General features: G+C 47.4%; 1 protein-coding gene and 1 long non-coding RNA gene across 3 annotated transcripts; one reads left to right on the top strand and one right to left on the bottom strand.

The window, feature by feature from the left end:
- Positions 1-15,761: 15,761 nt before the first annotated feature.
- LOC129145262 (uncharacterized) lies at positions 15,762-63,164 on the bottom strand. 2 transcript variants are annotated; one of them, XR_008550528.1, is made up of 3 exons: positions 62,843-63,164; positions 60,693-60,777; positions 15,762-17,394 (listed from the first exon to the last, which is right to left on the bottom strand). It is a non-coding gene; the product is annotated as an uncharacterized LOC129145262 (long non-coding RNA). The 2 variants fall into 2 exon arrangements; XR_008550527.1 differs by lacking the exon at positions 15,762-17,394 and adding an exon at positions 32,296-32,656.
- Positions 63,165-63,938: 774 nt separating this feature from the next.
- Positions 63,939-67,892, top strand: LOC119248220 (gasdermin-C-like). The gene is made up of 7 exons (XM_054692796.1): positions 63,939-63,993; positions 64,297-64,344; positions 65,183-65,209; positions 65,922-66,061; positions 66,340-66,469; positions 66,919-66,992; positions 67,653-67,892. The coding sequence occupies exons 1-7, from the start codon at positions 63,939-63,941 to the stop codon at positions 67,890-67,892; spliced, it is 714 nt and encodes a 237-aa protein (XP_054548771.1).
- Positions 67,893-103,418: the final 35,526 nt, after the last annotated feature.

The raw sequence follows: 103,418 nt of genomic DNA, 5'->3' as shown, positions 1-103,418 counted from the left end.
GGTCAGGGTCACCATGCAGCAATATCGCTTAAATTTTACTTTTTTATTTCATCTTTTATAAAAGAATGAATGAGTTTCTTAAATGTGCCGGTATGGCTTTTGCCAGAGACAGTTTAAGGATCCTCAGGCAGCCTCCAAGGAGCTCGTAAATAGTACCTGGCTCTCTTGATGGCCCTAGGAGGTGACACTGGGGAGAGCAGGAGTGGAGGTAGGTAGGGGCTGCTTTTGTACCTGTCCTGCACTGGCCAATTACAAAGAGTTTGTCTTCAAACTAGTAATGCTACTTCTAGGTGCAATCAGATCTACTCACATTCATTTAATAGTAAAAATCTGGAAACAGTCCAAAGGGACAACAATAATTGAAGAATGTGGTCTGTTCATAGATGCAGATCTAGGCGATCATTCAAATTTGTGTTTTGAAGAAATAGTTATTGTCATGACAAAAGTCTCACTGCATGGTATTATGTGGTCAGCACACATTACAAAATATATGTACATATAAATATTTGACAAAATGCTAACATATATGTATATTTGGGAAATATATAGCATATGCACATACACACATACTCTTTCCTCAGTTCTAGCTGGTAGCAATTTAAGACTTATGCATTTGATATCAAATTTGAGTGTTGATTCACAGTATAATAATAATGTAAATTAGCCACAAAGTGTGTATCACTTTAAGCATTGAGAGTAGGAGAAATTGGTCATTTTTAGAAGATAAAAAAATAAAGCCATAAACTTTCAGACTCAGAAACATAATACATTTAGGTATATGTGAGACAGCACTAAAGTGTAATATTTGAAGATGTTAATTGTGGCTCTCTCTGTTCCATTTTTGATACTTTGCAAAAGTTTCTAAATGGATACTACCTCTTCCTTCAATATGTTCAGAAACTAGTTAAAAAAAAAAAAAAGACGTGTACAACACCCAGTCTCAAGAAAGACTGCAAGTAAATGATAGCGTTTGCAGGGCTCAAAGAGGTGACAGCAGTTAATTCTATGGGAAACAGTGAGGGGTCAAGGAAGCTTCCATCGAGGACAGGGGTGATGCATGAGCTGAGTCTCAAGCAGGAACAGAGGGGAGAGCTGCACTAGGAGGCATCCTGAGCAAACCCTCAGCAGCCACCAGGAATAGCCATTAGGGATGGTTAAATATGCAGAGTCTGCAAGGTCTTCTTCCACCATACAAAGCTATTTTAAGATTGATGTGCCAAGGGACCCAAGATTCAAAGACCTAGAAAGGTTAACAACACAAAGCACGTGCTCACAAAAACCTGTGAGGTATGGGCCTTCCTGATGGCACAAAGGTTTAAGTCTCAGCACTATGAAGCTATCTGCAGCACAAGTTCATTCACCGGCTGCTCCCCTCAGCAGTGCATTTCAGTGGACCCACCTGTTCTGCTCCCCACTCTCTCTGGTGAGTCCTCTCACCACCACCACCCCCCTGCACCTCTGGCCTCTACCCCAGCTCTTGTATACATAAATAAATAAAATAAACCTTTAAAAAAAAAAAACCTATGAAGTGAATGAGTGACCGAAGCAGGTGACAGGATGCAGCTCCTCCAGTCAACCACTCTCACGTGTCTTTCCCCAGTCCACTTTTTTCCCTGGTGGAGTCATCACTGGTCACTGTACTGCAGTGTCCGTGAGTCAGATAGGAATGCTTAAGAGACACTTCAAATTTAAGAGGGCTAAAGGAAAAAGCAGAATTTTTATTTCATCTCTGCTGTTTACTAGCCTCATGACCTCAGACAAACGGCTGGGAATTTCAGAATCTTAGGGGCTTTTTTGTCTGTAAAATAGAGATAATTATATCTTCCTTGATTGAGAGAAACCTCATAAGCTAATGATTGCTCAAGTCATTTGTGATATCTAAAATTCCATACAGCACCAAAAGATTACCGCTCTATAAATCATGGGGGAAGCTGAGAGGAATCAATCACTGGCCCAAGGGTGGTGGGAATGGGAAATGAGACTCTGGAGGAAGACCTCCTCGCTCTCTCACCTGGGGGGCTCTGCAGGACGGCCAGGAGGTGAAAGGGGGCAAACTCGATGCCAGAGGAGGGGCTCACTGTTTGGCCTGATCTGGTGGTTTGCCCTCAGCTGTCCCCTCAGACTGATTCACAGTGAGCCATGGCAACTGGTGGTCACCAGTATATTCATGAGCACCATTTTGTCTTCTAGAACAGCAGGCATCATGGGGAGAAACAGCCAGGCCAGGCTTGGGAGGGCAAAGCCAAGCAGGACTGCATGACCCACACCCCCCACCCCCTTCATTATGATTAACTCTTCTTTCACGGGCCTGGACGTGAGCATTCATCAGTTTGGGCTCTTCAACTATTAGTGCCCAGGACTCTTCTCAGGCCATATATCATGGCCCTGGAGGCAAGAGGTGCAGACAAAAGTCGGCCCTTGTGTTGATGTGTTGTGAAGAGGATGATTAATGGAAGTGACCCAAGGCCGCCCCGCTTCTGACTCACCTACAGGCGAAGATGCTGACTTAGCTTTTTCACGAGTTGTCTTTCCCATCCTTTCCCCACAGCCGCTTTCAATAATAGCTTCAGCTTTGGGAGGCTTGTTTGAAAGGAGGGAGGAAGTCGCCGAAATCACACAGGTGTCCCGACAGGCCTGTATGCTCGGCTTTTGACCCTTTGGTTGCTGCTGTTGGGGCTGAATCTGCAACGCGTTCACCTGCACGCAGGTGTTGAAGAGGACCTGCTCTAGGTACTAAGGCGCACTCAGCAAGCAAAACAGGCAAAATGATCTGGGGGCAGGGGAAGGGCAGAGGATGGGGGCATAAGTAGCGGGGACAGGGGGCATTTGTATTTTTTAAGAAAGCTGTTAAAGGAAGCCTCAAGGAAGCAGACAGCAGACCAGAGACCTGAGGCATCCAAAAGGGGAGGGGAAAGGCGGGTGGGGGGGTTGGAGAGAGCACAAGAGACTATGGTGAAGGGCTGTGGTGATTTGTGGTGGTCGAGCTAAGAGGACCACAGCTGAGGGGAGAAATCCTATATTGACAAAAATATTAACAGTGTTTTTCATTAATAATTTTAAAATAAAATTCTTATCAAAATGTAAAAAATAAAAAGTAAGCCTCAAAGGTAAGAACACGATTGAGCAAAACTTGAAAGAGACAAGGGGGGTAGCCAAGTGGGTATCTGAGGGCAGGCATAGGAGAGCCACCCCCACGCCGGATGTGGAGAATGTCAGAATTTGTTGGAGAAAAGCAAGAGGCTAAGGGGAAGCATGTGTGAGGGGTCGGCAGAGTAGGTGAGGTCAAAGAGGGAGAGTCTTTCCGTAGACTCTTGTAGGACATTGTGGGGCCACAGCTTCTTCCCTGCTGGAGATAGGAAGTCAGCGGATGGTCTTGATCCACTGAATGCTTTAAATGAGTTGCTATCATTTGAGGATAGACAATGGATTGAAAAGACAGAGGCAGGAGAAGCTAGGAGAGTGACCAGGTGAGAAACGATGGCGCCTTGACCAGTGTGGACAGCAGAGGGCTGAGAAATGTCCAAATCCTTGATATCTTGATCCCGTTGGACTTAAGGAGTCTGTTTGAGGGACACATTCCTAGCTTGGAGAAATTAAGCAGTGACATAATCAATAATGTGGTACCGAGGCATTAAGATAACATTGACCTGACAGGCTTCTGGCAAGACTGAAATGGGGAGAAACAATAAGGGGGAGTCGAGGGTGTCTGCAAGGGTTGGGGTCTGCACAACTAACTGAAAGGATGAGCTGTCCGAGCTGGAGAGAGGACGTCCGGGGCAGGGGATGAGGTGCGGGGGGGGGGGGGGTGGGATATGGGCTGGGAGGTGTTTAGGTATCCATTAAAAATAGAAGTAAGGAGTCTCCATAGGGTGCCAGGTATACAAGTTTAGGAGAGAGAGTGAGACCAGAGATACAAGCGTGAGGGTCACAGGCTCTAAACAGTCACTGAAACCCAAAGATTGCATGAGATCCCCAGAGGGAGGCATCTTCATAGAGAAAAGAGGCCCCGTATGGAGCCCTCCCCATTTAAGAGATCTGGAAGGAAAAAAACCAGCAATGAAGACTGAGGAAAGTCACCAGTGAGATGAAACGAAATAACAGCAATCATTGAAAATGCCCTGAGTTCTGCATTGGCTCAGAGAAGAGGAAAAATACCCTCCTTAAGTGCTTCTGAAATAGATCCAACAAAAAGGACTCTGATCTGTGCTCAATTGATGACAAGAGCCAGATGGGATTAGGGGGGAACGGCCTCAGCAAAGAGATGGTAAAGAGCACGAAGAATCGGAGTGGAGAAGGAAAAACTCGGGAACCACGTAGATCATCACGCTCTTTCTTTCCTGCCTTTCTTCACACGCCCGCCTTGCGCATCTTCTAGGAAAGATTTAAAGATGGTGAGGAATCAACTTGTTTACACCGAATGCTTTTAATCTTACAGAGCGATCTGCCTCCCTCGCACGCTCTTCCTACCCCTTATTTAGCACTAATGTATCCCACTCATTCGTCCATTCATTCATTGATTCACCCACACCCAGATGTGGACAGCAACACCATGAGCGAGCCCTCCGTGTGCCACGGACAGTGGCTCCAAGTCCCCAGCTAGAACCACGGAAGCCAGCTCGCAAGAGACCAAGCATCTCACAAGCTGATTTCCCAGACTCCGATAAATCCCGATTTTCAATCCACAACATGCAGAGAAGAAACCCAAGACGTATCAGCCATGGGTAGCCAGGCGAGCAGGCACCCAGCCCTCCAGGCCGGGTCCCTCCCCTGCACTGAACTTGTCTATCTTCCCTGGGGTGGACCGGGGAAGCAGGAAGTCATCTGCAGTGACGACAGTCAACAGGTGCAGGGCCTTTCACGTTGGAATGTTCGCCAGCTTGTGTTTAAGTTAAACTGCACGGCAGTGCGGGGAGGTGAGCACAGTTGCCATTGCCTCTTGGATGAAGAAGCGAAGGCTCTGGGGAGCTGAAGTGGTTTCCCTGGGGCATAGCGGGAGGTGGCTCAGCAGGAACTCAAGTCAAGTCTTCAGAGGATTTGTAGCCAGTGGGTCGGGTGCTTGGGGGAAGCTCTACTCAGATAAACGGTAAAGGGCCTGCCTCAAAACAAGAGCAAGTGGGTAACTGAGGGGCCAGGAAACAGCTGGGAGGAGACAAGGCTCTGCACAGTGGGAGGGAGCAGGCACTGGGGACAGATAGGCAGGACAGAATGCCCGGAGGGCTCGGAAGGGGAGCCACAGCCATGGATGCTGTCAAGGGAGGAGCCGAGGAAACAGAGCAGAGATAACCCAACAGACCGGATATCAGGCTGACCAACCTCAATGGCTTGTCGGGACCGACGCAGTTGCTGGGACCTGGGGCTTTCACTCTTAAAACCCAGAAAGTCCCAGACAAACCTGGATGAGCTGGGCACCCTGGTTAGAATTCCTGACCCTTCTAATTATGTGACCCGAGGCAACCTGCTTCCCTGTGCTGATCCATCACTACCAATGTGGACCCTGGCATGTTATCAGGGAGCTTAGTGAAATTAGGAAAAAGCCAGCACATACCGTCTGGCACTTGGAAGGCATTAGATTAATGGCAGCTATTATTATTTGTATGATGTTATGAAAACAAGATTTTCAACCATCCTTTTTGTGCCATTGTGGAAGCTGAAATGCAATCATCAGCATCCCTGGGATCAGCTGTTGTGGATCTTCACAAATGCCATAAACTTGGAGAAACTGAGGCAAGACCATGCATAGAGCAAATGTAAGTCTCCTTGGTCCTCTGGATGCTCCTCAGAAGTTACTGGAGCTTCCAAGACAAAGTATATCCTAAAAAAACCTTCCTGATGGAAAAGTTTATCACACCTGGTTGACCCTGGGGTACCCGAGAAACCAGCTGAGTGACCTTGGGACACCCCCCATACCAGGGACTCAGGGCTCTTAACCTGCATTTACCCCAGGCTGCGCCCAGCCTCCTGCCCACCCACCACCTTCCCCCACGAACAGAAACGGGGCTTTGGCTGATCTGATAACATCTTGGGGACTGGCCTTTGGCACAGGCATCGTCTCTAGCATCCCCTACAAGGACATTCCCGATCCAGGTATTTGATGCATTCATCTACTTAGTATCTACAGGACCCATCCAGAAACCCTCTCTCCTCTCTGGAGGTGACAGTGCCAGCGATGAAGACCAGCACCCAGCAGCTGACCATCGGTCTTGAGCCCCCACTCTCGTGGGTTTATCATGGTGTGTGTGACATCCACCTCTGTGCCCACAGAACTCTGGGGGGCAGGAGGCAGCCCCCTCTGTGCCCTCCATGGCCAGGGGTTGGGGCACCTCAGTTCAGATCCCCGCTGGTGGTTGATGAGCTCCCGCCAGGTGAGGAAAGTGTATCCTGAACTGTGGTGATGTTGGCGCGTTTCTGTGAAACATACTAAAAATAAATTGGATTGGATACATTAAGGGGGTGCATTGTGGAGTATGCAAATGATGCCCCAATGGAGCTGTTTTTAAAACAAAGAACACGCCTGATGCCTTTGAATCCCAGCTTCACCCCTTCCTGTGTGATGGAGACAGAATTGCTCTGCACCTCCCTGTCGGCACCTCTGTTGGGGCTAAAGCCGTGCCTAAGTCACAGGGCTGTGAGGAATTCAAGAGGCGCTTCTAAGAGTTCCTGGGACATAAGAAGCAAATGTAAGGGAAGCCGCTTCTCATCTCTGTTCCCAGAAAGCAAAGCGGGTCCGTGCCTGACATACCGGGAGCCAGTGATGGGGATGTAGGTGTGTCCCGCCCCAGACTCCGTGAATCTGTGGGGATGTGCGGCCCACAGCCTGAGGCAGGAGAGAAGACTGGACCAACGGGCCCGAGCAACTGGCCTTGGGGTCCTGATGGCCCCTCAGAGCAGCGTGATGTTGAACAAATTGCTTTCCTGTTCGCCCTGAGTTTCTGCTCCCTCCCCTGACAAATGAAACTAAAAATTCTTTCTACTGACTTCAAAGGACAGTTTCAAAGGTGAGATCAGTTTACGTGCATAAATGCTTTTTAAAACCAGAAAGTCCTGTGCAAGGTTCAGTCCCTCCTGGAAACTGGTTTTGCCTGAAAATGGCCCAGGTTTCCCTTGTACCCCAAGAGTCCTTTTTTACCCTCCCTGGCATCCCTGTGCATCCCCCACTGCAGGAACAGGCACCCAACACCCACTCAGGTGAGGTGGCGCCCTGGGAGAGGAAAGGTGTCCCTTGCAGGCAGTGACTGGGTGGCTCGGCCTGTCTAGCTGGGCTGTGAGTGCCACAGAGAAGCTGTTCCCTCCAACATTGCCCCTTTGTGATTCACAAATGAGTAAATTCAGACAACAGCTGTGGAGCCCAGCAGCAGAGAAGCCCTCTGGGCAGCATTCCTGGCATTGCCAGGGTGGGCAGAGGAAGTCAGGTGGGCTGGGCAGCCCTGAGGTCCTCATTGGAAAGCCTGCACTGCCACCTACCGACCCTCCAGGGAGCCTGTGGGCCAGGAGCCAAAAAGGGGTTTGGGGAGGAGTGCGAAGCCTCCACAGGTCTCCACAGGCCTCCGCTGGTGGCAGCTGGCACAGTGGAAGGGATTGTATCCACCAATCAGCCCACCCCCCTCATCTTCCAGATGGGGAAACTGAGACCCTCAGAGGTAAAGGAGCCCGAGGCAGCCCACCTCTCCTAGGTGCAGATCTGGCCTCTGCCCCACGCCACGTTGGTTCTTTCTGAAAATATGAACCATCAGGGGAGTTGACTTGGAGGAGAGTTTCTGCAAGGCACCCCTTTTTCTGCATTTCCTCTACCACCTTCTTTGTTTTTATACCAACAGCCCCCAAACAATGGACCTGCACTGAAATTTTCATCATCTAGAACTTGGATGTCTCTTGCTGTCCACCCATCCCTTTCAGGGAGAAATTGTTGGCCCATTCACTTGAAGGCACGTGCTTAGTTTATTTAGCAACATGGAGGACAGAGCAGATCTGTGTAGCAGACACTCAACACCCCCATATCACAGAAAAGAGAGGGAGACTCGGGTCCATGAATGTGTTTCCACGTGGCCGTGCTTCCCCACACCCCCGACCTTAGGACCGCCAGGATCGTCCACTACTTCCAAAGCCCAGCCACACCCTGGGTGATTAAATCAGAATCTCTGGGGACTCAGTCATTTTTGAAGCTGCCTCTCCCCTGAGGTGACCCCAACATACACACAGGTGTGCAGGGTGCACTTTGAATGTTCTTGCCCGTTCCATAGTAGCTATCTTATCGATAACATTGGAAGTACCCCTTTCCTGCCAAAATCACTGTCCTTGACAAACAATGCTATTTTCCAAAATGGAAAACCAATATCACCTACCACAAAACAAAACTGAATCAGGCTTCCCTGGAGGCACAAGGGGTTAAGCACCACACTATGGAACAATTCGCAGCCTCTGCAGCACAAGTTCGATCCCTGGCCACAGACTTCTCCTGTCTCGCCCGCTGCTCCCCTCGGCAGTGTATTTCAGTCAGTCTGCCTGTTCTGTTCCCCACTCTGTCTCTGGTGAATCCTCTCACCCCACACCTCTGGCCTATATCCCAGCTCTTGTATGCATAGATAAATAAATCTTTAAAAATAAAAAAAAAATTGAACCATAAAAATAAATTAATTTAAACACAAAAGTTAAAGATGCATATTCATGCTTGATAGGAAGTTATCGCATGTTCTAATTTGGGGGCACCATTGCTTACTGAGAGCAAAGAAAGCTCCCCCTCTCTGCTCCTGATAAAGACTGAAGAAAATGTGACAAAATGCACCATTTTGCAATGTGTTCCTATGTACCTCCACGTGTGTGTGCACCGTTTTCTCGCAGTCTTCCATCTCTCTCCAGAGCTCTGGGGTGGGAGGAGCCCCAGGCAGGCTCCTCTGTGTTGTAAGTCCTGAGGCCAGGGACAGTGGGTTCCTGGCCAAATTGCAACAGCATCCTGCCCAGGGTCTTATCCAACAGCTGGGCACCTCGCTCATGACTAAGAGCAACAGACATTCTTTTTGCATTGCTCTAGCCTTTGTCAATTGGCTGGCCCACCTGTTAGGGTGGAACCATCAGCTCTTTGCTCCCCCGCCTGTAGGCCAGCTCTGAGACCCACACTTCCTGCAGGTGAGTGGCATCAGCCGGCTTGCTCAGAACACAGCTGTTTGGCAAAGCTAGCAGCAGATGTGAAGCCCCGGCCCCAACTGTGCTTGGCGGCAGCATCTTCAAGCCTCAGACCCACAGGCAGCTAAGAGCGGCTGTCTTCATTGAACAAAAAGAGGGTTAATTAGCAATTACTGCAGATGACATCATCTGTGTCTGTTTTGAAAATATTTGGGAGTCAGTCTTATTCAATGACCAGCTAGAAGTAAACTGGTTGTCCGATTTTTCCCCATCAAATACAATCATCACCTGTACACTGTTAAAAAAGAAACCTTTTAAAACTGATTGTCCTAAGGAGGGCGGGGGTGGGGGGAGGAGAAGAGGGATTAGGGTCAGAAAAAGGGGGTGGGAATTGTATGGGGAATATAACCAAAACGAAAATGCATCCATTGTGCAAAAATGAAAAATGATGTAAGAATTATATAAAATAAAATCATTAAAAAAAGTGAAGCACATATGATAAAGATTTTTAACAATAAAACTGGGTAGTGAGTAGGAAAAAAAACTTATTGTCTTAAGATAGGATCACTTTATATAGTTGAGGAGCAAAAAAGAATTGAAAAGCATTTGTATGACCTATAAAAGAATCATTATGACCCCATGTGACATAACTCTTCTCTCATCTTTATCTTTTTCTACTTTGTTTTGCATTTTCAGACTTGACACAAAACATTTCCGTTGGTGTCATGTGCATCCGATCTCTCTGGCATTCAGTGCTCCTCTATGACATCAGCTGTAAGGAATGCATAGTATTCCACTTACAAATGATCACAGAAGGCCTCCCTGGTGGCACAAGGGGTTAAGCACTGCACTATGAAGCAATTCGCAGTCTCTGCAGCACGAGTTCAATCCCCAGCCGGCCAGGGAGCAACCCACATGGTGTGGCAGACCTCTCCTGTCTCGCCCGCTGCTCCCCTCAGCAGTGTATTTCAGTCAGTCTGCCTGTTCTGTTCCCCACTCTGTCTCTGGTGAATCCTCTCACCCCCCGCATCTCTGGCCTGTACCCAGCTCTTGTATGCATAAATAAATAAATCTTTGAAAAAAATAGATATCTTCCTTTAAAAAAAAAAAAAACAATGATCACAGAGGATGAAGAGATCAAGAGAATTCACATGCAGGAGGTCATAACTAGCAGCATTTAATTACAATGTTGATGAGACATAACAAATCCCAGCTGATGCTGGGCAAGCACTATTTAAGGGTCTTCTCTCATTACACCGCATTTCACTAAAAGTTGCATTTCCAAGAATCTTATTGATGATTTCAGTGAGAATTTACTGCATTAAGTATCCTCAAAATTAGATGTTATGTTGCCCATTTTATAGATGTGAAAATGAAGGCTAAGTGAGCAGCCAGTTAATGATAGAGCAGAGATGCCCCAGACTGGTTTCCAACCTGACTCCTTCTTCCACACCTGTGCTTCCTTTGCATGAAGGCTGGGAAGAGTCACCTTGGAAATCTGCCCTTTGGGCATGAGCACATATCATTATCAACTGAATCCCTAATGCGAATCCAGGAAGAGTCGCCTGAGGTGGCTGGTGACCTTTGCTCAGAAGGACAAGTAGAACAGGATGGTGCCTCTGATGGAGGCCAGCCATGGTCAGAGGTGGCTTCCTGCTCGGCCCTCAATCTTACACATCAAGGTGGGGAAGAACTCTGGATAGAAAGCAGGAGATCTGGGGTTTATTCTCATCTCCTCCATTCACCAGCCAAGAGTTCTTGGCCGTGACACTGAATTTATCTGAGCCTCAGTTTTCTCATCTATATCCTTGGGTAACAAAACCTGCCTGGCCACACTCAGGAGGTCCTAAGCAACAAATGAAAAAATGAAGCAATATACAAACAGTGAATCTCGATAATGCTTTCATGGATCTATCAATGGAGAATTTGTCCAACACTTGAAAGTACAAGGAAACTCCGAATCCAAGCCATTTAGAAGTAAGGAGGCTGACTTCCTGGCAAGTTAGGAGATTTGTTCAAATTTTCACATTGAGCTGGGAATCAACTAGTTCTAGAAGCCCCTGGGGGGAGTCACAGGAGCAGAGTCCTTGTCAAAAGCCACCTTGAGCCCCAGGAAAGTTCCAAGAAGGCTCATAAGATAGGTTGAAGGCAACTCAGCTCATGTCCCTTCCTTGTGCTTCAACAGAAATAAGCTGACCATTAGCCACTGAGTCACCCCCTAGTCATCCCACTCCAGCTCTGACGTTTTTAGCCCAAGCTTCCTTCAGCTTCCACTATGGTATGCTCCTTAGCTAACAAGAGCTGCCTGAAAGGAGCAGCACAAAAACAAACAGAAACTGCAGCTTGAAGGCTCCCCATGCTGGGGCACTCGCGGGATTCCAGAGTCAGTGTCAGTTCTCAGCCCGACCTGGAGTGCTGCGTCATTGATCATATCCCGGGAGTTTGGAGAGGCGCCCAGCCCGGAGAAGGGGCGAGAGGCACAGAGCAAGCCATGTAGCCCCGTCACATGAAAGTCACTTCCAGCTTGGAACGGACTGCAAATTCCTGCCTCTTGAGTGGTGTTTCAGATGACCGGGAGCTGGCTTTTTTGTGGGCAGTCATCAATGCAGCAGAAGGAAGTCGGGGGGCAGGGGCATTCCAACACCCTGCCCCAGCCCCACAGTCCCGGAAAATGGCTTCCTGGTGCTCCACCCAGCCTTGCCTTCATCAAAACCAGCAAGTGCCCACTGGCCTTCGCTTTGAAACATTGGGAGTGTTTGTCATCCAACAGCACAGACACTCTCCTGCCCCAGCCTGGAGCTTCCCAAACTCTGTTACACTGACAAGGATGATGGGGTGTCACACACAGGGCAGAACCTCTCAATGCTCGCTGTGTACCACGCGCTGGGCTCGCTGTCTCAGATGCCTATGCCTTGACCATCTTCTTCATTCTCAACGTCAGGAGTGTGGTGCTAATATATGTATCATCACTACAGCTAAAGCACCTGGGCGAGGGATGCTGAATTCACCTCCCCTCCCCCCCACACACCAGGAAATGACAAAGGAGGAACTTAGCCCAGCCCTGATTCCCGTCCCAAGCTCAGACCAAGTGGGATGGACAGGAAGTGCTCGTCCCTCCACCCGGCAGAGAAGGACATCAAGGATTCAGCCTGTTTTGTCGATTCCAAGCTCATCTCACATTTCTGACTCACCCACGGCAGCATTTTCCAACCTTCACTTTGAGAAAGGCTTTCCCTATGTCAAAATGCCTTATCACCCTCATCCCTGCCCTCTGCACTCCACAGTCCTCCCACTTCTCAAACGCTCCCCTGAGAAGCTGGTCTCAGGAGTCTTTCCCATGAAACAGATCCCCTGGCATCACAAAGGGGGTTTTGTCTAACGCCCATTCTCAAATCGAAGTTTAAGCGCAGGGTGTCTTGCTCAGATCTAAGTGAAAGAGCACAATTGTCCTCATTTCATCTGCCCTCCCAGTGACAATATGTGCTTACAGCTGGTGGTGTAAAATATGATTGCTTTTTGTCCTAAAACACCAGATCTGGAAGGAACTTGGGAATTTTATCTTTCACTTCCTCCTGCCTTCAGTCAGGACCCGCCCTCCCTCATCCCCAGTCCACAAAACATCGAAAGACCCTGTGGCACGAGGGAATGTCTTTATACCCCAACTGATATACCTGGAAAGCAAGACGGGTGGCCGGGCTGAGGTCCCTGAGTGGATTGTGGGTAAGGCAGGAAGAGAGGCCAGACCTGGGTCTCCCAGGAAATCCCCCCTTCTCCTGCACCCCCTTCCCATGGCTTCTATACACTGTCAAGAACTGTAAGGTATAGACTGTATAAAAGACACAGACCCTAAGCACAGTATCTTCTTAGGGGCATTCAATTCCATGTGTCTGACATGGTCTGCACTAATCAGAGATATGGAGGCAGACAGATGAGCTCACTGTCCCCTGGAAGCTCAGAATCAATCGCCCCCTTAATGACAGACTGGTGTTGTGCTCCCTCTGTGGGCAAGAGAGAGCATTGCAGCTGGAGCTCTAAGGATCTTCTTACATCAGCCACATTTGCTGACTTCCCCCAACTCTCCGCAGATGAGCATGAAGAGGATCTGAAGGTGCATCCCAACCAGCTGAGTGGTAATGAGCCACTTACCTCCACGGATTGAACTCAGGGCTCCTCATTTCTATAGCAAAGTCAATTCTATGTTGCAGTGGGTCGAATGATGTTCCCCCAGAAGCTATGTCTACACCCTAACCTCCAGAACCTATAAACACAACTTTATTTGGAAAAGGGTTCTTTGCATATACAGTTGAGTTAAGGATCTGGAATCTCCCTGGATTATCCAGGTGGGCCCTAAATCCAGTGATAAGTGTCTTTATAAGAGAAGGACACAGAGATGTTGGCCTGAAGACACAGAGGAGCAGAGATTGGAGCCACACAATCACAAACCGAGGGAGGCCTGGAGTCTTCATAAGCTAAAAGAGGCAAAGATGATTCCTGAGCTTTCTGTTTCAGTTCCTGGCCTTCAGAAATATGAGAGAATACATATCTGGAGATTTTTTAAGCATCCCTCGGAAACTAATCCATACAGATTTCATGCTCTGTTCAGCAGGGACCCTCTCCCCGGGCAGCTGCTTCCTAGCACCATGTTCTTACTCTCACTCAAGTCCCTCTCATTGTGCCCACTCAACCAAAGATCCAGAAGAAAGGTTTTAGTGTCAGGGTTTCGGGTTATTTATTTGTTTGGGGTGTATATTTCTCTACTCCCTGTGGACATAGCTCAAAATAATAGTCCTCCCTCTACCCCATCGGGTGGTGCAAGGGGTTAAGCACTGCACTATGAAGATGTCTGTAGCCTCTGCAGCATGAGTTCAATCCCTGGCCAGAGAGCTACCCACATGGCTCAGCAGACCTGTCCTGTCTCGCCCGCTGCTCCCCTCAACAGTCTGCCTTTTCTGATCTCCACTCTGTCTCTGGTGAATCCTCTCACCCCCTGTACCTCTGGTCTGTACCTCAGTTCTCATATGCATAAATAAATCTTTTTAAAAAATAATAGCCCCCAATTTTTATGCAAATAAATCTAAAAACACTTGACCTATGACTCTGACACAAAAATGGGACTGATAGTCAAACACTATACTCACCAGCATTTCTTCTTTACTTTTCCTTTTCCTTGAGGTAACAGCCTGTAACACTGTTAGGTTTCCGGTGCATTTCTCACCTCTGCAGCTATATAGCTCACACCACACCCACCACCCAGAGTCCAGTGACCAGTCGCCACCCACGATCGGCCCCTCTGCCACTGCCTGTCCTTCCCCGCTAGCCACCCTCTGCAGGCAGCCTCTGAGCATTTGCTTGTGTCTCATTTGTTTGCTTGTTTACCTGTATATTCCACAAAAAATTTGCATTTGTCTTTACCCTTCTGACTTACTTCACTTAGCAAAAACCCCCGAAAGTCCATCCATATTGTTACAGATGACAAGGCTTCACCTTTTTTGTGGTTGAGTGTATTCCACTGTGTCTAGGTACCATGTCTCCTGTATCCAGTCACCTGTCGCCAGGCATTTGGGTAGTTTCCACATCTTGGCTAACGTGACTAGCACTGCAATGAACATAGGGGCGCATAAGTTTTTTCAAATTAGTGTTTTCATATTCTACCAGTAAATACCCAGGAATGAAATTGCTGGATCATCTCATAGTTCTATTTTTTATTTTTTGAGGAACCTTCCTAATGTTTCCCATAGCAGCTGCACCAATTACATTCCCACCGACAGTGCATGGAGGATCTTTTTTTCCATGTCCTCAACAACACTTACAATTTCTTGACTTTTTGATAGTAGCTGGTGGGAGGTAAAATCTCATTGTGGACCTGACTTGCACTTCCTTAAGGATAAGCCACGTAGAACATCCTTCCATGTCTGTGGGCATCTGTGTCTTCTTTGGTGAAATGCCTGTTTTGATTCTTGGACCATCCTTTTATTGGGTTGTATGCTTTGTTGTTGTTGTGGAGTTGTTTATTTTTCATATCAACCCTGTCTGGTATACGATTTGAAGCATCTTCCCCCATCCAGCAGGCTAACCAGAGCGCTTCCGGTCAGGCTGTGGTGGGTCCTTACACAGCACTGTGCTTCACCCATTGTCAGGGGGCATCCCGAGCCGCCTGGCAGACCCGGAACAGATGCTGAGACAAAGCGTCCCCGGAAGCTGGATCGTGTTTTTAAGCCAGGTGTGCACAGCTGTGTGCCGCCGGTGCGCACATGGTAGCAGGAATGAGAGGCCAGAGCCAAGCACGCGAGTCTAGCAGTGCCAAGCACGGGAGTCTGGCAGTGCCAACTCCTTCACACCTCCCTGCTCTTTTAATCTGGTTTATAAACTTGGAATAAGCACGCAATTTTTTTTTTTTTGGAAAAAAATTAACATTTTGATATTTTCTTTTTTTAACAAATTTTAAGCTACTGATGTGACGACAGGAAGCAGGGCCAAAGAACTTGAGTGACATGCCCAGGTTCCTGCGGCTCCTGCCGCCTCAGCTCCGACACTCAACCTCACTAGGGAGGCTGAGCGAGCTGTTCTCACCGGCGGCGGGGCCTGTTCCAGCGCTGCCGCCCCAGCACCTCTCAGGCCGGCTGGGTCTGGAATGCTGAGGATGCCCAGGCAGTACCAGCAGCCCCTCTTCCAGATGAGCCATGTCTCCATGCACACCAACGCAGCCCCATCTTCACCCCCTTGGGGCCAGAAGTGGTCTATCAGCCAGGAGCTTTTCCACTCCCTTCTAACCCCTTCTCCTTAGAACAGACGCCCAGGTCTTATCTCAGGTGAGGAAATGTCCCACACAGAGGACCGTTGAAATGTTTCTTGGAAAACAATTGCTTTCACAGAGAAGAAAGAGGTGAAGAAGACACCCAGCCAGGCAGCAGCTTCTGAGAAGACCCTTATCTGCCCTCACCCAGCTCTCAATGCAGGCCCTGGACAACCTCACAACAGGTCAGTGGGGCGGGTAGACAAAGACAAAGTCCCAAGCCAGAGAGGGAGAGGCTACCCTACAGGGTGAAGACACAGAAGAAAACAAAAATCACTTAAGAGAGAGCTGCGGCCTCAGAGCCGGGGCTGCCAGGCCAGGGGGCGGCTGTGAAAAGACAGTGAGGGCTGGGAAATGAAGCCGGGACCAGAGGGGCAGCCCAGTCACTGTGGCCAGGTCAGGAGTGGTGTGCAGACTCCCCGCGCAGGGAGGAGGACCCCACCTGTGCTTGAAACGCGAGGGGGTGATAATACTTCAACAGTAGTTCCAAGCAAGAAAATAATAATAAGAGGAGACACGAAGCATGACCAGGTCATTGAATGGTCAGACAAATGGTAGAATCAGCAGTTAGGAGAGGAGCTCAGAGGGGATGTTTAAGCAGAAAGACCTAACAAGACTTGACTTAACGGCATCTGCCGATTGTTAAGCACCGGAGAGCCTATTTGACTTTGAACACTTCTATGAGGCCTAAATGTCTCACAGAGGGGGACGCACTCCCCAGTAAATCAGCTGTGCCCCCTAGGGCCTCCCCTGGTGGTGCAGTGGGTTGAGCGCAGCACTGTGAATCTGTCTTCAGCCTCTGCAGGGCAGGTTCAATCCCAGCTGGCCAGGGAGATTCCCACATGGCTGGGCAGACCTCTCCTGTCTCACCCGCTGCTCCCCTCTGCAGTGTATTTCAGTCAGTCTGCCTGTTCTGTTCTCCGCTCTGTCTCTGGTGGATTCTCTCACCCTCCTGCGCCTCTGGCCTGTACCCCAGCTCTTGTATGCATAAATAAAAAAAAATCAACTGTGCTTCCTAGGTGAGAACAGGGGCCATCTGACACCAGGACCCAGCCCGTTTCCTGGGTGTCCCAGATGGACAGAAAAGACTCAAATAAAAGCAGGAGGAAGGCAGGCAGGAACGTGAGCCATCAGGCAGGCACATCGAAAGCAGACAGGGTGTAGTTAAGACAGGGCTTTCTGCAACAGGTAATGCCCAGTACTTACTGTTGGGTCAGGTCTAAGAACTGTATCTCGATCATCTCATTTAACCCTCACAGGAGCCAGGCATGGAGTATTATCGTTCCCGATGGATGAACGAGAAAGCCGAGACCCAGAGAGGTTAAGGAACTTAGCCAAGACACACAGCCGCTGAGGGCAGAGGCTGCCTGTGAGCGATCATCCGCGCTCCTCACCACCACGCCATACTTGAAGGCAATCGTTGGGAACAAGTTGAAGTTCATTCAGTGCAGGTGCTGCCTTGAGCACAGGTGTTTGCATGTGACCTGTGAGTGCAAGAAGAATCATTCAGATGGAATCACAATGAAATAATTACCCTTCCAGAAACAAAACAAAACAAGAGCAGAGAAGATCTCCACAGGTCAAAGCCCAGCCAGGCCAGGCCCCAGCCCTGCCCCTCTGGGCATCCTCTGCGCCTTCCCCTCCACTGCATTGGGAAGAGAAGGCAGAAAACTGTGGCCCGGGAGAGAGCTGGGCAGGAGGGAGGAAGATGCCTTTGGCCGCTAGAGTCGGAAGCAAAGCTTGAGGTGACACAGTCAAAAAGGCGGCGGGAGGTGGGCGCAGGGGTGCTGGGAAAGCAGAGGTGTCCGAGAGACCCGTGGAGGGAGAATGATGAGGTGAGTGGTCTGAGCAGTCAGCCTTACTGGTGGGGTTCAGGCTGGCCTGGAGTGAACTGCTCTCTGAGCTGAGGAACAGGCCAGGGGGCCTCCTAGACTGTCTGCCCCACAAAGGGGAGGCAGCTTGGGGCTCTGTCTCTGCTGTGCCTTTGCCCCAGGGATGCCTGTGATGGGGGCTGCACTTACTATAAGAGACGGGGGGGCCAGTCTCCCCGTGCCGAAGCCCAGTGTGGGTTCTCTGGCATTCCCGGGGCTGTTCTTGTCACTAAGAGATTTCACAATATCACCTTTCTTGATTCCTCCCCACTCCACCCAGCATCCCCCCTGTAGGGTAAAGAAAATATCAGGCTTTTCTGCCCTTCCGCCATCAGGATAGATGGTGGATCCTTGTCCTGAATGCATGCCTGATGGCGGGCACCTGGAATAGGGTGTGGGCATAGGCAGATGGGATTCATCTGGGCTGAGACTGTGCTTTTAAGGGCGGCGTCGCGGGGACGCCAGCGGCAGCAGTAGAAGTCAAAGCCGAAAGAGAAGCCAAAAGAGAAGCCCAGAAGCAGCAGAACGAACTCCAGAGAGCTCAGATAGAGTGAAGACTTGCTGGGGGCTGGGAGGCCTGCCAGCCTCTCAGCCCCCCAGCCAGCACCCCTGCCTGCCATATGCCTGGTGAACCCCAATAAAAAACCTACAAAACCACTGAGGACTGACTCCTCCTTTACCAGGTCTGCATGGGATCAGAAAACCTGCACTGTGGCCAGTCCTGCCTTTACAATTGGCGTAAGTCGGCAGGATCCATGCAGACGGGTATTGGAGCCCTCCGAAGACCTGGAGGGACTAAGGAGAACAGACTTTGCCTGTGACGACACTGGAGGCGCCATGGCGGCACAGAAGGTGGATACGGTCCGGGAGCTGTGGGACAAGACCTCACATGGAGGAGAAGATGCCCAAGAGGACCAGCCAACGACACCGGAAAGGACCAGCCAATGACCCCTGAGGCAGCAGGCCGTTGCTGACGCAGGGAGAGGCCAGTGGACTTGAACTGATGGACTGATGGACTAGGACTGACAATCCCGCCAGAAGGCGGAGGACCTTGCAGGTTGATATGTTTTGGGACCCTGGGGGTGGAACAGTTTTGTTTGTAAACCCCAGGAGATGGGAATCTGGGGGTGGCCAGTGGGCCTTGATGGCCAAAAGCAGCCTGTGCATGCCCAGCAGCCAGGTGGAGGAGAAAAGCCAACTAAGAAGGCAAAAGCTGGTACTGATGCTAAGTTGAGAAGCCCTGAGCGGCTGTTAAGCAGCTTGGGTATGATGAAGCCCTGTGAATCTCGTAAAATCACCTGTGGGGGATGCCCTGCTCATTCTTGAGTGAGGGTGAGGAGCTGAGGAACCTGTCCTTGGGGGACGGGTGGGGAACGTGGCTTGGGGTGGAGCCCAACCTGAATGTAGAGTTTGGATCCCCGACCCATGTGCTTGTGCAGTGGGTTGGCTTGAGAGCAGGGGTCTGTGAGTCGCATGGGTGGCTGTGAAGGCTGAGTGTTGGAGCGACTGCAGACAGAAACCCTGAGGGCTGGCGATTACCCCCAACAGAATAAAATTGCCAATCCCAGAGCTAGTGCATCCTGGGGGTGGATGCTGTGTGTGGCTTGTAGCCGAGACGACAGACAGAAGGCCAGGAAGCCCGACGGCTCCTGGTGTGATATAGTAGATGCCGTGAGTGATTCCCCTCCCTCGTATGAGCAGTGCCTTCGGCAAATTTGGTGGCTCATCTGCTGGTACCAATAATTGTCTTTTGCACTAGGTTGGTGCCCTGCCTGGACTTATTTGTGTTCTGTTGTATTTTGTTATATTGTGATGTATTTACTTTTGTGGGCCATGGCTGCATGGTTTGTTTACTAAATTGTATATATGTAGATTATATGGCAGAAAACCCTGAGGGGGTGGACTGTAGGGTAAAGAAAATATCAGGCTTTTCTGCCCTTCCGCCATCAGGATAGATGATGGATCCTTGTCCTGAATGCATGCCTGATGGCGGGCACCTGGAATAGGGTGTGGGCATAGGTAAATGGGATTCAGCTGAGCTAAGACTGTGCTTTTAAGGCGGCGTCACGGGGACGCCAGCAGCAGCAGTAGAAGCCTAAGCCGAAGTCGAAAGAGAAGCCGAGAAGCAGCAGAACGAACTCCAGAGAGCTCAGATAGAGTGAAGACTTGCTGGGGGCTGGGAGGCCTGCCAGCCTCCCAGCCCCCCAGCCAGCACTCCTGCCTGCCATATGCCTGGTGAACCCCAATAAAAAACCTACAAAACCACTGAGGACTCTGACTCCTCCTTTACCAGGTCTGCATGGGATCAGAAAACCTGCACTGTGCCCAGTCCTGCCTTTACACCCCCCAAAAGGCAAACCAGAGCTAGGGGTTAGGGACTAAGCAGGAGCTTAGTTTAGCTTGTTTAAGGTGATTCTTCTCCAGATGGCGTGTGGGCCCATTCTTGCCATCTGAGAACCTCACTCCCTGGGACGCGGGTCACTTCCCTGACATCACAGATGAGGATTTGAGCTCCAGGGTCTAATTAACGTCCGGTGGTCACACACAGAGGTTCAGAATTGGACACGGCCATCTGCTTTCCACCAGGACAGGAGGGCAGGGGCCAGGCACCATTTCACAAGAAATCAGCTCCGGGAAACATTTTGCAGGCCGGTGGCAAAATGGGGCTAAAATCCTGGGCTCACAATCTCCACCGCTATTGTTCACTTTGCAGTTTATTATGTTAAAAGATTTGCCTGGTTTACCCCTGATTGGAGTGGCAAGTTCCTCCACGAGAAAACAGTGCATTGCACCCCAAGTCCCTGTGGCTCCTAATGTCCTTGGGGGGCTCTGAAGACATGAGCTTCAATCGCTGGCTTCTTGGTGAGTTGACGATTAAAACTCACCTCCTTGGTGCCAATATTTCACTGCTTCACTCCATCCTTCATGCATTCTCCGGAATTATGCTAAAGCAAATGCTGGCCTTTTCCTCTTCACCGTCCTGCCAGTAAGGACAGGAATGGTCACTGAGCAGGTTTTCTAGGATCCCATGCAGACCGGGTAAAGGAGGAGTCAGAGTCCTCAGTGGGTTTTTGCAGGTCTTTTATTGGGATTTACCCGGTACACAACAGGCAGGGGTGCTGGGGGGCGGGAGGCTGGCAGGCCTCCCAGCCCCCAGCAAGCCTTCACTCTATGTGGGCTCTCCGGCCTTCTCTGCTTCTCTCTCGGCTTCTGCTGCTGCTTTCTCGGCTTCTCTTTCGGCTTCTGCTGGCGTCCCCGTGACGCCGCCCGTAAAAGCCCAGTCTTAGCTCAGGTGAATCCCATCTACCTCTGCCCACACCCTACTCCAGGTGCCCGCCATCAGGCATGCATTCAGGACCGCAAGATCCATCATCTATCCTGATGGCGGGAGGGCAGAAAAGCCTGACATTTTCTTTACCCTACACTGCCCCAAAGCCAGCCTCCCCATGGGCCCTCTCCGTGCTCACCACGATGGCCCCCCTCAGCCTCTCCCACGCCCTTGACTGGAACCCTCCTCTGCCCTTGCAGGGTGTGCTCCATCAAGTTATCCATCCCTGAAGGAGCTGCTGTGACCGTCTCTTTATTAATAAATGGTGAGGAGTAAACACAGAGGAGGGCATGAGCGGACGGCTGCTCCGTCAACAGGAAGTAAATCCGCAGAGCCGTGAGAGGAGGGAAAGGCAAACTCCTGAGACCCAGGGGGCAGGGGAGGTACAAAGGAAAAGGGGATTCCATAAGCAGGCTCCCTGAGGTGCTGCGCGATCTAGGGGAAATTGCTTCCGGTCTCTGGGCCTCTTTGCACATGGGTGTAGAAAGACTGAATTACTGCACCCCCCTGATCTCTGATTCTGTGAATGAAAAGCTCCCCCTTGACAAGCTCAGTAACGGATGTTACTGGTAGCACCTCCGCCCAAGAAACCAGCCACTCTCCTGAACCCACAGTCTTATCTGAAGCCACCCTCCTCACTTCTCCCCACAAGGAGCGCTGCTATCACCCATGGGACCTCCTTGGGGTGTTTGTGAACAAAAGCTGGTGTCTTATCTGGCCTCTCATGCACCGCCCTGCCCTGGGGAAACAGGGGTGGATTGCAGAGGGCGTGGCCTGAGTCTCCCAGGACAGGACAGGTTGAGGGCAGCCCGGGCTTTCTTAGAAAGACACAATCTCAAGCTGTTATCAGGGTGCACGGGGGCCACTCCTAGCCCGGACCCTTTCGCTAAGTTCAACTTCAGGTCAAGTCAGGGGCCCCCAGCAGCTCAGGGGCGCAGGATCCACAAGGAAGAAATTCCAGGATGTTGCCAGAAGCTAACAACAGTTCCCAGCTGTTCCCAGTCGCCTCCTGCCATTGAAGCCTTTGGAGCTCGGTCTTCACACAGAAGTGGCAGAAGGGGAGGTCAAGTGGACGACCATGCCTGGGGCCAGGGTGGGGGGCAGGCCTTGGGAACAGAAGTCTCTTTGTGAGGGGCCGGGCCACTCCTGCACAGCTCCAAGACCCTCGATGGAGACCTCCCTCTCCCTGAACCCGGGGGGGCCTGACATCAGTTGTATGGATGTGCTGTGCTGGTGCAAGGATTGAAAACCCCGGCTCCCAGCTCGCCTGGGGCAGAGAGCAGACTCCCTTTGGAGCAGGCTGTGAAACTCTCTTATTAGAAGTTCCAGAACTGATCTCCCTTCAGTGAAATCAAAGCAGCACCGACATTAGAACGAAAGGTGCTTAGACTGTCTCCGCAGGCCCTCTCTGCCCCACCTCACCAGCCTGTGTCCCTCTTTGGCCAGCTCCCCGCCCCTATGTGTCATCCACAATGTCCCCTCCTCAGAGATGTCTCCTTGCCACTAACCATAAACCGAAGCTTGCCCCTCCTCACCACACACACATCATTTTCGCTTTGTGCCCCCCCGACTTGGGCCTGTGTGTGTGGGTGTGGGTAGGGCACTGTATCTCCCAGAGCTTGGTCCCGCGAGGTGGAGGCCGTGTTTGTTGTTTCTCCATGTCTGCCAGACCTGCACACGGCCTGCAACACTGTCAATGATCCACAGGTAGTTATGCAAAGAAATGAATACATGGAGGGTGGGTAAAATGGGTGAAGGGGGTCGAGAGGACCCAACTTGCAAATATAAAATTCTGAAGTCACGGGGTGTCATGCACAGCTGGGGACTGTGGTTAGTGGTCCTGTGTTGCAAATTTGAAAAGAAAAGATGGTATGTAGACATTTTGTGATCATTTTATGATGTGGACAAAGTCGAATCACTGTGTTGCACGCCAGAAACTCACAAAATATCGTGTGTCAATTGTACTTCAATGAAGAATGAGTCGGTGCCTGGATGCAAGGATGAATTTTTTAAAAATAGAAGAGCATTGTCTTCAGAACCTTCAAGAGAAAACTTCATATTTATTAAGATTTACAAAACCCTACATACTTGGTATGTAAGTTTCTTTTATGTATAGGGAATATGAACTTGTCTGGACCCTCAAGAAGTTTCCAGGCTCCTGGGTGGGACCAGACATGTCTTTGAACCTCACCATCCTAATCTGAAAGCTGGATTCTTATGGTTGCCGTGACCAAGCAGGACAAACCTTTGGCGCAGGGTTCCTTCCATGCTCCACACTCGCTGCCCGTCTGTTTTCTATCCTTTGCCCCCGGCTCTTCTCTAAGACAAGCCTCATTGGTTTCACCCCATTCTGTTCTGTGCTGACTGTTGCGCATACTTGCAAGGTCCTTTAGATTCTGACCACCCCTGGGTGGTCACTCCCACCTCCCCAAGGTCAGCGCAGGAGGACCCAAAGGAAAGAACAATTCAATTTTCCAGAGTCGATTTTCCAGAGTCAAGAAGAGCACGGAGGAGGTGGTGTGAAGCTAACTACTGGCGATGGAGTGGGCAGCGCGCGGGAGCCCGGGCTGTCCCCAGCGGTTGGACGTCCTGTTCAGTGTGACCGAGTGAAGCCTGGAGCTGGGCCAAGCCATGGGGATAATGGGGCTGACAGCTTCATGGGGCTGTGGTGAGATCCCAGTGTCCCTGGCACCTTCCACGCATCTTGTGGCTCTGGAGGGTTTTAAGCACAGAGGGTGAAGTCCCGACTGTGCACCTCCTGCTGGCAGGGGAGGAAGGACAGGAGAGACTAGTCAGGAGGATTTCCAGGTGAACCCAGGCAAGGTAAGATCAGGGACCTGGTTAGGGTAAAGACCATGGGGGGAGATGAGGAGGTAGGACAGCTTGAAACACACACCACCACGCGGGAAAGCTGGTGGTAGGTGGACACGGGGGTGAGAGCCAGCATCAGAAGCCTTGAGGCCCCGGCTTGGGAGGCCAAGCTCCCCGCGTCACCGCGTCAGAGGTTTGCGATGCAGAAGACACGGCGCAGCAGCAGGAGAAAGGGAGTCTGGAAGCGACCTGCGGTGTCAGGGTCGCGTTGGAGTCCCAGTGATGCCCAAATGTATAGATGAGGTGGATCTGATGGAAGCGAGAGCAGGACAGCACAGAGGGATGCTAGGCATGCTGGGGTTAACAGAATTTAGGGGATCAAGGCGATTGCCCCCAGGAGTCCCTATTCAAAAAAACCAAACTGTGCCACCAGCATTTCAGAGGCTGTGGACAAGCAAGAGGCAGCTGAGGCGCAGGGGTGGGCAGGCAGTTTGGAGGAAATGCTGGGCGGGGCTGGGCGGGACAGCAGCCAGTCTGCATATGGTAAAACTCACAGAATCGTACATCAAAATAAGTCAATTTTATGATAAGATCGTTCTAAAAATCAATTAAATGCAAAAAGAAAAAAATCACAATTCCATCTCCCCAGGAGGAAACCTTGACTGGCATGTTGGCCAGTTTTATTCAATCTTCTTTTCATCGTATGCATTTTTGGAAAGGAAATTATGTGTGCCACTAACAAATACACATGTAATCTTTTCTAATTTATATGACATGGTTTAAGAATTCCTTGTTTTCCATAATAAAGCCATGTCAGCACCAGGAGAGGCGGGAGGGAGGGCAGGAGGGGAAATAGTATAAGCCTGAGAAGAGAATATGGTTTCTTTCAAATTCATTTTAAATCCTACCTAAAGCTGAGAAGTATACATCCTTTTAGAAAGCTCTCCCCATTTTTCAAAGAATGGGGTAAAAACCTAGCCTGCTTATTTTTCTCTGGAAAGGGAGGAAGATGCAATGTCAAGTCAGCTGAATCGCCCCTTGCGTGTAGTAACACCGTCACCTGCTGGACATGTGTGATATCGCCACGGAGCCCAAGCTTTTCAAGCAAGTCCAGAGACCTTTTTCACACCGGGACCTAAAACACGGAGACACTTCACCTCTGTCCCCTCTCACTTGAATACCCACCATGCCCTTAAGATACATATTAGCAAGGACTAAAGAGGTCTACACCCGCTGAATGCAAGGTGAGGGGCTGGATTTAAGCCATCCTGTGGCTAAAAAGCAAGTATATGAGTCCTGGCATGGGAACAGGGCCCTGGAGTCCCAGGCTCAGCCCTGCTGCTGGCAGTTGAGAGGGAGGTTTTACCCCCAAGCAGGAGGACATGCAGCTCCCAGCACAGCATTGGCCTTCGTGGTAATGATAGTTTGCTTCTAATTGCCTGTGTCCTTTCTCCATTTTTTAATAAGTTTTTTGCACTCCGAGTAATAAAAAGGGTGTGATTAATTAGACTTGGTGCCTTCCCAGGAGCAAGGTGGTAAAGTGCTGGTTAGGCAAAGCCTTGCGGTGACCAGGATTCCCCGCAGGCCACCAAGACTGCGGATTTGGACTCAGAGATCTGTCCTTACACTCTTCTCCGAGCCCAGGTAGGAGACTGTGGCTGACTCGGGACCCCAAGTCCTGCAGCACTGCCACACTGTCGTCTCTGCTTGTCACTCGCAGTGGGACTGTGTTATTCTGTCTTTTCACACAGATTATCCGCTGAGAGCCCCTGGTGCGGGGATAGATGGAGTTGGGAGATTCTCACAAAGAAAATGAACTGAGAGTCCGAAACTCTTGGGGTCGGTTTCAGATAAGCACTGAGACTAATAAGATTCTTGGGGACAAATTGCAGCCAAGTCAACAGATGTGGTCGGACAGCTGCCTCCTGTAGGAGGGCGGGTAAAAGTGGCATTGCCAGCAAGCAGTTGGCAAAGGCCAGAAGGAGCGAGAGGAGAGATCATGGGACCAGTCTGTGCACCTATTTAAAGGGCCAGGTCTGGAACCACAGAGCACACCCGTGAGCACACCAGTCATCATTAACCCTTGGATCTAGAAACTTCTGGTAAAAAAAAAAAAAAAAGCTTAATTTCTGGCTTACTGGCAAAGTAGACAGAAACGCCAGCTAATTCTTGGGAGAGTTCTCAGTTTCTCTGACATGCTTAACTCTTCTTTTATATGTAAGGGCCCCTCTTAGGAAACCTAATCAGTTATTGGCTTGTGTTTTTTTATGGTTTCATCAGCACAGCATGTTTATTTCGTGTCCTCCTAGTCTTGCCCCATGAGGACACACAGGGAGCATACAGCAGTCAGTCAAATAGACTCAGGAGCTGCATCTTCAAGGACGAGGGCACTGGGCCGGGCAGCAAGCTCCAGACTGCCATGTCCTGGGTAATTGGGGGCAGTTTGCTGAACCTCTCTGAGCTGTTATTTTTCTCCCCTGGAAAATGCAAATAATGATAATCCTGACTTCTTAAAGCTGATGTGTGCTAAGTGAGGAAGAAGCAAAGAATTTAATACTGTGCAGGATACACAGTGGGCACTTAACTCACGTAAGCAATTATTGTCATGTGGTAAGTACAGAATATGGTCTTAAAAGGGAAGATTACTCTGAGAGAGCTGTGATCAAACACCCCAAGGAATATTGCCCCGCAGCTATCATGTTCTCCTTCCTGGAGCCTGTAATTTATTACGGCAAAAGAGACTTGGGAGATGAGACATGTGAAGGGTCTCAAGGTGAGGGGATTATCCTGGACTATGCAGGTGGCCCTACTGTCATCCCCAGTTCCTCTCAAAGGGAGGCAGGAGGACAAGGTCACAGATAGAAGGGCATCTGGATGATGTTTGCAGAGGGAGAGAAATGATGTGATTTAAGGCCACGAGCCAAAGAATGTGGATGCCTCTAAAATCTGGGACAGGCAAGAAAGGGGGTCTCCCCTAGAGCCTCTGGAAGCTTGTGACACCCCCAGGCTAGCCACAGAAGACTCATCTCCAATGTCTGATGTCGAGACTACAAGAGACTAAATTTATGTTGCCACTAAGCTTAGGCAATTTTTTGTAGCAATAATAGTACAGATTTGAATAAAAGCATAAGCTTACTTCTTTATAATGTGTCCCGTCTGAAAGACAGCACAATAGACTAGAAAGAGCCCCGACCTGGTATTCGGATCCTGTCCCTCTGCATTGCTGTGTGTCTGTGGATATGTTACTTAACTTCTCTGAGCCTTGTATCATCTGGAAAATAAAGCCCAAGAGCTATTTCAAGAGTTGTCTGTGTGAAGTTCCGGCGCCTCCGCGAGCGCCGGGGCGCCCTGAGGCAGCGTGTGGCGGGCTCTGGCCAGGAGACTCCAGGACCCCGGCAGCTGTCTCCATCGTCTGTGCTGGACCCCATTGCCCCTCCCAGCGCCGCTCCAGAGCCCTCGCGCGTCTGTGAGAGCAGCGACAATGGACGAATCTCTGGTCACAACCTCAGAAGAATTTTTAAGTGTGATATGAAACCACTGCCATCCATGGAGGGCCTGGAAAGATCTTAGAATATTGTCATATGTCCTTGGGCAGCTTCTAGGAGCAAGGAAGGCAAACAGAATGTATACTGATGGGAGAAGAGACGGTGGTACTAGAAGGCACTTATGAGCTAAGAAATATCTGGAGGATATGGAGAGAGAAATCACTGCGCCTTCCAAGATGATTCTGAACAACCACTCAAACTATTCTTTAATGCCCAGAAATGTATGGCTTCTTCTACTTAATCCATTTCTTCTATACAACGTGAAGAAAACAAGTGCAAATGATAGACTAAGGTCATGGACTACAGGTGCTTTGCTGGTTTCTAAATTCCTGCTATGAGTGAGACCATCCAGTGTTTTTCGTCTTCTTTCTGGCTTATTTCGCTGAGCATGATCCCTTCCAGCGCCATCCATGTTGCTGCAAATTGTATGTGTTTATCTTTTTTGAAGGCTGAGTGATATTCCATGGTGTCTATGGACCACATCTTCTTGATCTAGTCATCTATTTTTGGGCATTTGGGTTGTTTCCAAAGCTTAGCTATTGTAAACAGTGCTGCTATAAACATAGGGGTGCAGGTGTTCTTTGGAATGGATGTTTCTGTGTCCTTTGGGTAAATACCTAGAAGTGGAATTGCTGGATCACTATGGAAGCTCTGTTTAGTAGGTCCAGAAATCTCCACACAGCTCTCCATAGTGGTTGGACCAGTTTGCACTCCCACCAGCAGTGTAGAAGAGTTCCTTTTTCTCCACACCCTCACCAACATTTGTTGTTGCTAGTTTTTTTGACAAGTGCCATTCTCACTGGTGTAAGATGGTATCTCATAGTGGTTTTGATTTGCATTTCCCTGGTTACAAGTGATGTTGAACATTTTTTCATATGCCTGTTGGCCATTTGCATTTCCTCTTTGGAGAAGTTTGTTTTTAGCTCTTCTGCCCATTTTGTGACTGGGTTATTTACTTTGTTTTTTTGAGTCTCTTCAGCTCGCTAAGAGCATTCATTGTTCTATGAGGACATCAGAAGTCTGCATACTTAAATCTCTAGAAACTTCTAAATATTGATTTTACACATGATCATCACCAAAGAAATCTTTCAGGATCAGTACAATCCTGATTACTTTCTGAACTGTGTAGGTTTTTCTTCTGATTCATCAATGAAAAATACTTGTTTTAGAATTGAAAAATCCCCATACTTTGACCCTCTTGTCACCGATGAAGACATGGAGGTGCCGCTGAAAGCCATCTTCCCTCAGCGCCCACAGGCCCTGGGAGGAGACAGTGATGATCACTGAGGGAAGGGAAGGGCAGCCGTAGTCTCTTCTGACTTGCTGGAGAAGCAGCTGTCAGTAGTTCTCCTGAAGCCTCCTAATAAAGGTTAAAGGCTCCATTTAACGAAGCCCTTGGCGGGGCCTCCAGGATGGCCTAGGGGTTAGTCTCAGCGCTCTCACCGCTGCGGCCTGAGTTCAAGCCCCGGCCAGGGAGCTACCCGCAAGGAGTGTGGGAGCTACCCCCGTAAGGGGGCATGGAGCTAGAGCGCATGTGGTGCAGCAGAAGGTCTCTTCTCTCTGTGCCTGCTGCTCAGCTGTGCTCTGTGCTTCAGATCTCCCCTCGGCCCCTCCCTCAACCCCCCCTCCTCCCTCAACCCCCCTCCTCCCTCAACCCCCCCTCCTCCCTCAACCCCCCCTCCTCCCCAAGCTTTCCTAATAAAATCTGACACCTACATACTCCCGAGTGCAATGCCACTAAACACCCTCCGTATGTAAAGCATCTACTACCCTGTAGTACCTTGAGTTTTTGGCATTTGATTTATAAATCAAACTACACCATTTGTTCTTTCCCTATACTAACGAGTGTTTTGTTCTTTAACTCAGCCTTAATATTCCCACACAAATCATAAACATACTAAGTGAGTTCTCAAAAAAAAAAAGTTGTCTGTGTGGGTACATAGTACATTCAACAGTTGTATCACTCTTTCCATCAAAAATGCAAGGTCCTGGGCCTCACCTGGTGGCTCAGGGGTTAAAGTCTCAGTGCTATCAAGCTACTGCCAGCCACTGCAGCACAGGTTCAATCCCCGGCCAGGGAACTGACCCACATGGCGCAGCAGACCTCTCCTGTCTCGCCCGCTGCTCCCCTCAGCAGTGCATTTCAGTCAGTCTGCCTGTTCTGCTCCCCCTCTGTCTTTGGTGAATCCTATCACTATCCACGCCCCCCCCCAACACCTCTGGCCTACACCCTAGTTCTTGTATGTATAAATAAATAAAAATAAATCTAGGGGCCTCCCTGGTGACGCAGGCAGTTGAGCGCTGCACTGTGAAGCAGTCTGCAGCCTCTGCAGTGCAGGTTCGATCCTGGCCTGTACAGGGAGATTCCTACATGGTGCAGCAGACCTCTCCTGCTTCCCTCAACAGTGTATATTTGTCCTTCTGCCTGTTCTGTTCCCTGCTCTATCTCTGGTGAATCCTCTCACCCTCCCATGCATATGGACTGTACCCCAGCACTTGTATAAATAAAAATAAATCTTTAAAAAAATAAATAAATACATAAATCTAAAAAAATGCAAGGTCCTCTCTCCTCTCCAAAATGGGCTAATTATTGGAAAGCCCCAGTTTTTCTGAGCTTTAATTAAAAATATTCACTTATGCCCTGCACATTCTAAGTATTAGACTTTTTATGTCAGAAGTTGGCGCTGACACCAAATGTTTGGCAGAGATAATGTTTGGGTTTCTGTTACCATGGCCTGCTGATAGCTTGAACCCCACCCAGCCATGCCCCCATCCCCAACTTGTGGGAGTCTGAGACCCCCTGGCTGGGAGTCTGCCCTTTGCTCTGGATCACCTGGGCACCACCACCACCTCACCCTCTTCTGGAATGTGGGGAAACAAGGTCAGAACCCTCGCCTGCCCGCTGGAATACCATTGCTGTTATCGCACCAACAGTAGCGATGGCTGGGCTAGGGGTCTGCGCTGGAGACCTTGCCTAAGGCCACAGGGGTTGTCACCCCACCAATCTTTTCTTTGAGGGTGCTCTATTAAGGAAAACACAACCTGTGACTATCATATCCCCCTGGAGTCATGCAGTAAGAGGTGGCCGATGGGAACAGAGAAACGTGGTGCATGTCTCATTCTTAAACTGGAGTCTCCTCCCACCACCTGCGCCGCCCCGCCCCATCTCTGCCCCCACCTCTGCTCACAAAAGGGACTTTCATGAGCCCCAGCATCCACGCCCCCTCCATGCTCCCCGAGGATAATAAGCAGGAACGGGTGACCCAGGGGCTGAACTCTGGGTAGAGAGGCCGAGACTGAGGGGGTGGTGGTGCACCAGGGGAGTCTGGGGCGAAGGTGGAGGAGGGCAGTGGGGAGCAGGGGTTGTCCTGCAGCTGAAGGGGGTCCCTCACGCTGCTCTGTGCTCTCTCTGGATGCACCGTGGTCTCACGCTGTGGTTTTCATGCTGGCAGCAAACTGTCTCGTCCACCCTTCCCAGGGTGGCATGCAGAGCTAAGACACTGTGCACAGCGTTTCTTTGATCTTCGCGCCGACCTATGGAGGCGACTGTGAGGACAAGGGCTGGGTTGGCCAAGGACAGACACGTCCAAGGTAACGGCCCATCAGAGCCGAACTCCAAGCCACACGGCCCCGAGGCCCCTGCGCCTTCCAGGCCTGCCCACCATGGCTGCTTCCCATGGCTGTGTCTGGAGCCAAGAACATTTCAGGGCCCGAAGTCCTGGGTGGTCTAAAAACCTTGAAGTGAACATGGAGGTCGATCCCGGAACAAATGGAGACGCGAAGAGCAGGGCCCTTCCCAGGCGGCGACAGCTGGGCCCAGCTGAGGGCCGACACCACCTCCCGAAACCCGGCCAGGAGAGGGGGTCAATCCCCCGTGGGGGCCTGGAAGGAGGCCAGGACGGTGCTACACAGCTTGGGGAAGGGGTGGCACAGGCACGCTGGCCAGCTGTGAGGGTGGGGTGGGGGTCTAGGGAGCAGAGAGTAAGCCCCAGAGTTGGGGGTGTCCCGGGTCTGCAGAAAGACCCCTGAGCTCCAGGCACCACTGGGAATCAGGCCAATCACCAACATCCAGTATCCTGGCTGCGTGCAAGGGAGGGCGAAAGGGGGGGAAGGGACACTCCTATGGCAGCCCCCACTCTGTGCTGTCAGGGGTGCCCCAAGACAAAGAGCCCCTCCCCAGCCCGTGCGGCCTGAAACCCCCCACCCAGGGTCCTAGAAGCCAGTTCAGCCCTTTGCTGGCTCTTTCTCCTGGAGGGGACACGGCGCAGCTTCTGCTAGGTCCCATCTCGCAGCTTCTGCTAGGTCCCATCTGCCTCTAAATCTTCGGCGCACAGGCCGATCACTGGTTTGGGGGAGGCGGCTGGGAGCTGGGTGTCTCCCAAGCATCCCTTGGGGACTGTGTAGTTGACCCCCCTCAACTGCACATGGAAAACATTGCCCTGTTCTGGGCCACCGCCTCCAAGGCCTCCTACCTCAGCTCGACACTGCATGAGTGAGGAACCCAGGCCCAAAGCTACACCCACCCCACGTCCCGCCTGCCTGCCTTCTGCCCAGAGCGCGGCCGTGACGTAGTTCCAAGCACGTTCTGTTGCTCAGCCTGGTCCTTAAACTAGACAGCATAAGGTCCCTTCGGTTCAGCCAGACTCACCCCTTCTGCCAGAGCAGTTCTGCTGCTCCAGCTCAGAAAACCTGGCCGCTCCAGCCCAGCCCTCGTCCACGTGTAGGCAGGGCCTGGCCACAGGCAGACGAGGGCCACTGACCACCCACTGAGGTCCTCAGCCACCTGCCCGCTTGGCCCCTGCCCTGCCCTCTTCACCCCCTCCCCCTGCGCGCTTCACCCAATGACTTTCTGCCGAGCCCGTACTCCTGCGCCCCAGCCAGTGAAGCTTGACTCTTGTCCTCCAAATCCACGTCCCCAAATATAAGCCTGTTCCCCTCATTTTGGGAGGGACTGATCTGAGTCTTGGGGCTCAATCTCCTGCTGACCCAGCTGTGCATGAACAGCCCGTCTTCTCCCAAACCCCAAAGGGGTAGATCTTTGGCACTGATGTGCATCGGGCAGATGAGCCCTCGGTTTTGAGGTCACAGTGTTCTCCCAAGTCCTCGCAGCAGCCCCCACATCCAGGCAACCTCCAGCATCTTCATCTCGACAGCCTGAAGGTCCAGTCAGGTCTCAAACCTCCGCAAGCACCTGAGAAAATCAGACTCGTGTTCCACCAATGCACTGAGCCCCCCGGTTGGCACTGCCATTTTTGGCTTTGCAAGCCCCCAGCTTCCCTTCCTGCCTCACTTGGCCCCAGTCTCTGCCCCTGCTTGGTGCCTTTTCCCTACGCCCACTTCCTGCCTGATCCAGCCCTGGCCCCCCGAGGACCTCCCCGGCTGAGCTCCTCCTTGCCCGCCGGGGCTCCACACATGCCCAGGAGCCCTAGAGGTCTCCAAGTTCTCAGCTGTCATGGAAATATGTGGCCGGGGGGCCTCCCTTGTGGTGGAAGGGGTTAAGCACCGCACTATGAAGCAATCCGCAGCCTCTGCAGCACAAGTTCGATCCCCGGCCAGCCAGGGAGCAACCCACACAGCACGGCAGACCTCTCCTGTCTCTCCCGCTGCTCCCCTCAGCAGTGTATTTCAGTCAGTCTGCCTGTTCTGCTCCCCAATCTGTCTCTGGTAAATCCTCTCACCCTCCCATGCCTCTGGCCTGTACCCCAGCTCTTGTATGCATAAATAAATAAATCTTTTAAAAAATGTGGTCAGACTATGGAGAGCTGTGTGGAGATTTCTGGACCTACTAAACATAGAGCTTCCATATGATCCAGCAATTCCACTCCTAGGTATTTACCCAAAGGACACATCCATTCCAAAGAGCACCTGCACCCCTATGTTTATAGCAGCACTGTTTACAATAGCTAAGCTTTGGAAACAACCCAAATGCCCAAAAATAGATGACTGGATCCAGAAGATGTGGTACATATATACCATGGAATATTACTCAGCATTCAAAAAAGATAAACACATGCCATTTGCAGCAACATGGATGGCGCTGGAAGGGATCATGCTCAGTGAAATAAGCCAGAAAGAAAAAGAAAAACACTGGATGGCCTCACTCATAGCAGGAATCTAGAAAAATTAAATAAGGGACCAGGAAAATGAATAACTATAAGAAAAGTGAAAATCAAAATCAACAAACAACTATGACCAGAGACACTCTATGGGGGGTGGGGGGCAGGGGGGAGGGATTGGGGTCAGAATGGGGGGTTGCAATTGTATGTGGAATATAAAAATAAAATTTATTATTAAAAAAAAATGTGGTCAGGCAAAAAGGAGAAAAAGAGCAAAGACCTGCTTTTCAGCATCTGCAGAGGAAATAGGCCAAATGGCCAGAGAGAATGAACAGGTTACCCTGGAGGCTCCAGTCCTCGCCGCCCACCCCACCCCACCCCACCGAGGACATCTTGCCCTGAAGTTTCTAGTCTCAGCTTAAAGTCCCATGTGAATCATGCATCCTCCTCCATCCTAGAGCTGTGTTGGTTGGAGTATAAAATCCAGGTTTTAAATCAGTTATAATTAAAGACAGATGAGGCAACCTTTCTCTTGATTGACCTGTGCCTTTGGCTACTAAAATAACTCAATTTTAGAAGTTAGATTTTAACTCCAAGATGATACAAAGATCCTCAAGTCCATTTCTCAGTGAGACCCAGAAAGGTGAATTTGGTTGTAAGAAGGAGAGGGCCTGGGACCCCAAGCATGAAATGAGCCAATGATTCCGGGGCCCCAGGACAGACCTGGGAATTAAAGGGAAGGCAGGTGGGGGAGCGAGGCAGGTGACACATGTGGGGCACAGTAGGATGTCAGGGGCTGCTGGCCACAGGTGACGAGCACAGAATAAAAGCACAGGAAAGAATTGACCCCCCCCCAACCAAAGCCATCTTGCTCAGCCCCTTCATGCTACAGATGGGGAAACTGAGGCCCAGAGAGAGCTCCTAAGCAAAGACAGAAGCTGGTGACCCAGAGCAGGGTGAGGGCAGGTGTCCTGTGCTCTGCCAGCTGCTGGTGCCTGGACCACCTCCCTGACGGTCACTGGGTCTAGTTCACCAGGAGGGGCCGCCTGTGATGAGCACAAAAGGGCAGAGCTTGCACCTGCTTATCCGACTTTCCCATCCACTGAGCATTCTCCATCTCCAGTGCAAGCCTCACTCACCTCTTACCCCACCCAGGGGTTTCTGCCTCCATCTCTCATGCGATTCCCCGCCTAACATTCATGAACATTGTTTGTTCCACACACTGGAGTCATCAGTTGCTTTCAGGTGGCTGCCTGCTGCTGTGACGGCCACAGTATTGTGGTGATTGTAAGCGTTGGATGAATTTCTCAACTAAGGAAGGATGACGTCCACTTGTTGGACTATGCACATCCTCGGAGCACAGGCTGACACATCAGAGACACACAGGAGGCTGGAATGTACTGGCACCAGCTTCCAACCCCACAACAGCTTCTCTGCCCTCAAAAAAATAAATAAATAATAATCCAAATTTTATCAGTGCCTGCTGAAGCTGCGTGGCCTGGTCCGTTCCTAAATCCCCAGCCTCATCTCTTGTCATTTTCCCCCCTCATCCCTACTCTCCACCCCCCTGGCCAGTTTTCAAAATATCTCCAGCAAAACGTCCATCTCTTTTCCAGATAGTTGACCACTTCATACAAGGCTACCTGTCGAGTGTCCATGATGATGGAGGTAATGTCTCTGTGGTTCATCTCCACCACAGCATCTAGCAGAGCATGGCACACCGTTGATAATCAGTAAATAAGTGTTAGATGAATAAACACAGGAATCATAAATGGAGTAAATTTGCTTCCCCCTACCCTATGCATGTCTTGCAAATGCTGATGGCATTTTCCACTAGCTTTCAGGCAGAGTAAGGATTATAGGTGTATTTTCTACCCAGCCCAGTACACAGTCCAGTCCAGTGCTGATTCACCACACCCGTGAAATGTTTGATGAATGACTGCATGAAACTCTGAATGAATGAGCAGTGGGGCACTGACCCAAAACTTGCTGGACTAGACTGAACTGTGCAGAGCTGCAGTTTGAGGAAGTGCCATGTCCTCCAGGTGCTGGGATATGTCCTGCATCTGTCAGGGGGGCTTGCTGGCCGCCCCTCCCTCACAGGCTCCTCACCCATCAAGCCAATAATGGGATCATAAAGGAAGGAGAAATTCAGGTCCTGAGCTTTCTCAGTCATCAGCTCCGAGGCCTTTTAATGTGTGTTTCTGATTCGATTGGGTGGTGAGAGAAGAGAAAAAGGGACGTATGACCCAAATACAAGGGGACCCCGATATTTGACTTCATTCTTATCTGGGGAAGAATGTGGCAGCCTGAGAGCGTTGGCAGCCACCACACTGAGTCCTGATGAACCAAGAAACCAAGAACCAAGAATGTCCCCTAATAAATGCTTGCTGGATAAATGAATGAACACTCCTGTTGCTATTACCTTTTAAGTGAATAAGGTCAAAGGTTGGTATTAACCCAAGACTCATGGGGTAAGAAATTCTTTGTGACCTGGCAGGAATTATTATCAAGGACAGACGGGCTAGCCAGTTCACACGGCTAATGAAGACAAGGTCACGGGTTTGAGGCCCCCTGGAGAGCAGTTATCTGCAGGCAAAGGAAAAATCTGCTTCACAGCCATACTCGGCGCTAATGCTGGGCAACCCCTTGCCAATCCATGCATCTGTCTGGGAGCGGAGGGGAGAGCACAGACGGCTTCGCTGAGGTCCTTTGTCAGAGGAATGCCACCATTGCCTGCACTCGCACACAACATCAAGGATGATGGTGAAGGCAGCCTGCCCCGCTGAGTGGGTGCTCTCTGTTGGCGGGGGCTGCCCTCCATGCACTGACCCTTGCAAGCAGGTGTAACGGTCCCACTTTCCAGATGAGAGAGCCACAGCTTCCAGAGGTTGGCCCGTCATTTAACTGAATGCCTGGTAGATCTGATCATCTTTCTTATATGGTAGAGAAAGCCAGTGACAGAAGAGATTTGCTGACTTGCCCAGGGTCACCCAGCTGGGCAGGGGCAGAGCCTGATCCCACATGTGGTGCTCCCAAAGCCAATTCCATCCCCTTCACCAAGATACCAGAGACTTTTTTCCTTGACAAGCAGGTAAATAGCATGACTTTACAGATGAAAGGTGATTCATTCAAAATCAATGAAAACAAGGCATTTGATTGTTGCAAAGATTGTCAGGTAAGGTATCACCCATTCTCACCCCCAGGGCTTCCAGGCTAGCAGAGGGGGCATGAGATGCAGAGAGAGACTGTGACATAGAGGGAGAGAAAGGGACAGTGAGGCCCGGAGGGGCTTTCTGCAAGTCCAGGTCTCACCATTTCTCGGTCTGGCTGGGCCAGTGACCTCGCCTCTCAGGACCTGGACTCTAGACCTCGCCAGGCGTGGTTCTAAGTGTGTTGAATGCATACAGCCCTAGTGCGAGCCGGCAGTCCCTGCCCGTGAATGAGAAAACTGAGACACGAAGACTATAAGCAGCTTGTCCAAGTCCCCTAATTAGAAAGTGGTAAATTGGGATTTCAGTTCAGGTGCTCAGGGGCTCCATCCCTGCGCTCAGATCACGCAGCTCAGAAAACAGCGAGGGGAAGGAGGAGGACGAGGAGGCCCATGTGCTGCCTCTTCGTACAAAACAGAGGTGCCTCCAGACTGATTAGATGATGAAAGGAGGAGGGGTAGGGAGGAGGAGACCTAGCCAGCAGGCTTTGCAGAATCCGATGCACATAAAATGCAGACCAAGTGTCTGCCAGGTAGCACTTACTTATTCAGGGCATAGCACATTTTACCATGAAACACACTCGCCCCTCAGGAGGCTCGTCCTTGTTTTTCAGTACGTGCTTAAGAATAGCCCTGCTGAGCAGAGCGGGATCAGATAGACGGATGCCCAGGACAGTCTAGGATTTGAAATTAACATCTCGTGCGTGACCGCAGCACATCCCCGGGGGGCATCGGGTGCTGCAGCCGCCTCAGGCAGGGCATACCCACCTGTGGGCGGTGCCAGCACAGAGCAGCCTCAGGGGATGGAAATCAGGAGCCCTATACACCCGGAAAGGCAAGTCTAGATCCAGGAGGGCTGCTGGCACCTGGCAAGGTGTGAAGCACCGAGTGGGGGCTCAGGGATGAGGCGACAAGCCCCAGGGAGACCTTGCCAGGACAAGGCAGGCGGGCAGTGTCCACATTTTGAAAGCAATGCCTTGGACGCGAAGGAAGGGTGGGTGGCCGGTGCCATGATAACTGGACAAAGATGGGCATGAGTGGAGCAGCCCAGGTGGAAGTTCAATTCCATCCCATTCATCTAGTTCTAAAATCTCTCCTGCCCTGTGACGGCCGAGTCAAGGGAGTTTGGGCAGCAGGGAGAGGAGGCGCAGATGAGCTTGAGAGGCTCCAACTAGCAAGTAGCAGCAGCTTTCCAAGCCTGGGATCCAGGCAGGGCGACACTCGAGGCTGGTAACATTTCTCAGCACTGCCAGGGTTGGGTGTCTTGAATCTGGGACACGTCAGGCCAGATGGCCTCTCATATCCTTTATATCCACAGCCCTGCCACCCCACGATTGCCACGGGCTTCTTCCAACTTGCTCCCCCGCCTTCTGGACCATCATCTGAGCTAACAGAGGCATCTCAGGGCTGGTTAGGTGATAAGGAGAGAGCAAAATTTTCCAATATTTGAATCTAGCGGAGATGTGTCCGGGAGCCATCTCCCTACAGTCATTGCTCATCAGAGACCTGAGCCGCACAGGCAGCCGTGTGTCTGTTTTCAAAGGTGATGTGACGGCCGGCTGCGGGGAGGAGGCTGCCCGAGAGTGGCGCCAAGTCTCTAGAGGAGAGGGATGGGACTCCCAGCCGTCAATGGGGCTTTGTGGCCTCCGAGGAGAGAGAGCACGCCCTGTCTCAGGAATGCGCCCTCCAGAGCGCTGAAGACAGCCACCCTTTGCCATAATGAAACCCCAAACACTCTGGGTGTGGTGGGTTTTTTAAAAGAGTATTCTGCTGCCACTGAGGAGCCTTGGAAATGTGGAGAGCGTCCCACCCAAGCCATGAAATGCCCAGACAGCTCGAGACAGAGACAAGAACAAGGAGCCAATGAGCTGGGGGCAGAGTGTCTCGAAGAAATAAACATGTGGTGAAGGTATTTCCATAGCCAGTAAATACTGTCTTTCAGGGGGTTCAGAAGGAGACCAAACAGTCTGCTCCCACCATCCCCCGATAAAAGAGTGACACTGTGTATCTAAGGAGCCAGCAGCCAGGCACCGAAGCCAGATTTGCCAGCCAGCCTTTAATTTATAAGCCGTAAATGATCAGCCCATGATCTATTGCCCCTGACTCAGGGGGGATTTATTCTGGCTAAGAGCACACACAGAGGCACTGATATAACTAATGGCCTCGGGTGGGAAAAGGTCAGGCTCTCACTAAATGCTAAGTAAAGATGTTTGGAACAGACAGTGACATTACTAAGAGATGGCTCCGACACATCACTGAAGCAGCGCACACTGCCATCCCAGCTGAGGTCAACCTGAAGGGGCGGGATCCCTGGGAGGCTGGACAGAGAGAGACAGCCCACAGCAGCCAGCAACAGCCTTGATCTCTAACAGTCTTTGTACTGTACAGCTTTTCAAGGTGCCCTCTTATCCCAGATTTAGCCCCATCAAAACCTGCTCTCAGGTAAAGGTTGGTTCTGCTCTTCTACATGGAGCTGTCAAGTCAAAGCACCATGAGGGTCTAGACGGCCTCTCTTCCATAGACTTGGTGACTCCAGAGACAATGTGGGGCCCGTCCTAGGACAGAGACTCAAATAATCTTGATTTACTGAATAAAGAGAAATAGTCTTTTCTTATTGACTCGTTCATTGATCCATTTACCCATTCAGCCAGCCAACCAGCCAGACATCTATCCATCTATCCGTCTATCCATCCATCCACTCATCCATCCATCCATCATCTAGCCCTCTGTCCTACCATCTGCCCATCCACTCCATTCATCCATCTGCACATTCATCCACTCAACCATCCATCCATCCATCCATCTATCTACCTATCTATCTATCTATCCATCCATCCAATGTCTTTCCCAACGGGCATCACATATTACAAAAACAGAACATGTTTCATGCTCCTCTCTGGCTGGCAAGAGAAAACTTAATAATGTCTTACTTTTACTCTGTTAATGTTTTGTTGTTGCCATCTAGATATAGAAAATGGCACTGATTTGCCATTTTGGTAGTGATATAAAATAGTTTGTTTGACTGTTTTCATTTAAAAGAAGAGAATCAGTCTAAAAATATTCAACAAATAAAAGGACAGGTGGGTTCAGGGATGACTGAATCTTGGAAACACCACATTAACTGAACGTTTATTTAGAGAGAGTTCTAAAGTTAGAAAGATCCCAGACAAAAGACATGCATAAGATAAGATGCTTTTTTCCAAAATTCCATTATATACTTTTGAAATTTCATAATCTTTTTTAATTTGAGCTGTCATTGATGTAATCCTATATTTGCTGATTTTCTAATTAGTCACTATTGTGTTCTAAATTGTACCTCCCACACTCAATATTCCTATGTCTGAAATCCTAATGCCTAGTACCTCAGAATGAGACTGTATTTGGATACAAGGCCTTTAAAAAAGCAATTAAATTAAAATTAAGTTATATGGGTGAGTCTTCATCCAATCCGAGTGGGGTACTTATAAGAGGAGATTCAGACATGCGGAGAGAGACCAGGGATGCACACACGGAGAGATGAAAAACCATGTGAGCACCCAGCAGAGGGTGATCAAGCCAAGGACAAGAGACATCAACAGAAACCAAACCTATCAAAGCCCTGATCTTCTATTCCTAGCCAAGAAAATAAACTTGTATTGTTTACATCACCCAGTCTGTGGTATCTTATTACAGCAGCCCTGGCAAACTAACAGTCACCACACTTCACATTTTACTGTTGCCACTCATGACGTGTCACATCAGCAGCTTTAGCTGTGATGCTGAGAACTGACCAGGGCAGTGGACATGTGACCAGCATGCAAGCCGGCCGCTGCTGTTCTCTCGTGGGTCGGAGTCAGCTGTGAGCAAACTCGTCCAAAAGTCCCTGCTTCCGGCTCCCTCCCGACAGTGGAGGTCTGTGAGAGCATGAGTCCCTATAAAGTCACAGGATCCTCTTTCATAATCCGTACAGAGCCGTGTTACTTCTGTGTCCTAATAAATGTCTGACATGAGCCATGTCAAGGATTCCGGAAATGAAACCAGAAATTTTCTCCCTAAAAAGGCTGCAAATTCATGCATTTGGCATTTTATCAGCCACACAAATTCATTTGTGTTCACGTGTAATAATCCATGTCCTGCATCCCCTGCTTAGAAAACGAGCACGTTGTGTCAGGGTAAGGTCTTGCCCATGAGTGTCCTTAAAGAGTCGTACAGTTCATTTTAGGAAAAAGGGCACTGAGCTGAGAGCACGCAGGCCTGCCTCAAAGGACCCCCTTCTAGTGGAGGAGAACGACAAGAACTTCCCAATGCCGGGCTTGATGGAGTGACCTGAGCCAGGTCTAGCTCTTCCACTAATGACAGCCAAAAACTCTACAAAGGAGAAAGTAATGCAGCCAAAAGGATACACAGAAATTCAGCGATGGCAGCCTGCAATTTCCATATCCATCTCTCCACGGTTGGTAGAAGAGACTGCATTTGGAAATCTTGAACACTATCAACCACCTAGGCCAAATAGACGTTTATAGGACACAACATCCAGGAGCAGCTGGATTTCCCTTTCAAGATGACATGGACCCCTTACCAAGACGGATGACGTTCTGTGCCATAAAGTAATTCAATACGTGTAAAAGGACACGAGTCGTATAGAGCGTGTCTCTTGCAAGATCTTAGACTTTCAACCTCCATGAATGTGAGAAAGTAAATTTCTGTCAGGGCACTCAGCCTGTGGTATGCATCACGGCAGCCTAAGCAAACGAAGACACGCTTACCCCATCTGCACCCTTGTGATTGTCCTCATGGTTTTATTTCTTTAATTGAAGCCTCCATTTTAGAAAAGGGCTGCTTCCCCTGCTTCAGCCCCAAGTTCCCTGCTACTGGTGAGGCGCCTGTCAGCTGGGGGAGCTCAGCTCATCTGCAATGGGTTTCTTGCCTTTGTCTCATTCCAGACCATGTTCCCAACCTGCTTATTTCACTTAAGGAGACACCATCCTCCTAATCACCAGGTTTGAGATGTGAAGACTTACTGCCCCCTCCCTCTCCCCTTTGCCCACCATATTCTTTTGTGGTCCTCAAAATTACCCTTGTTTCAATTATTTTACTTTATTTAAGCCTTGATGCTGCTTACTTGTATTAAATATGGAGCAGTGTTAGCAAGGGCTCTTTTTGCAAAAATGATAGCAATTCCAATTAAATTGCTTTCAGTAAAGTAGAAAATTTGTTGGAAAATGTAAATTAAAGTAGGCTTCAGGCAAGGATGAATCCAGGACTTCATCACTTTCTAATATCCTTCTCTATGTCTCTGCTCTACTCCCCTGGGTTAAGCCCACACTCTTTCATACTTTCCTCGTTAATGGCAAACACAGTTTGGGGCTTATATCCTATTAATGGGCAGTCCCATTGGTAAGAGGGCATCTCAATCATAGTTCCAACAAAAATTCTGTAAATGATAATTTCTGGCTTGAGAATCATGTACTTGGAGTCTTCTCACTGGTCAGACTTAGTCCACCTGTCCCAGCCCCCAAGTGGGGGCGACATAAACCCATCCAAGCCATATTAAATGAGTGCAAGGGATGGTTCCCCAAAGCAAAACAGAGAAGCAGCCACATTTGCACCCAAATAGGAAAGGACAGCTAATCAGTGAGAGAGATAGATGATAGATAGGTGATAGATAGATATCTTTTAATTTATTCCTTGATTTTATTTTCACTCCATTCCAATGACCCCTGCCCCCATCTGCATGTTCATCTTACAGACATCATACCATCGACCATTTCTCTCCGCTGTTCACAAGCCTTCAATGACCCCCCATGGGACGCCCTGCCATGTTCAGGCCTTGGTAATTTGCAAAGGCAGTAAGAAATTTCCAAGTCTTCCTTGCATGGGACTGAAGGGTTGAGGGGCAGGCTTGGGAAGAGATGGAGCTTTAGTGACATAATCACTGTGAGGAAGGGTGGGATTTGTGCTCTTGTTTTATTTCCTGTAGCCCAACCGGACATCTTGGGCGTGTATGGCTTGTAAGTGAATCTGTAGGGTAAGAATCCACAAGTCCTGGATGGTGTTAACAGCAAAGCTGCCAGAAATATGGATCCTAGTGACTCTGCATTTCCTACGTAGATGTCAGAATCCTCTCTGACCATGAGAGTCTCCTTTTCCTTCTGTCCCATAAAAACTAGGGGAGGACCTCCCTGGTGGCGCGAGGGGTTAAGCACCGCACTATGAAGCAATGCGCTGCCTCTGCAGCACGAGTTCAATCCCCAGGCGGCCAGGGAGCAACCCACATGGCACAGCAGACCTCTCCTGTCTCACCTGCTGCTCCCCTCAGCAGTGTATTTCAGTCAGTCTGCCTGTTCTGCTCCCCACTCTGTCTCTGGTGAATCCTCTCACCCCCTGCATCTCTGGCCTGCACCCCAGCTCTTGTGTGCATAAATAAATAAATCTTAAAAAAAAAAATAATGAGGGGAGTTTATCTCTCTTGCCCATTGCATCATGACTCCCACGGGAACACATCCATTTAATCTATATCTATATTCCAAATGCCTAGCAGAGTACCTGGCAAATCGCACCCTTATAAATATGTATCGATCTAATGAATAAACGAGAGACCACACATGGCTACTCTTTTCACTTCAACAACATCTACACAGAGATCGTATACAGCGTGTGCTCAATAAATGTCTAGTGGATTTAATTTATTTCAAAACATAGAAGAAAGGCTTGTAATCAGACTTTCTTGTTGTGAGCTGGCACAAATTTGGGGAAGCAGCTGGATTGGACTTATCCAAGTGCCAACATCCCCAAAATTTATAGCTTCTAATCATACAAGGGTCGAATGTTCACAGATGTGAGACTCTAAGTTACTCGCAAACAAGCGAGTTGTGTTTTCTGACTCATTCCCGACTCAGTACAGATGCTGCTGGAGCAAGTGTCCAGGCACGTGAAAACAGAGGCTGTCCTTTCTCGGCTGCAAACCATGTCATTCTTGGCCACCTAGAAGGTGAGAGACCAGCTGTGTGTGCACATCTGTCCCCACAACCCCAGACAGACATGCTCCCAGGGTCTTCCCACCTCCATGCCCACCCTCTGCACTGCCAGGAGGCCCTGGGCTCAGCAGCCAGTGTTTCTTGGCTGCTTGGGAAACCCAGTGAATTTTAATGTTATTGAGCAACTTGCTCAAACGCTCATGGTGTGAACTGAGCGAAGCTCTGGTTGCTAGGCAACCATTACAAAAGCCAAAGGATTTCCAAAATAAAAAGAGACCCAGAATACACTCAAATCAAGTAGAACTGCCTCCATAATCTGCAATTGCTTGGATTGCACCTTGATTAGATGGTCTATTTCTTGGTTACTCTAGAAAATAGCCCCTTGGAAGTTTTACAAAGTGGAAAGTCTTTTTTCACCTTTTCCAGGATCCCAGGAGTGAAACAACTCAATGCTGGGACGGTCAGCAAGTATGGGGGTCAATAAAGATCTGTTAAGTGAATGAAGGAGTGAGCATAGGGGCACCAGGGCCTGCTCTGCACCCCGAAGGAAGCACCACCCCAGAAGATGTACAGGACAGGCGTCTGTGAGGTGGTCTTAAGTCCACAAATTCTTTGACAGGCCTCCCTTCAAAAGATGGAGCTTCAGACCTCCCTGGTGGCACAAGAGATTAAGTCTCAGCACTCTCAAGCTATGGCCAGCCACCGCGGCATGAGTTCGATCCCTGGCCAGGGAGGTGACCCACATGGCACAGCAGACCTCTCCCATCTCGCCCGCTGCTCCCCTCAGCAGCGTAGTTCAGTGGATCCTCCTGTTATGCTCCCCACTCTGTCTCTGGTGAGTCCTCTCACCACCCCCAACCCTACAACTCTGGCCTATGCCCCAGCTCTTGTGTACATAAATAAATAAAATAAAAATAAAAAGATGGAGAATCACTGGGAGTTGGGCCTGGTGGCTAACTTCTAACAGTGTGTGCCGCCTAGGTCATAAAAGAATGCAGGATTTTCTCCTTTTCTCTCCCCTTGACTTCTCTCTCTCTCTCCACCACCCCCCCATCTATACCGCTCCCTTCTCTGTCTCTGTCTCTCCTCTTTTTAATCATTCGTTCTGGGGAAAGCCGTCCGTCCTCTTGTGAGGACACTCATGTCACCCACGGGCAGACCCACACGACAGGGCACTGAGCCCTCCTGTCAAGAGCTGCTGTCCAGAGGCAGGGCCAGGAGGCCAACAGTGTCCAGGCCCACACATTCATGCTCACATCCCCCCTGTGTCTTGTGAGGCTCTGTTTGAGGACAGCTCTATAGAAATAGGAAAAGATAACAGACGGCAGCAAATCGCTGTCTCGCTGCGTCTAGCATGAGGAGGGGGCGCAGATTAAAAGCAAGACGTGCCCCCGGCTGCGGAGTCCCGCTCAGAGCACTCGGGGCCACTGTGTGAGGAAAGCGGTGCCCACTCGTGCCAGCCCGTGCCCGGGGAGGGGACATGGGTCCTGTTCAATGACCCAAGACATTCAAAATTGCTTTAAATAGTCATGGAAATGTCCCGGGCCAGAGAACCACATTCTTCTCTTCTTCCCTCTGCCTTCGAGTCTCCGTAAGCCATGACCTCAGGTACGTCATGTTATTGGTGCCTTTAGTTCAATTTATTCAATAAAAGTTCACTGAGCATTAACTGCATGTCAGGAACTCCGACGGGTTCTTTATATAAAGTATTTAACCCGATCCAGCAACAACCCAATAAGATAAGAAGAATGCAGCTCAGAGAATGTGAGCTTCCACCGGAGGTCACGGAGTCGCTCTCCGGCAGCTCCAGCCCCGGATCCTTGGCCCTGTCCCCACCGCCTCAAGCACAGCTGCCTCCTTAGGGCCTGACGACAATCTCCGTTTCCACCAAGAAGGCAGGCTCTCCCCCAGCCCCACCACCACCCCTGCTTCCATACATGTTGGCCAGGCTGCCACTATTTTGAAAGAATTTAATTGTTTGGCTGAATTTATTTAGAAACAATATTTCCCCACTTATCAAAAGACGTTTAAACTGTCCACCTGCGCTTTTGCTTAGCATGCGACAACCAGAGTCATCCCAGAATCCATAATTCCAGCATTAAGTGGTGGACATTTTACCAGTCAAAGCTTTTCTGAAACATTGAAAATAGCTTCTCGTTCCCCATAATTCAGGCCTCAGCAACCAGAGATCTTTAAGGGACTCAGTCTCTAGATCAAGGGCCTTTGTAAGTGAGAGATTCTAACCTGAGGATATAAGAGAAACCAGGGTGAACCCCTTCGCCATTTCCCCATGTCTCCCAGCGCCTTCCAGGTTAACCCAGCAAGGAGGAAGATGAAGGGGGGAGCAAGGGAGGGATGGGAGAAGGCGGCAGGAGAGCAGAGTTGGGGGAGAGATGTCGCCTGCAATTCCACTGGACCCCAAAAGCAGGGTCTGGCATCACCAAGGAGCTTCCTGCTGTTTGGCAATGCTGCCACCTTCTGGCAGAAAGTGGAAATTCAATAGAAATATTTCAGCCAGCGACTCACTGGTGGCGCAAGGGGTTAAGACGCAAACTATGAAGCTCTCCACAGCCACTGCAACACGAGTTCGATCCCCGGCCAGGGAGCTGACCCACATGGCTCAGCAGACCTCTCCTGACTTGCCCGCTGCTCCCCTCAGCAGTGTGTTTCAGCCAATCGGCCTGTTCTGCTCCCCACTCTGTCTCTGGTGAATCCTTTCGCCCTCCACACACACACCTCTGGCCTGCATCCCAGTTTGTGTATGCATAAATAAATAAATCTTAAAAAAATAGAAATATTTCCAGCTGGGTCTTTTAATATATATAGCAAAAGAATTTCCTATATAGTGATAAAATTGAGGGGGGATTCCCCAAGGAATTCCTGAGAGCTGTTTAAGCTAGAATTCAGATTCACTTTTCAAGCTCCTATCTTTTGAAATATATCATTCAGTGACTGGACAATTAGAGGCTTTTTCAATGTTCTTATTTCCATGCATTCTCCCCTTCCAATCCATGCCTCACCCTCACTGCCCCCCCCCATCCAGTCCCACCCAGAAGCCACAGTATCCAATGACTTTGAATTTTACTTGGAAGAAATTTTACTGTGTTCTATGAGGGGTCTCAAATTAGCAGCCTTCAAGCCCAGTCTACAGCAGCTCAGATTTGCATGTGTCTAGAGTAGAGTTTTACAGGGTTTATGTAGGGGATTCCCTGTCTTCCCAGAAGACTGTAACCTCCCCCTTTATCCAAGCAGACATGCAAACCCCTCAAGTCAAGAAAGTTCAACTTGGAAATTTGCACCACCTGAAACCTTGGAATGTGATCTTCTTTGGAAATTGAATCTTTGCAGATATGATTAGTTAAGAAGAGGTCTCACCGCATGAGAATAGACCCTAATCCAAGATGGCAGCTAACCTTCTAAGAAGAGGCAAAGATCAGGCAAAGATCAGGCCCTGCAAAGACAAAGGAAGAAATTGGAGTGAATCAGCAACAGACCAAGGAAATGTCAAAGACTGCAGGCAACCACCAGAAGCCAGAAGAGCAAGACTCTCCCCAAGAGTCTTCAGAGGGGGAATCCCTGCTGTCACCCACACTTCAGATTTCCAGCCCCCAGGAAAATTATCTGTTCTTTTAAGCCTGTTAAGTTTGATGCAGTGTGTGGTGTTTTGTTACAGCAGCCACAGATAATTAGTAGATTGTTCTTATATTCTCCACTTAAAATAATGATACCAAAATATACTTGATCTTAGCCAAAGTGATATAATACCAAAATAAACTTTCAAAAATATGGCTGAATTGATCCAGTCATCTATTTTTGGGCATTTGGGTTGTTTCCATAGCTTAGCTATTGTAAATAGTGCTGCTATAAACATAGGGGTGCAGGTGCCTTTTTGAATTAATGATTCTATGTCCTTTGGGTAAATACCTAGGAGTAGAATTGCTGGATCATATGGAAGCTTCATCTTTAGCAGGTTGAGGAATCTCCACACAGCTTTCCATAGTGGAATATTACTCAGCAATCAAAAAAGATAAACTCATACAATTTGCAGCAACATTCATGGAGCTAGAAGGGATCATGCTCAGCGAAATGAGCCAGAAAGAAAAAGAAAAATGCCGGATGATCTCACTCATAGCAGGAATTTAGAAAAACTAAATAAGGGACCAGGGAAAATATTAATTGTAATAAAGTAAAAATCAAAATCAACAAGCAACTATAAACCAGAGACACTCTATGAGGGGACGAGGGAGGAGAGATTAGGGTCAAAATAAGGGGGGTGGGAATTGTGTGGGGAATATAACCAACATGAAAATGCATACATTGTGCAAAAATGAAAAATGATGTAAGATATATAAAATAAAATAATGAAAAATATATGGTTGAATTATTTTCAACACAAGCAGTTAATGGGGGAAGAAACATCTCTTCAAGAAATCATTCTGGAACAAACTTTCCACAGGCAAAAGAATAAGTTGGCTCTAAACACCATAAGTAAAAAAAAAAAAAAAAACTCAAAATGGATCAGAGACTAAAATTATGACATTATTAAAAGAAAACATAGGGGAAAATCTTCACAACAGTGGAACTGGCCATGATTTATTTTAGGTGACACCAATAGCATCAGCAACAAAAACACTGACAAATTGACCTTCATAAAAATTTAACAGACAATAGCAACAGAGTAAAGACCCAAACCACAGAATGGGAGAAAGTATCTGCAAATCATAAATCCTATAAGGAATAATATCCAGAATATAGAGAATTCCAAAGAAGCAAGAACAAGAAACTCAGCCAAATTTTAAAGTGGTTCCCTATCACGTGGCACGTTCAAAAGCCTACTTAAAACCAAAGCTTCGTTAAAACCAAAGGACAATGTTATAAGCCAAATCTAGTTGTTCGAGAGTCATTTGTTTTTATAAGCCACGGAGAATGTGAAAAGTTTTGAGGGAGACATTGAGATCCAGAGTAGAAGAGGAACAGTATTTTGTGGAGCCAGAAAAGATTCCGGTGCAGCTCCTTGACCAGTGTGGGAGACACACCAGCTTCTAAGACTGGAGAAAGGAAGCTTGTTCTTCACGGAAGCCTGTTAGTAGGAACTTCTCCACTGATGGAGGTCACGTCTACGCTCCTCCCAGGCAGGATCTTCTGAAGAGTATGTTGAAGACAGGAAGAAAGTCTCCCCGCTGGAAAGTGGTGAGGATAGAAGCCTGTGTTTGGAAGGTATTGGAGGAGAGAGACAGTCAACAGAATATACAAAGATGGACAATTAATTTAGTGACAGTAACCAAAGGACGTTCCCAAAGAATTGTAAGGCCTGAAGCAAGAGTGGGAATTTAGCCAAAGGCAAGACAGATTCATGGAACATTAGAGCCTTGGAAATAAAAATAAATCATCCAGCCAAAAATGCCTCATTTTAGAAAAGAGAAAGCCCAACTTACAAGGAAAATAACTCTCCCTTCTCTTTTATCTGTGTTTTCAACCTCTCCCTTACTCATGCACCGCCTCAGTTTTTAAACATATTCAAATAAATTCAAAGGTTCTCATTCAACCCTCCAGCCCCCTCGAGGTCCTTCTGCAGAGGAAGTATCTTCTTCCCTGGCTCACAGGAAGAGAACTTATAGGTCTGCCCATGCACATCATCTCCATCCTTTCATCTCCCACTAAGGAACAAACCAACAATAAGACCAAAGACCCAGCACTCCGCATCAAGAGATCTTGCTGTCCTGCCTCCCTAGATGACATCCTTGTAGATAAACCTGATGTGGATGTTTAATGGATTTTGTTAAATTTCTCAGAGTATCCAAATATTTAGCCCAAACCTCCTTGAAAATACTCCATTAGCTGACAATTTGACATGCACTTAGTTTCTCTTACTTCTAGTTACTTGCACGAGTTTTCTATTGTCTAACAAATTGTCACAAACTTAGCAGCTTAAAATAACATGAATTTATTATCTCACAGTCCTAGTGAGAATTCCAGACAAACTTGCTTGGACTCTCTACTTAGAATCTCACATGGCCAAGGTTCTGGAAGCTCTGAGAAACATTTGCTTCCGAGCTCATTCAGGTTGTTGACCTCCTACATACATGAGCATGGATGTTTGAAATGTGTGACACATACACATTAAGCAGAATGAAAGAGGATGCACACGAGCTAAAACTCAGGATAAACCCGCTTTCCCTGGCCAGTGGACCTGGGAGATAGAGGCCCTATAGAACAGAAACAGTTTCGTTAGCACCAGCTCCTCCCAAGACAAGCATCATGAAAAAATCTGGACCACTTTTCCATAATGTGTGACAACCAATCCAGACTGTCTACCTTCAACTTATTTCAAGTAATGATGTGATTAGGCTGAAATTACATCTTAATTGTGCAATCTGCTCTGTCACTGTATGAAAGAGCAAGAAAGGCAGAGGTCAGCTTCAGGGGCGAGAACAGGAACAGTGCCTGGGCCCAGGAGAGGGCCTTTGAGTTTTCTGGGTGTGGCATCTGTGCAGCAGGAAATAGCATTTCACGCTCCCATTATCAAGGACTATGCACTGGGACCTGGTCCCACCCTGGTCCCAACAGTGTTTTAAAGATGAAGATATTTCTAAGGGCAAAATAACTTTCGCCAAACCCATACTCTTTCCACTTACTCGCTGTAGATTTCTAGTGAAAGTAAAATACCCATAGTATGGGCAAAGTCTGCGCCCAAGTCATATGAGCAGGTTTTTTGTGTTATCCCAGAACTGACCTCAAAGTGGCAGCTTTCCTTTCACCGACTGCATTTCCCAACACGTTTCTTCATTTTTCCCTTCCTTCCAATACTCACAAGGGGCCCCTGCTCTGGCTGGGGAATCTGATGTCCATTCCACTAGGAACGTAGCTCACAACTCTGCTTTGGGTGTGACATCACCAGGCAAAAAGTTCCAAAAAGTGAGTTTACCTCTATAATTTGCGTTGTAGAAGACAATGGACTTGAAATGAAAAATGTTAGTATACTCTTCATACACCAGCATTCCTAGGGTCCTGACCTGCTGTTGGATGTTCTAGAAGCCAGAGAAAACTGAGCTGTTTGGAGAGAGTTCTGTGAATACAGTGACCCTGTTGCAGGATTTATCCCTGGGTGGGAGAAAGCATCACAGGGCAATGGCTGGGAAAGGCACCATTTTCCCTGCCCCCACTGACCTGCACCCACCTTGAATTGTAAGTCCCAGCAGGCCCTTAATCAGACGTCCTGACTGGGGCAGCTGGGAAGGAGGAAGAAACAAGTGTGTGTATATTTGATGTGGAACAAAGGAGGAGGCGGTTGCATCGGGAGCCCGCTCCTGGTCCTCAGCCCTGGAGTCCTTAGCATTTGGGCAGAGACCATGGCAGCTGTTATCTTGACCTTGTGGGAGATAATATGATACATTTGGAATTTCAGTTCTCTCTCCTGTGTCAGTTCCTGAGACCTGCCTATCCCTTTCTTACAGTTCCCTGCCAGGAGGTGGTGTAAATCCCTGGCAAGTTTTTAGACCTCAGAGACCCCACTTAGCCAAGTCTGTTTGATGGGCCTTTGCTCACAGGGGGTGGATCATTTCTCAGTTTTGATTGTGAGTCTGTAGTTTGAAATCCTTTCTTCTCTTTCTCTATGCCCTTTGAACTTCAACCAATTAATGATGTTTGAGCTTTGAGCGCACTAAAAGTGTGCTCTCTTTGCCCTTGTGTGTGTGTGGGGGGGTGTGGTTGGCACATTTTAGAACAGGTACAATGGTTATTCTACCATCTCCTTTCTCCTATATGGTTTGCATAGACTCTGCACCATCTTCTTCTTTCATTTTCCATATTACCCGTCACCCGCTGGGGGCTATGTCCAAACTCTCCATTTGAACAGACAGTGGGGTGGGTGGGTTTGCCTTTTTTACTTCCTTATCACTTTAACTGAGACCTTTTTCTCTTCCTGTGTAAGTTCTGCTTTGAATATTATGTTTTCTAAGCCAGAGGTCATGGCCTTTGGAAAGAGTGAAGGGTTAACCTGGGCTCCAAAAATATTGGACAGTTGATCTCCACTTCAACCCATCTCCAGTGATTTTCTGAATTATTGGAATTTATATATGGATTCTCTCACTTCATCCATCAGGTGCCTTTGTGCTTAAGCAAATGCTTCTGAGACCATCTCCCTGCAGCTCCTTGTCCATGGCTGTGCTGACTAGATGATGGGACCTTGGCCCCAGGAGATCTGAGGTCAGGTTGTAACTGGAGCATGTCCATTTTGTAACAAAAACTCCCCTGAACTAAATATTAGAACTAAATGAATCAAAATCATTAACAACCTTTGTTCTCTGCTCTCTGCAATCTCTCCTTGTGATTAATCTTCAACTTGCAGGTAATAAATTTCTTTCCAGCTACATTTTCAGGAACTTGTATAACTGCTGTGTTCCATCTCTAACAATCATGCTCTGGGCTCCTTGGAGGTAGTTAGTAATATCAAAAACAAGTATCTGCTGACTGTCACTCCAAGGAGACCTACAGGAAGCACCGAGTGAAATGAAAATGTGAATTATCATTCACTTAGGAAATGCCAATGTGAGTGTCCTCTTGGGTCATCAGAGAGAGTTTACAATTTTGGCCATCTAGTCTGGCCATTTTCCTCCTACAGGTATTTCAAGCCATCCTGCAAGGGCGCAGGAAATAATTAGGATGGTCATTCGATTTGGGCAATTTTTTTTTTCCTTTTTGTATATATCCCTTTTCTTTATCTTAAAGACTGTGGCAAGGTTGGATTACATGATATATAATGGTAATTGACACAGCAAAGGTGATAAAATGGTTAATTCCTGGTGTATAGAGCTCAGTCCACACCTGCGCCCTCAGAGGCTCCCCAGGCCTGTCCCTGTTCCCACTCCTGAAGTCTTCCTACCTTTTGCTGTTCCAAACTAACATTTTATGTTCAGCACACTTCAGACAGAATATGAACACAAAGTCGTTCCAACCACAGAGACTGCAAATCCATGAATCAAAACATGTTTAGTGGTTCTTAGAGAAATGTCAAGAATTGGAAGATTTTGCTGTTACTGAGTGGTAAGAATTTTCATTATTTAGATATTGACACTTCATCAGATATATGATTTGCAAATGTGTAGAAAGCTGTAAATGTGTGAGTAAAGGATGGTAAAGACTTATTGGGATGAGCGTATCACAAGTATCAAATCATTAGACTGTACACTTGAAACCAATAGTGTTACATGTCAAAGTTGCACCTAAAAAAAATTATAATAGGTCACAGCTTTCTGAAGATCTTATCCACCCTCCTCCCAACAGTGTGGCAGTTATATGAGCAAGGACTATCTAACTTTATTGCTTTGGGTTGGGAAGGGATTGAGAGCGAAGTGCTGTGATCCAGAACACAGTTCCAGACCCGGTCTCCCAGAGGAGGAGACTGTTCCTCATCTGCTTGTTTTTCCAGAACACAGCCTTGGAAATTGCATCAGGCGCCCACTGTGGAAAGACCACACAGTGAGTTGAGCCACGTTATCTGTTTTCTGGTTTTTTTCCTGACAAACTCTGCTTGTCATCGGGAATTCTGAAGGTTGGAAAGGATCCTACCCAGCTGGAATATACATCTGGTAAGTTCTAATGAGGGACAGAAGGAAAACAAGAACATACTGTGATCAAAGACAGCAATGTTTGGGATGGGTTTGTGGAATTAATAGATTTTGTTTTCTAATCTGACCCAAAGTGTCCCTTAATAAAGGAAAAGTCTGGAGAGCAATGTGCAATCATGTCAGGCTAAGAGATGCATCACTACTGACTCTTGATTTTATGGCATCTCCTCACCTTTTTACTGTAAACTGCTACAATTGAGACAGATTTGGGGTAGGCAGACAGGGCAGTGTCCCCTATGCAAGTGAAAATACCTGCAAGGCACAGATGCCAAGTAGGGGCAGAGCATGGTTTGCAATCACAACTGTACAGAGATAGCAAGCCAGCAAGGACAATTCCCCAGCAGCTGACTTCCTTAAAACCCCAGCATATAAACCCTACACACGAGCACTGGAGGGACAACCTATTCAGGCACACCCCCTGTTGCAGGAGGATTTCCTATTGCTTAATAAACTTCCCAAACTCACTCTTCATGGTCTGGGTCCAAAATCTCTGCAGGCGTGAGACAAAAACCCAGCTGAGAACATGACACCCTCATGGTGTGACACAATCTCACACCTGAAACACTGTGTAAATAGCCTCCTACCACATTGACATTCACACACTGCCGCCCCCTTCCAGAAGGACTAGTCAGAGCAATTAGATAAGAAAAAGAAATAAAAGGCATTCAAATAGGGAAAGAAGTAAAACTCACCGTTTGCAGATAACAGAATTGTATACATACAAAACCCTAAGGAATCCAAGAAAACCTATTAGAAATGTTGAGCAAATACACTAAATCCTTTCTTTTGGTGGTTGCCTGGTTTGGTATTTTTTTCTATTCTTTTGATTTCATCTTTCTAATCACATTGTAAATGTGTCTTTTGGTCAAAAGCATATTTTCTAGGCTTGCTTAAGCTGATAACCTCTGACTCTTAAGTGGGAAAGAGTCCGTTTATATGTAGCATATTCATACATAGTATAGGTTGTATATTTTTATTCACTTGATTATTTTAATCTGTGTTTTCTATTGTCTTTGCTTATTAACTTTTAAACTATTCTAAGTTAAAACTCAATAATCTCTGCAATATATCATCTGCTTGGGGAGAAATATCCAAGATATGTGAGAAACTACTCACTGTCCTTCCCACTCCTGACTGAAATTTGTATTTTCCTGCTATTTGCTCCTAGCAATATGCCGTCCGCATTCCAGAAAGCTTGCAAACTAGTGACCAAAGAGATTGGAGACAAAGAGCTTCTGCCTGTCACATGCCTCATGGATGCCACCAAAATCCATCATTTTACTATATTAAAGAGCAAGAAAAAAATTTTCCCACGATTTCGGCCACTGCCCGATGTTCCAGTTGAAATCTCCATCATGGACATTCTGGAAAAAAGTTCTTCAGAACCAGGTACTGTCATCCAAGAGTCAGAAGAAAAGAACATGAGAACTCAGATGGTGGTGATCAGGCAAGGTAGACACCCCCACACAGGTGGATCTCGAGATCAGCCTGAACATGAGAATTGCAGGAGCTACAATTCTTTGGGAATTTACTGGTTATCTGAACCCAGACACAGGTTAGTTCAGGTAATACCTACAGAAGTCTTTTGAGGTTTGAATGTTATTCCCATCTACCAGACAGCAAATTGAAGCTTATACAATAGTTTGTTCTGGTTACATACATGGGTATGTAACTCCAAGTCCCAAACACATCCACCTCAAGGTGTTGCCTCCTGTGGCTGATGCCACATCTGCTGAGAGGAAATCCTGACTGGAAAGGTGCAGGGGTGGACCCCCTGAACCAGAGCCAACACTGCATCCCTATTACTCATTTAAGGACATTCTCTCTGTCATCCAACCCCTGGTGGATCAAGCATTTGTGCATAGCACTAGTTTACACTTACACATTAATTAAACAGTTAGCTTCTTGACAGAGAGATTGCAGCAGGAAGACTGGGGGGAAACAGAACACAGTTATTCCATTTGCTATAAAAGTTGTTTCTAAGTGAATTCTTGGCTAAGTCTAAGGACAACTTCCTTCCCCAGAGACTACCGTGAATGGACCATTCCAAGTCACAGACACCGTGCGTAACCAGAGGCATGTTGGTGCTGGTGTGAGCGTGGATGCTGCCCAAGTAGACATGAATGCATCATGGAAGTCAAAGGACGTCCTCTCATCCTCCCTTAAATTTCAGATTATTACCACCCCACTAAAGTCCTTGACAGAACTTCTGATGAGGTGAGGCCATGGGGGAGAGGGGAAGGGCCAGCAGAGTCCCGAGGTGCTCTGCTCTTGCACAAACTGGCACCTGGCAGGCTTGATACTCAGGCTCCGAATGAGGAAAATGACATTTCAGATTATGCTGCTCTTCTTGGGTCTTAGTTCATTCAACTTGTAGCTACTAGATGTACAATAAATGCTTATTAAACTCTTTGTTTAAAATTTGCAATAGTGCTGCTGGATTTAATTTAGTTTCTTTTTCTTTTTTTTTTTTAAAGATTTATTTATTTATTCATACGAACACTGGGTACAGTCAGAAGCGCAGGAGGGTGAGAGGATTCACCAGAGCCAGAGCAGGGAGCAGAGCAGGCAGACTGATGAAGGACACTGCTGAGGGGAGCAGCGGGCAGCAGGAGAGGCCTGCGCGCCATGCGGGACCCTCCTCCGGTGGCCAGGGAGCAGCCGGGGATCGAACCGGCGCCGCAGAGGCTGCGGGCAGCGTCGCAACCCAGCGCTCAACCGCTGCACCACCGGGGAGGCCCTAATTTAGTTTCTTGAATGTGGGAAAAGACAGGTGCTCAGTGATCCATTAAAACCTAACAAAATCACTCATAACTTCCCACCTTTTAGAAGGATGTGTCAATTTTAAGTAAATCTCTACAATTGCAAAGAAATGTTAAATTAAGCAACTAGTTAAAATCATGGACTGTTTAGAAAGTAAAAGTTACTTTGACAGGGCACTGTACAATCTCTGTAATCTTGGTGTCATGTAAGAGTCTTAGTGGACCTAACATTTGCAAAGACTTTTTGGTATAAAAGAGTATTTAGATTTCAGTAGTTACAAGAAGGAAAAAAATTTTTGTTCTAGAAATTTCTTTCAGTAGTTTAAAGAGGCTGCACTCTTTCAAGATACATTTTATTATCTAGTACTAGAGGAATAAGTAAGCCTGAAGTCACAACTGGGGTGGGGAAAGGTAGTCACAGGTGGGGAGGTGTGCTCTGAAGTAATAAATAGGACGAGGGGATTGTGAGTGCCTGGGTGGAGCGAAATCTGACCTGGTCTTTCTGTGGAACTAACAGTTAAGCACAGACCTAAAGAAAAAAAGCAAGGAGAGCGGGAGGAGCAGGTCCAGATGAGCGGTGTAAAGCCCCTTAGGCAGCCCAGAGTGGTATTTCAGGTGTTTCAAGGATCCGCAGGTAACCAGTGAGGTGGCAACTTAGCAAATCAGGATGAAAATGAAATAAGATGAGGCTTGGAGGAAAGGAGATGTCAGATGATGCAGCACCTAGAGACACAGCCAGGGGCTTAAATGTCCCTGCAGGGGTAAAGGGAGAACCCAGCATTCGTGCTTAGTGACCTCCTCTACTGAAAGGAAATTAAGGATCCTGAGTATTCCCTGTGGCAGTTATCCAGGCACTAACCCCAGTGGGCAGAATCAGAGTCGAGCTTCAGAACTGAAATGGAGAGGAAATTTGTCCTTAATGCTTTGAAATTCTCACATCCCCAGTTTCTGCACCTTCATGTTAAGCCTACTGGTCTACCTACTAAAACCAATCAGTTCATAAAACCCACCTATATTAGTCATGAAGAATCATCCAGAATCCTCGCTGCTTGCTCACACTTTATCCATCTACTCCACGTCTTATCCTGACTGTCTCTCTGGAGGGGCTCAGTGTGGGTACTAGCTTTGATAGCAGGTCTTCTAAACTGTTCTACCTGGTCATGTCTCCTGTCAGTCTCTTCTGATGAGAGGCTCTACTGTGGGGACCTATAAATTGCCCTATTAAAAGGATATCATTTTAGGGCCTCCCCGGTGGTAAAGCGGTTGAGCACTGGGTTGCGAAGCTGCCCGCAGCCTCTGCAGTGCTGGTTCGATCCCCGGCTGCTCCCCGGCTACCGGAGGAGGGTCCCACATGGCGCACAGACCTCTCCTGCCACCCACTGCTCCCCTCAGCAGTGTACTTCGGTCCTTCTGCCTGCTCTGCTCCCCGCGCTGGCTCTGGTGAATTCTCTCACCCTCCCGTGCTTCTGACTGTACCCAGTGCATGTATAAATAAATAAATCTTTTTAAAAAATAAATAAATAAAAATAAAAGGATATCATTTTAGAAATTGCAGATGCCTTTAACTATACGGTATGTATACCTCAAGCTGCACTGACTCCAGATGGGGGTCCCCTCTCCTGTGCATAGCGAAAATGTTCCATTGTCCTGGATAACAACCTCCTAAGTCAGTATCTTCCTATCCATCGAAGGGTCACCAGTCAAAGTCAAAGGCTTGCATTCCTTCCAGGTCTTGAAGAGAAAACAACTCAGAAAGGCCAGAAAAGGAATCCCTTTCCCACTCTGACCCTTCTCTTACATTCATAGGAAACTGCAGGATAAAAAGCTGTCCTCTCTGGAGCAGTGCCGGGACTCAGGTGTGGACCTATATGTGGTGACAGATACCGTGGAGCTGTGCGACAGTTCTGAGCTGATCGCGGGAAGCTGGGACAGTGTTTCGGGAGACATGTCCATTTTCTGCAATGCTTCAGTCAAGGTATGCTGGTGGGGACACCAACAGCACAGCCACCCAAGCAACCCAGCCTCCCTTCTAGGGGCCGGGTCCTAACCAGGATCTGGTCCCAAGGGGTCAGGAAGGGGATGGGGTCATTGCTCACCTGAGACTGTATTTAAACACCCTTGTTTACAAAGCTGCTCTTCAACATTGGTAACAATAGGAAATAGATTTAATTATGTGGTATGATGACATTTTGCTTTGGAGTAAGAGTTTAAAGATTCCAAGGGTGAGGCTGACAAGTCCAACCTCATGATGGTCCTATCACTGGGACCAAGCACTGGTGGCTAATGTGCCCTAAATGCTGTGATATCCTAAACAGAGATGTTTAATGGAGTGAGATTTAAATATCTTCAAGCACATGTGATTTATACAAGATACAATAACCAACAGTAATATTTTAAATTGGGCCTCCCCGGTGGCGCAGCGGTTGAGCGCTGGGTTGGGAAGCTGCCCGTGGCCTCTGCAGCGCTGGGTCGATCCCCGGCTGCTCCCCGGCCACCGGAGGAGGGTCCCACATGGCGCGCAGACCTCTCCTGCCGCCCGCTGCTCCCCTCAGCAGTGTCCTTCGGTCCTTCTGCCTGCTCTGCTCCCCGCTCTGGCTCTGGTGAATTCTCTCACCCTCCCGCGCTTCTGACTGTACCCACTGCTTAAATAAATAAATAAATAAATAAATAAATCTTAAAAAAAATATTTTAAATTAAGCAAATAATTTATCAAATATGTATTTGGCATCAAGTATGTGCTATGAATATACATTTTTGCGTGTGTGATGTATTATATAACACTTATACAGTATAATATTTTTTATTGATATAATATTGGTTTACGTGGTTGATGCTATTTGGGAAGTACACCCGCCCCCACCTTCAGTTGAAGTTATCTTAGGGCACCTGCCACCCAAGCACCCACTGTCCACCACCAGAGTCCACTGTGCTGCCTCCCCACTCTGTTCTTTCCCCTCCCCCTCACCCCTGGGGCCTCTTTTCTATAGTCAGCTTTCAAAGGTTGTTTTTAAAACTTGCCTTTATCTGACCCTTTGTTTGGTCTCTCTATATTCCTCACATAAGTGGCACCATCCAGTATTTGTCTTTTTTTCCTTCTGACATTTCACTTAGCACAGTCCCTTCCATTTCTATCCATGTTGCCACAACTGGCATGGGTTTATCTGTGTTGACTGCTTGGCAGTGTTTCACTGTGCATAAACGCCACATCTTCTTGAGCCACTTATCTGTTTGAGGCACTAAGGTTGTTTCCCATAGGGTGGCTATTGTAAACAGTGCTGCAATAAACATGGAAGTGCAGGTTTCCTTTCAAATTAATGTTCTTGTATTCTTTGGTCGATACCTAGATGTGGAATTACTGAGTCATATGACAGACCATGATAAAGACAACAGAATGCTCGGGGACATTTCAGAATGGTTACTTTTCCCTTCCACTGCCTAAAGCATGAAGGGACTTTTCTCTGGTATTCACTGTGAGCACCTGGTAGAGCTCCTCAGGATAAAACACACAAAAATGCCATCCCTTTGATAGGGTTTTCTCTGGAGAGAAAAATGGTCACACTGGTCCACACTGAGCCTCCAACAATTCATCAATTTCACCTCAAGGTTTCCTGCCCTGGCACTTGCTCCTGTGTAGGATTTTGCTCTGACAAATTGTGACGTTCCTGCCTTTTCCTCCCTTCAATTTTCAAGGCAATGGCATCACTTTTCTGATAGATCTAAGGAGACTTGATTTTTCAGTTTCTTCACCTTTTTACTTATTCTTATGATGGAACAACAACTTCCAAATTCCTTACATGTCAGACAGGAAACTAAATTTTTTTTAGTTGTTACAATAAGAAAAGTCAGAAAATAAAATCCTGGAAATTTCCAAAATAGAGTGAGCAAAAGAAAGGAGAATATAAAAATATTAAAACTTCTGAATAATAGGAGCTCCAGAAAAGAAAACAGAGAAGCAATGCTATGGAGAAATATATTAAAGAAATAATCGAGAAAAATTCTAAGAAATTTCCTGGTATGTTTCCAGAATGGAAGAACCAATTGAAGGAATAGTTTAGTAAGAAACTATAGACCCATAACAAACAAGGAATGTAACCATGCAAAAAATGGATACCCCAAACTACTAGGGATGCACATTCTAAAAATGGTCTGGCCAACTGCAAGCACAAAGGCCAAGAAAGCATACCCTGAATGTGAAAGATTTTTATTTTCTGTGCAACGAGAGAAAGAGAGAGAGAAGAAGACAGGATATTCCTAATGAAAATCCAAAATTACTGTCCTCTCATGAGCAAATGCCCAGACAAACAGGTTCAGTCCAAAGCAGGGAAAGTGAGGCCTGAAGTTTGCCACAAATCTAAGGCATCTCTTGGTGCAGAACCACAGGAGAGAGTTAGGAGATTCCAGAGAGCTGGGACAGAAGGAGAGACCCAAAATTCTAAATGTACCATATACTCCACCATGAAGTCAAGATAATGGATGCCACTGTCCCCTCCAAGGACCAGGAGAGCCTCTCCACATGTCTCTTAGCTGTGTTTCCCTTCCCATGTGTCTCTGCCCTAATGGTCTTTCCTCTCTCCTTCACGCACCTCAGTTCATATATCCACCATTCTGCCTCCTACCTGCCCCCATTCAGGAAGTCCAGTTAACGGCATGCTGGGATTTGTAGTCCTGGGCTCCTCCTCACCGCAGAGATGGGGGTGGCATCTGTAAAGGCATCAGGGGGTGGAGTTAGTTCAGGACATCATTCTCTGCCTCAGACTTTGCTCATTACTTTTCCTCTAACAAGAGCATAAGCATGAAATTCTAGGGCAGTAGCCTCAGAAAGAAATCATAAATATTTATAAAAAGGAAAACAGGGCCTCCCCTGGTGGCGCGGAGGGTTGAGCACAGTGCTGCGAATCTGTCCTCAGCCTCTGCAGCGGGTTCAATTCCTGGCTGGCTAGGGAGATTCCCACATGGCGTGGCAGACCTCTGCTGTCTTGCCCCCTGTTCCCCTCCCCAGTGTATTTCGGTCATCTGCCTGTTCTGCTCCCCGCTCTGTCTCTGGTGACTCCTCTCATCCTCCCGCACCTCTGGCCTGTACCCCAGCTCCTGTGTAAAAATAAATAAATCTTAAAAAAAAAAAGGAAAACAATTTACAGCGCAAGGATTATACTCTAAGTTCTTTGCCAAGTTAATTATCAACAAAGCATGGAAGCAGTGCCCCCAATACCGAGCAGTGAGTTTTAGCTTAGACACTGGATATGACCATTTTAAGACAGGAGACGTAGGAAGGGGTGGAGGAGAGTTGGAAAAGAAAATCCTCATCATCAAAAGGAGAAATCAACTACAAATAGTTCAATATAAAAAAGTTATTGTAGGGCTTCCCCTGGTGGCGCAGCGGTTGAGCGCTGGGTTGCGAAGCTGCCCCACAGCCTCTGCAGCACCGGTTGGATCCCCGGCTGCTCCCCGGCCACCGGAGAAGGGTCCCGCATGGCACACAGACCTCTCCTGCCGCCCGCTGCTCCCCTCAGCAGTGTCCTTTGGTCCTTCTGCCTGCTCTGCTCCCCGCTCTGGCTCTGGAGAATTCTCTCACCCTCCCGCGCTTCTGACTGTACCCAGTGCTTGTATAAACAAAACAAACAAACAAACAAATAAATCATAAATAAATAAAAATACATGCCTCTTAAAAAAAAAGTTATTGTACTATAAACTTAAAATTAGGAATATAAAGGTATGTATGGGGTGAAACAAGGAAAACTGGAAATCAGGAGCAGGACTGGGGAGGGCAAAAAACTATTGAATTGTTGGCTCATGAGCTTCTCAGATCTATCTGGCTTTTTTAATCATGTGACTACATGACCATGCTCCTTGCTTCTCTCCCCAGGGCAGCGTGCAGGGAGAGTATGGCTTAATGAGAAAGAAGAAAATAAGTGTGCAGAAGGGCATGGTGGTGGCCTACAAGAAGAAAAAGCTGATTTTCAGGGACAAAGGCTGGGGTAAGCAGAGGCTGAGAAAGGCAGATGGGGCGAGGGGTCTGCTTGTCTTGTAAGCAGCATGAGAAGGAAAGCCCATCCGCGCAGTCCTCCGCGGCTCTGCCTGTTAATGGAAAAAGAGAAACACATTTCTCAGCTGCCAGGGGGCACACCCATCCCACCACCCACAGTCCCCTCCAAGAAAGGCCCAAGGGAAATTTGCAACACAGAGATAGACAGTCTCTTACACAGACAGAAGGGTGACCGCACGGAGGTGTCCTCAGCGCCGGGCAGAGCGTGGTGCTAGCCCACCCTCTCTCTCCCCTCTAGTTCCAGCCACTCCCCACAGCTCACCTGCAGGCCGGTGGGTGGGGGCAGAGCCCTCCCCAGGTGAGTCACAGCCCCAGGTTCAAGCCCTTAAGACATTAGCACAATCACAAGCAACAGGAAGGAGGTGCGGCCCTCCCAACACAGGGCAGATGTCCTCTGCACCTCTCCCCACTCAGCTGCGGAAGGCACAGTCTCCCGCACTCACGCTCCCTGCCCAGATCCACTCGGACAAACCGGGCAAACCGTTTGCATCAAACAGCAACTACCTACTGGGGGAAACACTGGCCCTGGGAATGCGGCAGCTCGGAGTGCTGGGCCTCTCCCTTCCCAGATGTTGAGTTGCATGTAGAGCTCAGCCTGATACACATGGGGACTAGCTCCTTAGAGATGAGGGGATGCCCTCACCTCACTTCAACACAAACACACACACACACACACCACACACACACACAAATCAGACCCTCTCTCTCCCCTCCTGTCCTTACCTCCTCTCCTCTACTTCTCACTGGCATCCTGCCCGCTATAGCATCCTCTTTGCAACATCTGGTCAAGGCACTGTCCTGGCACTGCTGACCTCCTGCAAGTGGCAATAGACAGTGAACAGTTCAATTCTCCAGTCTCAGAGGTCGGTGGACTTTGCTGTGGGGAACTCCAGCCTTGCCCCAAACTGCCCTGTAATGACAGCAGGAACAAGGAAACCTAATTCACTCTTCAGAGTGGCCAAGGACTCCGGCGGAGAGGACCAGGAGACAGTGCTGCTGAGCACGCGATGTATTTAGAGCTGGAGGGAAAGACACGTCTGTTTCCTAGTGCTGGCAAGTGTGATCTGAATACAGCGAGACTGAAAGCCTCAGAGCAGCACCTGCCAGTCATGTCGTGGCCACGAGGGGGCGGTGGAGCTTTCTCGTTGTTTAAGCCACTGGCTCCTAGGGGTGCAGGGGAGGGAGCTTGACCTGGGCCCGCGCAGAGGACACTGAACTTGCACGAAGTAGTTAATGCTCAGAACAAACCTGAAAGGAAAGGCATGTGCAGAGCAGATCAAGACTTTGCCATAGACTCGCCGAGCAACTGCAGAGAAAATCAAAAGCCTCTGTCACCCACCTTATTTGCAAACGAGAGTGAGAAACCTTTTCAGTGTTGAGTGAGTTAGAGGGAGTGTCTGGCAGAGGGACTGGCACAGAGTGGTCTCCACCCCCAGCCACCTGTGGCCTCCCCAGGACTGGCCTCTGGCTCAGGGCCCTGCCTTCCCACAGCCCCTCACCCAAGGGCCCTGCCATTACCCCTACGCCCACCCTCTCCCCTCAGGGCCAAGTCCTTAAAGAATCTCCACACTCTGTGTCCTCCCCTCCCGGCCTCCCTGCCTCCACCCGCTGCAGTTCACCCCAGTGAGTTCACACCCCCCAGTCACTAGTGCACTCACTGGAACTCGCGTCTCCTGGATAACAGGACACTAGGGCCTGTGAGCACTTCATCTGTAGGACTGTTTCAATTCTGTTTCCTTCATGGGTTCTCTTCCCCTGTCAAACAATCCTGTTGTTACAAAAGTTTACGATTGATTTTAGCACATTTCTCACTGGAAATATGAAGCCACCCGGGAAGCTGGCAGGGTCCAGAGAGGACAGGAGGGAGGAGACAGGTCAGAGAGACCCGGCAGAGGGGACAGCCCTGCAGGCCTCTCTCCCACAGGCAGGTCTCTGGTGGAGCGAGTGGCACCCGTGGGTGCAGATCTCAGCATCAGACCCAGAAGGTCCAGAGAGAGGTCAGGGGCTCTGAGTTGTCACAAGCACCCCAGTGTCTCTGATCAGGGGCCCCCAGGTGCCCCCTGAGAAGAGCTGCCATGCTGCCTGCAGGAGCAGGGCTGGGCTGTGGGTGGAGGTGGGGGTGGGGAAGCCTCCAGCAGGGTGACCTGGCTCTCCTGACCTGGCTTCTTCCTATCCAGACATTCTTCTCTTTGAAGATGATAAAAAGAAGAAAACCTTTGAAGATGGTGAGTTCCTGATCTGGGCAGGTTCTCTGCCTAGACCTCAGGCCCCACTGAATGCTGGCCCTGTTTGGATCCTGCTAAGAACTCAGCTCCCTTCCATGAGAAAACCTCCCTCCTAACTCCCCTGCTTTTTACCAGCTACATGATCTTGGGACCACAGAGAAATAAACCTTTCTCCCATGATACTGCCATAGGGGTGTGTGTGTATGTGTGTGCACACGCGCACACACGTGTGCGTGCACGAGCATGTGTGTGCATGGTGGAGGGGCAGAGGAGACTAACTCTTGGTGAGTGCGCTTGTGTTTATCTTTCCAGAGATTGGTCAGTCGCGGGTAATGTTTGGTGAGTTGATGCTTTTTGAGCCTGCAAAGCAGGGTCTGATCTCTCCACCACAGCACACCCCCCACCATGCTTGCCCTGATGCCCCCACCCAACCCCAAAGCACTGGGAAATCCCCCTGGGGTGGGAACAGAAGGAGAAGAAGGGGCAAAAGGGCAGAGAAACCATGTGTCTTCAGAAACTAACTCTTGGGTGGGGGATTTAATTTTTCTTCTAGAATCTGGAGAAGATTCCATCCCTCCAATAGGTGAGTGTGCCTTTGAAGAGACTGGGAGTGGGAAGATGCCTCTGTCTTTGACACCACTTCCTTGGGGCCTGGCCCTGGTTTCTGGAGGCTGGGAAGGGTGGTGACGGCAGAGGGCATGGAGGGGTGGGTCTGATGGGGCAGGAAGAGGTGCTGCGGGAGGGAGGCGTGGTAGGAGGGAGCACGGACCCTCCACAGTGTCTCAAGAGCAAATTTGAGGATGAGGAAAGACATGATGGCTTGTGATTCTCTCTCCAGGAAGCATAGAGGAACCCTTTGGGCAAGGTGAGTGTTTAGCAAGAGGGAACCTGGGCTTCTGGGTGGAAACTGACAGGCTGACACCCCGGAGCTTCCCTGCCACTCGGACACTGAGCTCTATTGTCATGTAATGAACATTTGCTGGAAAGCAGGCACCATTCTGAACACTTGGGGCTCTTGGGCATACAGCCATGAACCCAGCAAACAGAAATGCCACCTCTTTGGAGTTTCCTCTCACGTGACCTCTCACCTCAGCAGAACTTGAGGGCCCCTGCAGCCCCCTGGGTTAATTATTTATACACCCTGAAGACACAGACACTATTTTGTGATGAGAAGAGTAGCTCAAGTGTGCCAGGCACTGTGGCTCACACGTTACACACGTGACCTCATGTGATTGTGCAGAGGCCTCATTTCAGACGTGGGGTCCAGAGTTTCTCAGGCCCTTGCCTTCAGAGCTCAAGGCCGATCACCCCAGATATGTCGCAGAATAAGCCCCGGCATATTTTCTGCCACCTCCCAAGACCCCTTTAAGAATCTCCGTCCTGCTCCCAGCACCTACCCCCACACCCACGTTAGCTGGGATTATCTATCCTGCTCCCCTGTTTTGACAGCTCTGTCCCTCAAAAATGCCATTCATGGAGTTTTTTTTATTATCGATGGGAAATGCCTTACTATCCCAGGAATGTTCTAATGTAAGAATTGCTTCCATTCCCTGGTTGACACTATTGCCTGCGGGCAGATTTCAAGTCTCTACAAAAAGAGGTTTCCCAGAAAGTGGAAGATGTGGACGGGCTTTCGAGAAGCCTTCGGGACACCGTGTTGAATAATATCCAGGCCATGTTCGGGGATCATGAAGCCCTGCAGGAGCTCGGGAACATGGTGAGACTGATCAAACCGGATGAGAGGGAACGTGGCTGTGAGGACATATAGGGGGGAGGGGGGACTAGCCACAGGGGACACTGAAGGACGTTTATACTGGGCACTTGTTACCCTGCACCAACACCAGGGCAGGGGGTGCACCCAAGCACCAGGGAGCTGTAGTGAGCCCGTCTCCGCCCCTTGGATAATCACTTATAGACACAAAATAGGGAGACCAAATGACATGATAATACCATCGTCATCATCATAGCATCAGCAATAATACCCGTATCCTCCAGCTTGAAGAGGAGCCCTTGGGTTACTTGGATGGCCCTGGTGGTGCCATCCTAAATGAACTTCGAAAAGACTCAGAAGTTTCATGGGTTAACCCAAAGCACTTCATCAGTTACCTGCTGGAAGCCATACTCGGTAAGAATGATTTGGGGGAAATGTGGGAGACTCAAATGCATGAGTCCTTGAAAGGACTTACCTGGTGAAAAGCCCTTGAATATTATCATTTCTCATTCTCACACTAGACCTTTCTCCAGGGTCAGGAAGCTGAGATAAAATTGTCATGGGACACAGAGCCAGAGGCATAGACAGACCAGCCAGCGTTCACCCACCTCCTATTGGGGAGGGTGGGTCTGGCCTGCAGCCTCAGAATCCCACCCTCTGGCCATGTGCTGTAGCGTCTCAGAGAACATGCCAAGAGAGAAGGAAGACATCCAGGGCAGGGACCTTGATCTGACTCTAATGGGTTTTATTCTTCCACCTGGATGTCTCATCTCATGGCATCTCCTAGTTCCCGGGGAGGGGTTGGGAGAAAGGAAAAATCTACTCCTCCTCACTATTTTCCCCAAATACCCCCCTGTCCTCAGAGCTGAGTGACACCCAGCACGTTCTGCTGGCCCAGTCCATTGAGAAGAGGATCCTGCCCCATCAGCGGGAGCTGGTGAGACATTCCAGGGCCAGCATCCACGGGGGCAGGGGGAGGAAGGCAGAGAGAAGAGTGACTCTGAGGAAAGAGAGATGATGCAGTTTCTGCTGGGAGGGGAGACCCCATCCCAGTGTGGCCCCTGGGAAATCCTATGTCCTCTGGAGAGCTGTCAGAGTGGGTGTGAGTCCCTTGGGGGAAACTAGAGGGTCTCAGTTTCCATGGAAACCCTGCAGAGATGCCCACAGTTCTAAATCAGCCACACTGGGATAGAGGGTTTGGGAACTCGGGGGGTCTGATGAATACCCCGCTCTGTGCACACAGCACCCGTCTGCAAATTACTCTTTCTCCCTCCACATGTGTATGCATGCGGGCATGGGAGTATGAACACGCTACCTACACATGCACACATCAACATGTGCACCCACGTCTATAATTCCAAACACCACTGTTCTGCAAGGTGAATGCTAGACCCACCATTTAGCAGCTGAGGAACCAGCACTTAATGGTTTCTAATAACATGTCCAAGGCCCTGTGCTCACAGACACCTCCAGGGTGGGCTCCTGGTCCCCTCGATGCCATGACTTTGCTTCTTCCATATCCTCATGACCCTCATTCTTTGGGGTCCCTTACCAAGATCAAAGATTGACCTTTGACATCTGGAATTGTTTCTTCTAGGTACGGAGCATCCTGGAGCCCAACTTCAAGTACCCCTGGTGCATTCCCTTCACCATCAAACCCCATCTCCTCGCCCCACTGCAGGGTGAGGGTGTGGCCATCACCTATGGGCTGCTGCAGGAGTGTGGGCTGAGGATGGAGCCAAATAACCCCAGGTCCATCTGGGATCTGGAAGCCAAGGAGCCCCTGTTTGCCCTGTTTGTGTCCATGTCGGTCCTGCAGGGGCTAATAGAATCCTGAGCCCCTCTGAGGAAGCGAAACCCCAAGAGTCTCAAGAGTCTTGCCCCATCCGAGGCCTGGGGGGACATGGGGCCTTTCTGAATGGGGATTGTTTGGAACTTGAGGAAAGTTCTGGGTTGGTGGAAATACTCTACATCTTGCTGAGGATTTATTATTGGTCAAAACTCAACAGCATGTTGAATAATCAAACACTTACTATATGTCAATTTTACTTTAAAATAATGGCAATAAATACTAAATGAGAGGCAATATATTTTCCAGTTTGTGTTGGGTGAAGAATAACGAGGTGAGTAACTTACTTTGAAATGCATCCCAAAATAATGTGCTTTGAAAGATATGTGACCAAGGAAAGTAATAAAATATTAAAAATGAGAATTGCTTTTCATTCTTAAAACATTTTGTACATCTGGAATTCTTTTTTTTTAAAGATTTATTTATTTATACAAGAACTGGGGTACAGGCCAGAGGTGCAGGGGGGTGAGAGGACTCCCCAGAGACTAAGTGGGGAACAGAACAGGCAGACTGACTGAAATACACTGCTGAGGGGAGCAGCGGGCGAGACAGGAGAGGTTTGCCGCGCCATATGGGACCCTCGCTGGCCGGCCAGGATCGAATCCGCACTACAGAGGCTGCAGACAGCTTCACAGCACTGCGCTCAACCGCCTGTGCCACCAGGGGGAGGCCCTGGAATTCTTTCAATATGAAAATTACCCTTCAAGAAATTATACTTGTGTTTCAGTCATTGTGAACAACTATTTCTGACTAAGCCTCTTGTGAATATTGTGTAGTTTTTTATCGAGGTAATAGTGCTTTACAACACTGCCTAGGGTCCATAGATACAGTACACACCTCTTCATGTCAATATCTAAGCCACCATGCTATGTCCACACCAACGCACCCTGAACCCTGCCCGCCCCTTCTGGTAACCTCAATGCTGCAGGCAGATTTGTGGTTTTATTTTGGTTTAGTTTTGTCTGCTCCCCTTTTTTATATATATTCCAACTATGAATAAGATCAGTAAGCATCCATCTCTGTCCTTTTGACTTATTTTGCTTGGCATAATCCATTCCAGGTCTATCCATGCTGTGAAAATGGTAAAATTTCATTTTTTATAGCTAACTTACTCCTGTGTGTGTGTGTGTGTGTGTGTGTGTGTTTTGCATCCTGATCCACTCATCTGTTGGACACTTGAGTTGTTTCCAACTATCGCTAGCCTTTGTGAACAGTGCTGCAATAAACACAGCAGTGCATGTAAGCCTTCAAATTAGTGTTTTGCATTCTTCACATAGACCAAGGTCCTGACTTCGCCTTTGGAGCTGTAGATTACAGTCTTCATGTCAGGACATTGTTCTCATGTCACTAAATGCGCTATTTTTCTTCTGGGCTCTCTTTTTCACAACCACCAATCATTTCGTTAAGTCCTCTAAAAAGGGGATGAGGGGCAATCGGCAATTAAGTTTATCAACTGAAAACCAAAGAAACAGTCACCTGCATGACTGAAGGTCGCTTCTATCTTCTTCTCCCTCTGGGCTCCCAAGGGCGGGCAGCCAGGATTGTATCTTCCAGGAAGGAGACAAAATGATTCTTCCCTGGGGACCCCTCTGAGAAAACCTACTCACAGGGCCACCTGCTGTCGCCAAGGAAACAAGGCAGCGGCAGTTCTCAGCTTAGCTGGCACACAGGAATCAACGCGGAGCCTTACAAAATACTGATGTCTGGGCCCCACCCCTGCAACTAGGATGTGATGGTTCTGGGGTGAAGTGGACATTGAGAGATCAAAAGCTCTCCAGGTGATGCCCCATGAAGCCAAGTGGAGCTCACTGCCCCCTAGGGAGCTCTCAGTTACTATTGAGCCCCAAGCTCAGTAGGGACTAGGGACGTGGGGATCCCCGATCTCTCAGGTGGAGGGCGGCAATGAGGGCGGTGCTGGCACTGTTCGTGCTGGTTGGGAAGCGAGGGCCATCCTGGGGGGACAGTACGGTCATCTTGAATCTGAGGGCAAGTTCGGGAGAATTAGGCAGCCTCCAGGACAGTGCAGGTGGGGACCTCGGGAGAATTAAGGCTTCAGAGATAAGGGCAGCAAGAGGAATGTGTTAACCCTGGCCTTGGTTTCCTTCAGGGGATAAAGGACTGTGGAGTTTGGGAAATGGAGAGTGGGTTAACTAGGGCAGCAGACTCATTTATGCCAGGGGGAGATGAGAAGGGTCAGCACGGAGACCGGTGGGCGCCAGCCTGGTTTCCTTCAGTAGCTGATGTTTGACTTTCTCTTCCCTAAAATGCAGGGGTGCTCATCTGGGAGACTGGGCCATAAAGATAAATCTCTCAAACAAGGGGGAAGATGCAACAAATGGGGAAAGACAAACCTGTTAGATAAGGAATGAGAAAATCCCCCGCTCAGCAGCAGATGAAGTGAGACAGCCGAGAACTCACCAATCACAGAGAGACGGGTGGAGCTTCAGAATAATGAGGGAAAGAAGGTCTGTATTCCCTGAGACACGACTCCGCTTTGGCTTCCTTGCCCCTCCCTGGCCTGGTTTCATGGCCTGGGAGTCCCGCTTTATTTCTGTTCCTTTTTCTCCTCAATAAACTTTTACTTTCTCCAAACAAACCTGCCTCTTCTCGCTTGCTTGCCGGAGCGTCTGTGAAGTTCCTGCTGCGGCTTCGTGAGACACCAGCCCGTGGGGGTCTAGTGGCTGGGGCTCAGCATTGCCCTGCAGCCTGGGGTCTGTTCCTGGTGGGAGGCTAGGCCTGACAATTCCGGTATCAATCTCTAAAATTCAGCCAAAGCCAGAAAGTTAGTATGAGTCTACATGACTCCCTGAGGGGAGTGTCTGGGAGAGACGGGTGAGAAGGGACAGCAGGAGGACGCAGGGCCTGGTCCTCGTCCCCAGGGTAGGAAACCGCCTTGTGCTGAGACTGTCCCTAGAGGGGAAGCGTCCAGCGGGATTGTCCATGACGCGCCCGGGATCGGAGCCGGCTCAGGGGACGCCGAGGAACCTGCACCGTCACGAGGAAACTGTGAACTCCCCAGCCCTGGCCGCCCAGCGCGGCGGAGACAGAGTCAGGAAGGGCCAAGTCTGGCCCCGGCCAGAGACCAGCACCCCCTGTCTCGGGCCCCAGTGGGGGGCTGTCTGGGCAAAGCCCCACGAGATGTGGGTCCTCTTAGGATCTGGCCAGTGAGGAGCAGCCGCCACCCTCGGCCACTTCCCGAGGAAGAGTCAGGTGCAGGGACGGCCCGTGGGGGACGAGACTGACTCTGGACCCGGGAAAGGGGCTGGGGGTGTTGAGGGAAGGAGGGGAGGCGAGGCCCCAGTCTCAGCAGGGGGGTCTGGCAGTGTGATCAGGAGATGAGGGACCTGAAGCAGGTGATGGGGAGGCCAGGACAGGAGCCAGCACCGCCTGGGGGAGCCTGGGCTGGACACATGGAGCCCACATTGAGTGAAGGTCCCCAGCAAGGAAGATCCCAAAACAGTCAGCTGCACTCCCGCTAGGGTGGGGGAGTCATGAAGCCTGTGAGCAAGCAAACCAGCCAGTGGCTCATCACCCAGAAAGTCAAACTCAGAGCCAAGATTTATCTTTTCACGGAAGAGCTGATTCAAGGTGGCCACCAAGGCACTCAGTGGGATTGGGACCCTGACACCCAGCTCCCCAAGTGCCAGGAGCCTGTGACTATGTAAGGGGTGCGGGGAGGGAGGGGGTGCAGGATGTGAAGTGGGGAGCTGCACATTTTCAGGTCCAAGGTTGGGCTGTCCAGGCTTCATGGGGGTTGGGGTTTGACACTCTCAGCAGGGAGTGTCTCCTCAGGGTCAAGATCAGGCAACAGCCAACAGTTATCTGTTTTTCATATGCTAACAACCTCCTAGCAACACAGAGGATTTTTGTTACAGGTGAAACACAATCAGTTTTACAAATTCCAGAAATTGCAGCTGGAAAGAAATGCATTATTCACAAGTTGAAGATTAATCACAAGGAGGGTGTGTGTGTGTGGTGGGGGGGGAGAACAAGGGTTGTTTGGAATTTGATGCTTTCAGTCCTAATATTTAGTCTAAGGGAGGTTTTGTTACAAAATGGAGGTGATCCAGGCACAGCCTGACCTCAGATCCCCTGGGGCTAAAGTCCCACTATCTAATCAGCACAGCCATGGACAAAAGGGCCAGGAGCTGCTGGGAGTTGGTATAAGAAGTCATTGCTTAAGGGCAAAGGCCCCTGATGGAGGAAGTGAGAATTTCATATGGTGTTTACAAACCCTAGGAGGAGGGGTTGAGTCCAGATCAACCATCCAATATGCTTGGAGCCCAGATTAGCCCATCCCCCTCCAAACACTTCACAGGTAAAGCCAAGAGGGAATGAGCCTCTAGAGAAAATTGATGGGCTACGGAATTCGGTCATCCATTGATGAAATAATACAACGACTGGTGTCAGCACAGGGTCCGCCTGAATAAAGAACGGGCAGCAAACCACGTGGGGACACGGTCACAGTCCTTGGCGATTCACCAATAATAAGGTCTTGGTGAACAGCAGAGAGAACGAGAGGCCAATGGGAGAAGCCCTGGTCCCTCACCTTTGCCAGTGGGGAGGAAATCAACTCTGAGAATGGGGACAGGCAGGAGCAGTGGGGAGGGTGGAGAAGCCGGGGTGAACACGTGGGGGCTCCTCTCCTTACATGGAGGCACCTGGTGATAGTGCCGAGCCCCTGAGGGACTGGAGGGGCTGCATTAAGCCCCTGTGGCTGCTGCGATTCCAGACCCCAGCCTCGGAGGGGACCTGAAGAGAAGGAGACTGGTGGAGGGGCCAGCAGTTCTCAGGGCCCCTGAGCCCATCCAGGTGAGGAGGGATGAGGCAACAGTTCACCTGAGGAGCAGGTGGGGTTAGGGAGAGGGAGGCGTCCAGGTGGATTCCCAGGTGTCAGCTCAGGTGGGGAGCAGAATTACAAATAGACCAACAGTGCAGTGATCACACAGAAGAGACCAATAGAAGATTCCACAGAGGTGGAGGGAATTGACTCCTGTTGCTTAAGGAAAAATTTGAAATTTGAAGTGTTTAATGCTATACACACCTACATGTTCACACAGACAGACACATATATAGCTCCATTACCTCTGTGTGTGTATATACATACATGTATCTATGTATTTATCATGTATGTATATATCTAAAGCTTTAAATATGGTTTATATATATTCATAGACAAGAATACATGTATGTCTGCATATTCATCTCCTTACTTTACATCTATACATAGTTTTTAACAAAATGTAAGGGGTAAGTTTGTATTTGAAACAATTTGTGGCTTACAAAATGTTTCAAGAATAAAAGAGAATTCTAGTCTACCCTAAATGCTATTTCCTAATCGTTAACATTTTCCACATTTCCTTGATCACATATCTGTCTTTCTACCATCAATAGATCTTATTTTTTCACGCATGTCAAAGTAAATTATAGATGTCAGTACAATTCATTAAAACCAATTCATAATGCATATTGACTAAAATTCATCATTTGTTTACATTGTTTTAAAGCAAAATTTATGTACAATGAAATGCTCCATTCTTAAGCATATTATGTTGTGGTTTGACTGATAATGATCCTTAGTAAGACAGAGAGATTTTTCTCATCACCCCACAATGTTCCCTCAAGTTCCTGTTGGTCCCAGCATGAAAGGCAGAGAGGCGGGCCCTAATCACCCTCAACCCACAAGGACCCCACAGCACAGATGACGGGGACAGGACTCTTGGGTTTGTCTGTCCCCCACTGGAGCTCAGCACTGTGTCAGCCAGTGTAGGATAGTCAGGGATGCAAGCAGGGCAGACAGGGGCTTCTTAGCTTCCAGATCCCAGGTGGACCTGGGGTTATTCAGCTCCATCCTCAGCCCACACTCCTGCAGCAGCCCATAGGTGATGGCCACACCCTCATCCTGCAGGAGGGTGAGGAGCTGGGGGTTGAGGGTGAAGGGAATGCACCAGGGGTACTTGAAGTTGGGCTCTAGGATGCTCCGTACCTAGAAGTAATGGCGTAAGATGTCACGGGTCAGTCTTTGGGTAAGGAAGAGAAAACCTGTCCCGAGAGTGAGGGCTGATGCAGGGTGATGGAAGAAAGAGAGTTCTGGAGTCATATCAGTCCATCCTGGTCTGATCCATATGCTCAATATTGGACACACGTTACTGGAAAATGTTGGCCATTGGTTCCTGGGTTGCTAAATGATCAGACGAACATACTAACACAACTATGGTATTAGGAATCATAGGTGTGCGTGTACATGTGTGTAATGTGTGAATGGGTATGTAGAATTCCGTACACTCCTGTGTACTCATATATACATACATGGGGATAGAAAACCAATTTAATTGTAACTATGTAAGCATGGGGGGAGGATTATTATGATCACCTGAGCTCCAAAAAATTCTGTATATCTTTTCGATTTCTTAGAACTCTGGAGGCCTCTGCAGGGGTTACTATGGACACTGAGACCTTCACACCCACTGGGACTACTCTCCAGAAGGACATAAGCCAGGACTTTCCAGAGGCCACACAGGGAAATAAGTGTGGGAAAGAAACTTGCACCATCACTCTTCTCTCAGAGTCACTCTTATCTCTGTCTCCCTCGCCCTCCTTCCTCGACGCTGAGCCCTGGGGATGTCTCACCAATGTCCACTGATGGAACAGGATCCTTCTCTCCATGGACCAGGCCAGTAGAGTGTGCTGGGTGTCATTCAGCACTGGGGATGTTTGGGGAAAGAGTAAGGGTGAATCAAATCTCTACTTCAACCTCAATGAAATAAGCAACCCCATGCAAGGGGATCCCCGGGTAGAATAAAACCCACTAGATTTTAAGGTCAAGTTCTCTGGTCTGGAAATTCTCATCCTGCTTTTGGGACAGTCTCCATGATGCTACATAACATGATCCAGAGGGTGGGATTCCGAGAGCAGAGGCTGGAACCACCTGCCCTAGTGAGAGGGTGGGTGAGTATGGGCTGGTCTTTCTGGGCTTCGGTCTCCACATCACATGGCAACTTTATTTCAACAGTTCTTTGGGTCTGGTGTGAAGTGAGGATGAAAACCATATTCCTCAAAGTACCTGAGAGGTGGCCGTCCATGTAGTCCTTTCTGCAGATCTGGGGACCAACCCTGAGGTTCTCTTCCACCCCTCAAATCACTCTTACCTAGTATGGCTTCAAGCAGGTAAAGGATGAGATTCACTTGGGCAACATGCGGATATTCTGGGATTCTTGCCAGCTCATTGAGGATGGTGGCACCAGGGCCATTCAAATGACACGAAGTTTTCCCCTGGTCAAGCTGCAGAAGGCAAGGATGATGATGACAATAATGATGATGATGATGATGATGATATTGTCATGTAATTTTGCCTATAAGTTCTGATGTGTAAGTACTTAACCAAGGAGTTAAGTACCAAGAAACTGCATCAATGTAGGCCCTTCTTCTTCCCCTACAATTATCCCGACTCTCATTCCCCATACATCTGGGCTGCTCTGGGGAGCCCTCACCATGTCCATGAGGTCCTCCAGAGCTTGTCGGTCCCCCAGCATAGCTTGAATATTAATGAACATAACACCTGGAAAGTTCCTTTCGAAGCTAGTCACATTCTTCACTGTCATGACGATCTCTCTTTCCAGGCATTTGAAATCTGCAATCGAGAATGGAAACAAGTCTCAGATTAGGACATTCCTGGGATAATCCCTTCCACACTGATGTGAGCAAAACTCATCAGTCCTTCAAGTTGCTAACAAAAAGCATCTCTGTGGGTGATGTGTTTGGACTCCAGGGGTGCAGGTGTCAAAATAGGTTAGAAAGATGAAGATACGGCTGAAATGAGGGGCCAGACACCAGGAGCAGAGATGGAGAATCTTAAACGAGTCCTGGGATGTGGAAGAAATCACAGGGACTCCTCTATGACACTTTTCTTGAACAAGAAGGATCCTGGCCTACGGCTGTAGAGATGAGAATCTTCCCTGCTCTGGACTTAGTTTCCACATCTAAAATGAGGCTGTGGCGCCTATCATGGGGGTCATGTATGTGAAGCACATGCAGTAGAACCGGGCACACACCATACCCTACAGATCACACTTGTGTCTGTGTCTTCTGAGACTAGAAGGAATTCAACTCTCCCAGAGCACCTGAAGGGCCATCAAAGAGACCCGCTGAGGTGAGAGGTCACACGAGAGGAAGCTCCAAAGAGGTGGCATTTCTGTCTCTGCGTTCACTGCCGTACCCCAGAGTCCCTGTGCCCAGATCAGTGCCTATTTTTCGACAGAGCCTCATCAGGGTGGCGGGACTGAGTGTGGATGAGGGAGGATGGATGAACAGATGAGGGCTGTGACAATGTGTACATGGAGGAGAATCCAGTTGTCCGAGTGGCAGGGAGGCTCCAGGGGTGTCAGCCTGTCAGTTTCCACCCAGAAGCCCAGGTTCCCTCTTGATAAACTCTCACCTTGCCCAGGAGGTTCCGCTATTCTTCCTGGAAAGAGAATCACAAGCCATCATGTCTTTCCTCATCCTCAAATTAGCTTTTGAGACACTGTGGAGGGTTTGCGCTCCCTCCGACCCCACCTCCCTCCTGCAGCACCTCTTCCTGCCCCATCAGGCCCACCCTCCACACCCTCAGCCCCCAGGAGCCCCCTGGACAGGGTGCTGGGCCAGGCCCAGGGCAGTGGTGGCAAAGGCAGGAACAGCTGCCGGGCACAGCTGATTGTGGCAGGAAGGATTCCTCCCCCAACCCCTTCACACACTCACCTACTGGGGGGATGGGACCAATACATTCATACTCCATTACTAGAACAGAAATTAAATTCCCAGCCCAAGAATTAATTCAAAGATGCTCAGTTTCTCAGCACTTCTGCCCCTGCTTCCCCACCCTCCTCCCCACCTGTGTTGCCCATCACCCAGGGGACCAGATCCCAGTGCCCTGGGAAGGAGCCTGCTGCAAGTATGTGGGGGTTCTGCTGTGCAGAGTTGAGTCCTGGGGGATCAGATCCCTCTCCTGGCACAAAATCAGCTAACCCCGTACCTCTGGCTTGTACCCCAGTTCTTGTATGCATAAATAAGTGAAATCTTTAAAAAAAAATCACTTACCTAATGACCGATTACTAAACTTCACTGGAAAGATAAAAAAGGTCTCACTCACCAAGAGTTAGTCACAGAAACACACACACACTCGCACACACACAGGTGACATCCCACTGTTAAGCAGAAAAAGCTCATTTTTTTATGTGTTTTCCAGGGTCCTGCTAGTGAAAATAAGGGAGCTGGCAGGCTGTGCAAGAGGGGCTGGTTTACTGTGGGGAGAGGACTGAGCCCCTGAGGCTCTGGTGAGCACCCTGATTATCTCTGGGCTCACAGGTTCAAGGTCAAGTCAAACATACCTAGTTCGGAACTCACCTTCTTCTGGAAAACTTTCCCCCTTATCATCTAAGTCATCAACAATATCTGAAAGGAGAAGGATCCAGGTCAGGAGAGCCAGGTCACCCTGCTGGAGGATTCCCCCTACCACCCACAGCCCAGCCCTGCTCCTGCAGGCAGAGTGTCAGCTCTTCTGAGGAGAACCCAGGGCCCCTGATCCGAGGCAACTAATGAAGGAGGAAGAGATTCCGGTAAAATCCTGCCTATGTGGTTGTGGCTTTTGTCTACAACGCCTGTGATTGTGCTGATGTCTTGCAGGCTTTCACTTGGTGGCTGTGGGTAACCCCATAGAGGGAGGATCCTGGGGCTCCCCAGTTGAGCTGCTAAGAAAAAGTCACCTTGAAGGATCAGAGATGGTCTGCCCAAGGGCAACCTTGCCCAGTGCCAATCACAACCCCATGCTGAGCACCCGTTTTTCATTCTTCACACCGTCTCAGTCTCCCTGCAACAACAATTTATAAGGCCCGATGTGTGTGCTCCAGACAGTTGGTAAAGGGTGCTGACAGGCAGCGAAGTCACGTTTCATGTGGATGCTCTTTTCCTCTCATTTCTCTTTCCAGCAGAAACATACCCCAACCCTCGAAACATGTGCATCCCTCAACCTCTACTTACCCCAACCATCCTTCTTAAAAACCATCAGCTTCTTCTTATAGGCCATCACCATGCTCTTCTGTAGACTCAGCATCAATTCTCTCACTGTTTGACCCATTCCTTCTGCTTTAACCTGGAGGCAGAAGGCCAGGAACATGGTCAAATATACACCTGGTTTTTAAAGTCAAGAAGATCTGGAAAGGAGGCTGGAAGTCATCGTCCACCCTAAAAACAAGTAAAATCCCAAGGAAGGAAAATCACCAACAATTGTTCTTAGATCTGTCAGGTAGTAGCTCCATTGCAGAGAATCCCAGTGTCCCCAAAATTGGAGAGACCAAACAGTAGGTGAAGAAGAGCACAATTTACCAGAACAAAAACCTCCATGTGAACCATGGTCAAAGTAAAACTCCCATTCATTGCTGGTAGGAAGGCAAATGGTGCACCCACTTTGGAGGACACTGTGGCGATTCCTTAAAAAGTAAATGTTATCATGTTCTTTATTATTTACTAAAAAGGCATTGGAAATTTGTCTTATAAAAACCACCACATGGATGTGTATAGTCAGCTTTATTCATAAGTCCCAAAACTTGGAACAACAAAAGGTGAATGATAAACACTGGTGTATCCAGACAATGGAATATTATTCACCACTAAACTGTTGACATTTAGTTCTATGCCAAAAATAAAGGTTATTTAGGGACCAACATTGTATTTCAGTATAACAGAATTCTATATCTCTCTATATATTTACCTTTAAAATAAAATCCCTTATTTCTTTTTCTTTTAAAAGGACTATTTTCTAGATATAATGGACTTGGTTGGCAATTTTTTATTCCTTTGAGCACTTGGCCTATGCCATCCCACTTGCTTCTGGACTGCAGGTTTTCTTCTGAGACGTGCGCTATGATTACTTGATACACAATTCTCCCATGATTATTTTCTACCTTACTCTAATAGGAATGTTTCCAAAGAATTACAGCATTGAATGAGGCAATCTAATGGCTCGGGACAGGGTATCATATATCCATTATCAATCTTAAAATACTCTTGGATACATGGATACATTCTTTATTGAAAGATTTAGATTCTACAATTTTAAAGATATAAGATAAAATAAGGAATGTTTTATTAGATATCTGTGTCTTAAGTATCCACTGAGCTCATCACATTGTCTTTCTTTTTGACCTTGATGTGATACATAATTATAATTTTTAATTCTATAACAAATTTATATTGAATGAGTAAGGTCTGTTTGATCTGGATTGAGTTTTATTTAAGCATGTTATTAATTAAAAATCATAGAAATTTTAGAGAGAATTTTGGGATCTTAATTTAGTCAGGGATTAGGCTGCTCTTTCATTTTTGGTTTGATCTTTCTATTTTCAAACTGGAGTGATGAATAATGCTGTACGGCAGGCACTTAGTTGTTCCAGACTCAGTGCAAGGACCTACATTAGTGCTGAACCAGTGTTCAGTGCGTTACTGATGAAGGCTGATTCATAAAATGTGAAGGTAAAATTAATAGTGGTTGGTTTAAGGTTATATGCACAATCTATGAAATTAATGGTCAAACTATCCTTACTTGCAGGTGACCAAAGGACAACGTCTGCCAAGAACATTAATAATCTTGAAAGAAATTTCTTGCTCATCCCATCATAGATGCAGATAAAATTAATCAAGTTGCCTTATTCTAGGCCAAAATGATTCAATATCCAAGAGACAGAGCGGGGAATAAAACAGGCAGACTGACTGAAATACACTGCTGAGGGGAGCAGCGGGCGAGTCAAGAGAAGTCTGCTGTGCCATGTGGGTAGCTCCCTGGCCAGCCGGGGATTGAACTGGTGCTGCAGAAGCTGTGGATTGATTCATAGTGTGGTGCTTAACCCCTTGCGCCACCAGGGAGGCCCCAGTAGTAATTATCTTTATTGAATAATTATGATGTTTTAGAACTGCTAGACCATTGATATATTATCATGAACTTTCATGTAGATGTTATTGATTCAATATTAAATATGAGGGAAACACAATTCAGAATCAAGAATGAATTCAACAGCCTGGTGAATAACAAGTCTCCTCCAGAATTCAACACTGAACTTGATTCACTGCCTATCATGAAACATAGAAAACAGTCCAGTGCACCCCAATAATATGGGGAGTTCTCATGTACTGAAACACATGTGAGCCAATGTAAAACTGATGCAGCCATGAATCTGGGGAGACTTGCAAACTGACAACTTTGCTAACATTTAGATCTGTGCCTGGGATGGTGGTAGACACACAGCTGAGCAGTTATCCTAAGTGAAATATCACAGGATTTTCTCTTCCTAATCTCTTAAAGTCTAGTCCACCAAACCAAGCAGACAGAAACCTAAAGGTGAATAATAATATCCTTCAAATTGGAATCATGTTTCATTTGGTTCAAACTTCATTATTGGCTGTACTTGGAATCAATGATCTGTGTGAATACACATACATGGACAGTTAATTTATCACAGAGGAACAAAAAGCATACAATACAGAGAGGTATATAGAAAACCAGGACAGCCACATGACAAAACATGAAACTAGATCATTATATAACAACATACACTTAACTCAAAGTGGATTAAATATATAGACGAAAACAGCCAATAACTCCTAGAAACTGGCCACTGAGTTTTCATTGGGGTCAAAGTAAACAAAAGCAGAAATAAACAAATAGGACTACATCAAACTAAAAAAGTTTTTGTACATGAAAAGAAATGACTGTAAAAACAAGAAGGCAATGTACTGACTGGGAGAAGATATTTGACATCATATATCCACAAAGAGTTCATTTCCAAAATATATAAAGAACTCAGACAACTCAAAAACAAAAAACACAATAAAAAAAATGAGCAGATGATTTGAACGGATAATTCTTTAAAGAAGACACACAGATGGTCATCAGGAACATGAAAAAAATGTTTAATTTCATCTATTATGGGAAAAATGTGAATCAAATATGAATCAAAACCATAATGTGATATCACCTCACACGTGTGAGAAAAGCTTATATCAAAAAAAATGGCAACGTGGAATGTTAGCAAGGGGACAGAAAAAAAGGGAAACTTAGACAGTGTTGGTGGGAATGTAAATTGGTGCAGCCTCTATCAAAAAAGGTATGGAAATTCACTAAAGAACAAAAAAAAATAATAGAAGGACCAGAAATACCACTCCTAGCCATTTATCCAAAGCATATGAAAGCACTAATATGAAAATTTTTGTGCACCTCTATGTTCACAGCAGCATTACTAACAATTATAAAGACATCGAAACCACCTAAATGCCCATCACTGGATGAGTGGATTAAGACGTTGTAATATATACACTCAAAGGAATACTGCTCAATTCTAAAAAGATGAAAACTTGTGTTTTATTGCAACATGGGTGCAACTCAAGGTGGTTGCCTTAACCAAGTAAGTCAGAAAGGAAAAAATAATTACCAAATAGTTTCACTCATATCAGGAATAGATACAATCAAAGCAAACATAACAACAAACAGTAAAAAATAACTCTTAACAATATGGTGCTATGGAGAATCAGGGGCAGAGGAGAGAGGAGGAAAAGGTAGAGGAGGTCAATTGGATAGTGGGATGGCACTAGAACGTTGGTGGTGGGCGCTATGAGGCATCTACCCACATTGAAATAAGAGATCCTCCTGGAATTCATACAATTTGTAAACTAATGGTAAATCAATGCATTTTTTAATGATCTGGGTGAAGTTTCTTCATACTCCTCCAGGGAAAAATCACTGAACTTGGGAAAGTAGTTCACAACTTAGGGTTTTATTTCTTTGCTTTCTAAATCTGATAAGTGAGCACAAATGACTAAAAAATCATATGTCCTGAAAAATAACATTATAAAGCAAAAATTACTTGAATAATAATATTATGTCAAAGTATTATAGTAGGTCATTGTGAATCACTATGTAGCCACATTCCTTAAGTCTTTTCAATCAGGATATCACAACCTATAGGAACTTTGACCACTGTGGTTTGGAGACAGTGGGCCCTCATTTCTTCCAGCATAAAACTGAACATGTGTACAGTAGAGCAACCCCACCTTCAGATTCACCAGAATCCAGGACTCTCCAAGGTAAAATTATAACATATCACTATCAGATCTACTTCCTATTGGTCCTCACTGAATGGTCCCGCACTGAGAAGCACCAAGCATGAGGCTGTTAGGACGCGGTCTCCGGCCGGGAGTCAGTCCCTGCACATGGCGGATGGAAATAGCAACCTGCACCTTCTAACCCCCAGAGGCAGAGGCTGAGCAGACTCAGGCTCCGGGGAACAAGGCGGGGCTGGCTGTGCTCACAGAGTTCCCACCCCGTACCTTGATAAAATTCCAAAGGAGGAGACACCTCCAGAAATGCTCCCACTGCTGATGTCTCGAAGCACAGAACTGTTGAGCAGCTCCACTATCATGGTCACCACATAGAGGTTCAACCCATCTCTCCTGCATTTATTCAGATATGATGGCTCTGGGTCCAACAGTTTCCTGGAGACATAAAGGAGGAGGAGGAGGAGCAGAGAGAAAGTGATGCCTCCTCAGATGATTCTGGGTTAGTCTTCTCTTCAAGACCTGGGAGAGGTGCAGACTTTACATTGTCACATGAGCCCACAATGGGCAGGACAACATTGGCTTATGGCTTTGAGACACCTGAGAACACACAACGGCCTCAGACATACACAGTGGAGAGGCCCCCGTTCTCTGCTGAGGTAAGGGACACAGGGTGGTCTCGTCATACTGTCAGAGACATCTGCATGTTCTGAATTAGACGGTCTGGTTGGGGGCAGATTATAGATTCCAGCACGGGGCCTCTCTCCAGAGAGGCTGGAGTAGCCGCGCCCTGGCGCTGAGAAGAGTCCTCAGGGGTGTGACCGCCACGCAGGGAGCCACATCAGCACTATCAGGGGGAATGTGGAGCTGCCTCAGCAGGCATGAGGAAGCAGGGGTGCTGGTTGATTGTCGTGGCCAGCGCAGGAGGGTGTCATGGAGTAATGTCCTTGCAGGTGGGCTCATTCACCTGACTGAAGACAGAGCTTTGGAGGGAGGTGGGAATGAGAAGATTGAAGCCCTGCAGACAAATTTCATTTCCAATCTGATGTGACAGTCAGCCCTGAGTCTACCCAAGTTCCCACGGGACTGGTGCCCAGGTAAAGGCCTTGTAGACATCACAAAACTTTTAATCTGGGAGGCGGATCAACATGGCGGCGAGGAGACGCTGCGAGTAAGATCTCCCATTAAAAAAAAAGTTAATAGGGAGGAAAAGCGGCAGGTCCCAGTGAGAACTGGGACACGGAAGATAAACGGATGACTCCAGCAAACTACCCAAAGAAGAAAGTTGCCATTAAAGAGGACTAGAAGGGAGGAAATCTCAGAACCCTGCTACCCTCCCCTACCCACAAAGTCGGCACTCTCTGACCAACAGAAAGGAGGAAAAAAACAAACTGAAACGACCAACAAGAACAAACTACGCATCAAGTGGGACTGTGAGTGGAAAGGAACTATTTGAGCTACCACACCCCGTGACCTGGAGCTATGGAGAACCCTGCAGGATTCACTGCAGAGGTGAGCAAACGACTCCAGGCGCCATTAGAGAACAACAGAGACCCCCGGAGGAGACCTGCACATATCCCCAGGCCAGCCTGTAAGCTTGCGCGGAAAAGTGGTGCGCTTGAAAAGCAAACGCAGATCGGGATCGCGGCTACCCAGCTCCCCACGCCTGCGACCTAGGCTTGCGGGGAGACATGCGGTGACCCTCACTGAGGTGAAAGTCCCTCACTGAGTAATCAGGAACCAGGCACGGGAGCTGGGTGCAAAAGATGCCATTTTTGCGGACACTGAACTGGGCTACAGCCCGCATCCTGGACCTGAGGGCTTTGGAACTGAGACCCGGGGCACGAAATTCAGGGCATGGGTTCTCCACAACAGTGAGGCACAAGGCAGACACAGCACCCCAAAGCTGTTGAGGTTTACCCTACCATTCCCGCTCTGTTCCCTGTCCCATGGGGTGGAAAAATACAGTTCCCCAAGGGCTCTAGGAGAGATCTCTGGTGCCACCTAGCAACTTGAAACCAGCAGAAGGCTCCTGGAGGAGCCAGTGGCCAGCTGTGAAGTTAGCCCACGCCAGGCCCCTTCCGACCAGTAGTCTGAGCCCACAGTGGGAGCGGGCACCCACGGCCGGGGCAGACCAGGCACGCAGAAGAGTGTGCCTGAGACCAGACGCGCAGGGAGTGTGTCCCGCATCGCCATTTTAGAACAGGGACATTTCTTCAGTAAAGACTGCCTGAAACCAGCAGAAAGCTCCCTCAGGAGCCAGAGGTGAGCAGGGGAAGTTCGTCCACGCCAGGCCCCCTCTGGCCTGCAGTCCAAGCCCAGAGGGGGAGCGGGAACCCACCGCCGGGGCAGGCCAGGCGCACAGGGGAGTGTGTCCCCACATTGGCATTTTAGAACAGGGACCTTTCTTCAGTAAAGACTGCTTGAAACCGACAGATGGCTCCCGGAGGAGCCAAGGGGAGCAGAGAAGTTCACCCAAGATGCCGGCCAGTCCCAGCAACACAGTGTCCCAATGCATATGACAAATTAGAAAACAGACAGTAGGGAGTAGAAGAACCACACGCAACCTAACAACTCCTCAGGAAAAAAGCACACCACAAAAAGAAAACCACCCCCCAGATTGCAACGACAGTAACTTGGAAGAACTTCTGAGCCTTCCAGAAAGAGAATTTAAAATTGCCATGATTAAAAAAGTGACAGAACTCATAAAGGAAAACAATGATATGAGAAAAATAATCAACGAGCAGAAGAATGAAATTGAGTCATTAAAGGGGGAAGCAAAAGAAACACAGGAGATCAAAGAATTAATGGAGGAACTAAAGAACTCAGGGAAAAGCAATGAAAGCAGAATAGATGAAATGGAAGAACGAATAAGTACTCTTGAAGACACAGAAATAAAAAGAACCAAAACAGAAAAGGAAAGAGAAGTACGAAGGAAAAAGACTGAAGAAAGATTTTGGGAACTATCTGACTCCATGAGGAAAGGAAATATAAGAGTTATAGGAATACCAGAAGGAGAGGAGAGAGATGTAGGAACAGAGAAAATATTCCAGGAGATAATTGAAGAGAACTTCCCAAATGTGAAGAAGGAGCTGAAAATTGATATACAAGAAGCAAGAAGAACACCAAACTTCCATGACGAAAGGAAAAATACAGCAAGACACATAATAGTAAAGCTCCCAGGAATCCAGGACAAGGAAAAAATAATGAAGCTGATAAGAGGGAAGAAACAGATAACATTCAAAGGAAAACCAATCAGGCTGACATCAGACTTCTCTGAAGAAACACTACGGGCAAGGAGAGAGTGGAGGGACATAGTCAACAGACTCCAAGAAAACAGAAGTCAACCAAGAATACTCTATCCCTCAAAGCTCTCCTTCCTCTATGAAGAAAGAATAAGGACCTTCCCAGACAAACAGAATCTCTGGAATTTCATTACGACTATACACCCACTCCAAAAAATACTACAAAGAATCCTAAAGCCAGAACCTCAGAGGGACGAATAACAATGAAAGAAGGCAAAAAAAAATTAATAAAAGAATAAATAAATAAAATCAAAGGAAAGACAAACATAATGGCAAATACAGATGCTAACATATCAATATTAACTCTAAATGTAAATGGACTAAACTCTTCAATAAAAAGACACAGAGTTGCAGCCTGGATTAAGAAACAAAACCCAACCTTTTGCTGTCTCCAGGAAACACATTTAGTTACAAAAGATAAAAATAGGCTCAAAGTTAAAGGATGGAAAACAATCCTACAAGCAAATGGACCAAAAAAGAAAGCAGGAACAGCTATACTTATATCAGATAAAACAGATTTCAAACTCAAAAAGATAAAAAGAGACCCCAACGGTCACTACATTATGATCAAGGGGACAATACTTCAAGAAGAAATAACACTCATTAACATATACTCACCAAACGAAGGAGCACCAAAATATATCAGACAACTGTTGTCATCTCTGAAAACAGACATCAGAGAAAACACATACGTGGTGGGAGACTGCAACACACCACTATCAACACTGGATAGATCAACAAGACAAAAAATAAGTAAAAAAACTAAAGCTCTAAATAAGGACCTAGAGCATTTGGGCTTAACAGACATCTATAGAACACTAAACCCCCAAAAAACGGAGTACACATTTTTTCTCAAGCGCACACGGATCATTCTCCAGGATCGATCACATACTGGGGCACAAGACAAACATCAACAGATACACCAAGATTGAAATCATACCAACCATCTTTTCTGACCATGAAGGCATCAAACTAGAAATAAACCATAAAAAGAAGGCAAGGAACTCTCTTATCTCATGGAGATTAAAAAACACACTACTGGAAGACCACTGGACTAATGAGGACATCAAAGAAGAAATTAAAAAATTCTTTGAATTGAATGACAAGGAGGACACCAATATCCTAAATTTATGGGATGCAGCAAAAGCAGTAAATATAGGAAAATATATAGCAATAGAAGCTCACATCAAGAAACAAGAAAGAACTCAAAGAAACTACCTAATCTTGAAGCTCAAAGATCTAGAAAAAGAACAACAAAAAAACCCCAAAACTAGTAGAAGAAAAGAAATAATAAAAACCAAAGCAGAAATAAATGAAATTGAAAATAAAAAAACAATCCAAAAGATCAATGAAATCAAGAGCTGGTTCTTTGAAAAAATCAATAAAATAGACAAACCCCTAGCCAGGCTCACAAAGGAAAAAAGGGAGAAAGCACAAATAAACAGGATCATCAATGAAAGAGGAGAAATCACAACGGACACAGCAGAAATCAAAAGAATAATCAGTAACTACTATGAACAGCTATATGGAAACAAGTTCAACAATCTAGAGGAGATGGACAAATTCCTACAACTCTATAATCACCCAAAGCTAGATAAAGAAGAAATAGAACACCTAAACAGACCAATTACAAGCAGCAAAACTGAAATGGTAATCAAAAACCTCCCCAAAAACAAAAGCCCAGGACCTGATGGATTTACAAATGAATTCTACCAAACATTCAGAGATGAATTAGTGCCTATCCTTCACAAACTCTTCCAAAAAATTGAGAAGGAAGGGACAATATCAAACACATTCTATGAAGCCAACTTTACACTAATACCAAAACCGAACAAGGACAACACAAAAAAGGAAAACTACAGGCCAATCTCCCTAATGAACACGGATGCAAAAATCCTCAATAAAATTTTAGCTATCAGAATCCAACAATGCATCCATAAGATAATTCACCACGACCAAGTAGGATTCATTCCAGGGACACAAGGATGGTTCAACATCCGAAAATCAATCAATGTTATCCAACACATCAACAAAAAGAAATATAAAAACCATATGATAATATCAATAGATGCTGAGAAAGCTTTTGACAAAGTGCAACACTAATTCATGATAAAAGCCCTTGAAATTCTTGGGATACAAGGAACATACCTCAACATCATAAAGGCCATCTATGACAAGCCAACAGCCAGTATCATTCTCAATGGTGAAAAGCTGAAAGCAATTCCATTAAGATCTGGAACAAGACAAGGATGTCCACTCTCACCACTGCTTTTCAATATAATACTGGAAGTCCTAGCCAGGGCAATAAGACAAGAGAAAGACATCCAAGGAATCCAAATAGGAAAAGAAGAAGTCAAACTATCACTATTTGCAGATGATACGATAATATACATAGAGAACCCCAAAAACTCCACAGAAAAACTAATTCAACTCATCAATCAGTTCAGTAAAGTGACAGGATACAAAATCAACACGCAAAAATCAGTAGCCTTCCTATACACAAACAATAAATCTGAAGAAGAAGAAATAAAAAAAAACATCCTTTTTATTATCGAAACAAAAAAAATCAAGTATTTGGGAATAAATCTAACAAAAGAGGTAAAGGACCTATACAAAGAAAACTATAAAACACTATTAAAAGAAATAGAAGAAGACACAAAGAAATGGAAAGACATCCCCTGCTCATGGATTGGAAGAATAAACATTATTAAAATGGCCATCCTACCAAAAGCAATATACAGATTCAATGCTATTCCAATAAAAATTTCAATGTCATTCTTCAAAGAAATAGAACAATTATTGATGAAATTTATATGGAATCACTAAAAATCCCGAATAGCCAAAGCTCTCCTGAAAAAAAAAGAAGGGAATGGAGGCATCACACGCCCAGACTTCAAACTATACTACAAAGCCATAATCATCAAAACTGCATGGTATTGGGCCTCCCTGGTGGCGCAGCGGTTGAGCGCTGGGTTGCGAAGATGCCCGCAGCCTCTGCATCGCCGGTTCGAAACCCGGCTGCTCCCAGGCCACAGGAGGAGGGTCCCACATGGCGCGCAGACCTCTCCTGCCGCCCACTGCTCCCCTCAGCAGTGTACTTCAGTCCTTCTGCCTGCTCTGCTCCCCGCTATGACTCTGGTGAATTCTCTCACCTTCCCGCACTTCTGACTGTACCCAGTGCATGTATAACCAACCAACCAAGCAAACAAACACACAAATAAATAAAGCATGCCTCTATATATATATAAAAAAAAAAAAACAAAACTGCATGGTATTGGAACAAGAACAGACACACAGACCAATGGAATCGAAAAGAATATCCAGAAATAAACCCACAGATTTATGGTCAACTAATCTTTGACAAAGGAGCAAAGACTATGCATTGGAGCAAAGAAAGTTTGTTCAATAAATAGTGCTGGGAAAATTGGGTCGCTACATGCAAAAGAATGAAGCTTGACCCCTACCTCACACCATACACAAAAATCAACTCAAAATGGATTAAAGAACTAGACATAAGACCTGAAACCATAAAATACATAGAAGGAAATAGAGGCTAAACACTACGTGATATTCACATCAAAGACATCTTTACAGACACATCACCCAAAGCAGTGATAGTGAAGGCAAAGATAAACAGCTGGGACTTCATCAAATTAAAGAGCTTCTGCACAGCAAAAGAGACAATAACAAAAACAAAGAGAAACCCCACCAACTGGGAGAACATTTTTGCACACAAGACTAATGATAAAGGACTGATCACAAAAATCTGCAAAGAGCTGATGAGACTCAACAACAACAAAGAAAATAATCCAGTCAAAAAATGGGCAGAAGAACTAAAAAGAAACTTCTCTGAAGAGGAAATGCAAATGGCCAACAGGCATATGAAAAAATGTTCAACATCACTTGTAATCAGGGAAATGCAAATCAAAACTACCATGAGATACCATCTTACACCAGTGAGAATGGCACATATTAAAAAAACTAGCAACAACAAATGTTGGCGAGGGTGTGGAGAAAAAGGAACTCTCCTGCACTTTTGGTGGGAGTGCAAACTGGTCCAACCACTATGGAGAGCTGTGTGGAGATCTCTGGACCTACTAAACATAGAGCTTCCATATGATCCAGCAATTCCACTCCTAGGTATTCACCCAAGGGACACAGAAACATCAATTCCAAAGAGCACCTGCACCCCTATGTTTATAGCAGCACTATTCACAATAGCTAAGCTTTGGAAACAGCCCAAATGCCCAAAAATAGATGACTGGATCAAGAAGATGTGGTACATATACACCATGGAATATTACTCAGCATTCAAAAAAGATAAACACATGCAATTTGCAGCAACATGGATGGCACTGGAAGGGATCATGCTCAGCGAAATAAGCCAGAAAGAAAAAGAAAAATACCGGATGGTCTCACTCATAGCAGGAATCTAGAAAACTTAAATAAGGGACCAGGAAAATGAATAACTATAATAAAGTGAAAATCAAAATCAACAAAAAACTATGAACCAAAGACACTCTATTTGGGTAGAGGGTGTGAGGGGTGGGATTGGGGTCAAAATAAGGGGGTTGCAATTGTATGGGGAATATAAAAATAAAATTTATTATAAAAAAAAACTATTAATCTGCTGTCAGCAGGGGAGGCCACTGAGCATCAAGGCTCGGGGCTCCCATGGTCATTTCAGGGACAGTCAAGCCCATTAGAGCATCTCTAGGTGCTTCATCTTCTGACATCTTCCTTCTAAGGCTTATTTTATTTCACCTTCATCCAGGTTGACCAGGCTCTCACCCACTGCCTCCCCACTAATCCTGAAGTCTCCCATCTGTGCCTGCAGCAAGACAATCCTTCATCTGGGCCACTTCCCTCTGCTCTTGCTTGCTTCTTTCTTTAGCTCTGAGCTCAACTGAGACCTAAACACATTCTCTTCCAGCACCTATTCTTCCACCAGTTTCTGCTATTGTTGCAGAGCAACCCTGATATAAAATGGGTTGCCTGACGGTGGGTCCTCACCTGTACCCATTAAGGGGACTTATTCATGCTAAACTGCAGACACACACAAAAGGTTGATCAAAGGTTTATTTATAAGGGAAGGGGAAATTTGAAATGAATAACTCAGGGAGAAAGAGAGGGAGATAAGTTCATAAATGCATCCTACCCATTCTGCTGACCTGGAATCTCAATGACCCATGGAGCTGGTGAAAAACAGAGCAATTCGTGTGGCCAAGAGGGCGACCCCCAGCCACATGGCCAGTTAAATACTCAAACCAAGAGCCTAGTTGCTTAACTCTGCCCTCAGGTACTCGCAACCCTCCCTCTGGTGATCATGGGATTTGTAGTTCCCAAGGTCCTGGGGGTGGAGTCCACAAAGCCTGCATGGAGTTTGCTCAGGACATCCTGTCCCCCTAACACCATGACTTCAGGTTTGGGATCCTCTTTATCAAGATAATGGGAGGGAAGTGTGTGGGGAAGTAGGAACCCACATTCTTCCAGTTAAAGATCACCTCCTGGATGGAGGGTTGATGAACAAGCTGGGAATCCATTACCACTGATTCTCTCACATCATCAAACCAAGCTCCACTACTAACCCAGAGCCTGATTCCTAGACCCCTGCTCAGAATTGAGGGGTACACTGGTAGCAGCAGATTTCTCTCCATCCTCAGGGGAGCTCTCCCTGAAGGGCAGGGCTATCATGCTCTGCCACTTCTCATACTAGAGCCAGAACAAGGCTCTGGGGCTGATCAGGACTCAATCTGGAAGCAACGTGTTATTTCACACTAATTGAGGAGCTTCCCTGTAAGACTCAGGGGGAACCAAAGCCTCCAATCTTCCCAGGTGTGTTCATCCTCCAGGAATGGCAACTGTTATGTCCAGGCCCCCCTTACCTCTCACGACTCCACAACCTTAGGGAGTAACAAAGCACCCCTCAGGGAGAAAGACAACACGGCCAACAGCATGTTGGTGATGGTTAATGAGATACACATCTGGGTGGTTGTGGTTTTCTTTTTTCAATTGTGCCTGAAGGACAGACTTGCCAGCAGAGAGCTATTCTATCATGGATGGTCTTGAAAAACAGATTGAACTAGATTTATCATTTAATAATTTTTGTATTGACAGAAATGCTATTTAACTAGATGTCTCTCTCTCTAAAATTAATATAAGTATTTAAGAGTTTCCCTGTTAAGAACATTTGTGTGTTACCACATTCACAGAGTTAAATTCAGTATATACACACTGTTGTGCACATTATTTAAACAAAGAAATTAAAGTCTTTGTTCACTTAATTAAATACTTTCTAATATGCTTTTCAATGTTTATTTTCTCACTCACTATAAAGTCCTTGATGTCACTAAACGTAATATGGTTTAGGTCCAGATTTTCACCTGTCTAATATCACAAGATAGCACAGTCCTTGGTAATTACTGCTTTAGCAAATATACATTGGGTAAGTACTAGCTCTTAGTTTAATGAATCAATCAATCAATCAATATCCAAAAAAAAAAAAAAAAACCAGCACAGGATGCCAATTTCTTCATTCTGAGTCTCAACAACAAATCCTGCTAGATGCCTCTTTACCAAACAGCAGAGCATGCCCCAGGGCTCTGCGGACCCATCCCCTTCGACTCCCATGGCCTCACCTCTCTCTGAGGATATCTAATTTCGGATCTAAGATTTCAACCAACTGATACTGGAGGGAGGATTCTTGGAACTGAGAAGCTTCCACCCCAGCCTTTGCCGCTGCCACAGCATCCACAGCCACGTCAATCTTCACTCCCCAGTGCCTAGTGTCACTGAAGTGCAATGGTCCATGCACATCCTTCTCTAGAGGAGAAAAGGTGGGCTTAGGTTGAGTCAAAAATTAACTCCAGAGCAAATGGAAAACTGAATGGAAATGGAATTTTCCCATCCATTCAATGTCTCCACTGAGCAGTTAATGTTTAAGTTAATGATTAAGATAATGTTTAATTGTAACTACCCCTGAGAGGAAGTATTTGATCCACCCAAGGGTCCTGTAACAGCAAGAACAACCAGATGTTAATCTCTGGGGATGTGACCTGGGCACTGGTCCAGGAGACACACTGCATCACCCTCCCAACCCATCACTCCTCTGCAACAGGACAGCTTCAGCCCGGGAGCTGCACACTGTGCAGAACATGGTTAGTATTTGAAGCCAGCATGGCCTGAGTAAGGACGTTAGTTCCACCGACTCCCAGGCATGGAACTGGAATAAATTCTTTTATAAACTTTCATTTGTTGTTATGTAAAATGGGGATACTTTTCCTAGCTCATAAGGCTGTGGTGATTATGAAATGAATGATTGTATGCCTTGCTTAATAATTAGGAGCTTTTCAGGCAGTCAGAGCTCCAAGTCCTTTGCCTATATGCAAGGCTGATGCTAGGATCAAACCTCGAGGGTAACTCATAATTGTTGGGAAGTTGTACCACCTCTATCTTACAGCAGTGACTTTCAACCATGCCTGCTATGCTGTGATTGGTTGACAATACCTGGTAGTGAAGAACTTGGTTCCAGAATATCCAAGAAGGAGAAATCAAGTAGCTTATATTCTTTCTTCCAAAAACCTGAGCGATGCTTCTCCTCCTTGAATAAGGAATACAATTTCACGCGGGTGGCATGAGTCACACCAGTGACATGCTTCATTTCTTTGTCTCCAACTTCTTTCGCCATAGTCTTGCTAATAGTCTCAAAAACAGGCATGTTCTAGGAGCAGATAGGAGAGGGTTACAGAAATCATTTGGGGCTTACAGATGAGATTAAATAGGTATTTCTGTTTCATTTGAGAGAGTGACAATGGCTTCCATACTATATGGAGAAATGGGTCTTGTAGATCAAGTGGAAGCTTATGTGAAGGATGTCCATGATAGTAGTTATAAGGGGCCCTACATCTCACTTCACATAATATCTAGGGTTCACCAGAGTTCTTGCTGCACTCAGCAGTGAATCCCACAAGTGCTCAGACACTAGCACCTTCCAACTAATCAGTGCCTGGCTTGGCCTCACAGGGCCTGGCTCTAATTCAGAGAGTGTCAGCAACCCCAGGTGAGAATCCCTTGTTCTAGGCTGAGTTGCCAACTCTTAGGGAGAGGACAGAGGCCTTAGTCACAACCTTGTGAGACCTAGTTACTCACCACAGAACCCCAGCTGCAGGAGGAAGTGCATCCTTCTCTGCGCTTAGCTCATAGGGTCTCCTATGTCAGGGATCTCAGCAACCCTCTGCCCACTTGGTCACAGTAACAGGCCCTGACCCACCATCCTGAATGAACCGAGGTTCCAGAAACCCAGTATATTAACCCAGCCCCTCCCACACCTCCCAGCCACCAGAACAAGGCAAACGTGTTTTGCGGGAGACTCAAGCAGCACCCCAGATCCTACAGGCCCCTGTAGCTGTGCCACCATAAATATTACACTCAGAATGGTGTGGGAGAAGGATAAATACAAATGGCCATGCCAGCCATGAGGGGAGCAGCACACCACAGATAGAAAATCAAATCCAGAACCCATCAACCCCGAAACAGAAGACCTCTCCTTTTGTCACGTGAGCAATTTTAAATTGCCATGATTAAAAAAGTCAAAGAACTCAAACAACATAATCAAAACTAAAAAAAAAAAAAAAAAAAATCAGATATATAAGAAGATGCAGAATAGATCAACAAACAGGAGATAGATTGAAACTTTAAATAAGAAAATAAAGGAATTGTATTATATGAAAAGAACAATGGAAATGTAAAAAATTCTTGCAAACACTTTGGAAATTGAATAGATGATAAAGAATAATGATCACATAAAAAAGAAAGAAGAGGTAGGAGATATATTAAGGAAAAAGAATAAAGAAACACTTTAAGAATTATCTCACACAGAATGACAAATATTAAAAAAACTAGCAACAGCAAATGTTGGCGAGGATGTGGAGGATAAGGAACTCTCCTACATTGCTGGTGGGAGTGCAAACTGGTCCAACCACTATGGAGAGCTGTGTGGAGATTCCTCAACCTACTAAAGATGGAGCTTCCATATGATCCAGCAATTCCACTCCTAGGTATTTACCCAAAGGACACAGAAACATTAATTCCAAAGGGCACCTGCACCCCGATGTTTATAGAAGCACTATTTACAATAGCTAAGCTATGGAAACAACCCAAATGCCCAAAAATAGATGACTGGATCAAGAAGATGTGGTACATATACACAATGGAACATTTCTCAGCAATCCAAAAAGATAAACATATACAGTTTGCAGCTACATGGATGGCGCTGGAAGGGATCATGCTCAGCGAAATAAGTCAGAAAGAAAAAGAAAAATACCAGATGGTCTCACTCATAGCAGGAATTTAGAAAACCTGAATAAGGGACCAGGAAAAAGACTAATTAATACAAAGTAAAAATCAAAATCAACAAGCAACTATAAACCAGAGATACACTATGGGGGAGGAGAGGAGTAGGGAGAGGAAGGACTAGGGTCAAAACAAGGGGGGGTGCAATTGTATGGGGAATATAACCAAAATGAAAATGCATACAATGTGCAAAAAATGAAAAATGATGCAAGAATCATATAAAATAAAATATTAATTAAAAAATAAAATAATAGTAATAAAAAAATAAAAAAACAAAAAAAGATAGTAATCATATAAAAGAAGAAAATAAAAGCAGCAAAAATCATTTCTGTAATTACGTATCTCTTAAATTACTTGGCAGAAAAGTAAAACCATCACTAACATCACCTAGCATTTGTTAAAAACTCAAATATTAAAAGATGTTACATGTTTAAAAAAAAAGAATTATCTCACACAGTGAGGAAAGGATATATGAGAGTATGCAAAGGAGTATGCAAAGGACAAGAGACATAGAAATCTCAAAAGGAGAAGAAAAGACAGTGGCCCTGAGAAACTCCTCAAGGAAATAATTGAACAAAACATTCCAAACTTGAATAAGGAAGTGAAAATAGACATGCAGGATACTAGCAGGATGAAAAGACAGGATCTGCGCTACCACTGTGATGTCCTGAGTTTGATCCCTGGCCAGAGAGCTAACCACATGGCGCTACACCCCAGGTGTTCTAAGCAAAAATAAATTTAAAAATTATTCAAGAAAGAAAAAACAGAAACACTATGGGAAGAAAAGATGGAGTGACATATTCAAAAACTCCAAGACAAAAATAAGTGAGTCAAAAATACTTGATCCTTCAAAGCTGTCTTTCCTATATGAGGAAAACATAAGGGTCTTCTCAGACAAACAAAATCTTCATAAATTTGCTACTACTAAACCACCATTGCAAGAAATACTACAAGAAGCCTTAGAATCTAAACCAACATGGAATGAACATGAACAACTGGACAAAGTATTGAGTAGAACCACAAAATGAGGAAAAAAATGGCAGAACAGACTTCCACATCAACAATCACCCTAAAAATGATTAGATAAAACTCACCAATAAAAAGACCCAGAGTAGCGTGTTGGATTAGAAAACAGAACCCAAGCTTCTGCCATCCCCAGAAAACAACCCTACGTTCCAAAGATAAATATTGATTAAAAGGAAATGGCTGGACAACAATTCCACAATCAAATGGACCCCAAAACAAGACAGGGACAGCCATAGTTACATCAGGTAAAATAGACTTCATACTAAAAAAAGGAGATAAGAGACACTGATGAACATGATATACTGATGAAAGGGACACATCAATACATACTCACCAAATGAAGGAACACCAACATACACTAGATAATTATGTTGCAATCTGAAAACAGATTTTGGACAAATACATACGTGGCAGGAGACATCAACACCCTACTCTCAAAAATGGGCAGATCAACAAGATAACAATAAACAAGGACACAATCAACTTAAATAAAGACCTAGACCACATGGGCCTAACGTACATCTGGAGAACACTTCACCCAGAAAATAAAAATACACATTTTTCTCAAGTGCACACAGACATTCTCCAGGATAGACCATGGACTGGGTCAGAAGACAAATATCAACAAAAACATGAAGATCAAAATCATACCAATTAAGTTCTTTGACCATAAAGGCATCAAGCTAGAAGGCAACTAGGAAAGAAAGCAAAAACCACCCCTAAAACCTGGAGGCTGAAAAACACAATATGGAAAGTTCATTAGATCAATGAGGAAATCAAAGAATAAATTTTAAATTACTTTGAGACAGAAGACAATGAGGACCCACTTTCCAGAACAGATAGGACACAGCAAAAACAGTAGTAAGAGGAAAGAATATAGTAGTACAGGTCCACATCAAGAAACAAGAAAGAAAGAAAAAACAACCACCTAATTTCCCATTTCTAAGAACTAGAAAAAGAATACAAAAGACACGGAAGTAACCAGAAGGAAGGAAATAAAAATTCAAGCAGAATAAATGAAATAGAAATTAAAAGACAATCAAAAAAATTAATGAAACCAAAAGACGATTAGTTGAAAAAATAAACAAAATGAACAAATATCTAGCTAGGCTCACAGAGTAAAATTATAAGAAAAGTCAAATAAATATGATCAAAAATGAAAAAAAAAAAAAGAAATTACAAAAGATTTACACAGCATAAACCCAGAGGAGAATGAGAGTAGCAATTATATGCAAACGAATGCAACAATCTAGATGAGATGGACAAGTTGTTAGAATAATAACAATCACTCAAGGCTAAATAAACAAGAGATAGAAAACTTGCACAAACCAATTACAAGCAGCAAAACTGAGTCATACACTGTTGCTCTGGCAGAAATAGGACAATTCTGTAGTTCATGGCGATGGGCATGAGGTGTTCACATTTAAAAATCCAGAAGCCTCTGTGTTAGGCTACGAGGATCAGGATTCACTAGAACACCATAAGGTGAACAACCTCTCCACCATCAGGGCCCCACAGAGGTGGTTGCCGGCCTGCCAGGAGTTCTCCCTCTGCTCAGGCAATTTTAGTCTCAGAGACTAACGCAGGCAAATGGCAGAACAGGAGCACTTGGTCCTCAGCCCTCCCAGAAAGACCCGTTTGGACAACAAATTTTAGGCAAGAGAACACTGGGTGTGATCTCACAAACAAGGCAACAAGAGAAGGAGACAAGCAGGTGCATAAAACAGCCTCTGCACAGCAATGGAATCATGACAGAGGGCAGACACCCGGCAGAAGGGAGGGAAGTATTGAAAACCACCCACTGATAGGGTGTAGTATCCAAAATAAATAAGGAAGAAAACAATAGGGGAAAAAAAAGCCCAAGTATCTCCATTTTTCTCTAGGTAAAGGACTCGAATGGACAGTTCTCCAAACAGAAAATAAATACACACGACATGTGTCTGGACACTTGCTCACACCACGAGCCATGAGGGGGATACAAATTGAAGTCCCCACGTCCATCTCCTCACACGGTGCAGTGTATATTATCGAGAACAAAAAGCTACCAGGCGTAGCGAGGCTGTGGCAGGAGGGATTCGGGGCACGGCTGGGATGTCAGCAGGTTTGCTGTGACAGGGAGCACAGTGGCTTGGACTCCAGGAGCAGAACAGGAACAAAAGATTCTCTAGACCTGACCTGGGCAAAGATGCCCCAACACACGTCCCATAGCCTCAGGGCTCGCCTCAGTTACCAGGAACGCACCCTTATTAAAGAGAACTTTAGGGAGGGCCTCCCCTGGTGGCCCAGGCAGTTGAGCGAAGCTGTCTGCAGCCTCTGCAGCACACCAGTTCAATTCCCAGCCAGCCAGGGAGATACCCAAATGGCACAGCAGACCTCTCCTGTCTCGCCCGCTGCTCCTCTCAGCAGTGTGTTTCGTCAGTCTGCCTGTTCTTTTTTTTTTTTTTTTTTAAAGATTTATTTATTTATTTATACAAGCACTGGGTACAGTCAGAAGCACAGGAGGGTGAGAGGATTCACCAGAGTGGGGAACAGAACAGGCAGATTGACAAAATACACTGCTGAGGGGAGCAACGGGCGGCAGGAGAGGTCAGCTGTCCCATGTGGGACCCTCACTCAGCGGCTGGGAATTGAACAGGCGCTGCAGAGGCTGCCGGCACCTTCCCAGCCCAGCGCTCAACCACTGCGCCCCAGGGGGAGGCGCCTGTCTGCATTTTCTGTTCCCTGCTCTGTCTCTGGTGAATCCTCTCACACTCCCGAACATCTTGCCTGTACCCCATTTCCTGTATAAATAAATAAATAAATCTTTAAAAAAAAAAGAGCGTGAGTGAACTTTAGGGAGCAAACCTTTGGGGTACAATGATGACAAAACAAGCTTCTGTTCCTTTCACAAACCCAGCCCGAGCATTTCAGGCTGTGAATAAGGTATCGCCTCTTCTCACTCACCTCCTTGTCCCTGGTTCTAACTCACCAGATAGATGGTGTTTTGTCCTGGAGAGATTCCAGTGAGCAGGGCCCTTCAAAGCTCAGAGTCCTGAGGTCCAGCAGGGTTGGCTGCACGAGCTCCAGAGAGTGATAATGTGACTGGTCTGTGGCTTCTCTCCACCAACGTGCCCAAGTCACTTTCCAAGACCTTTTTCTAGAAAAATAAGCAGGTGAGCAGCCGCCCTCTCCAGGAGGCCAGGCCTGGAGCTGAGTTCTGGTCACAGCTCTTAGCTCTCAGGCCTTCCTGGCTGTAGACACAGACTGGGGTGCCCTGATATATAGCATCTAGGCTGCCCTGAGCAGAGAAGATAAGGTTCCTTGGAAGTCAGGCCTGTTTCTTCAGTTTATATAAAACCTTGCTAAACAAGTGTTTTACGGCTCTATATTGACTTAAAGAGGATTATAACATAAGTGTCAGGTTCACACACTCTACAGACGCCACCAAACAAACACGTTTTGATCATAGATCCACACACAGAGGGGCAGGAACTACTTTTGGTTCATATTCTGTCTTCAGTGCACTGCATGTAAAATACAACCAGAGCCAGTGAGAAGGTGCAAGGATGATTCAGGAAATGGAGAAGGCTTGTGTCAGGGCTCAGCGGAGCATCTGAACTGCCCAATGTGAGCTGCCAGCAGGAATCACACCTGAAATACAAGAACCTGCATCTGTTATGTGATCTCATCTGGCAACAATCTTCACTGCAAATATAAAGAAAAGGTTTAGTAAAAGGGACACAACTACTTGTCTGAGACCCAGGCCTTTGCCTGTTCCTTACAGGACTGAGTGACTGACTATAGCAGGAAATGGGTGGTGTGAGGCCACCTGCAAATTTTCTCTAATTTTCTCAAATTTTCTATGGTCATCCCTCATACCAGCATTTCCTTGGTTAGTAATAATCACATCGCAATCACTGGGCGCTTTTGCACTTCATCCTGTTCCTATAGCACCTGCCTCGTCTGGTTTCTGCCTAAGAACCAGCCACACGGGCCTCCTCTGTGCACTCAGCAGGCCAGTGTGCCCCCCTGACACCCTCTGCCCTTGCTGGCTCTTCCCCTCAGAATGTTCTCTGTGCAGTTCCGGCCAAGGCATCTCCCATTGTCCAAGGACACTCAGATGTCTCCTCAGAGGGACGCCCTACACCAGAGCATCATCCCAGACTCTCTATCCTGTTCCACTTCAGCTGGTTGAGAAGTCTCCCCAGGCCTTGGATCCTCCCCAGTGCACTTTCCCCACCTCACACTGAGGGAAATCTTTGGGGTTGGAGATTCAGTCCAAGTACCCTCCACACCCGGCACCACAGTCCAGACAATAAATCTTTAAAAAATAATAATTTGAAGCACACATGTAGCCCTTCCTCTGTGCGTGATGTCTGGTCTTTGGAGGACATGGGAGTCCCTGAAACTGTAGCCAGAGCGTCAGCAGGGAGGGCGGCACTGGCACAGTTTTGTGCTGGTGTCAGAAGTGAGGTCAGCCCTGGGGGTACTGTGTGGTCACCTGTGAAGTTCAGCCAAGCTCCAGAAGGTTAGTATCACAAAAGAGGGTTTTTTTTTTCCCCCAGAAAATAACTAGAAAGACCATGACTCCCTGAGGGGAGTGTCTGGGAGAGACGGGTGAGAAGGGACAGCAGGAGGACACCGGGCCTGGTCCTCGTCCCCAGGGTAGGAAACTGCCTTGTGCTGAGACTGTCCCTAGAGGGAAAGCATCCAGCGGGATTGTCAGTGACGTGTCCGGGATCGGAGCCGGCTCAGGGGACGCCGAGGTAACTGCACCGTCACGAGGAAACTGTGAACTCCCCAGCCCTGGCCGCCCAGCGCGGCGAAGACAGAGTCAGGAAGGGCCAAGTCTGGCCCCGGCCAGAGACCAGCACCCCCTGTCTCGGGCCCCAGTGGGGGGCTGTCTGGGGCAAAGCCCCACTAGATGTGGGTCCCCTGAGGATCCGGACAGTGAGGAGCAGCTGCCACCCTCGGGCATTTCCCAAGGAAGAGTACCCAACAAGGAAGATCCCAAAACAGTCAGCTCCACTCCCCTTAGGGTGGGGAGTCATGAAGCCTGTGAGCAAGCAAACTGGTCAGTGGCTCATCACCGAGAAAGCCAAGCTCCAAGCCATGATTTGTCTTTTCACAGAGGAGCTGATTCAAGGTGGCCACCAAGGCACTCAGTGGGATTGGGAACCTGACACCCAGCTCCCCAAGTGCCAGGAGCCTGTGATTATATAAAGGGGGCAGGGAGGCAGGGGGTGCAGGAAGTGAAGTGGGGAGTGAGCAGGAGGCAGGGGTGCAGGATGTGAAGTGGGGAGCTGTGCATTTCCAGGTCTGAGGTTGGCTGGGCAGTCCAGGCATCATGGGGATTGGGGTTTGACACTCTCAGCAGGGAGTGTCTCCTCAGGGTCAAGATCAGGCAACAGTCAGCAGATATTTGTTTCTGATATTCTCACAACCTCCTGGCAACACAGAGGATTTCTGTCACAGGTGTAACACAGTCAGTTTACCAAGTTCCAGCAATTGCAGAGGGAAAGAAGTGCGCTAGTTGCAAGTTGAAGATTAATCACAAGGAGGGTGTGGGGGAGAGAATAAAAGTTGGTTTGACTTTAATGACTAATATTTAGTCTAAGGGAGATTTTGTTACCAAATGGAGGTGATCCAGGTACGGCCTGACCTCATCACATGGGGCTAAAGTCCCACAATCTTATCAGCACAACCATGGCCAGGAGGGCCGGGAGCCACAGGGAGTTGGTCTCAGAAGCCATTTGCTTAGTGGCAAAGGCCTCTAATGGATGAAGTGAGAATTTCATACAGGAATTTAAAAATCACTGGCGATGGGATGGAGCCCAGATCACCCATCATATGTGTTGTCACATGGAGGGGGCTGGTGATTGCTCTGAGCCCCTGAGGCACTGGATCAGGGCTGCATTTGAGTAAGTCCCCTATGGCTGGTGTGATGCCAGACACCAGGCACTGAGGGGACCTGAAGAGAAGGGGAGAGGGACATCTACTCCCCCTCACTCTCTCCAAACACCCCTCCCCAGCGCTGAGTGACTCCCAATGTGCTCTGATGGTCTGGGCCATAGACAGGAGGACCCTGTGCCATCAGCGGGAGCTGGTGAGAAATCCCCAGGGCCCAGCATCAAGGGGGGAGCGGCAGGGAGGCAGAGAGAAGAGTGACTCTGAGGAAAGAGAGATGATGCAGTTTCTGCTGGGAGGGGAGACCCCATCCCAGTGTGGACCCTGGGAAATCCCAGCTCTTGTTTCTTGCAGTGCAGGCCCAGTGGGTGTGAGTGTCCCAGTTACCATGGGAACTCCTGCAGACACCCCAGAGTTCTAAAATAGTCAGAGATACAGGCCTGAGGAGCTCAGGACTCAGGCAATCCCCCACTTTACTTACATACTTTCCTTTTAAATTGCCTTTTTTAACTCCATGCATGTGTATATGAGTCCACAGGAGTGTATAGGATTATACATGCACATTCACTCACAGCACACATGTACATGCACACGCATGATCCCAAACACCATTGTCATGTTATATCTCCACTTAGCCACTCAGGACCCAGATCAATGATTTCCAGTAACATGTGTCCAAGATCAGTTGAGCACAAGATATGACCAGGAGGGACTCCAGGTCCCCATGTATCCAGAACTGTCTTTCCTGCATTACACTGCATTACCCCTCACTGTGGGACAGAAGTTTTCCTCTTCCCTACCAGAAGACTCACCTGTAACATCTTAGGCCATTTCTTCTAGTAAGAAGCATCCAGGAGCCCAACTTCAAGTAGCAATCGAGGGGTGGCTGAACTTGCAATCTGACAAGGGAGGCCTCCCTGAGCAGTGGCATTGGAACAATGATTTAAACTGAAGCCAAGTAGAGAACCATGTATGTAGCTGCTTGGAGGAAGGGATTCCTGGTCGAGGAATCAGCAAGTACAACGACTGTAAAGAATGAAACGTTTTGGTATAAGAACAGGGTTTTGGCATCAGAAACTGAGGGCAAATTGGTGCAGACTCCTACTGGCCATATTTTTGAAATTTTAACCTGAAGTAGGATTAGCAGCTACTGAAAAGAGTCATGAACTAAAATGTTTTACACCTTTTGAGATGTCTGTTGCGTTGACAATAGACTAAGTAATGCAGTAGGAACATACTAGAGAGTCCAGTGAGGAGGAGATTGCAATAATCCAGGTAAGAGCTGACTGTGGATGGGGCCAGGGTGTTAGCACAGCTGGTGATGAGAAATGATCATATCCTGGTCTCTGTGGAGGGCACAGTCAGCATCTACAAAGGGTGTCGTCACAAGACGGCCCCGTGGATATGCCCAGCTCCGAAACACAGACTGAATCAGGAAGTGCTGTGTGAACCTTGAACTCAAGCCACTCAGATAACTGCCAACCCCACTTGAAGTGAACCAGGTTAACATAATGACTAGAAGGGCCCGCACCAACTCCCCCTCATTTTCTGATGAATTATTCACTCATTTCACTTGTTCTAATTCCAGGAATTTCATTATTAAGAGTCTCTGCACCTGCTGATTCCTCTACCATGAACCTTTTCTTCTGAACAGTGACATAATCACTCCCCACCCAGTTTCATTTGGGCCTTTGTTCAAGTATCACATCTGAAGGAGAATGAACATTCAAATTGCAAAAGCACCTCACCCTCTGCAAATGAATTGCCAATAAAATAGCACCTGTCCTTGAAAGAAAGGATGTCCTCCTCTGTTGGGACACCCACACCCACCACCCACAGTCAGTCACCTTCAGAGCTGGCCAGACTG

This window comes from Talpa occidentalis, unplaced genomic scaffold, assembly GCF_014898055.3.
Source record: "Talpa occidentalis isolate TD23 unplaced genomic scaffold, MPIMG_talOcc4v2.1, whole genome shotgun sequence".
NCBI classification, from domain to species: Eukaryota; Metazoa; Chordata; class Mammalia; order Eulipotyphla; family Talpidae; genus Talpa; species Talpa occidentalis.
The sequence above is the reverse complement of the archived record's forward strand: the minus strand, read 5'-3'. Positions and strand labels throughout refer to the sequence as shown.

What these genes read in the sequence shown, in the direction of transcription:
- LOC119248220 (XM_054692796.1), top strand. Translation starts at nt 63,939, where the DNA reads ATGAAGCCACCCGGGAAGCTGGCAGGGTCCAGAGAGGACAGGAGGGAG. An exon ending in GGACAGGAGGGAGGAGACAG is followed by an intron (nt 63,994 to 64,296) that starts GTCAGAGAGACC and finishes CTTCCTATCCAG; the next exon opens with ACATTCTTCTCTTTGAAGAT. An exon ending in CCTGCTGGAAGCCATACTCG is followed by an intron (nt 66,470 to 66,918) that starts GTAAGAATGATT and finishes CCCTGTCCTCAG; the next exon opens with AGCTGAGTGACACCCAGCAC.